This window comes from Hippocampus guttulatus, chromosome 10, assembly GCF_054856545.1.
Source record: "Hippocampus guttulatus isolate MCC_2025c chromosome 10, RoL_Hgut_1.0, whole genome shotgun sequence".
Taxonomy (NCBI): domain Eukaryota; kingdom Metazoa; phylum Chordata; class Actinopteri; order Syngnathiformes; family Syngnathidae; genus Hippocampus; species Hippocampus guttulatus.
Genome location: NC_141270.1, coordinates 2848644 through 2988707, shown reverse-complemented (window position 1 = coordinate 2988707; position 140064 = coordinate 2848644). Strand labels below are relative to the sequence as shown.

The 140064-nt window shown below is 45.8% G+C and overlaps 8 protein-coding genes and 3 long non-coding RNA genes across 21 annotated transcripts; 3 read left to right on the top strand and 8 right to left on the bottom strand.

Moving 5' to 3' along the window:
- Nucleotides 1-24265: 24265 nt before the first annotated feature.
- Nucleotides 24266-29296, bottom strand: hmx2 (H6 family homeobox 2). Its single transcript, XM_086122299.1, has 2 exons — nt 28921-29296; nt 24266-25670 (listed from the first exon to the last, which is right to left on the bottom strand). Exons 1-2 carry the CDS (start codon nt 29255-29257, stop codon nt 25129-25131), a joined length of 879 nt encoding a protein of 292 aa, XP_085978425.1. The 5' UTR covers nt 29258-29296; the 3' UTR covers nt 24266-25128.
- A 5249-nt stretch (nt 29297-34545) lies between these two features.
- On the bottom strand, nt 34546-37237 carry hmx3a (H6 family homeobox 3a). Its single transcript, XM_086122258.1, has 2 exons — nt 36664-37237; nt 34546-35841 (listed from the first exon to the last, which is right to left on the bottom strand). The coding sequence occupies exons 1-2, from the start codon at nt 36968-36970 to the stop codon at nt 35183-35185; spliced, it is 966 nt and encodes a 321-aa protein (XP_085978384.1). The 5' UTR covers nt 36971-37237; the 3' UTR covers nt 34546-35182.
- Nucleotides 37238-52059: 14822 nt separating this feature from the next.
- On the top strand, nt 52060-56039 carry ikzf5 (IKAROS family zinc finger 5). 2 transcript variants are annotated; one of them, XM_086121808.1, is made up of 4 exons: nt 52060-52441; nt 52850-53010; nt 53204-53377; nt 53565-56039. In XM_086121808.1, the coding sequence occupies exons 1-4, from the start codon at nt 52380-52382 to the stop codon at nt 54413-54415; spliced, it is 1248 nt and encodes a 415-aa protein (XP_085977934.1). In that variant the 5' UTR covers nt 52060-52379; the 3' UTR covers nt 54416-56039. The 2 variants fall into 2 exon arrangements, with proteins under 2 accessions (XP_085977934.1, XP_085977936.1); XM_086121810.1 differs by having other exon boundaries at nt 52060-53010.
- Nucleotides 56040-56080: 41 nt separating this feature from the next.
- Nucleotides 56081-61114, bottom strand: cuzd1.1 (CUB and zona pellucida-like domains 1, tandem duplicate 1). Of its 2 annotated transcripts, XM_086121806.1 has the most exons (21): nt 61044-61095; nt 60908-60949; nt 60287-60385; nt 60184-60222; nt 60005-60103; nt 59902-59940; nt 59724-59822; nt 59621-59659; nt 59436-59534; nt 59317-59355; nt 59132-59230; nt 59007-59045; nt 58819-58917; nt 58693-58728; nt 58473-58617; nt 57541-57761; nt 57158-57333; nt 56855-57085; nt 56610-56773; nt 56287-56531; nt 56081-56209 (listed from the first exon to the last, which is right to left on the bottom strand). In XM_086121806.1, the coding sequence occupies exons 1-21, from the start codon at nt 61093-61095 to the stop codon at nt 56163-56165; spliced, it is 2148 nt and encodes a 715-aa protein (XP_085977932.1). In that variant the 3' UTR covers nt 56081-56162. The 2 variants fall into 2 exon arrangements, with proteins under 2 accessions (XP_085977932.1, XP_085977931.1); XM_086121805.1 differs by lacking the exons at nt 59902-59940; nt 60005-60103 and having other exon boundaries at nt 61044-61114.
- A 2626-nt stretch (nt 61115-63740) lies between these two features.
- On the top strand, nt 63741-68645 carry agt (angiotensinogen). The gene is made up of 7 exons (XM_086121807.1): nt 63741-63875; nt 65096-65537; nt 66159-66513; nt 66929-67053; nt 67197-67345; nt 67535-67691; nt 68256-68645. The coding sequence occupies exons 2-7, from the start codon at nt 65121-65123 to the stop codon at nt 68430-68432; spliced, it is 1380 nt and encodes a 459-aa protein (XP_085977933.1). The 5' UTR covers nt 63741-63875; nt 65096-65120; the 3' UTR covers nt 68433-68645.
- Nucleotides 68646-73341: 4696 nt separating this feature from the next.
- map3k21 (mitogen-activated protein kinase kinase kinase 21) lies at nt 73342-96696 on the bottom strand. 3 transcript variants are annotated; one of them, XM_086121843.1, is made up of 11 exons: nt 95020-96696; nt 83330-83510; nt 82968-83116; nt 82700-82875; nt 82130-82370; nt 81041-81163; nt 79379-79459; nt 78754-78904; nt 78583-78677; nt 77571-78338; nt 73342-77395 (listed from the first exon to the last, which is right to left on the bottom strand). In XM_086121843.1, exons 1-11 carry the CDS (start codon nt 95798-95800, stop codon nt 77124-77126), a joined length of 3018 nt encoding a protein of 1005 aa, XP_085977969.1. In that variant the 5' UTR covers nt 95801-96696; the 3' UTR covers nt 73342-77123. The 3 variants fall into 3 exon arrangements, with proteins under 3 accessions (XP_085977969.1, XP_085977970.1, XP_085977971.1); XM_086121844.1 differs by having other exon boundaries at nt 77571-78335; XM_086121845.1 differs by lacking the exon at nt 79379-79459.
- Nucleotides 96697-97522: 826 nt separating this feature from the next.
- On the bottom strand, nt 97523-101561 carry LOC147198902 (uncharacterized). 2 transcript variants are annotated; one of them, XR_015101986.1, is made up of 5 exons: nt 101436-101561; nt 101252-101317; nt 101006-101176; nt 98833-99055; nt 97523-97668 (listed from the first exon to the last, which is right to left on the bottom strand). It is a non-coding gene; the product is annotated as an uncharacterized LOC147198902 (long non-coding RNA). The 2 variants fall into 2 exon arrangements; XR_015101985.1 differs by having other exon boundaries at nt 97586-97731.
- pcnx2 (pecanex 2) lies at nt 97730-115970 on the top strand. Of its 2 annotated transcripts, none has more exons than XM_086121519.1 (40): nt 97730-97947; nt 98867-99072; nt 99497-99614; nt 99717-99753; nt 99858-100264; nt 100982-101191; nt 101265-101735; nt 102361-102544; nt 102803-102944; nt 103161-103297; nt 103375-103453; nt 103594-103729; nt 104296-104438; nt 104722-104875; nt 105030-105062; nt 105369-105540; nt 105627-105737; nt 105986-106077; nt 106149-106258; nt 106879-106987; nt 107103-107192; nt 107786-107936; nt 108260-108401; nt 108482-108659; nt 109115-109223; nt 109313-109442; nt 109764-109822; nt 109929-110144; nt 110619-110872; nt 110942-111175; nt 111671-111774; nt 112329-112473; nt 112591-112821; nt 112950-113107; nt 113188-113304; nt 113930-114102; nt 114427-114593; nt 114668-114742; nt 114883-115059; nt 115634-115970. In XM_086121519.1, the coding sequence occupies exons 1-40, from the start codon at nt 97795-97797 to the stop codon at nt 115787-115789; spliced, it is 6270 nt and encodes a 2089-aa protein (XP_085977645.1). In that variant the 5' UTR covers nt 97730-97794; the 3' UTR covers nt 115790-115970. The 2 variants fall into 2 exon arrangements, with proteins under 2 accessions (XP_085977645.1, XP_085977643.1); XM_086121517.1 differs by having other exon boundaries at nt 107100-107192.
- Nucleotides 101867-105546, bottom strand: LOC147198901 (uncharacterized). The gene is made up of 3 exons (XR_015101983.1): nt 105408-105546; nt 103598-104869; nt 101867-101927 (listed from the first exon to the last, which is right to left on the bottom strand). It is a non-coding gene; the product is annotated as an uncharacterized LOC147198901 (long non-coding RNA).
- Nucleotides 108569-115732, bottom strand: LOC147198900 (uncharacterized). The gene is made up of 3 exons (XR_015101984.1): nt 115584-115732; nt 109271-110197; nt 108569-108673 (listed from the first exon to the last, which is right to left on the bottom strand). It is a non-coding gene; the product is annotated as an uncharacterized LOC147198900 (long non-coding RNA).
- On the bottom strand, nt 115899-133136 carry rgs17 (regulator of G protein signaling 17). 5 transcript variants are annotated; one of them, XR_015101982.1, is made up of 8 exons: nt 132898-133136; nt 129588-129908; nt 128139-128269; nt 125315-125389; nt 124998-125229; nt 123846-124092; nt 123607-123706; nt 115899-115937 (listed from the first exon to the last, which is right to left on the bottom strand). XR_015101982.1 is itself a non-coding variant. In XM_086121520.1 (6 exons), the coding sequence occupies exons 2-6, from the start codon at nt 129588-129590 to the stop codon at nt 123904-123906; spliced, it is 630 nt and encodes a 209-aa protein (XP_085977646.1). In that variant the 5' UTR covers nt 129591-129908; nt 132898-133136; the 3' UTR covers nt 117102-123903. The 5 variants fall into 5 exon arrangements, 2 of the variants coding, with proteins under 2 accessions (XP_085977646.1, XP_085977647.1); XR_015101980.1 differs by having other exon boundaries at nt 123607-124092; XR_015101981.1 differs by lacking the exon at nt 115899-115937 and having other exon boundaries at nt 117102-123706.
- Between the last annotated feature and the right edge of the window lie 6928 nt (nt 133137-140064).

Here is a 140064-nt window from a genome sequence, read left to right as displayed (position 1 = left end):
AATTGAAAAATGGCTTATGTTTGTTACGTATCTGTTGGCTGCACTCCTTCCATCCATCCATCCATTTTCCGATCCGCTTTATCCTGCCAAGGGTCGCGGGGTGTGCAGCCTATCCCAGCTGTCTTTGGGCAATAGGCGGGGGACACCCTGAACCAGTCGCCAGCTAATCACAGGGCACACACTCACAACTAGGGACAATTTCGAGTGTTCAATCAGCCTGCCATGCATGTTTTTTGAAATGTGGGAGGACACCAGAGTACCCGGAGAAAACCCACGCAGGCATGGGGAAAACATGCAAACTCCACACAGGAAGGCCGAAGCCGGGATCGAACCCGGTACCTTTGTACTGTGAGGTCGACACGATACCCACTGGATCACCACCGGCCGCCCGCAGTGCTTCCAGTACATATGAAATTCCGATTTTTTTCTGGGGGATCCAATCAGATTGCAGCCTCTGTGTTGCTATGTCAGTCTAATCTGCCCAGGGCCTTCAGAATCCCAAGAAAATCAAAAGTGAAGACTGACTGGCGAACGGATAGCATTGTATTATTTTTTTTGAAAAAGAAATGTGGTGACAGTACGACAAGCGGAGAACCTGTTGTCATCCTCAAGTCCAGGAAGCAAGTTGTCACGCTAGTAGACGTCCACCCCAACGTGACAGCATACCTGTTTTTGCAGATGCTCTTTTTGTTGTAAAAGTAAAAGGTCACTTCTGGCAATTGATCGGGCCCAGGAAACGAGCAGACCTTCCTCAAAGATGCTTTTGGACGCAACAGCTTGTCCGGGGCTAAAGGTTAAGGCCACAAGTGTTTGTGGAGGCCCAGACCGAGGTCACAAGGTCTCAGTCAGGGTCAGGAGCACAGATGACCCAAAAGTCTGTAGCTGCACCTCCACCCTTGGCTCTTCTCAAAAGCTCAAATCTCACACTCATTGAAAACTCCTTCTTAGTGACGTACGATTTCAAACTTTCTCGATGTCTTGACATTGTAAAACCGATTCGAGATGATTTTTTTTTTTTTTTTAAAGCTCCATTTGGATACAACATTCGGAGTCACCACCACAGTACTTCACAATGTGTTGCGTTTTATTTGCAGGACAATACACGTGTACTTCCTTTCTTTGGAAACAACAGAGCTCGTTTTGATATAGGTATGAAGCATCCGGGGAAGAGCGCGACATTTGGGGACATCGAGTCTCAGTGACTTTCATTCAACAGTCAAGTCACAATAAGCAGATGGATGCAAATGAAAAAAACAACAACAACAACAACATGGAAAGATGGAGTTTCCAGACTGGCCCTAAACAGATACATTTTGCCCCGAAAGGCAGGGCGAGTATATTTTTCATCCGCTCTGTAAAACTATGGACACTTCAGAGCCTTCAGCTGAGCTCCCTTGCGTGACTTTGTTATGTGGGCGATCTCAGGAGTGACTGGAGAAGAGATTTAAAAGAAGAATCTCAGTACTGCAAGAGAACACGTCTACCTTTTACCCTTTTTGGATCTCATTCCATTTTTTCCCATCCACATTTCTCCAGCTAACACGAAGCAAGGCGAATAAATTGTACTCACAAACAATTTAGCCGGCCTCGGCTCTTCCTCATTTATATTCACGCTAACTTCCGCCGCCAGAAATGACGCTGATTAATTGCCTCTTGTTTTGGAACGTGTGCTTGAAAGTATTTGTTAATTCCCAATTAGACCGCTGGGCTGGTTTGCTCCCGAGCCGTTTGCTTTCGGCGACGCTTTGTGTCGGGCGGGCCCATTGGCCGGCGTTGACGACCATAACGAAGCTCGCGGGACAGGAGGAATACTCGTTTGGCTGCGCCATTAACATGAGGCTTTAATTTAGACATGGTCATGTCAATAGTTCAACACAACACAAGTACGCGGTGCTCTCGCCAGTAATGGACGTCGCCTTTCGTCTGTTGTGAACATCTTGCTAATGTGTGCGCTTATCTCCAGTCATGTCGAAGACACCATCCGTGTGTGTGTGTGTGTGTGTGTGTGTGTGTGTGTATACATGTATATGGTTTTTTTTTTCCTTCAGCATTTTATGCCTCTTCACTGCTTTGTTACAAGCACTCGAACAGCATTAACAGCTCACGACTCCATTTGGCCAAGACTTGGATTGTCTCTAACTCATTTACCACCATCACAGGATCAATGCTTGAGGCGCACACGAGTGGGTTGGATACACGGGGAAGAAGAGAAAAAAAAAGGAGAGAATGCTTTCATGTCCTGATGTGATCTCTTCAAATGGGACCTGGAACCTGGGAGTGAAATATTGTTTCGCAGTGTGTGTATACACATATTCTTTTCTTTTTTTTATTTTTCTTTTTTATGTTTTTATCACAGGATGAGAGAAGCTCGTGTATGCGTACGGAAACGCAGAAACCGGTCTTGAGAGGTTTTGCAAAAGAACCGGGCTTGTTCACATCAAAAGAATCCAAACCTTGATCATCATTTGTTTAAGAACTCTGGATGGGACTGCATATAGTTCACTTTAAAGAGGCCTTTCAGCGTGTCACTCCAATCTGTCTGACGAAGTAGTTGTGCTAGAGAGGTGAAGGTTTTACGAGGGTCCCAATTTACGACCTTCCGAGATTATACGCGTTTTATGAATACTTGGTCAATGGTACATTTCGAATGAAAACTCAAATAGGGGAATTTTGTACTATCGAGGGATGGACAAAGAGCAGAACCAGGTATCGTAGGGGGGCTGGTCCAGTGGTTAGCGCGTCGGTTATAGGGGCAAAGTTATGAAAGGAAGAAAGGAAAAGAACAAAAAGTATAGGAGCCACTGTGAAGGAAGGCAGCCACTATTTTTAAAAAATAATTTTTACATATCGAAAGTTAAAGTGGTATCGTGATCACATTCGTGTATATGCATACTGGTATCGATGTTAAAAAAGAAAAGATCCGTATCGAGCATCCCTAATAAAAAATCTAAAGGACATGTGGAAAATCACTTTAAATTGCGTGCAAACAAATAGTACACATTTGTGTTCTTGTTTACACCCAAATTTTTTCTTTCAAAGCCTGTAGGTGTGACTCCGCCTCCTTGTCCCGAACGCCCGATTTTGTCCGCGTCGCTTTCAACTTGGAGACTTTGTTCAAATGCTTTGTCATCAGATGTTCCAGGAAGTGAAAAATACAAACTATTCAATGGAATGTTGATGCCGGACTCTCCCAGTAAGTCCATCCAATTCCGCAGTTTCGGCTTTATGTGGACTCCGAGCGCCAGGCCCCAAGAAGACGCGCGCATGTGAGGAGAAATGACATCTGGTGTGAATAAGACTGAAGAGGCTCGCTATCATCTGCGCTGCCACCTTGCCTTAACCTCTTTTATGTCTCAAGTGCTGCGGACTGGGCAAAATCTATTAGCGGCCTTTTAGAATTACAATCGCGCTATCCAAGGTTTTGTTCGGGTAATCCGCGGGAGCGCGTCCAACAACGCCCGCCCGTCCGTCCTTCGTGAAAAGCATTGTGCCTCGTGTACAAATGGACACTTGTTTATTTCATCGCGCAATTTTCATCTATATGGAAATGAAACGATGCTCTCGCCGCCCTTGTTTGCTTGTTTGTGTCGTCCGCGAAGGACAATGGAAGGAAAATAAGAATTGCCCGTGCATGCCGGGAACTTTTGTTCAGGCTCTCGTGACATGATGCCGGCTGGAACGAAAAGAAGACGGCTAAAATTTCTATTGGACGGAACTTTCTTGAAGGACCGTCGCCACGTTTGCGCTCATGTCTACGTGGAAGCTGAAGAGGCGATTTGGATCTGCGTCGCCGTCGTGCGCTAAAATAAGAAACTGGACAAATACCACCAGAAGGAAAATTTGAATCATTAGGGCAAAGTATGAGCGGCACGGAAGTCTGGTGGTCACCTCATCCGCCTCGCCGTTTTGAGGTTGTGGGTTCAAATGCAGACTCGGGGGCCCTGCTGTGTTAAGTTTGCATATGGTCAGCCCGGTGTGCCAGTGGTTAGCGCATCGACCTCACAGTGCAAAGGTACAGGGTTCGATTCCGGCCTCCCTGTGTGGAGTTTGCATGTTCTCCCCGGGCCTGCGTTGGTTTTCTCCGGGTACTCCGGTTTCCTCCGACATTCCAAAAACATGCATGCCAGGCTGATTGAACACTCGAAATTGGCCCTGGGTGTGAGTGTGAGCGTGGATTGTTGTTTGTCTCTGTGTGCCCTGCGATAGGCTGGCAACCGGTTCAGGGTGTCCCCCGCCTACTGCCCGAAGACATCTGGGATAGGCTCCAGCACCCCCTTGCGACCCTAGTGAGGGTCAAGCGCTTCGGAAAATGAATGAATGAATATTTTTCACATTTTGTTTTTGTGTGGCCCGCTGCGTTACTTGCTGTGATCTCACACTTCGCTATTTTTTTTTTGGCAGGTACGCAGATTGTATATGCCGGGGAGATGGACAATGTGACTTTCGGCTTGACTTCCACCGTCCTCACCGGTACTTCCGGCCTCCAGCGAGGTTACAAAGAACTCATTGTTCATCGGCCGGTGCCCGATGCCACTGGGAAGTCAAGGCGGGGAGAGTTAGTCGAAGGCAGCAGGAACAGAGCTCCGCCAAATACAAGGTAACGAGGGAAAACCAACCCCGCCGGGAATTATCCTGACACTGGAGACATAGTGTTCGCTGGACGACAGATCAATGGCTCTCTCTCCAGGGAGGAGGAAGGAAGGTGGAGGAGGAGCAGGATATTGCCGCCCCCCCCACCCCCTCCAAAAAAAAAAAAAAAAAAAAACGTGTGCCGCGCTGTTTCCAAATTTCCCCCCTGAAAAAAAAAATGCTGCAGAGGGTCTTGTTACCTGTTCAGATGTTTGAGTTTCAATGTCCACTTGTCTATTTGGACAGGAGCTACCTGAACACACCTAGCAAGAATCCCACTTTGCAAACGCTAACTCAGATTGCAATCGAATAGACTTGAACAACAAGTGTCTGTGCTCTTATCGGTGATCTTAAAATGTAGGGCCTACTACATCCAGTTGGGGGTGGTGGGCGGGGGCACTGGTTTTAAGGGACACACAAGTTACTCTACTTGAACTAGTGCGACAACTACAAGAAGAGCAGATCCCGGCTTATCGCCGGGGGAAAAAACCCCAAAACGCTCCGCAATGGAGAATGGGGCATGTATCTTCTGGATTTTTTGGAGTCCGAGGCCGAATCCAATATTTGGCAGAATAAAAATCCGATAAAAAAATTCATCGTCAAACGAATAAAAAGATATATACATAATGAATAAAATAACTTATTTTCTTTGTCTTATGTTGATATGTGAAAAATTTGTACATTTTTTGTAGAAAACACAAAAAACAAAAACTGAACCAAATACTAATGATGGTATATGTATTGATAATTGCATTTCAAGGGAGCATCTATTTAACTAAGGATGTTGCTGATTTTAGCAGAGGTGGCACACAGCCTAATTTTTGTCCAAATACGACTTTGGCAATTATTTTAAGAGCGTGACGAATCATTTCAAAACTGGCAAAATGGGGCTGATTTTCAATTTTTTAATGTGATTTTTTTTTGGGGCCGATTTTGAAAGAAGTAATATGATCTAATTAAGAAGTCTTGATGGTTTGTTTAGTGTCACGGGATTTCATATTGTGACGTTCACGTATCTTTCGGGTTGGGTTGGGGAACTTTATTTTGAAGGTTTCCTCATCCGACGAACGCTGGAGTGGCAGACCAAACCGTCAGCAAGGTAAGAGAAATCTGTCTGAGCAAAAGAAATCCAAAACCGACCTTCAAGGTTCTTTCTGACTCAACCGTTGCTGTATATTTTTGAAATCTTGAATCGTCCCGCCCCCCCCCCCTCCCACCGAAACACCTTTGCACCCCTGCAATACGCCGCGTTCCGAGCAAATGTCACCGCCCGTCGTCTTTTGAGCGGGCGGCAACCCACTTGCGCGCCATACTGATCCGCTCCTTTTGTGCGGCCTCGTCAGCCCTCGCGCTAATTAGTGTCGTTCCATTAGCGAGGTTTGCCCATTAAAAGTCAACGCTCGCCTTCTTTTCAGCAAACACTCACTTGGCTTTGTTTTTTTTTTGGTTTTTTCCTTCTTTCAAAGGCATAACAAGGGAATGGTGAAAAATATGTGCTAAAACGCAGGGCGCATAAAGTGGGTGTTTAAATGTATTAATAAAAGGCTTGTAGGTTTAATTAACACCCCGGATAGCTGCCGGCTTTGTTCCCGCGCTGCAAATGATCATCTTTAGCAAAAGACCCCAGCTATCACTTGGACTCGGTTGTTAAAAAGGTGCTTGGCAGACACAGACCTTTTCTTTCCTTTCGTTTTGTTTTTGTTTTTGTTTTTGTTTTTTTGAATGATTAGTCTTTTCGAAGCTTCAAAGAAGGCATGCCTTCCTTTTGTCCACTTTGGAGCTATACATCCTGGCTTCATGCATCTTGTTGTTGAGAATGTGCTTTTTTTTTTTTTTTAAATTGGAAAATAACACTTGTTTGCGTTTGATGACCACTAAAACAGTTTGATGATATCATATTTTGAATATACAGCGGCTCAAGACTGAAAGTGGATGGTTTTATTTATTTATTTATTTAGTTATTCGGGAGTTTGGGAAGACGATGTCACCACAGTTCATACAACTTTTTTCTCCTACGATACGCTCCCGATATCGCGGCCCAGAGTAATGTTCGATATCGATCTGATACGATATCAGCAGAAATGACACCTGCTTTTATTTATTTTTGAATACGAAAAGTTAGAAGAGACTTGATCAAGTGATACTATTCAAACAAGGAGAATAATCAACAACGGTAAGAGAGAATATGACCCATTTATTGCAAACATTTGGGTCACGGCACTTGAATAAAACTAATTTAAAAATACATTCGGAATCACTTTTTTTACATTCACATTGCTGGGTAGAAGAGCGGCAGTGGATTCTGGAGTGGTACTACTTCTATATGCGCGCTAATACCGCAGATATCGAAACGTTATCCAGTATCAATATCGGATGGGAACACAACTAACCATAGTCAGTTGCTTTTGTGACGTACTAAATTGATGTTGTCATTTTAATCAATAACTGCATGATAAATAAGCACTCTTTTTTTTTTTTTAATCAAATGAAATTAGCAGTGGAACATGCACTTGGGGGTGTTTTTACCAACTTCAACAATGTGGTGATTGATAACTCAAGTGAAATGGCATTTTGATTGATATCCTGAGAAGTGGTCAGTTTATTGCAAATGCAAAATTTGTAAGGAAGGACATGTCTGGGGTCCGATTCTGTTGGACAACACCGAGACACAAGCGTCTCCCCCAAACAGAGCACCTGCTCGCCCACACATTCTTGAAAAGTGTCCACTGTATCTGCTTGTTTACTGACATGGTAACGGTATTATGTCTGTGTTGAGGACCCTACACCAGCGGGCACGCATTGTCCCTCCGCCGATACAAATCGCGAAACGACCGCAGTGCCAGGATAACCCTCTTCCCATCTCGCCCCTTACGCCTTTCATCATGTGTGTCACGTTGACCCGTCTGACCATCAGCGGCCGGCTAAGAGGGGGGGGGGGGGTACGAGCTCGCCCAAATAAAGTGCTCGCCCTGAGCCATTATGATTAACCATCAGCAGTTTTTGTGTAATCACCAGCGCACGGTCCAACGCGGACGGACAGCGCCGCGGAGGGAAATCAATCACATTATATTACTGTGGATGTGCTTTATTGACCTCTGTTGGTGTTCACACATTTCAGACTTGATTTGTATCTACTGGCGGCTGTTTAGAACAGCGCAGGCAATTTGGGCAACCGTGGAAAAACAGGGCAGCTTTTTATCAAGCCCAAAGCTCATGCTTATGGATTGAGTGCTATTTAGGGAAGGGGGGGGGAGAAAAAAAAGAGCAAGCCTGTTTAGATGCACTTCCTGCATATATTTTATGAAGTAGCCTCAAGCGGTGCCCTCATTTTGGCCCATCGCATGATATTTGATGTTTGGACTAATGGCCAGTTTGGACACTTTTAAAAACGAATGCAGAGCTACGTCATGGGATCGGGATTGTTATTGTTGAGTTAGTACTGAGCAGTGGGACGAGTCCGCTGCTTTCCGTTGTTCCTCTTTGCCATCACCGCTACACTTCTGTAGCTGGCGTGCAGAAAAAGTGCTCTTTTTTTGTTGACCAGGAGAAACAGTCAAACACATGAATACAAAATGAAAACACTGACAAGGAGCATGGAGGAGATGCTAAAATGGACTCACTGCATTGGAAACTGCCAAAGTGACTAACTCCAGGCTCCTGAATCACTCATTAAACCACCCCTCTCAAAGGCACGCATGTACTTGAATGTGTGCGTTTGTCACTTTTGGCTTAGTGACACTTCATAAAACATTTGAGCGGCATCATGACATTTCAGCAGAGAGAATATTGTGACAGTAAGAAGAAAATGACATCATTCCGCTATGGGCCAGGGGTGTCACACCCATTTTTGTCGCGGGCCACATTGTAGTTACCGTTTGCCTTGGAGGGCCGTTATGAATTTTGGGAAACCCTATAAATGTTTAATCCCCTCACATATTACATACACAGCGCACAACAAATCGATGAATAACTAGTTTTAAAATCAGAAGTCAACTAACATAATGACTTTTATTGTGGATTACATATGACAATTTGAAATTTAGGTTCAGACGTGTCATGGAACTTGGCATGCTTGATTGTCTTTCGCGGGCCACATCAAATGAAGTGGCGGGCCAGATCTGGCCCCCTTGCCTTGACTTTGACACCTGTGCCATAGGCTAACGATTTGCAAAATGAGTTAAAAGCAATCCCTCCGTTTGGGTGTGTTGTTGGAATTTTGAAGTCTTTTATTATTTTTTTTCAACTTGAAGACTATTTAAAGTCTATTTCCAAGGCAGTTACTCATATATTCATATCGTTCGCCTATGGGCATAATTACTTGAGCCATTTTTTAAAAACATTTCAGCAAATGAGAAGAGTGCACTTCCCTTGATTCAACCTTTGCCGATTGCCATGATCGGGATGACTGACAATCTAAACCGACCAAAACCCCCCCCCCCCCAAAACTGAATTTTCGCAAGCACATTGTATTGATTTTGTGCCAGTAAACCGACATAAAAATGATATCACCATTTTTCGAAACAGCCCGAATGTATTGGATTGGATAAACTTTATTGTCAAATGTACTGTATGTATAACATACAGCACAGATGAAATTTTTCTTGCCACCAATTACGTATGCCGTCTCATACGTGATTACATTTGTCACTCACGACTTCATCGGAGCTGTAGCAACGTCAAGCTAACAGTCCCGAACTAAAACTCTTAACAATTCTGAATTTTATTTATTTATTTTTCTAAATCTCGGCGTACTTAATGGCTTAAAAAGGGAGGGCGTCCAGGACGACACAAAGAGCATAGTGTGAAATCCCCTTTATCCCAAGCAGGCGGCTGTAAATAAGACTTGGTCGTCTCATTACGGCAGCGCCAAGCATCGGGCGCTTTATTCATCCCGAACGCATTGTATGCATGGAAAGGTTAAGAGTAGTTATGACAAAAGTAATGTATTATTAAAATACCTTTTGCAGTGAAGCACCTTCTGATATATTTTTCTTGGCTGATGAAAGCAGGATTGGGTGGAATCCCCCCCACCCACCCCCCGTCTTCTTTATTCACCCTCTTCAACGATTTATGCGGCATGAGTGAAGAGCTCGTCGGCGAGCAGGCCGTAAACATTTTGTTATAGTGGGAACTATCTCTTATTACTGGTTTTTCATTAGAAAAAGAATCCTTTGGGAAGCATTCAAAGCATTTGGTGGGCTGCGGCGAGGGTGGGGGGGGGGGGGCGGCGGCGAGCGGCTGAAGACGCTTCACAATGTTCTCCCTCTCACCCTCTCTGTACCTGAATCCTTTCTCTTTTTGATGCTGTTAAGGGAGTAATTGAGTGCAGAAAATGGCTTGGCTTATTTAGACTGAGTCTGATCCTGAAATGATTAAAGCTAAAGGGCTTTGAGGTATTCAAGGAGAGAATGGCGGAAGGGAACATGGTTAATGCTTTCCCCCATTTGGCAAGGAGCCGGGAGGGGGCGGGTGCAGCCAGACAGGTTGGTGTCGGCGCGGGCGGCGGAGAATAGCCTCTCCCTCGCCTGCCTATTAAAAGCGCCGGGGATTGTCAGGCACGGTAAAAAAAAAGACAGAAAATCACGGCGAGAAATGAAGCTTCTTTTGCCAATTACCGGATGCCGAGTGCACACCTTGGAGCTCTTTGTCCTCTCGAGCACCAGTTCCTTTTCTCTCGCCATCCTTTCCTGCCATTCCTCCCTCTCCTCTCTCTCTCTCTCTCGTTCTCTCGTTCTCTTTCTCCCTTACAGACGCATTAGCGTCAAGGCCCAAAGAAGAGCCACCGTTTTCCCTTTCTTCCCCCCTCCGTCTTTTTCTTTGAGTCTGCTGGGGCTCACTTCTCGGCCGCCTTTTGTGGTTCCCTTTCAGGCATCGGGGTGGCGGGGGCGAGACCTCTCCACTCAACATTTATCTCCGCCTTTTGATGAGGCTTCGTGAAAAAGGGGAGTGACATCCGCACAAAGACGGAAGACACGGAGCATGTTGCCATCGGGATTAAAACGCGCTTAAGTTAATGCGGCCGACGTCATAGCAGACAACGCCAAAGCACTTTTGTCTTATCAATAATTGAGCGCGCGCGCTCTGTCAGGTCATTGACTCGGGATGGATGGCCGCCATCGCGCCTCCTCTCACCAAAAGCCACGACTCCGGGGACCCGTAAACACCTCGCAAACGGAGCTCTTTAGCCATGCCCCCCCCCACCCCCACGACCCCCCTTGCTCACTATTGACTCAAAAGCTTTAATTACTTCTCAGTTAAAACAATAGCAAGACAGTTGATGAGCTGGAGCCAATCCTGAGGCGAGAAGCGGTATACACCCTGGACTGTTTACCAGGGGTCACCGCCTTTTTGGGTCACGTGAGCTATTTCTTTGGTACTGATTAATGCGAAGGACGACCATTTTTATACTCACGTTTGAAGTCCCACACACTAAAAAAAATAAAATAAAAGCTGGCTTGTTTTCTGTGGATTTTGTTAGCTGTGAATTTTGAGCAGGTTGGTTTACCTGAAAAAAAGGTGGGGTAGACCCTGACTGGACTGGTCGCCAGTTAATCGCAAAGCACCTGCAGACAAACAAGCATTCACGCTCACATTCCCACCTGTGGAGAGTTTCGTCTTCTACAAACTCACATGCATGTTTAGCAACCGCGTCGCCCGTTTCCCCCCCTCCGTCATAAATGACGGAAATGCAAACAATCCATCTTCAAGGATGGCCTTTTGCCGTTTATTTTGTCAAGCCTGGATTCGAACCCGGGACACCTCGACTGCGGGGCGGGCATGCTCACCACTTTTTTTTTGCACGGCTTGCTGCCGCGATAGCTGTCGGTAATGGCGTGGTTAAAGAAGATATAGCTGGCAAATTAGAGGTTCGGCCGGCATATTTTGAGCAGAGGTGGGGGGGCCTTCAATATCCATTCTCGCGTTCATAGGCCGCCCGCTTGTTCCGTCTTTGCTCTTATCAAGACACATGAGGATATTATTATGTAGGATTACTCATTTTGGAGGGGTTTAACTCCGTCAAGAGAAGCCCCCCCCCCACCCCCCACTCCACCACCACCCCTGGCCCCACGCCACCAGTCCCTGACATATTCCCGGCCTCATCCGTCACGGGCACCGGCAGGCGGCTGCGGCGGACACTTTTTAAATGACCTCATGTTTTGCCACAAGCGCTGTTGTGACGCTAAGAAGATTTTCATTCCATTTTTGCCTTTCATATTTCAAATTCCGCCTTCCCTGCGTGAGTATTTTTAATGGTTGGAGGGATTTTTGTCTTAATGTCAGACAAGTTAGTGTGTGTGCGTGCGGGTGTGTGTGGCCGCCAGCCATTTGCAAGGTTAATGTAGTAGAAAACAACATCCATCTCGCCCCTAAACACTTTCATTAGGCCCACATCGCGCCTCCTCTTGCAATGTTGTCAGCTGTGACGTGCATCATATTATCGGCGAGTGATGCGATCAATAAAATCTCAATGTCGCACACCGTCGCGCACACTGAGCGATGGCCTCGTGTCTTGCGTGTGTTGCGCGCACGCCGTCCAATTCGTCCCTGCCGCGTTGTAATAAATGCCGCCGACGACCGGAGGCGATGGTCGTTAATAATAATAATAATATTAACAAATTTCATGTTGAAGGTGTTTTTAGACGACTTTGTTTGCTTCTGACACGTTGAACGAACACTTGGCGGATTACACAAATGTCCAACTGCATCACAAAGAGGGCAAAAAAAAAACGAGGATGCAGTTAAAAGTTAAATGACCCATCATTTTTATTCTTTACTCTATTCTTTGTTTTTTTACCTGATCCACAACTCTCATTTGTTGTGCAATAATCTCATTGTAACATGCATTTGTTACATATTTTGATGCATTTTTGCACTTTAGAAAACATTTATGGCCGAATTTTTTTTGGGGGGGGGGGGGGGGCTTAGAACGGATTGGGGCATTTACATGGAAAGCGCGTCTCTATTGACAACATTTTCTAGTTAAGACATTTCTTCCAGAACCAATTAGTTTCCTAAGTAAGGGTACCACTCTATAGTCAAATGTTTGTCGAAAACCCCCCCCCACATATTTGTGAATGAGCCATTGGTGATTGATGGTGGACAAGCCAACAGAGTTGTAATAAAACAACCAGTGGCTAATCCACAGGTTTACTGTGAATGCAGCTTTCAATCGTGGCCTCGCTTCCCCCCGTCAGTGCAAATGGAATTGCGCATTAAAGTCAATGAATGCCCAACTTTGGCGGAGTGATACGTGTTATTTGCACACAGTGTCGGCGAGAAGACTATCTTTAGGACCTCTTGATCAGCCCCGTGACCTCGTAAGTACGCGGTGCATCTCGCAGAGAGGGAGGGTGCGCTTACCGACTTCAAAAAGCAAAGAGGCGGACCTGATAATTTCCAAATGGAGTGGCGCTGGTAGGGGAGTCCATAAAAGCCTGCCTTGTTCTCGGCACACCTCCTCTTTGCTTCACAACAGCCAGTTTAGGCTAATAGCTGGTGGGAGAAAGAGGGGTGAGGCAGCGAGGGGGGGGGGGGCGGGTTTACTGGTAATCACTCGTCAGGGAAGAGCTGATGATCACTACAGTATAACAGCTTGTACTGTTCCCTGTTGGAAAACAGTGAGAGGGGGCGGGCGGTGGGAGATGGGGGTGTGGGGGTGGGGGGGGCCGGATGTCGTCCTCTCGGCAGGTAACAACCGCGAAATTAGTCGGTAACCTTAAACCCCCTCCGCAATCATGGAGAAAACTCTCCTCCCGGCTGCCTCTGCTCCCCCGCCGCTCTTTTTCTCCCGCGCCGAGTTATACGAATCTCAACATTGGGCTCGCCGAGGACTGCGGGTCCTTTATTATACGGCAATCTTGTCGATTCGGATTGGATGTGAAGTAGCTGCGGTTCAACGAGGAGACACAGGGTGACGCAAACAGGAACGCCAGAGAGGGGACGCCGACGAGGCCCTCACGCTCGATTTGAAGCGGTGGAACGTCGCCGTTGTTTACGTCTACAAATACAGACGCACCTTGACTTACACGTTGAATTCGTTCCGTCACCAAGCTTGATTCTGAGTTCACTCACGCAAGAAATCCTTATTCCTTACGGCTGTGGCTTTTCTACTGCACTTGCCAGGTCATTATGGTGACCGTGCAGTCGAAACAAGGGTCACGGGGGGGGGGGGGGGGGGGGGCATGCTGGAACCATCCGAGCTGTCTTCGGGCAGTAGGCGGGGGACACCCCTGAACCAGTTGCCAGACAATCGCAGGGCACACAGTGACGAACAACCATCCGCGCTCACAATCACATCTAGGGACAATTTCGAGTGTTCAATCAGCCTGCCATGCATGTTTTTTGGAATGTGGGGAGGAAACCGAAGTACCCGGAGAAAACCCACGCAGGCACGGGGGGGAGAACATGCAAACTCCACACAGGAAGACCGGAGCTGGAATTGAAACCGATACCTCTGCGCTTGTTAGGTCGATGCGCTAACCACTCGACCACCGGGCCGCTTCTGTCGAAACTGATGAATAAAAAAAAAAATCATAAATACCGTGTACCTCGCGTATTCATCTCACTCGATTGTGCAGATGCTCCGGTAGGTCTACGTGGCATCACTATTGGCTCATTATATCGCATGTGAATCATTTGCGATTGATACGGAGGCCTATTGATCTGGAGAGTGGCGATCTGGAGAGTGGCGTTTCCTGTAGCTTCGGTGTGCCAAGACAGGGACACGGGGGAAGGGGGTGCGAAAGAGAAGGGGCAGCGCTGCAGAGACAGTCTTTAGCGGATCAATCGGGAGCACTTGGGCCATTTTGTCCCCGTTTGTAACTGATAGAACTCGACACTTGAGAGAACCGCTAATGATTCCCCGGAATCAACGCCGTATCGGAGATGAAGTATTTAGTCCGCTCCTTCGAGCCACTCAACTCATCACCATGGAATGTCTAAAAAGTCAGCAACAGCTCTGCGATCCAGTTTCCAAAAGGAGGGGATCATGCTATGCTTCAAACGTTACAGTACTTGCTGGCATTCATGGGTACCCTCTTGGTCTCGTCAGACCACAGGACTGCGGAGACCCAACTCTTTCTGTGAGAGCTATCCAAAAAGTTGTTTTTCCACGAAAAAAGGTCCCCCTTTGAGGAGGGGACAATTTCATTTGAGGTCTACCCAATGAAACGTCCAAAACAGCACTCTTTGTTATATTACCTCGGAGTAAACCTGTCATCCGCCCTCTGCTCATCCCCGCCCACCAACCAAAAACGGAAAAGAAGTGGGGGGGGGGGGGTGGAAAGGGGAGTTTGTTCTTCCTGCAATTAGCATTCACGGTTAGCTAAGCAGAACTAATGCAGCGAATCTTTTGAGTGTCGCCTTACTTGTCCTCGTAGCTACAGGCCAGATTAAACTGTAGCGAGATGACAACCTGAACCCCGCCACCCCACCCGACTCCCCCCCCCCCCCCCCCCCGCCTCATGCGTATCAATTACAAGCGCCTTTTCTTTTTTACGAGCTGCGTTATTGGTAATTCCCTTTGAATAGCCGTGACAAAAAAAAGCATGCATGGCTTCAAAACAGCAGGGCGCTGTTCGGGTGTGGCTCATGCGCCACCGATACTGTACTTTAGGAAACAAACGCAGCCGTAACCACTCGCCATTGTTGCTCGGTAGCCAGAGCTCCCAGCGGCGGCTGCGTTTTAAGTGAGCGGCTTCATGTTACCCTCGCGCTGACGATGCGAACGTATGCGTGTGTATATTTTATGGCCTTCTTAAAATAGTCATTGGTGTGTTCTTTGCCTCGTGTCTTTATTTTTTTTTTTCGTCTGGGTTTTCTGTGCTAGCGCCTTGCTAGCGTGTGGGTCAAAGCGAATGAGCTCGTGAGTTCCTTTCAGTAAATGGGATGGTGCGCCGATGATCTCATTACAAGTCTTAAGTGACATTATAACATGGCCATTCACCGACAGGTGGTAAGATTGTAATATGTGTTGTTGCCATTGATCAGAGAGAATATACCCCTGCGAGTATCGCTACGCGTATGTTGACGGAGCGAATCTCCCTTCTGGCAAATGATCTTAATTAACTCATTCAGTACCAGCCAAGTCTAGACCAAGTCTGAAAAGACGTTTAAAAACGTCTTTGGGAGTGAATGAGTTAATACCTGTATCCATGAAAGCACATGATGCTCACAAACTCTTTGTGGAGCCTCGAGCGTTCCATTGAGAGTAAACCAAGTGCACCCGACAAGACAATAAAAGAAAAGAACGCCAAGAACGGGGGAGAGTTCAATCCAGCACTAAACTGATAGTGATACTAATCCGAGAGGTTGGACTGAGGGGGGGGGAGGTGAAGGTCAAAGAGCCAGTTAGACACCAGAGGCCGTTGAGGCTCACTGGTGCTGGTCAGGCTCTGATCTGCTTCAGAGGTGGCCAACATGGTTGCCGTTTGCCATTTTCACTTGTATAGGGCGGCTCCGGGGGCCCTTGGGCAAGGGTGGGGGGGAGGGTGTCGGGGGGCTATCGTATGGCCACTGTATCACGTCTTTAGCTCGCAGTGGAGATTTATTGTCATTAGGAGATTCCTTCACAAAAGCAGAAGGGATCAGCGTTTCTTCAAGTGAGCCCCTAACTCACCCCTTTCCCGGTGGGCTGTCCTATGGGAGGTGGGGGGGGGCACACACCCTTTGATCCGTACCTTCCCGCCCTCGGGGGTTAAGCTGTGCAAATGAGTTTGACATGACGGGCCACTTCCTAATTGGCCAATTGGCTGCCGCGCTTTCTGCTTTCACAATGTGTGTTTTGCCTTCTCCATCTCGGCGCGTTAGCTCGGAGGCCGTGCCAAAGCGGCCGTATGCAAGATAGCTGGCGTGCTAGCGACGCTCTTTTTCAGTGTCAACACGCGCTGACTGATGTGGAAGATTGATACGGTTACTACCAAGGGGCAATAATTAGGCGCGTTCATATTGATAAATACTTGGTGTGATATTTTAAGTGACATCCTGGGCGGATGCATATTGTTAAATGGCACTTGCGGGAAAGGAAATGAAGAATGTTGCCTGCATCCTCTTCATTTTGCGGTACGGTATTTATAAATAGGAAATATTTATAACAATAAATAATAAAATGTGGACGGTAGTTTATTCTCATGTAAGATTAGCCTAGATGTTCTTTTATACTAATAGGAATCATGTTTTTTAAATTGTAAATGGTAATAAGTGAAAATAAAAGAACCATTGAACATGACTTTTTGAGACGCTTTTTCAAATGACAGTCTATTTATGAAAACAGAACATTATTAACAAATCTGAACAGTGGTGTTTTATGTTATTTCATTTCATATTATTTTATTATTGAGATCAGTATCACATTTAGAAAATATTTATTGCAACTATCGTGTTATATACTATAATATTACTTTTTCTTTTCAAAGCTGTCTTAAAACATTTTTATTCCGTGGCTTTGAACTCAGCATGAGACTCTGCATTGTTGTCATGTTTTGCTATATTTACTGCACTTTTTACGGTTGTTTCGAAAGTGTTCCATCGATAAGGATGAGTTGGGATTATTATTACGGTGACGATACAGAATTCAAATTCTATTACATCGGAAAAGTCATAATAAAATATCGGAAAGCGTTCTCAGCCCGATATGCAGTGCAGGTCGATCCCGATGCTACCACCCACAAGACTAAACACACGTTGAGAATTGCTCTGCCATTGCGGCGATTCATGTGTTAAATTTCATAAGCTTGCGCATGACAAAGTTGTCATTTGACGGGCTCTCCCTCTTCGAATCGAAAACGAACTGTGTTTTGCCAATGTGTGTCATCTCTGTATTCCTCGGGGAGTCTCCCATGTTCTCTCGTCATCCCGCTGAAGGCTACTGCAGCTTTTAATCCATCAGAGACCAGATCAGAACGGAGGCCTGGTGGTGTCGAGTCCCACCCTGCAGCATGCTGCTTGTGAGACACCCAAGCTAACCTCCCTCCACCCCCACGCCTCCCAATCCTCCTTCCAACCTCTCCCACCTCTACCTCCACCTCCATCTTTCTCACAATCAGATTAGATAGTCTAATAGTGAGGGGAAGGCTTGATGCCAGTGAGGCCCCGCAGGCTTGCAAGAACAGGTGGCCGTACACCGAAATGGCTTCTCAGGCCCTGCCGTGCGCTAACGCTGCATCCGCTTCGGCCTCTTAAATGTCCAGCGGTGTCGTTAGACGACATGAAAAGTAGACCCGTGTGGTGTCGGCCACTCAACTTTTAGCTTCGTCCCTTTCAGTCAGCGGTCGCCACAGCGAGTTCTTCTCATGATATGTTTGGCTCCGTTTTTATGGCAATTGCCCTTCCTGATTCAGCCCATCCACGATAGTGGCTGGGAAACGGCGAATAGCGTTTAAGGGCCTTACTGAGGGGACCCGTCGGGATGCTACCTCTCGCCCTGACCGGTATTTGATCCCCAGTCCCCAGTGTCCGAAATCAGGGATGCTACAAATTGAGCCGTCCCGCTGCCTTTTCATTAAAAATGTAATGAAACAAAATATGTTTTTGTGGGGGCTATAACAAATTAAAGGCATTTCAAAATTGATTTGACATCTGCTAACTCCACGCCAACTTTCCCGTAAGCGCGCGACTATGTGATGTCTTGATCCACCTGCGGACCGTTACTCAGATGGATGACCCGCTAACCTTTCCCAATGACCTCTTAAGGTTGGTCCACCTGCACTTCTTCCATGGGAAAACCCCTTCCCTCCAAAACCACTGACCTCCCTCCCCTGTGCTGAGGGAGCGTGCCTGGCCAGCCGCCTCACGCCAAGACGGATTGCGAGGGGACTCCCGAATTTGTCTGGTCAGGGAATCCTCGGCCCCGGGCGCGGCTAATTACTTTCTAATGTGATGACGACTCTTTTTGAAGAGGTGCTTTCTCGCAGGCCAAATCCCTCTAAAAGCATCTGGGAAGGCCAGAGGGGTGGCTCGGGTTACTTCTATGCCTGCCGCGATACATTTGTCGGTGGGACGCCCGGGCTCCAGAGGACACCGTCCGTCCCTGTTGCAGAGCCTCGCAAGCGACTGTGACGGAGGCTGCACCCCGCACCTGAAACCCGACACTCAACTAATGGTCACAAATGTGTTCGCAGAGGGTCTCCCGCATGAACCCGCGCATGCGCGTTGGTGCTGCGCCATCACCTCGGCATTCTCATCGTGTTGTTGCTAAAATAGGAGCAGATTTAATTCGTTTTAAGCGTAATTGGACGGGTTAAATTTAGGAGCGATTTAATTTTTTCCCCCCCCAGGGCTCCTTTTGGCAGTTGGAAAGTGTCATTTACTTAAAGGCCAACAACGGTGAAGAAAGACTAACCGCGACTAGGGAGAGGTTTACTGTTAATGCAAACGGACAGCAGTAAATTGTGCGTTGAGTCTAGACGCCAATGAATGTGCATGCTGAATGCTAACAAACTCATCTGTGTAAGAACGTACGTCCTGTCTTCAAATAATTCTTTTAGGAACAATAACAGGAGCACAAGTCACTGATGGTGTAGGTACGGGGAGAACATTCAAACTGCTAAACATCGAAAACCTTCGAGCCCGTGAGGCAAATGTGCTAATCGCTCACGACTACGCCGAGCTGCCATTTAGTGGGCATAGATTGCTTTGAAACGATAGCTGGATTGCAAATGCGAGCGTAATCAATGTCAGGGAAATGGCTTTTGGAAAATGCAGCTGTCTTGAGCCTTTGATGGGCACTTCACGGGAATTTTCTGCAACCTTTCAAAAGGAAGCGTTATTCCCTTGCGGCGGAGCGATCCCTGATTAGCTGTCAGTTGATAGCGGGCCGCCCCCTTTGTGCTGCACTGCAGGCCACGTGGTCAGCGGTCAGCAGTCTCCCAGGCTGAAGTGACGGACCGTGACACCTCATACAGCTGAATGAGACCACTTGGTCTTTACAAAGAGACGCCCCATAGCATTGTACTGAAAGGGAACTTGTTTTGAAATATCGTGGAAAAACGGATACTTTTGATTGGTTGGTCGCTTGGTTGGCTCATGGGCTGCTTTGTTTTCTGATCTGCTCTCTGTTGCGCTTCTTTAGTCAGTCGGTTGTCAGTCGGTCTGTTGGTTGGTTGGTTGGATGGGTGCGTTGGTTCAATCAGTTGCTTGGTGAGTTTTTTTCTTTTCTATGTTGTTGCAGTATGAAGACAAAGCAGCAGAGGGGCCTTGTTTCAAGGTCATGTCAGCGTTAGACCTTTTTGTGGTCAGGGTAAATGTACGAGACCCCCCACGGGAGCACTCCTTGCCTCTCTTTAATCGGCATGTAACGGGCCCTTGTCGAGCCAAACTGTCTGCGACACATCAGCACTTAGAAATCAAACCCTCCCTCGGCCAAGTCTGTCACGGCTGCGGTTGGAGAACAGACAGACAAACACGAGACACCCGCCGATGGAAAATATACTCAGGGATGGATCCCGGATCCAAACCGACATTTATTGTCAATCAAAAGCACGGCCTGTTAGGTGATAAGGGACCGAGCGTTAAAAGAAGCCCACCACAAAGGCCATCTGTAACGGAAAGTTACTAACTTTTTACAAGTACAACCTTAAACATGACTTAGGTCTCCGATTTCCACCATCATGACCAACATTACACATTCGTCGCCTTGATTTTTTTTCTTTCAGATTATCGTGAGCTACTGTGGCATTATGCGCAGTTTGACCATTAACACTGCTCTTGACTGTCGGGCAATTAAAAAAAAACGCTAATCAGGATTCAGTTCAAATGTGGAACACGTAAACGTTGAATAACAATGACATACATGTAGGAGAAACAAACAGTTTACAAGGTGTTAAACTTCAAAGTTAAACACAACTGAACTGTAGTGAGTCACTTATTCTTTCTGATTATTATAATAATTGAATATTTTTGAAAATTGCATTGAAAAAGAAATGAAAAAAAATGCACGATTACGGAATACACTTGCACGTATTTTTCCCCAAATTATACGTTCTCTGATGTTAACTTTGAAGCGCCACCAAATTCATAAAGGCAGAATTTTGAACCGGGGACGAATGAACTGTTGTGCAGTGTCTAGCATATTTACTGAATGATAATGTACCTCAACTGAGACTTTTTGTACTTCATCGAAACTCAACATATTTTAAATTTAAGTTTGAAATGGTATACCAGTGACCACTTTTCACGTTCTCCACACATATTCAAACCTGTTTGATTTGAATCAATGTTCTGGTCCAAAAAACAGGCCCTTAAAGGCGATTGCAATGCATTAAGCCAGCCGACTCGCGAGACCTGCTTGCTCCCTAAATGAATTTGAAAGGGGCCGGGGGGCTAACAAGGTTTTGTGGGGATCGGGGTTGGTGGGGGGGTTGGGTTGTCATCCCAGCTCCTCTATTTATGGATTATTGTTTAAAAAGTCGATTCTTCACCATTCTGTTTTATATCAACTGGGAATTAAGGAGCCGACGGGAAATTGTGTTTGCTGCTGTGTGACATGAATGGGCAGCGGGCAGGCACATGCAGGGAGGGAGCAAATGCGGTTATGTCATTGCTCTTGGCAAACTATTAAACACAGTAATACCCTCATCTTTGCCGCTCGCCATTCACCTATTTTGTGCCCTTTCGGAAACACCTTATGGTGTTGCTTAAGCCCCGTCTGAATGCGAGTTGGTTTCAAGGAGGTATGTTGAGCTAATTCAAGCCTGGGTAGTTAGCGGACGTTGCGCAGAGTCTCAGAAATACGTGCGTGTGCACTTCCAATGCATCTTTTTTCAAAATTAACGGATTTATATACCTTTTTTTTAATTTTTTTTTATTCGGTGAGGTAAGATAAATGAATGGCTAGAAGCGAGCACGCTTGGCCCCATTTGGAAAACGAGTGAAAGTGAGAACAGGACTACTTTTAAAAGGTGCTTGTGTCTTTTAAAGCTGATAATTTACTTTGTATGCCTATCATATAGGCCAGGGGTGATCTGCTTTCGCGGGCCACTTCAAATGATGTGGCGGCCCACATCTGGCCCCCGGGCCTTGAGTTTGACACCAGTGAAATAGGCAATTATTTCCCTCTCATGGAGGCCGCCTTACCTCAGTGAGCAACGAAATAAGAATGCGCACAGTAAAATGGATAACGTTTCTCTTTGCCGCGGGAAAAGAAAGAAAAAAAGTGTCCTATTTGAGACGTTCCGTGTAGAATATCAACAGTTCTGAGCTCTCCCCCGCACACGGCGCTCATAGGCAAAGCGTTCCCATCACCTCGTTAAACCCTCCGAGAACAATATTGAACACCAAATCTGAATTTGCGGTTTAATGGGCAAAAATGCACCCGGGGGGCCTCATTGTTAAAGTAGCATTTCTTGAGCGGCCCATTTTTAAAGTGGGCCCTCGCCCGTCCAATATGCATCTGACTATTTAGAGGCGACACTACCTGAAGAGAAGCGAGGGCTATTACTGTCCAGATAAGTCCATTAGCATTACCTTTGACACAATAATGGATGTGAGATACAATTTTGGGCTCTCCATTTTGTATTTCTAAGGATAATAGGGGGATTATCTGGAAGGCCTTCTGCCGCCGCACTCAAGAGCGAGACCACGCTGAGGACAGAAAGCCCCGGCAACAGTTGTTTTTGCTCTCGCCAAGACCCTCTCGCAAGATAAAGCATGTCATTATTCTATTAAAGACCTACAATTTTTGTAATGGCTGTGGCAGCGGTCTGCAGAAGTGCACGAGGCTTCTTCAATATCCTGGACATTATTTGCTCGTTTAGTTAAATGATCTTTCTAATTACTGCTAATGACGCTGTCTCCCTCAGTTCTGATGTGGCCACGTCTTAATATACCGTGGCATTCTTTTTTTTTCATGGGGGGGGGCTGGGGGGGGCGGAGATAATGACCTCTCAGGAGGCTCGGGCCGCACGATGCACACGTGGCAAATTGCCTTGTTTCCTGCCATCTTGTCTTCCTGCAAATCGCTAAATTGAGTTTCAGGGGCCGCATTAGAACGCTTAAGTTTGCTTTCGAAGCTCTTTCCACTGATTGGCTCAGGTCTGCTCTTGCTTATTTGTTGGGTGCATGCTTATATGTGGATGTACATTCACTTTGTAATGACGGATTGTGCAATTTAAAACAGGGTGTCCTCGGTTCATGGCCTGTTTTATCCCCCCCAATTGTGGCCGAGTTGCATGAATTGAAGTCAAACTGCGCTGCAATATATCACTAAGATACATGAACACAATCGTGAAATCATAAGCACAGTAGAATGTTGACTGTTGAGAGGAAATTCGTTCTCTGACCACACTCTCATCTTAAATCAGCTTTTCCCATTGAAATGAATGGAAGTGCCTATAATCCGTTCAGACCTTCACTTAGGGTGCCTGCCTTGGCCACCAGGAAGAAGTGTCAGACACATACTGATATGCACGACTGCCCTGGAGATTCAGCTCTTCGCTCAGCTTCTCAGTATGGCAGTAATGTTAATCATTCCTTGCAGAGGATAAAGAACGTATACCTCCATGTTGTTTCCCATTGTAACTAACCTAATCTATTTTAGCATTAAGTTGTATTTGTTTTTAATACGCTCTGTGAAACTCTTGGTTTGATGTTTTGTTTGACAGCAATTTAACTGTACTTGCTAACCTATGTGGTCCTCGGTTTCTGATGGAATTGCGATCCCAGAACATTAAAGGAGGAGTTTGTACTTGGTTCTTTATCTATGTGCAATTTGGGATAGGTTCCAGCCCTGATGAGGGCAAACTTGCACAGGTGTACCTAATGTTTTGTCCAGAGTGAGGCCGCCCAGGCTCTCTGTCTTCCTCCCACAGTTTCCATTACTCCCATCATGAATTACACGCCCGCGTGACATACGCTTGAATGTAAAAAGGCACGACGCGTCATCTCGACAAATCTTCATCGGCGCGCCACGTCCGGCTGTCTCTTTGCACTTTAAACCACTTCAAATCATTTTCATGGCACCCGCTATTAAAATGTGGCACCTCCACCTATTCATCTTTTTTGGAGGGGGGTCGGGGGGGGGCAATATTGCATTCTGTCATCGCATCTCCACACACGTGAGCGTGGCCGTAAATCAAGCGGGTCACGTCGGCTCATGCAGATTCCGCCCCGTCACGCCTGATGACATAACGACCACTTTGGAAGCTCATAAACAGCTTCATTCAAGCAAACCTACGCTGCTCCTTGTCATAAGCTCCCTTCCTGTGTCACAAATTCATCTCCTCCCGTCTTGTCAGCCATTGGCCGTAAATCACTTGTGCTCTCTCGCCGTTTGACCTTATGGCGTCCACTGTGAGGTCACCACAGCGTGGCTGTCGTCCTGATTTGGCCGTTAGCTTGTGCGGGTACAAAAGTGTGAGCGTGCCGCTCCTTTGTACTGTGTATGATGTGACACCCAAGAAAAGCGACTTTGATCACTTCCCATCAACCGCAAGGCATTTGAGTGCGCGTGTGGGTGACAATAGTAAAACCGACTTCATAATTTGGCAGTGGATGCAGGGCCTTAAAAAGAAATTTGACGTTTTGGAAAAGTGGCATTAGGATGCAAAATCCAGGAAGGCTTTTTTTTTTCTTTCCTTAATGTGTCTGAAAATACACTTAATACAAAACAAATGCACCCAATTTGGACTGGAATAGAAAATTTATTGAATGAGGTTATTCCCGGAGCATTAAATGACAATAAAAACGAGGACATTTGTGTTCCTTAAATGGAAGTATTGTGTTTTTTGTTAAAAAAAATATAATGGGGGGAAAAAATGTATACATTATATTTTTGGGTGATGCGAAGGCTAAAATGGTGGATGAGTGGTCAAATTCAACTAAACGGTAGAAAAGGATTTGAATTCATAATACACATGGTGTATTTAATACATACAGGAAGCTTGGTTGCCTTCTCTTGAGATTTACTGCATATAAATGCCTCCTCATACAGTCAATATACAGGCTATAGCGGGGGTGTCCAAACTGTGGCCCTGGGGGATTTGCATCCATTTTTTTTTTGCGACACACAGCATATATTCAAAACAACATTTGACACGACTTGCAATGTTTAAAAAAAAAAAGAGAGAGGAATGCAAAGTGGGCCAACCACTATAACGCCTATTTCACGAATGAACTGTTTTATATCGAGCTTTTCCAGGTATGCAAAGACACACGTACAAAAAAATCAAATAAAATACAACTTCACCAGTAACTAAATGTCTCCAGATTCTGAATTAAAAATGCCTCAAAACATTTACAAATTATACTCCTCCATTGAAATGAATGGAAATGCCATTAATCCGTTCAAGCCCCCCCCCCCCCCCAAAAATAGTCTCATCACATTTAACAGAAAGCTGTGATGTGGCATTTTTTCCAAAAACAAACATAATACAGTATATAAACAATATCTAATCTCTCGATGGGTTGGCTTTAATGTGTTTAATAAATTAATGTCAAAGTGGGCCTCGGAGGGAAAGGTTTGGACACCCCTGCAGGGCTATCAGAACCAGAAGGTGTGCGTCCGTTTCAGTAGTCAACCTTATTGTACAGGTTGTATAAAGGCAGGGCGGGCAGGTTGCTCCCGGGGTAGTAGAGTGGCGTGGGGAAGGCGATGGAACGTGGCACGGGGACGCGCAGCAAGGAGTTCTCCCGGAAAACCAGCGGCATGCCCACGAGAGTCTGCGCCGACGCGTGCGCCATGTTGGCCGCCTCCAGCTCGGCCGAGAGCTGCCGCTTCCATTTGTTCCTGCGGTTCTGAAACCACGTCTTGACCTGCGTTTCGGTCAGCTGCAGGCTGGACGCCAGGCAGGCGCGCTCCGAGCTGCTCAGGTAGCGCTTCATGTCGAACGTGGACTCCAGCTGGTACACCTGGCTGCGAGAGAACACGGTGCGCGTCTTCTTCTTGGCCGAGGAGCCCTGCGGGTGCTTGTCGGCACCGTCCGACTGCCGCTCCTCCGACAAGGGGGACAGCAGGGCTCGCTCCTGCTCCTCCTCTTTGTTGTAGTCGTGCAGGAGGGGCGGCCGCCTCGCCAGACCCTCGTTGGCGGACAGGAGCCCTTTGGCGGGACCTATGGGGCCACCAAGCGTACGTTAGGGTTTTTAAGCATACTTTTATGCGCGAGGACCACCGCTTGTCAAGTCCCCTTGGGATGGATGGGAATGAATAGATTACTCTGCTTATTTTCTATTCCATAAATGCAATATTTAGACTAGTGGTGCCACATAGAAGATATTATTGCCAAGAAGGTTGTCGCCTAGAGTTCCACTTTCAGTAAGCAACTACAAGGTGTGTCAGAAAAGTTCCAGGACTGGTGTCACAAAAAAATATATTTCAAACCCAAACTACAAGTTCTCCCCAAATGATTCAACCAGCATGTCTACAAAGACAGAATGCAGAATTTGTTTCGTTCAATGCCCAGAGCATCTCACCCATCATGGCTCTGTGTTTTTTTTTCCTAAAGCTCCAAAAATTTTACATTTTCCCTGAATTCCACATTTCCCACTCCCCAAATAAGCATTCGACAAAAAGGTTCCTCCTCGTCTTTCCCAAGTTTCAGTCCTGTCCTGCTTGAACACTGCGATTGCCTTGTGGAAGCGCCAAGTAAAGGCCAGGTTGAAGCTGCCGTTTTCCTTCGACAGCCTAAATATTGAGAATAAATCAAATAGAATCATCATTCCGAACTCTAAATCTTCAGTTCGTTCAGAACATCTTGGAAACTATTTTCTACATCCCACATTTCCAAGCTCTTCCCAGTAAAATTCATAAATCAAAGACATATTGTTCATATCCCCCCCCCCCCTCATTCGGGACATCTTGAGAACTATTCACATTTTCAGAAATTTCCAAATTATTATTGTATTACCGCCCCCCCCTTCCCCCAAAAACCCGGAATTGCACATTTCTCAACCACATACTGAGAACATTCCACTTCTTATAATTTACACTTGAACGTTTCAATTAAATCCAGGCCATTTTAGTTCTGCTTTGCAGCATTCAAAAACATTCTCTACAGAAAGTGTTTGCTCTTATTTGTGTGGCACTTTCACCAGAGGACTCACAAAGTGCCTCACATAGTTCGAGATTGCTGTACTCTCGACGAACTACTGCTCCATCCACATTTCTCCACCCTTCGATCAATTCTAAATTCAAGTCGTCCAAGTCTTGTGTTCTACATTTCAACACTTATTTTAATTTCACAGCATTTTAATTAATCTTTTCAGCATTTAAACGCAATTCCGATTCAGAAAATTGCATTCTCTTGTTTCTGTAACAAACGTGACCACGAATGCCCAAAAAAGTCCTTGATTTTTTTATTTTTGTATTGTTAAATCTTGCTTATTTTTTCAGAGCTATAACTACTACAGAAATGAAACATTTGACAGCTAGTACGAAAAAAACCCCTCAACAAATCAAAGCGATCTGATGGCACTGGAATTCCAGCTTTCAGTGTCCACTGAAGAGGCAGCTCAGCGCTTCAAATGAAGTGCTTTCCAACATTTGGGGGGGGGGGGGGGGGTTGAGGCTTTATCACCTCGAGTTTTTAATTTCGTGCCATGCAGCCATTAGAAGTGAAATGTGGTCAGCGGGACAACAAAATGACAGCAAATCCACCAGCGTGACCGGTAACGCCATCGGGTTCACGAGCCTCCTACCTAATCGATTTATCTTATTTTATTTTATTTTTTCGGTTTAAATGAACATTCGTTGCGCAGGCATCAAGCGTGCGATGGTGTCATCGCGGCGCCTTTCAAGCGCGAGGGTCATTAACGTCATTTCACACGCGCCTTTGAACACGGAATTGTTTCAACTTGCAGGGAGCCAGTGAAGGGTGCCCCTCTTGCGCGAAATCCGAGGTGACGTTTCCCCCCTTTTTTTTATTTAAATAAACAATACTCAACCCGTCGGTGTTAATCTGCTCTCACACACGCGCGCAGCCCCCCCCCACACACACACACACTCACACACGCGGCTTCTGTGCAACCATTTAACGCCCAATTGACGACGCACGCAGCAAACACGTCTCATCAATTAGCCGCCTCGATTACATTTGAAATAAGAGCGAGCGAGTGCAACTCATTATTTTCACCGCCGCTGTGACGAAGCCGAGGATGAAACAAGGGCTGCACGAGTGTCACCCATAAAATTCAATTAGAGCCCGATGCAATTAAAAGCCTGACATGTTTTACTTGGATTTAATTTTATATATATATATATATATATATATATATATGTGTGTGTGTGTGTGTGTGTGTGTGTGTGTGTGTGTGTGTGTGTGTGTAAAGAAAAACAATTGCCACATTTTGAAGTCAGCACAAACAAATTAAATCGGCCTCATAATAATAATTACAGTGTCAGCCAATAAAAAAATAAAGAAGAGAAGAACTCATTGAAACGGCGATTCAGGGGTGAGTCTAATACTTGGGTGGCTTGACTTGATTCGTGGAGTGACGGGGGTGGTATTTAAGTTCACTATAACAATTTACATGTTACATTTAAGTGTTATCTTTGCAAAGACAGTCCTTAGTTGGACAGTTAGTGTCCTCATGCAGCTAAACTACACACACACACACACACACACACACACCAACCCCCCCCCCCCCCATGCGCCTAAATAAGGTCAGCAAAAGCAGTAATAAACGACACATGAAATTATGAGAAATTGAGCTGTATATTTTACAGTGGTCCCTAACAGTGTCACGATGTAGCTGAATACGGTGACCAAAATACCAGAATGGACCATTCTTTATAATTAAAGGAAACCATATTAATAGCATCAAAAGTGAACGTCATTGTGTTTGTAAATGCACATTTTTGTTCCTGCTCGTGTTGGTGCTTATCGGACCAAAAAGGTGTTACCTGATCAAGTGTCACCAAGCATGTAGCTAAACAAAATGACCAGAAATACTAGAATCATTTATCCGTAGTCATAAAATATTACTCAATGAATTGTATTTAAACGAAGCGATTTTAGTTTTGTAAATGCCGATTTTCTGATCCAACTCTTGCATTGCGTCTCATTGGATTGGGCAAGTGTCCCCGATAAATTGTCACCGCGCGCGCAACTCGATGAGATGATCAAAAAGGTAGAATAATAACTCATGAGAATTAAACATCTATCCGAATTCGTGACATCAAAACTGAGCATTTGTATCTTTAGAAAATGCAAACATTCGGCGCAGCTGTTGTAACGGACCTCAATTGGATCGTGCAGGTGTCGCCAAAATATCAGAAAGCGCCGGCGCGTGTACACGCAACCACAATAATCAAGCATTCGCATTTTAATAAGTTAAATCATACGGCGAGTGTTGTCTATTCACCTAAGCACGAGAAGGCGTTGTGCTGCCGGTGCGGTCCGCACGCGTGTCGGCGGGCCGGCTCGGAGCAGAAGCAGTCCGCCGCGTCTTCGCCGCCGCTGCACTCCTCCTCGGAGGACACGGACAGCGTCCTCCTCCGCGTCGCCACTAGTCCCTTGGTGAGTTCTTTGCTACCGGAGCGCGGCGGCAGCAGCAGCGGAGATGGCGGCGGGTGAGGGTGAGGGTGCGGGGCCGGGGTTGGGGGCGCCTCGGACGGCGGCGTGCCCAGGATGGATCGGATGGTGAAGCTGGAAATGGGCCCCGTCGAGCCCTTGCTCCCGCTGTCTTCTGCGCTACTCATGGTCGCCTCATAACACTTATCGATAGGGAGCTCTCCTGTGTCGCGTTATTCCGTTATAATGACAAGAAGAAGAAGAAGTGGGGGGGGGGGGGAGGTGCGGGAAAAAGAAATAAAACAAAACACACATGCACGCGAGACGTCTTTTGTCCGCTTAATAGCGCGGGGGGGCTTTTACATTGAAGTGGAGTTGGAGGTGTTTTTTGTCCGTGCGGCGTCAGGGAACGTGAGCGCTTTGGCCGGTCCTCCTCCTCCTCCTCCTCGGAGGCGCCGAAGCTGGCGTGGGAGCTTATTTGCATGAAGGTAAACTCCTCCTGGGCCAATCCCGCCAGCCATTACCCTGCGCGCACATTTTAAAACGGAGAGAGAGGAAACAATGCTTCCACTTATGGCCTGAACAAAATGTGACACCTCTTACATTGAATAAATTGTGTTCGTTTGTGGTGTGCACGCCCCGCCGCCCCCCCCTAATTGTTTTAATTGACTAATTTTCTCTTCCTAAAGCCGACTTACCCATATACTGTACCTTTTTGATAACCTTCTCCTTTAAAACGAGAAGTTTGCCATTTTTCCCCCCTCAAAAAGCAATTTTTGTCATGTCTGTCGGTACAACCCGACAGTCAGTCAAGGCAGCTTCACGGAGGCGCTATGTCCATTTTACTCATAAGGTAGCTCAATGTGCTTCACTTAGTTCAAAACCAGTCAAATTATCCGGATTTACAAACAAAAGGCATTTAGACGTTTAAAATCAAAATAAAGCAATAAAAAGTAGTTTGATTAAACGTTTTAAAATAACCTACAGCGCATGAAATTTGATTGTCGTCTTTTTTTTAAAAAAAAACAAACAAACAAAAAACAATCATGGAGAGCTCCAGATCAATAGCATCCCCATTCATTCCAATGAGGAAAGAGTTTTCATCGAACATATTCAACCTATAAGTCCACTGGACAGGCAATTATAAACATTTTAGGCAAATACTTGATGATTTTCTTATAAGAGGCATGGCTTAGTCATTACAGAATATTCACTGTATATTTTATGTATTTTTCACCAGTCACCTGATCGCTTACAAAATGCGTGCTGCACATGCCAGTTTATGTCATGTGACTCATTATCAGCATTTAAGAATTCATTTGGTCATTAACAAGCTAATCTGCCTTGTAGTGCTGGACACTGGCTAATTGATTAATTGATTGGCGGTGGTGGGAAGAGAGGTGAGCTCTGTGTGTGTGTGTGGTGGGGGTGGTGCAATTCCCCACCCATCATCACACATACTAGTGGCGGTGAGACAGCTGCAGGGTTGGAGTGGCCACATGATGCCTGTTTGACTTCGTTCTAAGAGAGGTCCGGACACATTACAAATGGCGGCCTTTAATCATGGTGTCAGCGGCCTTCACTTGCAGCATGAATGCATCAGGATGGTCTGGGCGGCGAAGGGTGGGGGGGGGGGGGGCCGGGTGGACACTGGCAGGTGATTTTGGTGCTGCAAGAGCTCCACTGATTATCCGAATTCGGATTTGACATCATACGATAGCAATCCCAAATGAAGGTCATTGATGCCTGCCCAAAAATGTTTGTCATTGCCTAAAGATGCCACAGGATGGTGGCAAAGCACTTCCTGTGGCATCACAAAAAAATAACGATGAGAAGATCTGACCTTTATTTGGAGTTAATCAAAGGCACTTTTAATGGTGGCAGGTATGCGCTGACTCCGGTATTAGTTGAATTTCAGTGTGATTGGTTCATTCTGGGCGGCACGGTGGTCGAATGGTTAGCACCTCCACCTTGCAGCGCAAAAGTTTTGTGTTTGATTCCGGCCCCGGTATGGAGTGTATTGTTGCCTTGCCTGTCTACATGTGTTGTCTCACTATTTGTGTTCAGAGGGTGTAAAGCTGTCGTCAAAATAGTAACCTCATCAATGACATTTGCCATTATGTGTTAGCATTAATTAAGCTGGTGGGAGCAAAGGGCAACAATCATTGCTAATAGTAAACTCGTCAATGGTATTTTCAATTATGTGTTAACATTAAACTCCTGGAAGCAAATTGCCTCTGTCCATGCTAATAGTAAGCTTGTCAATAGAATTTCCCATTATGTATTAGCATTAAGCCAGTGGGAGCACCCCGAAACTAGCGATGCTAATTGTTAGCTCACCAGTGACATTTCCCATGATACGGTATAGCATTAAGCTAGTGAAAGCGTTCTCAGGGTATTGTTTGATTGTCAGAAATGCACCGTGTTATTTGTCTTTTGCCCATGTATTGGATTTCATTAGATAGTCCTGATCCTGTCGGAAATTTTAATTGTGTATAATGAGTGCGTTTTATCAAACTTGGGGAGGGGAAAAAAGATTTAGATAACACCCAAATCAATTGTGACTTGTAGCAAAGTGAGATGAGTTTATCCTGGAGATCGTTGTGGGACGTATATGCACTCATGCTGCCCATGTATCACAAGGGTGGGGGCAAGCGTCAGGGACCACGCCCCCCCCTGCCCCAATACCCCCCCCCCCCTCCCCACCACCCCGTTGGCTCTCCATCACGATGACGGGTGGCGTCTGGCTAGCCTTTACCAACCGCAACAAGCGAACAAGAATATCCTTATTTGGAGGACGCTTGTGTGTGTGTGTGGGGGGGGGGGGGTAATGGAGCGATTTGATGTGGAAATCAAGCCTCGCTAAATATTAAACAACACGCGTGGATTATGATCCATGGCGTGTCAGGCCTCTAGAATAAGGAAATTACCCGAGAAAATGATATCGATAAATTTTCTAAGTATAAACGTTGATGATGTTTCGATTTTCATTCAAGAAAGAAAGGAGCCGTGCTCTTTCTTTTCTTTTCCCCCCCTCTTCTTTCCCCTGCTGTGGGTGCGTGAGAGAGTTGTAAATGCGAGCGGAGCCCCGGAGGTGCGGCATTTATGTAATGTGAGTGTGGAAATGAACTGGGTAATTTATTGGAGAACACAAAGTCAGGAAGATTGGATCAGCACCGCCTATCCAAGGGCTCCTATCCATCAAGTTCCAATTAACAAGCTAACCATTGACTTTTAATGGCTTTCCAATCTACTGCCCTGATAGACTCATCAATTCCTCGGGGAGAAATTAAGAACATCGACCGCCAAACGCCTCCTCCCACTGTTCACGCCCAACCACACCGCACCCTCCCCGCGGCGAGCCGGTGCGGTTCTTCACGGCAACTATATGTCAAATTAAAAACACAATTAAAATTTAAACTGTTCCAATCAGACGCGGCCCCGCAACCTATGTTTCACTTAATGGAACCTTGATGAAAATCGGATGCTCGCTTTCCATCACGTGGCGAATTCTTTGCAAAACAAGGCCGTGCGTCCGCGCACGCGCTGTATGTCTCGGAGCAGAGGCGGAACGGAAGGGACGCGTCACCGGTGATCTCTCTCTGCCTAAATAACCGTGGCGTAGCCAATTACGCGCGCACTTTGGAGAGGCAAAAACATGAACAACTTCAGGCATTTTGCAAGAGCGTGAGGTCAAATGCCCCGGATGTAGCTTGCATCGTTGTCATAAGACGCCTTGGCTGATTCCACTTCATTTTTAGAAAGGAAAATGTTGGCGACAAATGCATTTACGCACACCTTGTTTGAAAACATCTCTGCGAGTAAGGCTTTGGCTGACCTACAAATCATCAATGCGACTTAAAATCCCCCCCCCCCCAAATGCCTGATCATGTAATGGGATTTTTTTTGGGGGGGGCGTGACAATGGAAATTATCGAGTGGTAATTTTATTTCCAATTTATACGCCCACATCAAGGTCATCACCCAGCCGAGGTGCGTGAGCTGGCCTGACTTAACGGCCGCAATGTGCACGCATGCATGCGTGCAGACGCGGACGGTCGATACACGCTGCACTCCCGTGTGCGTGCGTGCGCGCGCGCGTGTGTGTGCGCGCGTTCCAGAGGAAGGGAATAATGTCTAATCTATTCATTTGCGGTAATGGAGTGGCGTGTGGCGTGCGCGCTAAAGGTGCACGTCGATAACGATGATGATGATGATGATGATGAGGATGATGGCGACGATCGGATCGGAGGGAACATATTGTCTGGTGATGAGGTCATCGTGCGCGGCAGACTGAGTCGTTTCGAGCATTATTAGTGCCGTCATTAATAGTGGATGTCGTCTACAGATGTCCGCGCAAAAGTGACAATACTTGAGTTGTGCGCGGCTGTCAATTTAAAGGGACCGCGCTCAACATTTTTGAGTCTGCACGGCGATTCAAATCGGAATGTAAAACTATACCGGGATGAAGATGGGCTACGTGAATCACACGTGATAGAGAGTGAGACAATTCTGAAAAATGATGTATTTTAGAGTCATTGAATGAAAATACAAACTTTCATCCCCGCGCAATTAAAACCAAAATGATATGATTCTTTACCTTAATGTTGAGAGAAAGACTCTTGTGTCGCTGCGAGGAATTCAGATCGGCACGTCCTTGCGGCACGCGTGGTCCAATGCATAAATATGTCACAAAAACAGATTGAACCGGCTTCATTGTTATTCTAATTGGAAAATAAAATCATGTAGAAAGAATATTCACCAAATGAAATCAAATACTGTATATTCACTTCTCCCAAAATGGTATACATTGCATAAAAAACTGCATTCAAATGTATAATTACGTCCCTTGAAATAAAATGAATAAAATTACTACAGGGAAAATAATTATTATTATTTTTTGTCCTAAATTTCCCAAAATAACCCCCCCCCCCCCCCCACACACACACACACACACAGTTACACACGGAGGTCGTTGGCTGTTTCGTGGCATCAAGTGTCCGGTGACACTTGTCGGATCACGTGTGTTACAAAGTAGCAGCTCAATAATTTATCTTGGAAATGTTCTCCATTCATGCTCTTCAACATACCTGCGCTTCAGACCAACCGCTGCCAAATGTGCATGGGTTGAACATCTTTTTAAACATAACCTAGCTCATCTAAATAATTTTTTTTGGTTTCTCATTCATTAAAATACAAATGCTGAAACATCAAAGGAGATGTGGAAACTCACACACACACACACACACACACACACACACACACACGGTAATGCCCACTCGTGTGGCTCCATTGCAAACGATTATTTTGACAAGATGGTGGTAATTACGCATCTAATTGAAGGGGCCATTTTTATGCAAAATGTATTTTTTTAAATCCACCTGTCACCCAACCTCCCCTCCCCCATGAATGAAATTAAAATCAAACCGCCCCAACGCCACGGTGCAAAAATGAACAATAAATGGGGGGGGGGGATATCGGGAATAGTCTCCATTTATTTCACCACGTGGTTCATCAATACAATATTAAAAGAAACGATGTGTGTGTTTCTGTACACAGAAACAAACAAAAAAAATCTCCGCGTCAATTAAATATTTACATTTACATAACTCCATACAGCAAAATGGAAAACCTCAACCTAATGACACAAACAACACGGCCATGTACAGTTGGGAGTGCCTTGATTGTCAGCCGTCATGACGTCAGCCGTCTTTTGTCACAACAAATCAAGTCAAATGTACAAATTATTATTGTTTGGGATGATGAATTGCACATAACTGTGAAAAAAAGTATTTTTTTTAACGAATAAGCCAGTCATGGGACTTCTTTTAGACTGTAAACAAAAACTACCCCCCCCCCAAAAAAACAACAAAAAAAACAGAAGAAATAAAAAAATAGACACTCTTTAGGCAGTGTTCGCAGGTACACCTGAGATGATGATAACAACGGTAATAGTAATAACAATGTGGTTGAATTGTCGGATCACATGTAGACCGCCAGGGGCCTTTTCAGTGGTTTTCTTGCTCGCTTCTTCATCGAGTACAAAAATAGGGAGTCTTTTTTTCTTCTTTTTTCTTTATTTTTTTTCTCTCTCTCTCTCTCTCGCTTTGTCTCTCACACGGGTCTGAGCAGCGGCACGGAGGTGACGATGGGGTGCGAGTAGTAGACGCCCGGGTGCGGGAAAGTGAGCAGCGGCTGGCTGGTGGGCACGTTGGCGGGGGCAGCCTGGCCGTCCGCCGCCGAGTTCTCGTGGTAGAGGATGGGCACCCGCACGATCCTCTGCGCGGCGGCGTGGCTCAAGTTGGCCGCCTCCAACTCGGCGGCCAGCTGCCGCTTCCACTTGTTGCGGCGGTTCTGGAACCAGATCTTCACCTGGGTCTCGGTCAGGTGAAGCGAGGCGGCCAGGCCAGCGCGTTCCGAGCTGCTCAGGTAGCGCTTCATGTCGAACGTGGACTCCAGCTGGAAGACTTGGCTGCGCGAGAACACTGTGCGGGTCTTCTTCTTGCGGCACGGCTTCTTGTCTCCTCCGTTTCCGCCGCCTCCGCCGTCGTCGTCGCGCTTCTTCCAGTCGTCCAGCTCGTCCTTCTTGGCCTCGTCCGAATCGCTCTCCTCCAAGATGATCTCGTCGCCGCTTTTGCTGGCCGTGCGCTCGTCGTCGTCGTCGTCGTCGTCGTCTTTGGTCTCCGGCTCGGACTTGAGCAGCAGCTCCGGGGAGTCCCGCTCCGTGCCCGACGTCGGGGACGAGTCCCTGGCTGTCAGCTTATCTGCGGCGGCTGCGCGAGGGAAACACGGCAGGGGGGGGGGGGGGGGGGGGGGTTAAGGCCAGCAGTCTTTTCTATACTGCATTTTGTTGACATGTTATAAAAGTGGATTTCATGAGCCGACCGCTTTGCAAGACGTCATTCAACAAATATTTGAGAAAACACACGCGGTCGACTCCAAAACACATACTAAATGGCGATGCAATATCGTTTGATTTCCATTTAAAATGGGTTCTGAAGGAGCCAAAGAAATTATTGTTCTTTACTTTTATTCAATTAATTAATACAGCAGTGGTTTTAATCACCCTGATATCAAAATTCGTGAACAAAATTAAATATATTATGCAGGGGGCCTTAAACAACTCCTTTCATCATTATTCATATTAGTCGTATAACGAAGCAGGATGCCAACACATATTTTTTTGTAACATTTTCGGGAAACATAATAAAAAATAATTAGAACCAACAAGAACAACCCGACAGTTGCGTCAACCTTTTCCGATTACCTGAACCTGAATTACCCAGAATATACAAAAAGAAAAACAATTTTTTTTCCGAAAGCACTTTTTGGGGGGGGGGGTGTCATATTTTTGAAAAAGAACCCCCAAAAATGAACAAGAACAGTCCTAGATTCTCCTCATTTGAACCTTTTCCGGTTCCCTGAATCTGAAGTAGCCAGAAAAACATTTTTTTTTTGCAAGCACTTGGGCGTTTTCTTTAGCTATTGTGGCAGTACATTAACAGAAACAACTACTCGAATTGATGCGTATTATATTTCCAATCACACACCTTGGTGGAGGTCTATTTATCCATCCGTCCATCCCTGTGTCTTACCTTCACTTCTGTGGATGTGCGCGGTGGAGTTGAGGGCGTAAGGGTACCACCAGGCCGAGGTGCGCTCCAGGTAGTGTGCGGGCAGAGTGAAGCGCTGCGCCGGCAGCTCGAAGCGAGGGAAGCCGAAGTCGGCCACTTGCGACAGGGAGAAGCCCCCGGCAGCCTCCAGGGCCGACCGCTGGGCCGCCAGCGCCGGCGACGGGGAAGGCGGCTTCGGCTTGCTGGGCGGCTTGCTTTCGCAGTTGAGCAGGTTCTTGATAAAGAAGGGCGAGTCCTTGGCCGGAGCCTCCTGCGTGGTCTCGGGCATGGCGGCGGAGGCTCGTTTTTTTTTGTTTCTCTTTCTTTTGTGTTGGGTTGTTTGTTTGTTTGTTTTTGGGGTTTTTGCTTTGCTCGGCGGTGAAATGAAACTAGAGAGACGGAAGGCGGCGGAGGGGCAGCGGGAGCGTACGCAGGCGTGACAGATGGATCATCCCGGGGCTCGAACGCCGAACCGCGAGACGCTGTGCGGGCGCGTGATGCTAATGACGAAATAAAAATGTCATCCAAGTTAAATGCGGAAAGTACAGGCGATTGGGCTCGCACAATGGCAAATGGGATTAAGGCAGCGACTTTGAGGAGGGAGGAGAGAGAACGAGAGAGAGAGAGAGAGAGAGAGAGAGAGAGAGAGAGAGAGAGAGAGAGAGAGAGAGAGAGAGAGAGAGAGAGGACATCCTCCCCGCTTTGGCTGCTGGGCGTGCGTGCGCGTGTACGCGCGCGCGTGTCCGACTGTTATTGCTCTCATAAAGTCCCGTTAGGCAGCAAATGAGCAGCAGGCTGTTAACGCCAAAAGGATGCAGCTCAACGCTCATTGGACACTTCATTAGGGACAGCCGCAGCATCTTGTGACACAAACCGTTTGGTCTTCACTCAAATGATGATGATCGGCTCTGATTGACCATGTCAGAGAGGCGTTAATTTAACGCTACTTTGTTAATGTGGCCGTAGATTGTGAGATTTGTGAGATATCTGGAAGTGAGAAATGTTTCATATTTTGGTAACCTTAAGAGGGGGTCAAAATATTTGAACCGGCCTGCAGTGTGATCCAGTACATTTATGGAATAATGCAACAGAAAAAATAATACATGAATGAATAAAAGCAAGTGCTGTGTGTGTGCGTGCGTGCGTGCGTGTGTGTGTGTGTGTGTTGTTTTATATGGTGCAGGTGTTCCTAATGGCCTAGTGGCTGTTGAGTGGACATTTTCTGTTCATACACCCGACCTCTCAAAGGTAGTATTTTCAATCAGTAAAACAGTAAGTGACTAACGTGCTAAAGAGCAATTATAAAATCTTTATGTGTCTCACAATGGAGAAATTCCTAATTTACAACAGCAAAATTATGAAAGACAAAAAGTACATAAATAAATATAAAATATACATTTTAAAAATGTGTGAGTGGGGGTGAGTCCAGGTTTTCAATTAATTAGAACTGCTGAAGTTGATTGGCAAAAAAAAAAAGAAAGAAGAATGAAGTAACATTCTGTATGTTGCTTGTTATGTTCCCGGAAATAATTTAGATGGTACTGGAAAAAAAATGTAGCCACCCACTCTTTACAGTGTTGCACCAAAGGCCGATTAGATTCATATTTCTCACCCATTGATTTTTTTTTTTCACGAGATTGAGGTCCGCGTCCAAGGTTACACGGTCATTTATTCCTCTCCAATCGATGTGCTTAATTCATCCGTCGGATTGGGCCTCGTCGCTGCAGATGTGTTATGAATATTCTCTCATTGATATTAATTGACTTGTGTTAAAAAAAAAAAAAAAGAAAAGAAAAAAGAAAAACTGGAGTGGACTTAGTGAATGGCGAAGAGCGGTGAGACAGCGCCCTCTGTGGTCCGAGAAGAGGAATTATGAATTGTGAGCATGGACGCGTGGAAAGTGGAGCATTAGTCAGAAATAGAATAACTCAATACAAATTATACAATATTAATAAAAAGGCATACTTGTTTTACAAATGGTGTAACCTTGAAATATAGTATTTATACGCTACTCGAAAGCGGCCTGAAACTCAGAGGAGCTAAAATGATAAAGCCACCGATTTGTTTGCTTTGTGTTGACTTGTGTTTCCACCACACTTGTTTGGTAGACTTTTGTGAAGTTGTGGTCGTGAACGCTAAAAAGATCAAAGTGTGTAGAACGACTGTAAAATAACAACTTTAATTTAAGTCAATAAATTAATTGCCTTTCATATTCATTCGTGGATCATTTATTTGCCATTGTTTTACTGTGAGACTAACTGAAAACACCAAAACATTGATATATTTTAAATCCGATATTATTTATTGTAATATAGATTTATTTGTGGTTCAGTCTTGTGTTCCTTTAAAAAAAAAATCGAAGGGAAGATCACCGTGAAAAAAGAAACAATCGAAATTCACAAATTTCAAAGCCCCTTCCGCTCCATTTTTCTTTCAGACTTTGCCTTTCCCGCACAAGAAAATGCGCCACGTGTAAAAGTTAAAATCAGGTCGACTGTGTGAATAGTCTTAAATAATTCTGGCCTGGATCAGTCGCATTGATTCGAAAGGCGTATGCGGAATCGGGGTTGGGCACACAGGCGTCCTGCTCCAGCTCCATAAGTCTATTTTTGCTGCTCCTCGGGTAGGTTAGTGTGACTTTTGATTTTATTTATTTCAAAGCGGCCAGTTATCGATTATTTCACAGAGAGGTGGATGGGGGGGGGGGGAGAAAAAATGACAAATGGCAGCGGCGAATGACACGGTCAGCAGGTTCTATTAGAGAAATGATAGCGTTGCCGGCGCTTTGTTAAAAGCTCCAGTTTAGCTACTTTATAGGTTTACATCCATCACCGTCTAATGACCTGTTTGATGAAAAACACGCGCTTGGCTGACAACGGCCGCGTGCAGCCAACTTGGCAGCGTAATTGCCCCCATATTAAATATAGATTTTTGTTTTGATATCTTGTGAGAATTCCTTCTGTGGGTGATGGGGAGGAAAATGTGGTTAAAGCTTGAGAAAGGAGAAAAAAACGGTCGTACGATGTCCATAGAACGGAACAATAGGAGCGTAGAATTTTAGTATTACTATGGCTATGACTATAAGTATTTAGATGGTTTAAAAAAACGGTGGGGGGGGATTTTTTTTGGCAGGGGTTCTAAAAGAAGTCAAATATAAGTCACTTTAAAGCAGGGGTGTCAAACTCATTTCACATTGCGGGCCACATATGGACTCGGTAGATGTCAAGTGGGCCAGACCATTAACATTATTCCATACTCTGCTATAAATAACCAAAATATCTTGTCTTTCATTTGTTTTGGGATAAAGAAGCATTGGCGCATTGATACCGTCTTTGCCCGAGGACAGCTGGGATAAGCGGATTCGAAAATGGATGACAAAAGCCTTGCGATTGAATGGGGGGTGTGTAAACTTTTTTAAATTTTTTTCCAAGGACTTAATGCAAAACAATTCTTTGCTTTGCTGGAGTGCAATTCTAAATAAATGTCGATTTTTTTTTTCTTACAACAGGTGAGCCTATAGGATGTTCGACGCTACGTTTTAAGGCTGAAAATTACAAAGATATTTCTCAGAATTCATTTTCCCGCCAATAAGAATAACAACAAGGTTTGCAATGAAAACTCCCAAAGAAGACTTTTTTTTTTCATACGGTATCAAATAATGAAAGCGTATTTTAACGGGTACCTCCATCTCACAGGCAAGCTTGTGCAGAATGTCTTTGTGCTCTTGTAGACAAGCAGTAAAGTGGACAAAAATGGCCGCTTCCACGGTGGCTGCAACATCGATTGCAAAAAGCCACGCGCCCCCTTTGTCCTTCTTGCACTTTTAACTGGGCCACTCCTGTCGGGACGAGCCATTAAACCCGTGAAGGCCACGCGGGGGGATTGCTTAGATTTAAGTATTGCATTTAACTTGTAAAGGAATTGGTGTCCCTCCGCTGACCCGGCGCGCTTTAATTGGGATTTTGCGGCTATCGATTGCCGAGTGGCCGAGTGAATCTTGAATTACGGCCCGATTAGCTTTTACCTCGGCATCTCGCGCCGGCCAGTCGAAGGAGCTCGATGTCTTGTCGCGCTTGATTGCGGGAAATCGGGTTACTTCCTGCGGAAACAGCAGGCGACGGATTTCAGCGGCGAGGCATGAGACAAATGTGTGCAAAGGGGGTGTCTTGAAATTTCATTCATTGACAAATACGCGTTGGCTCTTGCCCCTTGCAGCGGCTTCGTTTTAACTCCAAATAAATGATTCATTGACGCTAAAGAATCCGACCGATAGCGCCGGCTTGCTCGTGTGTTTAAGCAGTTGAAAAATGAAACGCATCGGCGGAGGCCCTGTTAACTTAGTCCCACCTAATTTGCTGTGTCAAGAGGCCAACGTGATGTCGACTAGCCACATCCTGGCATGCCCATGAAGCAGGAGTTGACGGATTGTTTCCAGCCCTTCAAAAATAAGATGACAAAATTCTCCTAAAACGCGTGTGGAAATTTGTGTTCTGGTCAAGGTTAAAATTATTGGTCATGATTCCAAAACATCGGTTCGGACTAAACACAAATCACAATCACACAAATTTGAAATAGGATTGGCTCATTGTGAACATAGCCACATCCCAAGTGATAACAGGGTGTGCACACTTACGCAAACACATTAGTTTAGTTAGAACTTCCACTTCTTATAATTTTTTTTTAAATTCAATTGACTTTTTATTATTGAAAGGATTTGGCTTGGCCTTGTATTATTATTATTCTTTTTTAAGGCATTTGAAGACAGAGATCTAATCACCAAACGGTGAAACCGGCAGGCGGCCCAGCGCGCCATCAATAATGCAATTTCTGGTGTCACAACAGCAACCGGGGTTCCCCCCCCCCCCCCCCCACCCAACCTTTCCGAAACTTTTCCCCACTGCCGATCGGCGCTGCCCCGCCATTCGAGGCGCGCCTTGTGAATTTAATGGATTCTGTACAAATAATATTCCGCCATAATGGAAAAGGTTGAAGTCACCGAAGACAGATGAAGCCATAAACACGTATAATTGAGAATCAAAGACCGATAAATTTTAAACTGCGAGCCATTCTCTCTTTTTTAGATGATGATCTATGTTGCGGCAGCAGCAGGGAAATGGAAGAGATTATGTGTGTGGGGCGGGGGGGGGGGGAATTATAACAATAAATTTTCTAAACATACACCTTGATTATGCTTCGATTTTTCGGAGGGGTGGAGGGCGGCGGAAAGGAGGCTGGGCCGGTTGATGGCTCGCTGGCAAAATGGCACCATAAAATAGGCCTGCTGCTCTTTTGCCTGCTGAGCGTCGGCATGCCTAGAGGTGCAATGCCCCTACCCCCCCAAACGGGGAGGGAGGGGGGAAATGAATTGTGTAATTTATTGCAAACGTGCACACAGTGAGATTAGATCAGCATATCCCATCAGAGGAACAACAATCAATCAGCCTCTAGTTAACAGCTTGAAACACATAAACCAGGGTGCCTAATGGCTTTCCAATTTAACAGATTGATAGACTTATCCGCTCCTCGGGGATGAATTAAGAAAATCGAGTACTCTCACACAAGTCAGGGCACTTTTGACAGGATCTTTTCACCCTTTTGGCACGGCCGCCGTCTTTACGGCTTTGTGTGACGACAAGGCTAATCTGAAAATGGGGGGGGAAGTTGAGTTGATTATTTTTTTTTAAATCTTTCCGTTTGCGAGCGCGCCTGAAGAGCTGATTTGCGATTCAGATGAGGCCCGGGCTGGAAGTGCGGCACATGTGCAAGCGAGAATGGGCTCATTTTAATGACCTGATTATGGCGGGTCATTTGGAAAGTGTGAAATCAAGGGAGCTATTGAAAGCCACTTAACAATATCAAATGTGACCGGGGTGAGCTACTTTGCCAAAAAGCTGAATTGGGCTAGCCAAAAATGAACTTGTTAGTTTAATATCACTTGAAACACACGATTGATTTCCAACTAAATAAATAACTAACAATTGGAAATGATGTTTCTCAGTTTCATCCTATCGATCTAGTTATTTATTTATTTTGTTTTTACAAAAACCAAGACCGTGAGCTCTTCACCTCCGAAATACCCTTTCCCTCATTGTGGGTGCGTTTGGAAAACACACTCAGAGCGCACTGCTTCACTCAGACCGTTCGGAAACTCAGAACGTTGTTTAAATGTGTCGTTCGGTCATTCAGCGTGCCCCCAAAACCAGTGCAGCAGGCACTACAGATGGAAACAGTTCGAGCACGAGCTGCTCATCATATGCTGTGTTCAGAAGTTAACGTGAGCGGCGCATGCTCAGCATCCCGCAGCACACGAGGACGTTTCTTTTTAGTTTAAAATGGCTTACCCTCACAACAATTCCGCATCGAATTGTAGCCGAAGGAGGAATGGCAATCCTCTGGAGGAGTCCGCCAATCACCGTGTTGCTGCAAAATTAAGTAGGTGCTGCCATCAATGACGTGTTTCTGACAGACGTGAGAAAGCGTTTTTCGAAACTCCAGAAAGATGACTCGGGTGAGGTCTGAACCAAAGACTGGTCACCACCGGAGACCCTACAGTTCGCTTTTTTTTCTCCTGAATAGATCGTAGACATGCAGAAGGACTCTGGAGGATGTAGAAGGATGACACATTCCAAAAAAAGAACTGATAAAGTAAGTCAAGGTGGTTTATTTAGTGAGGATGTGGGTACAGAGGAGACTTGAAATTACAAACAAGAGCAAAATTCTTCAAATCAACAAGCATTCCTCCTTGCCAATGACTCCACGGATACACTTTTCTTCGTCACCCCAAGGCTCGTGTCTTCCCTGTCGACACAACATGAGCGACCCTATTGTTTTGGTTGGTGGGTGTCAAACGCCCCCCTCCCAACCCCACCCTCACCGTGACAGACGTAATTTTGCGTTTGCTTGCTGCGTTATCTCCATCTGCTTGGCCGCACGACGGCTCGTCTCCCGACCTCGGCAGCTGTCAGAGCGGAACAGGGCCTCAGGCCATATTGGGGACGGCGCACGCACTCAATTACACACACACATACATGACAATCAACCAGCCTGATATGTACTTCATTTATATCTTTAAATTCTGGCACCTAAAATTAATTTGGTCCAGGAACCTTGGTAAACCAGCTCTAACAGCAGTTCTATCCAAACTGTTAGAAAAAAAAAAGAGCTAAAACAATCTATTAAGTTCAAAAAGCGACTTGCTAATTGTCATGCTAGCGCTATAGAGTTAGCTCATATACTGACGCTTGTTTTGGTTTGCCAAACAGTTTCTTCGGCTCCTTTCCCACATCGGTTTTGTGAAATAAGAACCTAAAAGTTCTGGATATTCTTCTGGATATGACCCCCGTCTACCCCCCCCCCCCCCCCCTCAAAACAAAACAAAAAAACTATCTACTATAAAAGCAAAAACGGGAATCGGGGATAGGGACCAGCCCCAAATCGAAAGGGGTCTCTCAAAACTGCTTTCTTAATAAATCAAAGATGGAGAGCCGAGCCGTGACAGTTCTATCTTCCCCACATTTTAATGTCCTCCAAGACCCCGCAGGGCGCGCAGGAAAATTAACCATTTAATAGCAATAAATAACCGCTTCTGACTCAAGGGGACTCCACATCAGTCTCCGTCCATCATATCAGCCGCGCATATAAATCACGAAATAGCGGATGTAAGGGGCCGATCAAATATTTTATGACTGTGCGGGAATGCTCTTTTCCCTCTATCAGCTCAACCAACAACTTCCAACGTTAAGACTAAAACACATTCAACTCAGAAACCGTCCGTGCCTGCAAAAGCGCCCCCTGCACTGTTGCCTCCTGCTATTTATCTTTCCTTTTCCGTCAATTGCGGTCTCATTAATGCCTCTCAATTCATTCCTTGACCGCCCCCCCCCCCCGACCCCCTTTTCTCTTCCTCCCGTTGACGTATTTGATAGCACCTTGTATTTGTCAGAAAGCAACATATTGATTGTTGGTAAAAACATAAGCGCAAATCAAATCAGCTCCGTTTTGTCGATGGATGGGACACTGCCCACCTCCTCGCGCAGGGAACGGGGTGGGGGGGGGGGCAGTTATTGACCAATTGACTCGATGCGAAGAAGGGGCATTCTTCTCCCCCGCAGTGTAAAGACCTCCGACGTTAGGCTAAGCGATCACGACGCCGCCTCGGCGTCCGTCCATCTCCGCTAGCGCTAATACCCGACCGACTCTATGGAAGTCTTCCATCAGCGCCGCGACATATTTGGGTTTGTATTTTCCTTTGATAGGGGGCAGAACCTGCAACATACGCTTTTACGCGGCCCCCCCGGCGCCATTAGAAAGCCCGCCGTCATGTGGGTTATTTACGAGAAACTATTTCCCGCTTACTTACGCGGGCTGCTTATTTCTTCCCCCGTGACCCGCTGTCGATCCGTTTCCCCGAAAGCCTTCGAGCGAAAGACATCTTCTCCGTGTCCACAGGTCAGCCTCGGCAATTGAGCCGAGATTGAATAGCGGTCTGGAGTGGGATGAAAGGCACGGGTTGGCCTTTATTGTGTTGGGAGAGAAGGAGTGCTGGGAGAGGTGCGTTGAAAAGCCCCCATGGAAGGCTTCCTCTCAGGATGATAAAGACTCCCGCGGAAATAAGAAGCGATGCCGGCTGTTAGCGAAGACCAAGTCTGGCCAAGAACGAGTCAGCAAATTGGCGCCGTAAGCAGCAGCAGCACGGGACGTGAAGGATCTCAAACCTGCAATATTTCAGGTCTGTTCCACAAACATGTCGAACGCAATCGCCTCGTAGGCTTTTGCTCGGCACTTTTCCCGGGTGTTAGATGGTGCGGGTACTCCAAAGTATATGAACAATCCATAGGATCCTTCACATGATAGTTTTGCCCAAAAGTGAAGTCAGAATAGAGACTTTGGCTGAGCTGTGAACCTGAATGGCATAGGTGTCAAACTCAATGCCCCGGGGCCAAATCGGGCCAACACATCATTTTATGTGGCCCGTGGAAGCAAATCAAATTCCTTGATGCTTTCCAAAATTTGTACCAAAATTTCAAATTCAATAAGCGATATCGAAAATGGATAGGCAGATGGATGCATGTATATTTGATCAGTATTAACCCTTCCGTGCACCCTGTAACCCGATAACACGCTAAGCTGTCCACTGGAGTAACCGCTGTGCCTGAAAGGGTGAAGTTCAGTCTTCTGACATTTTATAAAAACACAGTTGGGTTGATATTGTCTCGCCCCAGAAAATGGGAGCTATGCCTTTTTAAAGATAGCTTTGATCCAGGACTTGGACAAAGAGCCAAATAAAGTGCGGCGTGGCCAGGCAGGTTTGTCACTGTCACAGGTAAATGATGTAATTAATGAGCGTGTAGCTGAGCGGACGTGCAGCGGGGCGTTGGCTTTTAAACACCTCTCCAGCTGACTGGGTTTGGGGAGGCCCAGCTGGACGCGGCCAGCGGATCGATGGTGGGGGGAGGTCAAGGGTCAGTCAACGCTTCCATTATGGCCCAAGTAGCTCTCATCCTCATCATCATCTGGCTAACGATGCCTGCAAGGAGGGTCGGGCGTGGAACCTGGAAGCGGGGTTGGTTTTGTGACATGAATGTTTGATGTGGTGTCGTCGCCGAGGAATTTCAGACAAATGACGACAATTTGGCTTTATATTCAAGACCGATAGCTCAACCAATGGCCAATGACAAAGATCTCCAAAGCATTTCGTGAATGAGCCAAGAATCCATTCAACGAGGGCTTCTGACCTGTCAATTGGACACCACGGACCTCGTTTGCCAGCGTAGCTGGTGGCTGCACCAAGCACATGCGACCATTTTTGAATTGTGATGTTGATGCATTGCGAATATTACCGCCGGAGGAAGCCCGGGAAATCTTTCCCGCTCAGATTGTGCTTGATCGATAATCTCGGGAGAAGGGGAGGCCTCATTAATTTCAAACTTGAACTCACATTAGCCGGACTGTGGATTTTGGTTCAGTGTATTCCAAATCTTTGCTTGGTAATTAGGGGCATTCATCTCATATGATATGAAAGACTCAAGGGGGTGCACAGTGTGTGGGAAGTATTTGAGGTGAATCAAAAGCTAAGCGCCGCATGTAAAATCCAATGTGCCCGTGCCGCGTTCGAGTGCACGGCAGTTAAACCGACTATAAAAATATCTCGCTGGCATAAAATGTCTGATGGACCGTATCTGTTTTTTGCCCCAAAACGTGCACGTCAGACCTCAGCCTCCCTCAGCATACCAGCATTGTGGGGTTAATTCTTTTCCATTTATTTATTTTTATTTGCATTTCGCATTCGCATTTCAAGACGTGAATTCTCTGGAGTTTTTATGGAAATAAATAAAATAAAATACAGAGACAAAAGTATTTGAAAAGCAGAGCAAACATGGTGCATCAGAATTTTGCTGTTATGCTGCACGCAACTGAAATAAGATGAAATGTTGTATTTTGCCTCTGATTGTTGTATTTCAGCTATGTGACGCACACTGAGTGACCTCGCGGATGCAATGCGCTGCATAAATAACGCTTCCTCGCCTTGCCACTTACATGTTCAGAGGCCAAGATAACATGGTGAAATTGTCCTAAATGACTTAGCAATGACAAAATAATCTCCTTTTGGTTACGTACTTTGGTGAAGGAGTAGAAAATGGAAGCCACAGGAGGGATCGCGACCCGCTAGTGTGTGAGGACGCACTATATTATCATCGGGACGACAAGCTCATCCGTTTTACGGGGCCCTGTTGAGGGTGCGAGTGAAGTCGGGTATTAGGGCAACTGTGCGTTCACACCCATCAGTCAGGACAAATGAGCTACAGCCGCAGAGTGACAAGCGTTAGGGGGCGGTCGTGCATGGGGTGAGGGAGGGGGGGCGAAAAATGGTGCCACTTTTGCGGCCGTACAAATGTCGTTTGACCGCGATAACTCACCGCCGGACACTTCATTTGGAGACGCTGAGCGGTCAATAGCGACGATGCCATCTTCTTTATTTGTAGCCGGCGCTTTCGGTTGCCGAAGCGTCGAATAAATAATCCTGAAATGCCACCTGGGTAAAAAATATCGGCTGGTTCTAGTTGTTTTTTTGTATTGTGTTTTTTTTTTTTTGTGCTGGAGCCCATCGCAGCTGTCTTTGGGCAGGAGGCAAAGGACACCCTGAACCAGTTACCAGCCAATCACAGGCTACACAGAAACGAATAACCATTCACACTCAGACTCACACCTCGGGAGCTGGAATTGAACCCGGTACCTCTGCACTGTGAAGTCAATGTGCTAACCACTCGACGACCGGGCTGACAATTGTAATATAGATGCTTGTGTTTATGAAAAAATAAATAAATACATGGGAGGAGGACCTTGGAAAAAAAAACACGACATATTAAAATCGCAATTGTAATATTATGGCAAAAAAAAAAAAAGTTTTCCAAATCATTCCGCCCGACTCATATCTCTGATGCAGACGTACCAACGACTAATAGTCAAATGAATTGATGAGCAATCCATCACTCGGAAATGCCCCCCCCCCAAAGACTCAAAGAAATGGCTATGAATCCACTTTATGAATCTATGAGGAGTAATAGTCTAATTTGTCACTTGCTACAGTCCACCTGATCGTTGCCGTATTTCAGCCATATTGGAAGGACTCGCGCCATCTTGCGTGCGTGTCTGCGCGCGCACGTTTGTTTGTCAAGTGGTGCTTGAAAAGTGTAATAAGGCAGTCAGAAAAAAAAAAAAAACAGTTCCTGGGTGACAGCGGCTTTATCGCGCACTGCCTCATAAAGTCCCATCATATCTATTCACCGCCGCGATTATCAAATGGCTGTTGAACACTCTTATGTCTTCGTATTCGGCAGGCAGTCAGTCAGCGTCGCCGCGCCGAGGAAATACGGCAAGACGCTGCTCGTCCTCCACGAGGGGGGAAAAAAAATAAGCTCGTCGCGTGCCGCTTTACTCAAGTGGAACATTTCTCTCTTGGCCGCCTTTAAGGACCAGACAGCTGCGGTCAAACTCGGGTCAATAAAATGTCCGTCTGTCCTTTGAGTCTCCAGATCCATCAAGTGATAAAAGTTTGTCTTTTCGGGGGGTGGGGAGGGAGGCGCCCTCATCTTGCGAGACACTCAGGAAATTAATCAAGGAAATTGGGTTGTTTTGTTTTTTTTTTTGCTGCGCCTATATCACATCTAATCTGTCCCTTTGTCCACGTGTGGCAGGCTCCAAGGCCCCGCCAATCGGGAGACACGCTGGCTTTATGAAAAGCCACTTGTTCCCCGCATAATTGGGGAAGACGAGAGGAAGGGATTGGGGGGCGGGGGGGGGTTGTCGTTCGCCGAGTTAAATGGGAGCTGGAGGTGGACGGAGGGGGCAGTCTTGTTTGCCCATGTAAAGTGCGATCCAGATAATAGCCAGCTCATCAAAGGCGCCAATTACATTCATGACAAAGCGGCGAGGCGCGCCTGCGAGGAAATTAAGTGGTGAGAGGAAAGAAAAGCTTCATATATACCTCCTTTATGCTCGCCCGCACACACACACACACACTCTCTCTCTCGGCTCTTTTTCTAGTGCTCCACGTGGAGACTCCCAAGAAACAGTCTCCCGTCTAATCCCCCCTTCACCTTTTCCTCCTGCCCATCGTTACTATGGCTGCACTTGGGTGAGATTAAAAAGCTTTTACACACGGATAATCTTTCAATGTGCCCAACAACAACAACAACAACAAAAAATAGGGGGCCACTTCTTGAAATATAATTCCAATTTGAGGTGTAAATTAGGTCCAAACAATTAATTAAATTCAAATCGGAATCATAAGAGATGATGTTTCTTCTTACAGATACAGATGAATGCATTGATTTTGTTTGTTGAAAAAAATACATGGGAAGAGGACCTTGGAAAAAATAATCAGTCAGGAAAAATATTCACAAATGAGCACAAACAGCCGTGAAGTCAAGCGGGTGAAAAGCCGCCCAGAACGTCTTTGAAATGGGATTCAAGGCGAGCGCACAACGACGCAGCCTCCTCAAAGACAGGTGCAGCGCTCCGCTTGATTTAGAGCCGCACTTTTGCAAAATGGCGAGTTAAAGAGTCACTGCGCAATATCGTCATTCAAATGCTGCCTTTTGAACTTTGCCTCCTTAACAGTCCGGACGGTTCTTCTCTTTGGCCCACAGGACACAACCTGCACAATTTTCTTTCTTTTCTCGTCAGACCACAGAATGCTTTTCTACTTTGCATCAGTAGCAATTCGTTTGACATTATTTCCTACATGAAAAATTGTTTGGTTGTGATGTTTGAAACATGTGGAAGTCAATGGGCATCACAGCACAGACCATGTTTGACTTTGAAGGCCCCACCGACCTGCACATGAGCAAATCCAGTCGTACAGACGATATTGCATATTGAACCAAATGAGAGAGCATGTTCCAGCTCTTCTCGCTAACAAATCATTTTGTCTCCGTGTAAATTATTCAACAGGATCCGGGGGCCCGCTGGAAACATGTGCATAATTAAATTGCAATAAAATAACATAAGTACGGACAGACTGTTGGGAGCACATGCTAATTGGCTGCTGAGATGTCTCACGCGAGCAGCGTGAATGTGCATGCTGGTGATGTGTGGAGTATAATTGATCAACAATGATCCAAGTATCTCCCAAGGAGCTTCCTTTGTACGTTGAGGTCTGAGTACACGTGGATTGGGGAGGTTCGACAAATGTTTCATCATCAAGACCGTGTCCACCATCTAGTGTCCACTTGGTGGAAACACAGGTAAAGAAGCTTTTTTTTTTTTAAATTATGATTATTATTTGGTTCATTTTCTGTCTTTGGACACATTTACACTCGACACAATCCCAGTTGTTTTGCTGTAACACATTATAGAAGGATGCCTTATTTACTTATATAGGCCACTCCTATCCTGTCTGGAAGAAATCAAAACCTGGATGGCACAAAATTTCTTGAGATTCAATGAAAAGAAGACAGAGGTGATATTGTTTGGTCCCAGTGGCCCTTGTACATTCCATCCTGTAGACTTGGGCCCCCTGTCTCCTTATCTTAAGTCAACAGTCTCAAATTTGGGCCTTAAACTGGACAGTGATTTCAAACTCGATCGGCAAATTGGTGCCGTTGTTAAATCCAGCTTCTTTCACCTTAGACAGCTGGCCAAAATAAAACCTCTCCTCTCACATGAACACTTTGAGATGGTAATTCATGCCTTTGTCACATCCCGGCTCGATTACTGCAATGCCCTTTACTTTGGAGTCAGCCAGTCCTCCATTAAGTGCCTTCAGCTGGTCCAGAATGCCGCCGCTCGCCTCTTGACTGGTACTCGTAAGAGGGAGCACATAACTCCTACTCTGGCATCCCTTCACTGGCTCCCCATTCATTTTAGAGTTATTTTCAAGATCCTCTTATTTGTTTTCAAATCTCTGAATAATCTCGCGCCACCTTACCTCTCTGAGCTCATCCGCCCCTACACACCTGCCCGGCGCCTCAGGTCTGTGGACCAGACTTTATTAGAAGTACCAAGAACTAAACTGAGGCTCAGAGGGGATCGAGCCTTTTCTGTTGCTGGTCCCTCTCTCTGGAATGACCTCCCACTAAACATTCGGCAAGCCTCCTCGCTGCCCATCTTCAAAACCCTCCTCAAAACTCACTTGTATTCTTTGGCATTCGACTCAGCATGACTTAGATTTGTTCTTGGTTTTACTGTTTGGTGCTTTCTACCGCCTTTATTACCGATTTGTCTTACTGTTTATTGTGCATGTTAAATTGCTCCATGTACAGCACTTTGTATGCAGCGATGGCTGTTTGAAAGTGCTCTATAAATACTGTTGACTTGACTTGACTTATGTTACACATTTGATTACACAATACACCCAGTAGTCAATCTTTATTCTAAATAGAACATGAGATTCGGTCTTGTCTGCGTGTGCACAGAATTTTAAAAAAATGTTCAATCCATTGCAGCCTTGCTTTTTGCCGGTAAGTGTAAGTGATGCTTCAAGAAATCAACGATGCGCCGAGTAGTTCAGGACCTCACAAAAGCTTAATTTGCCGTTACGCGATGACGTCGAGCCCGCTTTTTACCTCAATGGCCATGAAGCGAAAAATTTCACCAAATATACCACTGTGGGTCCTCCGCTCACCCCGGCCTTTGACTGGATGTCCACTTGATGTTTTACCTTCAAAAAAATACTGTCGGGACGTTACATGAATTTTAAAATGAGAGTGCTTATAATTTATGGATTTACGTTGCCATTTTAATTTGTCGGGTATCTGGTTTAGTCGTAGGAACTTTTCTTTAAGGACAATTCGTGTGATCGGATTGTTTATCTCTGAGCACAACTCGGTGAACATTAGTGGTAGGAACACTTCTTTAAGGACGATTCGTGTGATCGGACTGTTTTTCCCTGAGCACAACTCAGTGAACTTTCACCCCTTCCAACCTGGATGTTTTGATTGAGCATTTTGGGCTCTCCGTGGGGGAACCGGAATTAAACCTAATCTGATAGCGGGGACATTTTCTCAGAATTCACTCGTACACGAGAAAGAAGGGCGACAATGGCGCTGTCAAGCACAACAAACCGGCGCCCCCGCTGAAGAGAGATGCTCGATGTAGCCTAATGCTAACGTTCGCTGTCAACCTAGCGGATTTACCTGAGGTGTCAACATGGCGGTGATGGGAACGGCTGTGTAGCACCCACCGACTGGACACACCGCATGTGTTCACATTTTGTTTTCAATACTGGCCTGGATTTTTCAAACAAGCAAATACAACGGATGTGAGTATGTAAACATTGACAAGCTTGTATAGAATGCTTTACAATGGATTCGAGTCGTCTTTCGTACTTGACTCCTTCAGATGCAACTAACATTTTTAAATTATGACAATGTATTGAGTGACCTGATAAGCTTGACGTCATGTACTTCCGGGATGCAGTGGCCTTTTCGCCGCTAGTAAACACCCCACTGTTATTTTACAAGGCCGAATGATTGAGAAAAGATGCCAATGGCACGAATGTTCTTATCTGTCGCTGGAATTTGACGTTGTGAGGTGTTAGCATACTGTCATCGTTTTCAGTCCACACCAGCCGCAGTCACTCACTTTCCTGCTTCCTGGAAATATCCCGGTGCACCGACTGTTCACAAACATTATTAAGCAGTTTATCCTTTTTAAAATGTTGCTGCAGTGTTGGATTTTTCCATTCCTTGCTTTCAATGGGCGAGGAAAAGCCAGACACGCTGGACTTCGTGAAGGATTTCCAGGAGTATCTGAGCCAGCAGACCCAGCATGTCAACATGATATCGGGCTCCGTCATCGGCGTTAAGGAGGCCGATGAACTACCGGCCGGTAACGTTGACATTTCCTCCGTTTATTCGAGAGTTAAACTTGTGATGACAGCTCATATAACAGCAACGCCCACCCCATTCAGTGTTAGAGCTCTTTACTAATTCACTTTTTTTCAGTCCCAGCTATGTTCGACAGAAACATTTTCAAGTTGGAGAGCTTTCAAATTGCTGCCTGTATATCCCTCCGTGCACAGATTGCAGTCAGAACGGGCTGGATCACCCGGCGGTGGACATGTCCCTGGAGGACGGCGCTGGGATTTTGGTGGACGGTTTTGAGAGAACTTTTGACGGCAAACTCAAGTGCCTGTACTGCAGCTACGCCACCCGGGGCACAGCGAGACTCGTCGAGCATATTCGAATGCACACAGGTGGGCGGGTTACGGTTGAATTGCACTCCGACTACTGGTTTTGGTCCGGGGGGAAAAAAAAGCTATAGAACCACTCGACTGACAAGTGCAAGTTCTCGAAAAAGTCAACCAAGTGACTCTCACGGAATAGATGTAGCGCGATATTCCCGCCGCCGATCGTAAGCTTTTTTTCCCCTCAATCCACCAGGAGAGAAACCCCACCGCTGCCACCTGTGCCCGTTCGCCTCGGCCTACGAGCGCCACCTGGAGGCCCACATGCGCTCGCACACGGGCGAGAAGCCGTACAAGTGCGAGCTGTGCTCCTTCCGCTGCAGCGACCGCAGCAACCTGTCGCACCACCGGCGCCGGCGCCACAAACTGGTCCCGAAGAAGGATGCCCGCTCGCTGCCGCACAAGAAGATGCTGAGCGTCCTGCAGAAAAAAAGCAGCTCGCTCGGCTACGGCCGCCGCCTCCTCATCGCCTCGTGCTCTTCTACGCCCAGGGCCTGCGACGCGGACGACCGCTCCCGTCAGCTGCCGCACGAGGCTTATGACGACGGCCAGGACGAGGAGGAGCCTCATAGCCGCCTGCGGTCCAACCTGATCATGGAGAACCCCCTCAATCAGCTCTCCACCCTGGCGGGCCAGTGCGCCAGCCTCCCGCCTTCGCTCCAGCCCCCTCCGTCCCCAGGAGCGGAATCCGACACGGAGGAGAAGCCGCTCCTCATCCAGCGCCCGCTCGCCTCCTCCTCGCCGGTCACCCCCGAACCGCTAGCGCCCCCTCAGCTCAGCAACTGCAGCCCGGCGGGCAGCGAGCGCAGCGGGCCCACCAGCGCCACCAACAGCCGGCCCGGCACGCCGACGCCCGGCGTCTCGGCCCCCCGGCACGCGCCGCATCGCTGCCAGCACTGCGGCATCTACTTCCCCGACAACATCCTCTACACCATCCACATGGGCTGCCACGGCTACGAGAACCCGTTCCAGTGCAACATCTGTGGCCACAAGTGCAGGAGCAAGTACGACTTTGCCTGCCACTTTGCTCGCGGCCAGCACAAGTGACGACTTTTAAAATTTGTCACTTTGCAGGATCTTTAGTGATTGGTTTCTTTTTTTGGTTTTGCTCTTCCCACTGGCCTCGATGTAGCATTTTCGCCTTGCGGGAAGATGTCGGCATTGAGATGGATCCCTTTGCCCACAATGGGCAGAAGTTGTCTGAATTCTATGAAGGAGTCGTCGGGAATTTTATGGCGAGACATTTGGAAGTGTTCCATTTGCATTTTCAAAATTTGATAAGAAGAATGGCATCATTCAATTTGAGGGGGTCGGGGGGGGGGGGCAAGTTGCAATATTAGGACAAAGTCGAGACCTTTACAAAAATTACAAAAAGTCGGAATATAATGGAAGTAGATCTGTGCCATAGATTATTACCAGAGTGAAGAAAGTCCAAATCTGATGGAAAAACATGCTAATTTCATTTTGAATAAATTTCAATGTTCCAAGAAGAAAAAAACATTGATGACTCTTCTCATAATATTGCAACTTTTTAAATTATTTTTTTAAAAATGAAGATTACGACTGCCTTTTTTTTCGTCTGTGTCCTTAAGTACTCCTTCATATAATTCAAACAAGACGACATAAGAATATTTATAGATATGTCTAGATAGAGAGAGCGCGTCGTAGGAGTCTCAAGTCTTCGGCGCTAAACCTCGAAGGTTGCCTGCCTCACACAACATCGCTCCAAGTGACGCGGTGTTGAAATCATGCCAGTATTCCTTTGCAGTGCCTGACATTTTGACTTTTGTGAGTGAAATAGCAAAGAAGAGGTTGACGTTTCGCCTTGATTTTTGCCAAAATTCTCCTTCACGAATGCTGCTACGACCCATTTCCAGCGACCAACGCTTTAACTTTTTGCATCCCGTCGCCCCCAAACACACTTGGCCAGAGGCCACCAGGAAACTTGACTTCTTTTTTGTAAGCTAACACTGAACTTTTTGCCACTTTAAGAACTGCATTCCCTTGGCCTTACAACCTTGGTGAGAAGCGATTGCCAAAATGTATTTGCCCGGTGCTTTTTTTATTTTTTCCCCCACCCCTTTTGAATATTTACTGCACATTCTAAGTAGTTGATTTGATGTTCGATGTATGAATTTTTTTTTTTTGTTTAATGAATATTGAGTGCGCGGTACAGCCGTGCCGACTTTTAACATCTTGACCCGTTTTTAAAATGTGAGAAATAATTTTTAAGTCATCCATGACAATGTCATGTGCAAAAGTGAAATGGAGCCGAGTCAACTTTTCTGGGTTGTTGCAGACGTTTCACCTTAAATCCAAAAGGATTTTTCGGTTCGCTTCATTTAAAAAAAAAAATGAAAATCATGGAGTCGCTGACTCAGCTTAACTCACTGTTTTACTGCACTTTTTTTTTTTTTTTGCTGCAATCGATGATTGCAATCAACCGTGATTATTGCACAATTTGCCAGGGTGTCCTACATCAGCAAGATTGTCGGCTGCTGTTGTCCGTTGCCAAGCGATGTGTGTGCACTGGGGACAAAAAGGAGCGAATGATGCCTTCGGTCGTCACTGTTGTCACTTCATGGGTCAACGTTTATGTCGAAAGCCCTTTCACCCTTTGGGGTGCTAATTTGTTGAGGTAAATTATCAGTAAAAGTGTTTTTCTAACAGAGTCCAGTGTCATCTTCTGAGCGCGTAAAGAAAAATCCAAGATTGTCTTTCTTGCGGCTTTTAATCAAAGGTGAGTATGTTTGATTTGCGATTCTGATTCGTAGTACAAGTGTGGATGATCTTGTCAACCGGCGTCCTCCTTTGCGGAGCCCTTTTGCTTTTTGTCAGGGTCTAAGGACAAGAAAAGACAAGCGTGGAGAATGTCGTGACTGCTCGTTTCCTCTGTGTCATACTCGAGTGCTACTCACCGATAAGCTGGATGGGACCCAAAACGAGAGTCCGGCTCTTGTGTCTGGCGCCCGCGTCTCTGTTCCTGCGCTTGACGCAGCCGCGGCGGCAACGGGAGTTCCAGTCGTTGCCCTGACATATGAGGACCTTGCACCGGATGTAAACCTGGTCAGCCCGGCGCAGGAACTGGAAGGCCTTGAAGGAGAAGCGAGCGTATCGGCTGCTGCCGCTGACGTACGACTGGTAAGTGTTATCTACGGGACACCTGCGCGGGGACAATTTGGATCATGTTTGACAGATTGCAAAGTAGGGATCTGTTGTGGTTATTTGGTGCCGCTCTTACCCGTTGCGCACCAGGAAGTAGGTTGTCGTGTGGAAGTCGTCGGAGGATGGAGAGGCCACGCAGGTATCGAGGAAAATATCCAGATAGCTGGCCATACTGCTCCTCAGGTCCACCTGGACGTAGAGGTCCTGGTTGAGAGAAACCTTGTATGGGAATTCCGTCACCTGGTGGAGGAGAGCATCAAGGCAGCTGTTGAATAGCCTGCGAGGCGTCAAGCTTTCCGTCACACTCAGACATTTTTATGCCTTATAGTTGAAGTTGCTGCTGGTGTAGAAGTCCATGGAGGTGTTGAACGTCCCCGTGCCCGTGATGCTGGTGTTGTCATGATTCTGCGCCAGGTACATAATCTGCGCCGCCGCCGATCGATCCATCCGACACACCACCTCGATTTTTAAGTTGGCCTTGCGAGTGATGTCTCCGTAGCTCGACGTGTAGCCGCGCAGCGTGTTGGTGTACACCACCTTGCCGTTCTCAAACTGAAACATTCAATTGTATGTTTTTGGTGGCGCTTTGTCGGTGGTCACCCTTCTTCCGGATCTCCAGTCTACCTTTCGACTGGTGCCGCATCGATTGACGGGGAAGTTGAAGACCACCTTCTCTTGAAAAACTTCGGGTCTACAGTACTGGTCGTTGAGGTAGAGACTGTGGCCGTCGTAGCCCAACGAGTTCAGGTACTTCCGCCCAACCACAATGTTCATGTCATCCGAGGAGCAGTTGACTTGACCTGGTAAAAAGCCACATTGCTTGACCGGGTAACGAGATGAATAAATCAAAATGACACATTTGCCCACCTGCGGCACCCCAAATAAAAACACAAGAACTGCAGTAGCCCTTAAGGCTCAAAAATGCATCCATGCATCCAAGTCACTCCACTGTCCCACATGACGTTTTAGCTGTTGCATTTGATGATGGCCAAAAAAAACAAGTGTACCCGAGTCCTGCGGCAGAGCGCTTGTGAACTCTGCACGGAATCCTCTCCCGACCACCGATCTGTCGCTCCGGAAAACCACGGTCATGTGGTTGGAGGTCGAGTACAAAAAATTTAAGCTGTCGTTGTTGTTGCCGTCGTTGCACACTTTTCCCAAGTATGGCGAGCTGACGGATGGACCATCGTAGATTGAAATGTAGTCACAGCTGCAGCAGCTCTGCAATCTGCCCACAAGTAAAATCAATTCAGGCAAAACTTTGAGGACTATTTTCACATTGTTGTCTCCCGTCCAATCATGAACTCCATTGTTTGAATCATATCCTCCACAACAAAAATCACTAACTAAGGATAGAGATGATATGGTCTCAAATTGCAGTGATTGAACCCCTAAACCTACCCAAAGTCTACTCCTGAAACGTAACCCCAATGAATCCTGAACCTAAACCCCATCCCCATCCACTCCACACCAATCCAAGGTCAAGCCACCAAAAACATAAGCCTGACTTGACTGAAACCATGAAACATCCCCAAATCTCTACTTTAATCCTCACCCCACACTGCTAAAGACTAATTAAACTATACCCAAACCCACACATGATCCCAAACCCTCCCCGAGCCCACCCCTAATGCTACTCAAACGTCAACCTCCACAAATCGGAGCCATGACACTCAAAGCCCAAAACAAAATTGAAACCTACCCTAAGCCTTGTCAATTATAACAGTGACCCTTTTCAAACCCAAAAGATAGCTCTACCCCAAACACGATCTCTATTCAAATGTTAGCATGCGCTAATTCTAATAACAGTGCTCGGCATCATACTACAATCCCTGCCAGTCCGGATTACAGTTTGCGATCCAAGTAGTCGGTGGTAGTTGAGTTCAAAGAATTTTTGACGATCTTAGCTCTGAAATAGAATCCAAAATTCTTCACGTACTGCAGGTATGAGAATTCCAGCAAGACCCTTTGGTTGTGCAAAGATCTGAGGTGCCACACGCAGTAGGCGTTGTCGTGGTAGTCATCGGGGTGCCTGGGACTGGAGAAGGCACCCGAGCCAAACATGGAACCTCCGCAAGGCCCCTCTGAAGGTCGGGGCATTTGTGACCATGAGGCTTGTTATGTTCACTTGATGTTGACGTTCATGCAGAAGACCCTACCTGTGGTTGGCATGGCACTTGTGGAGTAGCAGTGGGCTGTTTCACAAACACACATGACGGAAGTCAGCACTTTTTCTTTTTTTTTTTAAATGCTCGGGGGGTGTCATTCAGGGACATCATGCTCACAGTAGTAGTCAGGGCAACAGTTGCCATAGTACTGGCACGAACTGGAGCAGGAACAGCTTCCCAGGTTTCTGCCACAGTTGTAGCGACAGGATGGCATAGCTGGACGATACAATGGGAAGAATGTCACAAAATTACAAGAAGGACCTCGCTTTAGCGACTGATTTTGCCCAAATATGGTAATGAAGTACCTGTGGTCCACGGCTGTGATGTCCCCACGTTGCAGTAATCTGAAAAAAGAGTTTTGACACAGCTCACGAGGGACTGCGGGATTGCGGTGAGGAAAAAAAAATCAGCTTTAGGCACATAAACTTACAGTTGAAGTCTCTGCAGCAGTTGCCGTAGTACTGGCATGAGCTGGAGCAGGAACAGCTTCCCATGTGACTGCCACAGTTGTAGCGACACGAAGCCTGGGCTGAAGGAATCCCAGCATTTTAGTTCCCGTTCGTCTCAAAAGCTTGGATTTTGTGGGCCGACTTTCTCGAATTACTTTTTGTGTACCTGTGGTCTGTGGTTGCGGAGTCGTGTTACTGCAGTAATCTGAGAGAAAGAATGGTTTTACACATTTTTGTCAGGGACGACGCCACTGGGGATGTCCCGCAGCCTATCCTGGTACTCACAGTTGTAGTCTCGGCAGCAGTTGCCATAGTACCGGCACGAGCTGGAGCAGGAACAGCTTCCCATGTGACTGCCACAGTTGTAGCGACACGAAGCCTGGGCTGAAGGAATCCCAGCATTTTAGTTCCCGTTCGTCTCAAAAGCTTGGATTTTGTGGGGCGACTTTCTCGAATTACTTTTTGTGTACCTGTGGTCTGTGGTTGCGGAGTCGTGTTACTGCAGTAATCTGAGAGAAAGAATGGTTTCAACACCACCATTAGGGATGTCCCGCAGCCTATCCTGGTACTCACAGTTGTAGTCTCGGCAGCAGTTGCCATAGTACCGGCACGAGCTGGAGCAGGAACAGCTTCCCATGTGACTGCCACAGCTGTAGCGGCACGAGGCCTGGGCTGAAGGAATCCCAACCTTTTAGTTCATCTTGAAATCTTGGATTTTGTCTGGCGATTTTCTAAGTGACTTTTTGGGTACCTGTGGTCTGTGGTTGCGGAGTCGTGTTACTGCAGTAATCTGAGAGAAAGAATGGTTTTAACACCACCATTAGGGATGTCCCGCAGCCTATCCTGGTACTCACAGTTGTAGTCTCGGCAGCAGTTGCCGTAGTACCGGCACGAGCTGGAGCAGGAACAGCTTCCCGTGTGACTGCCACAGCTGTAGCGGCACGAGGCCTGGGCTGAAGGAATCCCAACCTTTTAGTTCATCTTGAAAGCTTGGATTTTGTCTAACGATTTTCTCGAGTGACTTTTTGTGTACCTGTGGTCCGTGGTTGCGGAGTCGTGTTATTGCAGTAATCTGAGAGCAAAAATGGTTTTAACATCACCACTGGGGATGTCCCGCAGCCTATCCTGGTACTCACAGTTGTAGTCTCGGCAGCAGTTGCCATAGTACTGGCATGAGCTGGAGCAGGAACAGCTTCCCACGTTCCAGCCACAGTTGTAGCGGCACGAGGCCTGAGCTGCTCAAAGAAATATTTTACAAAGTTGAATCAACAAATGGCAAAACCTGATTTGCTGAGCTGAGTGACAACATGACTGACATATACCAGGTGGAATGGAAGTGAACAGAACAGGGTCGCGGAAGAGCTGGAGCCTTTCCCAGCTGACTTTCAGTCAGAGGTGCAGGTTAGACCCTCAATTGCTCACCAAGAGGCTCATACAGACAAACTGACATTCACTCTCAACTTAGTCTTCAATGAACCCGACATGCTTGTTTTTAAACTGTGCTTGGAGGACAACATACGAATACTCCCTTGTGGGCGGGCCAGAACCAATATTGGAGCTTCATCAGTCTGAGGTAGACGTGATAAACGCCACATTCTTCTTATAGCCAGTCATTGTGAACATCGCCTCCACTACTGGCTCAAAAACAAAAACAAGAACACTTCCACCTGGATGCCTTTCTGTGACTCTTCCAGTCCTTCTATCTCTGTTGCAACAAGCTAGTGACACTAACTTTTGCAAACAAAAGTGGTGTGTACCTGCTGTCGTGTACAGTCGGCCGTCCCCGAGGTCCCCATCACCTGATTATGAAAGACCAAAACCAAATAAGCATCGCATCCGTCAGACGAAACTTTGCCAAAATCATCATTTGCGGAGGACCGACGCCAGCAATACCTCGCACGCCGTGCAGGATGACGACGCTGCAAACAACCAAGAGGGTCCGCATGGTGACTTCACCTTCCAAACCTGCCCCACCAGAACCACAGGACAGTTTATATCATAAGCCAAGCACCTCCTTTCGCCAGCCATAAATGATCCAAGTGTCACGTGGTGTTTGTTCGGCATGTAAATCACACCCTCGTTTGTTTGTAGCTCTTTGCTCGTCTGCTTGAACGGCTTTTGGGGAAGTGCAATTCATCACACGCAGGATACATCAACTCTGACACATTAATGGTGAGCGATTGTCCCACGCTCCCGCCGCTGCGCTGTTATTGTTATTAGAAGAGCAGGAAAACATTTTCCCACATGTGTTTGGGAGATCTTATCATGGTCCAAAATGTGACCAATGTTGAATTTGGCATGAATATGAGCACTCATTGCCAAAAGAGCACCTGACCTTCCTGGTGGTGGCAATGGCGTGCTTTGGGGCTTTTTTGGGGGGGGGCTTCAGCTTGAACTGGGCCATTAGAAAAGGTGCAATGAATTACGAACAGTTCCAAATAGCAGCTGCTGTTAGCCGCAAAACCTTCAAGCTTCTGCTAGAAAGCCCCCCAAAAAAGGGAAAGCCTTAGAACTAGAACAACCAAAATGCGTTGGGGGTGAATCAGAGGCTCTTGAAATGGCGGCGGCTGTGTGCCGGCTCCCATTTCAGGTGAGATTGAGTGCGATTGGTGATTTCTGCACTTGTGCAGCCACATTATGTCAGTGGTTCATTTTTACTTACCCTTGCAAAAATAAGTTTTATTTTTAATTCAGTTGTACAGCGTGGTCACGTTCATGGAAAAAAGTTTGTGTATCTTTTTTTTTAAACCAACACCAAAACCAGGCACTTGGACAGGGGTGTGTAGACTTTTATATCTCCTTTACACCGTACGTGTTTTCATATTTAATATTGATTATTATGTTATAATATTTAAATATTTGCTTTTTGGATCATTTACAAGGAAGACGAACAAAACAATGAGCGAAGTTGGCATTTGATCCTGGAAAACATCCTCAATATTCCTCATCGTGTTTCATCTTCAATATTTTTTATCTTTACGGTCAGGAACGGATGAAGCGCTTATTTTGTGAACGCTCCTCCGCCCTACTTTTATAGATCCAATTGTATGCCGAAGGGTAGGCCGTTTTAGTTTTAAATAACCACAAGAAAAAAAATTGTCCACAAAGCCCAAATATTAATGAGCAAACGTCGTTTCACTTGAAGGAAAGTTATTCGTTTATGGGGCCTCGGCAGCTGCAATTTATTCTTGAGGCTGTTTGACTCGGACCATAAAAGAATGTCATCATACTCGGCATGATAGCTTCCATTTATGATGAGAAAATATCATCTACGTGTGTGTGTGTGTGTGTGTGTGTGTGTGTGTGTGTGTGTGTGTGTGTGTGTGTGTGTGTGTGTGTGGAAATGATTTTTCAGATTGCCCTCGTGGATGTAGGCCTTTTCGTACGCGGATACGACGGCCTTCTAAAGGAACATTTGCAAAGTGTTTGCTCTCTTCTCATGACAACGCAAGAGAAGCGACGTTTTTTTTTTCATCATCGTTCGCATGCGTTCATAATTTGCAGTCTTCATTTCATCTTGTTTGTCCTCGTTAGGTTTCGTGGCTATGTGAAGACTATTTCCGCCGACTCGGCAAGATCAGAGGTACACCCGGACCTGGTCGCCACTCAATCGAACAACTTTTTACACCTGCGTACGCGACTCTGACATTTTAAATTGAACAAAATATGTGCCGGCCAGGGTTAAAATAGCTTGAGATGTTCATATTTTCATTATAGTTATTTTTTCCTTCATTTTGAATTTCTTCTTTTTTTTAAAAAATCTTTTGTCATTTTTAGAAATTTTAGCGCAGCTTTCATGTTTGTTAATACTTTTTTGAAAATGCTTAGTTTCAGTTTAGTTTTTATTTGTTTTGGTATCAGTTTTATTTATTTTTATTTTTTTAAGTACAAAAAATATTAGTCAAGTTGCAAGAAAAAAGACTCGGTCATAAAGTGAACTTTGACCTTTCTTCTTCTGTGTGGACGTACAGCAAAATAAATATATCTGCAAGGACAAAAAAAAAGATGAAAACAAAGGACATTTTTGCGATAATTCTCGTTATCTAAATGTAAGATATTGTTGCAGTTTGTTTTTATTTTTTCAAAAGCAATTTAGATTTTATTTCACTAACAAAAAAAGGTTTTTCCAATTTTATTTTTTTCCCATTTATTTTTGTTAACTCTAATAATCTTGGTCAAAACTAAAATAAATCTATTTTTTAAAAAACATCAAGTGCCCATGTGGGCAGGGGCCGCCAGCTGCCAATTCCTCTCATAAGACGTCAATCATCCCATCCGGCAAAGAACAACAAACGCCGTCAGAAGACATTGTTCTCGCATTGCTCCAGTCGCTCCACATTTGGCCCGTTGAATTGGTACTTTTCCGTTTCCTTCCGGCTGAGTGATTCATGTTTGTCTCTCAGTCCTGTTTACTCGTTCGGGAACACCATTTGCACGTCACCGCTTCACATCTGTGCGACGTTTTGCTGAATGGACCCTTCTCCCTCTGCCCTTCCTATTGTGGACGAGGCCTACGGGCCCCTTTTCAGGATGCACTTACATCATCAAGTCAACAAGTCAGAGGGAGGGAGAATAGGGGGCGGCCGGGGGTCTCTGTCCTTGCCGAAATGGATCCGTGAGTCAGCCAAGGGGGTGTTAATCAGTAACCAGCACGGGTGGTCTGCTTTAAAGTCAGGGGGGCAGAGCAGCTGCAGCTTCATTCGGCGGCAGCCTGCAGCACGCACGGTAAGAGACTTCTTCGCCGGCTCCTCGCTTTCCCCATCGAGATGTTTGTCTGCGGCTTGCGCGGAGAGGGCGATCGGCATGTTTCTGTAAAGTTAGCAGCAGAGCATATCTGTCAAAAAAAAAAAAAAAAAGACGTTTTAACGTGATGTTGTCATGAAGTCACGGGGGGGGTGCGAGTGGGTGTCAAAGTGCGTTGATCAGGAACCAAGGCCATGTTCTGCGGTCCATCCGCACGAGTGTTGTTTGCTCAGCTCACACACTCGACAGGGTAAAGTCCTCCTTTTACGTGCGCGAAATAACGTTGCCTCAATTGATTTTTTTGCAGGTATTCACCCCAAAAACATCAGCGGATGCGTTTTTGGGGGGTGGGAGGGAGGAAATCAGAATTTAGTTTTGGAGGAGTTCTGTGTGGGTCACAAACCTTGCCACAATTTCTAACCTTGACTATTTGAGTACCTCAATTCTAAAGTACATATAAAATGCACTCACCAACCCCCCCCCCCCACCCCCAAAAAAAATCTAGAATTAAATTTTTTTGTTTTTTATTGATTTATGGTATATAGTAGATCGAGATGTGGTGCCGAGCAGTCATTGTCAAAGTGACCCCTGTTGCCGAGGGCGATGCCTGCGCTCGTTCAGCCCGCAGCAACACAAAGAAGGAATCCATCCGTCACCGGCGTGTCTCCTTGTTTTCGCTGTGGCCGCCGGTTAATGGTGCGGCAGGCTGAAAACCAGATCCAGCCAGATGTCGCCTGGTTGGGATCTTCCGTCGAAAAGAAAGAACACCCAAATGTTTGTCAATCGAGCTCGTACAAACTGGTCAGAAAACGACATTTGAACGTGAAGGGCGCATGTGCCTTGCCTTAACCGTTTCGTTTGTTCCGTGACGGAGCTCCGAGTGAGTTGCCGCCATCTGCATAAAAGCCGTTTCGCTGTTCAGGCTGCGGCAATGTCTCGAGTAGAAATGACAATATCGCTTTTCTTGGGTCCAAGGAACTATGTTGAAGTGAGGGAGAGGAGCTTCATTTAGTCAGCTGCTTTGCCGCCTCCTTGTGGCTTCCGTAGGAAATGACAAACCTTCACCGTGACTTGCAGAGTTTTGCTTTTTGCGGCAAGGCTCGATCCCGAGGAATCGAGTCCAACTTTGGATTTGTACTTTTCCCACTTCCCATCTTTGGGACGGCGTTTTCACGAAGCTCTCCTGTGTTCTCTCCCGTAAGAATTCCGAAGTCGAGCACAAACAAAATGCAAAGCCTCCGCCCGCCTCTCGTGGTCCTGCTGCTGTGGTGCTGCGTCCCCGGGGGCCGGGGCAACCGCGTCTACATCCACCCCTTCCACCTCTTCGCCGCCGACAACGTCAGTTGCGAGACCCTGCAGACCCAGCCGGCCAAGCGCCTGCAGACCCTTCCCGTGGAGCGCCTGGACATGGCGGTCCTGACCCCGGACCCCCGGAATGCATCGGGGGAGGACACTCAGAAGCAGAACGTCACGCAGAGGACGGCGGTGCTGGCCGAGCTCCTGAACTCGTTGGGATTGAGGATGTACCAGGCGCTCAGCAGCAAGCGACCGGGCGCCAACACGCTGCTGTCGCCCGTCAACACGTACGGGTCCCTGGTCACCTTCTACCTGGGGGCCTCCAAGAAGACGGCCAGCTCCTTCCAGGTTTGGACCTCCCTGGGGCGGACTCGGTGTAGTGAGGGGGTTCTCCGACTCTTCGGGTCCAGGGACCCATTTGCGGTGGAGAGGTTGCATAAGGATCAATTTTGTTGAGTGTCAGCAATGGCCTTTTTCAATCAGTTGATCTCTCTCTATAGCACAGGTGTCAAAGTCGAGGCCCGGGGGCCGGATCTGGCCCGCCACACCATTTTATGTGGCTCCGCGAAAGCGAATCAATCATGTCAAGTTCCATGATGCTTGCTAAAGTCTGAACCAAAATTTCAAATTGTCATATGGAATCCATAATAACAGTCATTATTCTCGACTTCTGATTGCAAAACTAGTTATTGATCAATTTGTTGCGCGCTGCGTATGTAATATGTGGACGGGATTAAACATTTATAGGGTTTCCCAAAATTCATAACGGCCCTCCAAGGCAAACCGTAACTACAATGTGGCCTGCGACAAAAACGAGTTTGACACCCTTGCTCGATAGATGTGTACGTACGGTACATGTCTATGTAGCCCTCGCGGACACAAAATATGAGGCTGTGTCTTTACAGGCACGTTGTCAGCGGAAGTAGAGAAAACGATACGTGGACTAATTGATCCCTTCTTTCCTTCCAGCTTCTCCTGGGCCTGAGCAGCGGCACCGACCGAGACGATTGCGTGTCGCTGGTGGATGGCCACAAGGTCCTGAAGACCCTGCACAGCATCAACTCCCTGGTGGACGACGCACCCAAAGACGAGATCACCACCAAAGTGTGGCTCTTCACGCTGCCGCACGTTTACTTGTCCGCCGACGTTGTTCAAGGCACCCGGGACTTCTCGGACTCGTCCTTCATCCGCGGCGCGGACTTCGCCCAGCCCGAGCTGATCAACGCTTTTGTGGACAAGACGTCTGACGGGAAAGTGAAAGATGCCTTCCAAGACGTGGACGCCGACTCCAACCTTCTCTTTGCTTCGTTCTTCAACTTCCGAGGTTTGTCACTCGCTTGTCTTTTTTTTTTTTTTAATCCAGTGATTTGACTGACAAAAGTTTTTGCAGTTAGAAAAACAACACTCTGTTGGACTTTATAAAAAACAGAGTACAGTAGACTCTTCTCCATCGCGGGTTCCGGGTTTGCCAATTACGATTATTTGGCATGTTTTTTTTTTTTTTGTACAGTTATAAAACAGTTTTTTTTTTGTTTTTTTTTGGAGGGGGTGGGGGTGTTTAACAATTACAACAATAGAGATATGAATTACAGGCAGATCATGTGACTGTTTTGAACTACTTTGTCCAAGAGTATTCATTGAACTGAACAGAGAGAAAAATCGGCATCTGGCCGATGGGGTCTGTGTCAAATCTAAGAGTTTGATTTGAACCGTACGACCAATCCCATCTGTTTGTCCAGGCAACTGGGAGACGACCTTCCAAGCGGACAAGACGTCTTTGCAGGAGTTTTATGTGGACGAAACCACCACAGTGATGACTCCAATGATGACCCACACGGGCTTGTACCACTACTTGAATGATAAGGTACCGAAATTGAAAACAGTCACTCTATACCCACAAAGGCTTTAGGTTAGGTCATTACGTTCCTCTTCTGGCTCGTGAGCTACCAACACTAATTGCTGACAACGCAAAGACGTCATCTATGTGTGTGTGTGTGCTTTTGGTAGGCGAGGAAGTGCACGGTGGTGAAACTGTCGCTCAGTAAGCGCTCCTACATGTTGCTGGTGCTGCCACACGAGGGCGCCAACCTACACGACATTGAAGCCAAACTGCGCACTGAGGTCATGTCATCGTGGCGCAACAGCCTCCAGGAGGGGTCAGTCAGTTCCCCGTCCATCCGTCCGTCCGAGCTATCCATTTTTCTGTCCATGTTTAATTGATAAATAAGATGAATGCTAGCTCATTTAATGCGATGGAAACACGTTCAGTTCAATGACGCGTTCTCGCCGCAGAAAATGAAATGAAAAGAGCCCCGCGTGGTACTGATCGTCATGCTCCCACGCAGGTTGCTGGAGCTGCTGCTACCAAAGTTCTCGCTGTCTCGTGCCAACGACCTGCGCGAGCTGTTGCGCAATATGGATGCGGAAGTGGAGGACAAACTGTTGGGCTCGCAGGCCCAATTCAGCCAACTGGCCAACACCGACCGGTTCACCATTAACAAGGTAAGCCGAGGGACATGCGTAACGCATGATTTCATGTGGCCCGCGAAAGCAAATCATGCGTCACCTTGCGAAAATGTGAAATTGTCCCGTGTAATAAATAACGAGATTGTGCAATAATTTTGCGATCCTGTTTACACTCACTTGAACAACAATTGAACAAACTATTATAATTGACATATTTGAAAACTAGTCATCATTTGATGTGTACAAGTCATCATTTTTGTGGTTTCACTGTCATAACGGCCTTCCGAGGGAAATTGGCCGGCGACTAAAATGAGGTTGACACCCCTGCCCTAACTCAGTTCAATGTAGTTCTTTGGCACTACGATGCCACAAGATGGCAGCAAAGCCCTACATTTGGCACAATGTAATTCCTCAACGCGCCCTTGCCACTCAGGTTTATGCCCTGCAAATGATTATTGCACCTTGCTGTTGTTTAATTTTATTAAACCCCAAGTAAAGCACTTACAGGAAATGCCTACGTGATATTCAGTCATTCTTACGCGCTTGATAATCCTTCCAAGCTAAATGTTGACAAGCTGTGGCGTTGTTGTTGTCTTGCAGGCGGTCAACAAAGTGTCACTGGAGATGTTGGAGGAAGGCGCAGCGGCCCAGGACAAGGCGCAGGAGACGGGCGTGGCCCTCAAGGTGGCGCTCAACCGGCCCTTCTTCTTCTCGGTGGTGGAGGGAGAGTCCAGCGCCATCCTCTTGCTGGGTAAAATCACCAACCCCACCCTGTGAAACGCACCAGATCAAGCAGCTGCAGCGGTGGCGGGATTGATGAAAACCAAGACTTCTTTTCTCCCTCACTTTTTAACTTCAATCTTTTTGTCTTTTATATCGCAGCAAATTGCTGGACAGTATTTTGCGGCCGGGTTCTTCCACTTCCTTGTATAGTCGAACTACAATTTGTATTTTAATTCGATGGACACAATAAAATATCTGTTCCCTCAACAGAGATGAAAGTTGACTTTTCTGAAAATTCCGTAAACAAATAAATAAAAAAATATCTGCGCGCGCACACACACACGTGCACATCTGGCCGATCACGCATGAATTAGTTTACACAAAACGCTGTTCAAATACTCGACATTCAATGATTAATCTTCCTTTTGTGTGCACGCGTGCACCCTTTGTGGCTTCCGTTCTCACCGAAATTTCAAAATCTCAGAGATATGGCTCAAAACGGCTTTCTATACTTGGTCGTTTTTTTTTTTCAGCTAAAAAAGCCTTACTATACATGGTTGTTTTTTCGTCGAAAATCGCCTTACTATACATTGTCGTTTTTTTGGGCTCAAAACGCCTCATGATACATTGTCGATTTTTTTCGGCGAAAATCGCCTTAGTATATATACATGGTCGTTTTTTTCGGGTTAAAAATCCTGACTCTTACTACACAATGTGTAGTAAGCCGTTTTTGGACGAAATTTTTAGCCGAAAAAAACGACCATGTATAGTAAGGCGTTTTTAGCCGAAAAAAAATCGACCATGTATAGTAAGGAGTTTTTAGCCGAAAAAAACCACCATGTATAGTAAGGCGTTTTTCAATGAAATTTTTAGCCGAAAATAAACGACCATGTATAGTAAGGCGTTTTTAGCCCGAAAAACGACCATGTATAGTAAGGCGTTTTTAGCCCGAAAAAAAACGACCATGTAAAGTAAGGCGTTTTTAGCCCGAAAAAAATGACATAGTATAGTAAGGCATTTTTAGCCCGAAAAAAACGACATAGTATAGTAAGGCGTTTTTAGCCCGAAAAAAGCGACATAGTATAGTAAGGCGTTTTTAGCCGAAAAAAACGACAGTATAGTAAGCCGTTTTTAGCCCGAAAAAAACGACATAGTATAGTAAGGCGTTTTTAGCTGAAAAAAACGACATAGTAAGGCGTTTTTAGCCGAAAAAAACGACAGTATAGTAAGGCGCTTTTAGCCCGAAAAAAACGACCATGTAAAGTAAGGCGTTTTTAGCCCGAAAAAAACGACATAGTTTAGTAAGGCGTTTTTAGCCCGAAAAAAAACGACCATGTATAGTAAGTATTTTTTAGCCCGAAAAAAACGACAGTATATAGTAAGGCGTTTTTAGCCCGAAAAAAACGACATAGTATCGTAAAGCGTTTTTAGCCCGAAAAAAACGACAGTATAGTAAGGCGTTTTTAGCCCGAAAAAAGTGACATAGTAGTCAGGCGTTTTTAGCCCAAAAAAAACCACATAGTACGTTTTTAGCCGAAAAAAACGACATAGTATAGTAAGGCGTTTTTAGCCCGAAAAAACGACAGTATAGTAAGGCGTTTTTAGCCTGAAAAAAACGACATAGATAGTAAGGCGTTTTTTTCGTTCAAAAACGCCTTACTATACATGGTCGTTTTTTTTCGGCTAGAAATTTCGTCCAAAAACGCTTTACTATCCATGGTTTTTTTCGGCTAAAAACGCCTTACTATACATGGTCGTTTTTTTTCCGGCTAAAAACGCCTTACTATACATGGTTGTTTTTTTTCGGCTAAAATTTTCGTCCAAAAACGCCTTACTATACATGGTCGTTTTTTTGGGGCTAAAAACGCTTTACTATACATGGTCATTTTTTTCGGCTAAAAACGCCTGACTATAATGGTCATTTTTTTCGGCTAGAAATTTCGTCCAAAAACGCCTTACTATACATGGTCGTTTTGTTCGGCTAAAAACGCCTGACTATACATGGTCGTTTTTTTCGGCTAAAAACGCCTTATATACATGGTCGTTTTTTTTCGACTAAAAATTTCGTCCAAAAACGCCTAACTATACATGGTCGTTTTTTTCGGCTAAAAACGCCTTACTAGACATGGTCGTTTTTTTTCGGCTAAAAATGCCTTACTATACATGGTCGTTTTTTTTCGACTAAAAATTTCGTCCAAAAACGCCTTACTATACATGGTCGTTTTGTTCGTCTAAAAACGCCTGACTATACATAGTCGTTTTTTTTCGGCTAAAAACGGCTTACTATACATGGTCGTTTTTTTCGGCTAAAAATTTCGTCCAAAAACGCCTTACTATACATGGTCGTTTTTTTCGGTCAAAAACGCCTTACTATACATGGTTGTATACATGGTCGTTTTTTTGGGCTAAAAATTTCGTCCAAAAACGCCTTACTATACATGGTTGTTTTTTGGGGCTAAAAATGCCTTACTATACATGGCCTTTTTTTTGGCTATAAACGCCTTACTATACATGGTTGTTGTTTTTTGCCAAAAACGCCTTACTATACATGGTCGTTTTTTTCGGCTAAAAACGCCTTACTATACATGGTCGTTTTTTTCGGCTAAAAACACCTTACTATACATGGTCGGTTTTTTTCGGCTAAAAATGCCTTACTATACATGGTCGTTTTTTTTCGACTAAAAATTTCGTCCAAAAACGCCTTACTATATATACATGGTCGTTTTGTTCGTCTAAAAACGCCTGACTATACATAGTCGTTTTTTTTCGGCTAAAAACGGCTTACTATACATGGTCGTTTTTTTCGGCTAAAAATTTCGTCCAAAAACGCCTTACTATACATGGTCGTTTTTTTCGGTCAAAAACGCCTTACTATACATGGTTGTATACATGGTCGTTTTTTTGGGCTAAAAATTTCGTCCAAAAACGCCTTACTATACATGGTTGTTTTTTGGGGCTAAAAATGCCTTACTATACATGGCCTTTTTTTTGGCTATAAACGCCTTACTATACATGGTTGTTTTTTTTTGCCAAAAACGCCTTACTATACATGGTCGTTTTTTTCGGCTAAAAACGCCTTACTATACATGATCGTTTTTTTCGGCTAAAAACACCTTACTATACATGGTCGTTTTTTTCGGTCAAAAACGCCTTACTACACATGGCCGTTTTTTTCGGCTAAAAATTTCGTCCAAAAACGCCTTACTATACGTGGTCGTTTTTTTCGGCTAAAAACGCCTTATTATACATGGTCGTTTTTTTCGGTCAAAAACGCCTTACTATACATGGTCGTTTTATTCGACTCAAAACATCTTCCTATACATGGTCGTTTTTTTTCGGCTAAAAACGCCTTACTATACATGGTCGTTTTTTTCAGCTAAAAACGCCTTACTATACATGGTCGTTTTTTTCGTCGAAAATCGCCTTACTATACATGGTTGTTTTTTTTGGCCAAAAACGCCTTACTATACATGGTCGTTTTTTTCAGTCAAAAACGCCTTACTATACATGGTTGTTTTTTTTCGGCTAAAATTTTCGTCCAAAAACGCCTTACTATACATGGTCGTTTTTTTCGGTCAGAAACGCCTTACTATACATGGTCGTTTTTTTTCGGCTAAAAACGCCTTACTTGGTCGTTTTTTTCGGTCAAAAACACCTTACTATATATACATGGTCTTTTTTTTTGGTCAGAAACGCCTTACTATACATGGTCGTTTTTTTCGGTCAGAAACGCTTTACTATACATGGTCGTTTTTTTCGGTCAGAAACGCCTTACTATACATGGTCGTTTTCTTTCGCCGAAAATCGCCTTACTACACATGGTAGGTTTTTTTTGCCTCAAAACGCCTCACTATACATGGTCGTTTTATTCGACTCAAAACATCTTCCTATACATGGTCGTTTTTTTTCGGCTAAAAACGCCTTACTATACATGGTCGTTTTTTTCAGCTAAAAACGCCTTACTATACATGGTCGTTTTATTCGTCGAAAATCGCCTCACTATACATGGTCGTTTTTTCCAGCTAATAACGCCTTACTATACATGGTTGTTTTTTTCGTCGAAAATCGCCTCACTATACATGGTCGTTTTTTCCAGCTAAAAACGCCTTACTATACATGGTCGTTTTTTTCGTCGAAAATCGCCTTACTATACATGGTTGTTTTTTTTCGGCTAAAATTTTCGTCCAAAAACGCCTTACTATACATGGTCGTTTTTTTCGTCCAAAAACGCCTTACTATACATGGTCGTTTTTTTCGGTCAAAAACTACTTACTATACATGGTCGTTTTTTTCGGCTAAAAACACCTTACTATACATGGTCGTTTTTTTCGGTCAAAAACGCCTTACTATATATACATGGTCGTTTTTTTCGGTCAGAAACGCCTTACTATACATGGTCGTTTTTTTTCGCCGAAAATCGCCTTACTACACATGGTAGGTTTTTTTTGCCTCAAAACGCCTCACTATACATGGTCGTTTTATTCGACTCAAAACGGCTTTCTATACATGGTCGGGGGGTTTTTCAGCTAAAAACGCCTTACTATACATGGTCGTTTTTTTCGTCGAAAATCGCCTCACTATACATGGTCGTTTTTTCCAGCTAAAAACGTCTTACTATACATGGTCGTTTTTTTCGGCTCAAAACGCCTCACGATACATCGTCGTTTTTTTTGGTCCAAAATCGCCTTACGATACATGGTCGTTTTATTCGGCTCGAAACGCCTTACGATACATGGTCGTTTTTTTCAGCAAAAAACGCCTGACTATATACATGGTCGTTTTTTTTGTCGAAAATCGCCTTACTATACATGGTCTTTTTTTTTTGGGCTCAACACGCCTCCCTATTGTACCTTTTCCCTGTGCCAGTGTGGGTTTTCTCCGGGTAGTCCGTTTTCCTCCCACATTCCAAAAACCTGCTATGGTTAGAAATTTTGGTTTGAAGCGAAGAAACAGGAAGCAGACGTCGAGTCTTAATTTCGACTTTATTGAAAAAGTTCAATCTCTTGATCAATCAGGCAATGAAATACTGTAATAATAATAATAATAACAATAATAATAATAATAATAACAATAATAAAAAACGTCACTGAAAGGCACAGTGGACATTGTGTGTGGTACTTTGTCATCCAATCAGAAGCGCAAAAAGCCCGACGTCACTCGGAATCTCTCTCAACTACACAAGTACACTAAGAGATACACTCGGCGACTGCACACTCGCAGCCGCTCACATTTTGGTCCGCCGCTAACACCAAAATGTCCTTTAATGACACCTTTTTTTTTTTGCCTTCATTTTGGTCCACTTGGCAGAAGCTCCGACCGAGGAAAGAAACAAGATGTTGACAACGGAATGTTTGCTTGCGGGTTCAACACGCCCACACAACTCAAAGCGGTGTTGAGGGCGGCTTCAAGGGCCACACTGGATTGATACATTTTGATCAGGTTGATGGGATTTATTTGAGGGGGGTGTTTGTGCTCACCACCGCATGGGGTTTACGGTTAGGTGCCGCTCTTTTGAAATGCCAAACTGTGCACTTGTTCATGACAGCGCCTGAATGGAAATGATGACAGACACTCCCGTTTCTTTTCCCCACTGGAAACGATTTCAGCGACTAATTAGTCAAGTCAAGTCAACAGTATTTATAGAGCACTTTCAAACAGCCATCGCTGCATACAAAGTGCTGTACATGGAGCAATTTAACATGCACAATAAACAGTAAGACAAATCGGTAATAAAGGCGGTAGAAAGCACCAAACAGTAAAACCAAGAACAAATCTAAGTCATGCGGAGTCGAATGCCAAAGAATACAAGTGAGTTTTGAGGAGGGTTTTGAAGATGGGCAGCGAGGAGGCTTGCCGAATGTTCAGTGGGAGGTCATTCCAGAGAGAGGGACCAGCAACAGAAAAGGCTCGATCCCCTCTGAGCCTCAGTTTAGTTCTTGGTACTTCTAATAAAGTCTGGTCCACAGACCTGAGGCGCCGGGCAGGTGTGTAGGGGCGGATGAGCTAAGAGAGGTAAGGTGGCGCGAGATTATTCAGAGATTTGAAAACAAATAAGAGGATCTTGAAAATAACTCTAAAATGAATAGGGAGCCAGTGAGCCGTTGGCGCGACTATTTTGGTTAGCAACATAGCTCAAATTGGCACTTGAAAGATTGTGATTTGGAATGAAAATAGTTGCTTCCCGTTTCCTTTTATTTACCCGAATGTCAATTTATTTGAGGAAGGATTTTTGTCTTAAGTGGCACCTGGCAACTATGTGGGTGGGGATGGGGACTGCTGTTTTGGTTAGCAAAACAGTTCATATGGCCACATCGTTATGAGACGAGGGTGGCGTTTTGTTTCTAGTGGCACCCGGACACACATAGCGGGCCCGGCGTTTCAATTTTTAGGGGCAGGGCCTCAGTTTGATTTCCGTCAGTGTCAGATTAAGGCAGTTAGCTAGCACGAAGGGATTCACATTGTCAAATCAATCACGTAAAAGTGATTTCAAAACATTCGTATTTACACACTTCCATTTGGGGACGTCATACAAAACAAACGAGAACATTTTTTTCAAAACAAGAATGGGATGCGCTGCATAGTCCGTCCTCACTGAAATGTGTGTGTAGGGGGGTGGGGGGCTGATGGGGGATTACGGTAGTACAAAATACAAAATGGAGCCCTTTATTTGATCCTGAGGAAGCCATTTCAGTGGCTGGTATCAAAGATTCCACAAAAAAAAAAGAAAGAGTAGAAAAAGCCTTACTGTGGCCTGGTTTGAGGATATGAAAAGCAAAACGGAAGGTGGCCCCGGATGGGGAGCGCTGGTCACATGATGCGCCGCACCGTAACGCCCCCGCCCCCAAAAAAAAACAAATCACTGGGACCGCCAAGGAAAAGTCCTCATCATGTTTCGAAAAACATCCACAAACATTTGTTTTCCTTGCAATTCCTTCATTGAAGTGGTGCTTTTTCAACCTGCGCTTCCTTCCGGGGCCTGCAGGCGGCGCCTCGGATGCCATCCAGCACGGAAGGCTGTCCTCTGCATCTGGAAGCGCCGCCGAGCAGCACTCATGCAAAGGCCTATTTACACAAGTTCCCAGATCAAGACATGAGTTGTCAAACTGGGCGGGGGGTTAACGCATGTACAGTACTGTTTGTTCTGTTATTAAATTACTGATAAAAAATAGATATATAAATACAAGAATGTATTGTGAACGCAGCGGCGGTCAACGTTTAGCTGCACCGACAACTAGGTGTGGATCCTTCGGAATTAAAAAAATACTAATAAAACCCTCATAAGCGCTGGGGAGCAACGTCACTACGTTCGAGAGCCCGGGTGTCAAACTGGTCTCGTCCGTTTTGGCTTCACTCGTGATTAAACATCATGGAAAAAAAAATGATGAGAATCAAATGCGGGGAAGAGTTACGCACCACATTTTGACACATTCCACATTTTATGATGCCGGCTAACCAGAAGCTGAGCTGCACTGTTGAGGGTGAGAAGAAACCGTTTGTTTTTTCCCTTCTGAATGTTTACATATCAACTTCAGTGTGCTTCAGTAACAGAGATATGTCGACGAAATGTACAGGGTAACCCAAAAGTCTTTTTGTCAATTTCATCGCAGGAGTCATGCGGACAAACCTGAGCCATTCGGCGGCTTCAGCCTTGTGGACGTGGAAAACAAACAAACGCACATTGTCGGAATCTAACGACAGTGGACAGCTTATCGTGTTATCAGGTTAAAGGGTGCGTGAAAGGCTGAAGACTTTTTCATTGCATTTCCAATTTAATTGCCGCGTTGTTTGAAAGCTGATGCAGTGGATGAACGATGTTCATTTATTTGGACATTTTGAAACTATTTACAAAGATAAAATCCCCCTTTGTCATGTGTTTTTCAAAGAATGAATTTGAGACATTTGAATGCTAATCATGTCCTTGTTTAAGATTCGTGGTTTCAATGATTTTCAAGGAAGAGCGCGAACCCGATTCGCGACTTAGCCTTGAGGCTAACGTTAGGCAAATTCAACATGTTGAAAATAAACTACACGTCCATAATAATCTACAGTCATTGCCATGAAACTCAAAATTGTGATTCGGAGATTTTCAATTTTATGAAATTTGCAAAACATTTGACGCTTTTTAATATCGTGATGGGGTGTTGAATGAGAAAAATGGATGTATTCCATTTGGGAACAAGTCTGCGACACAAAATGTAGCAAAAGTGAAGCACTGAATACTCTCTGAACACTTGTTTGTGCTCAGGGACAAAAAGTGTCACAAACACAGTGGAGCTCAGCTTCTGGTGATCAAGGCGAGCGACATGCTTTTGGGTGAAAAGTCAAATCATTTCACTTATTTGAGACGGCATCGCGAGAATGTGGAATGTAAAAACAAAAAAGGGTGGTATAAATGCAACTTCCAGTCAAACAATGAGCATTGTTCGAACCGTTACAGTCAGACTTGTCGGCATCCTTCCTTTCCTCAACGATTTCAGGCCATCGTTGACTCATTTTAGACATCATAAAACCTGCTCCTGTTTTTTGTTTTTCTTGCATTTTGAGCCCTTGCTTTCCCCAATGTGAACTGAAAAGCCAAACTGTGATTCCTAGCATGTTATATCTCCATGGTAACTGGAGGCCAATCACAACCACAATTTGGCCTCTGACGGTGACAAGTTTGACACCCGTGTTCTTGACTAACCTGCAAAGCTCGGCCGCGAGAACAGCGTCTGCGCTTCCGCAGCTCCCGCGCGCCAACGTGCGCTAGGAAAGGAACTCTTTCTCCAGCTCGTAGAGGCTGGGTCTGGCCGGCGAGCTCTGGATGCGGCACAGCGGCACCGTGCAGTCGCGATTCTGGCCCTCGGCGTCCATGTCCAGCAGCGAGCAGGCCTGCGCCGCCTTCTCGCCGGAGTAGTGGCCCAGCGAGTAGCTCTTACCCAGGCGCGCCACCAGGCCTCGCGCGTGTGGCTTGGCCCAGAAGGTGTCCCTGGTCTTCTTCGGCGCGGCCGGCGGCGGCAGGCTCGGGAGGCCGTTAGCTGCGCGCGGACAGAAGGAATCGTCGACACCGTTACTACCACTGAAGGAAAATCTTTTTTTTTGTAGAATCACTGAAAATATATCATGATATAATCTGGCCAATAGCGTGGTGAAGATTTTGGTCCTCATCGCCCAGCACGACGCGCAGGTGTTTTCAAACAGTGTTCAACTCACCGTCATGGTGGTTGTACTTTTTCCTGCGGAGGCGTGTCCCCGTGTTGTGGTTCATAACCTCCGGCGGTTGACTTTGGGTTTGCGGGGGCGGCGTCTGTTTTTTTTCAGCGGGCGGCGGCGGGGCGGGCCGAGGGCTCTCGGGCACGAGGTCCACCTTGGCGGGGACGCAGCGCGACACCTCCACCTCCGACTGCAGCAGACACTTGGTGGACTGACACTCAGCAATGCCCGACACGGAGACCAGGTTGGCGTGTGGGTTGGGGGCGTGGCCCGGCGAGGCCTCGTCCTTGCGGGTGCGGCCGCCGCTCGGCGGGGAGGTGCTGCGGCGGAAGCGGGTGGCGCGCTGGAACAGGCCCTCCTTCTTCTTCTTCTCCTCCCGCGGCGGCTCGCCGTCTTCTTGCGCGTTCTTGAGCGCCTCGCGGATGTCGTAGCCGAGCACGACGGAGGCCAGGAGCGAGCCGCAGGCGGACAGCACGGAATCGGTCTTGCGGCGGGCCGACGTCCTCTTCAGGCTGTTGGTGGGCGTGAGCTGCGGGGTGGTGGAGGCGGAGGAGGTGGAGGTGGTCGTGTAGGGGTCCTCGGGGCTCTCGTTCGGGCCGCTCTGAGCGGCCGGCCCGGCCCCGCCCTCCCCGCAGGCGCAGGGAGGCTGCTGTTCGTCCCGCCATAGAGGTAGATCCAGGTACACCTGGTTAGGGAACTTGAGCTGCTTTGGTTTGGAGCTGCTGTCCAGACACTCCTGAAGGAAAGCCTCGTCTTTAGCGCCTCCTGCTGGAGGTCGGGAATAAGAAGGCATTTCAACTGGAGACAAGTGTAATACATCGTCCCATTATTTGTACAGCGTGCTTCCACTTTTTGGCATGACATCGTCTTTATGAGAGAGATCCTCACGATGGCTCGGGTATCGCTTGAATTTCATCTCGATGCCATTTAATGTGAAAAGCATGCTGGCAAACATGAAGACTGAGCAAATGCAGATCCGTTTCACTGCCAGGTGGGGAATGAAGGAACGCACCTTGTTCAGCAAAGAGAGCGGCGAGCGGGACAGACTTCTGCGACTTCATTAGACTCGTGGACCAAGGATTGCTGCCATCTGAGAGGGGACGTACTCTGAAGACAATACAATACATACTCCTGTAAAAACATTAAAGAAAAAAAAAAAAAAAAAGGGCAACATAGCGCTTACCTCTCTGTGGCGGCGGGTCTCTCCTTGCTCTGCACTGAACTGGGGCCCCAGGTTCTCCCCTTCTTCTTGATGCCTCTCCGTAAGTCGTCAAACTCCTCCGGCCTTAAGGGAGCGCTGCGACCCCATGTGCGGTTGCTCTCGTCCTGCGTGACTGTGCGCACACGCGATGGTCAGTCAGTCGGTGACATATTAACAACCCTCGCCCCAAAAAAGAACGGCTGAGGACAAGACGACTGTTATTGGCTGGTTAATCCCGCTTGTTGTAAGTCACACCCGTCAAGGAAAAAGCCAGAAAGTTGCCGTTATTAAAGCCTCGCGTGTGTTAGCGTCTGGGGTTGGCCGATTAATCCATCTTTTTTTTTATTCATTCGAATGAATCTGTCATGAAAAAAATATTCTTTTTAAGTGTCTTCCCTGTTTCCCTGGTGCTTGCGCTAACAATATGGCTGCAAACGGTCCCCGGTTCCATGTGTGTCAACAAGTGTCAGACGAGTCCGCCAACAAGGCCAATGAGAATAACACGATTTTTGATATCCAAACATATTGGCACAAGTGATGGGGACCCCCTCCCCTAAGAGCAAAGGTCATGAGCATTTAGTAAGCGGGCGGCGCCTCCAGCCCTCACCGCCGCACCCCGACAGCTCGCTGGTCAGATCCACGTCCTGCTGGTAAACAAACAAAGCGTTCCTCTGCACAGTGGACGTCACTGAGAAGGGAAACAGTTCCATCATCTCTATCTTGAATGGAAACGCATGCATAGTTTCACAATGCAGCATCACTGCCTCACTATATCAATATGATAAATTCCAATCTGCTTGCGAAAGAACGGCTTTATTGTCAGTCATCCAGGTTATTTGCATAAGGTTTGAATGAAAACAACTTGACTCTTGTTTGATTGGTTGTGTTTTTGTCTTGCATCCAGACAACGTTCAAAAATAATTCTGGCAGTCGAGCAATTAGGCTTGGCCTAATGACATTCAAAATGAATGTCGTCGTTCAAAGAGAAGTCATTTGGCTGATTGACTCACACCACAGCATGAACGCATTCTGGGGAAAGGCAAAACCCCTTCCGCGCCGAGTCTGGTTTTGCCCGCCTTTAAGTCTAGAAAAAAAATGCCACAGATGCCAAATGGATTCTGCACCTAAACCTGTTAAACATTTCAAAGGTGCCACGAAAAGAATCTCCTTTCTCACTGCCTGTTGGGGATCTATATTTTGCCGTCAAGAAGAATCGGGGGATGTGGTCGACCGGCCAATATTCTGCCTTCGGAGGCAGTTTCACCGCCGTAACAGGCAGGACGGCGCCTGCGTTTCACGGTTATTCCGCAATGTCGGGACCCAGGTGTGAAGTTTAACATCTGGCGATCAATTTTCCCCATCTTATTTTGTTGACGGTATTTTCCTAGATCACACCGGGCAAAGAAAGTTCTGGGAATATAGCATCCCGCTTTGCTGGATTCTACAGTACGTAAAAAGCAAAAGTGGATCAACGCCATTTTGTGGGATCACAATGTAAAAGAGGCTTATGTGCGAATTTTACAGACGTGGGAATCCGTCCACAGTGTATGCTATGCCTTTCAGCCTTAAATCGGTCGAGATGTGCTCCTTCTGCCACGAGAACCCGAACAGCATCGGGTCTTTCTGCAATGTCCTAAAATGCCACAAGATGGCATTCAGGCTAATAGGAATAGTACTAATAGTCTGGCTCGGTTGTGATGTCGTTCATTTTGCGCTAAGACTTTTGGAAACAGCCGAACATGTCGCAGTCAAATGAAAAACTTAGATGCATAACTCTGCTTAAAGTGCTGAGCAACACAAATGAATTGTTCAGTGGCGTTCGGTTGCATAGCTCCTCGCTTTTAACACCTTCAATCTCGTTGCTAATCTGAATAAAACGGGCGTCAAGATGGAACACATGGGTGCAGTTGGTGCCGCGATGTTTTCCTGAACGGTGATCCTTAACGGGCGATGTCTGCCAGAGGGTAATCTGGGCGCTCAGTGCGCACGTCAGAGCCGATCACTAGCGGTCAAGCGGAATTTGTTCCAATTGTTGCATGACTGTTGGTGCGTGACTAACAACATTAGCAAACTGTTCAAACAACTGGCCCGGCCCACTTTTGTTCATCTGCACCTTGTCACCGCCAATGCCCCCCCCCCCCCCCGCCCCTGTTGCATTTCCCTTCGCCGCCATTTGACGGGCAGCCGTGCACGACGTGCGGGTTTGGACGCTCGCTCTGGGACGGACCTGGCTGGGAAAAAGGGGAGGGGTTAGAGGAAAAAAACTCACGCTGAATAGCTCGTAGGCGGGGGATGAGTGTGGGACTGCTTGGAGGAGAGGAGCTGGTGCTGTGAAGGCTCCGCCTCTTGTCCATGGAAGGCGATGCCTGCACTGTGATTTTGTGCTGGAAGTCTAAGGAATGCGTGGAGGAGGAGGAGACAGCCACTCGTTACAATGTCAAGAGTGCCACATAGCGAGGTTACACATGAATATGTGCCATTCGGAAAGTAACGTACATTGAAACGCCTCTACAATAAAACCTACATGGGCGAAAATACCCCCTAGTGTGAAAACATTTTCATGCATGAAAGCCATTCCCACTTTTCTGCTTCCCCTACGACGAAAAGTCCCCCTGTTCCGTTATACGAAATCTTTTTCTCTGCTCTTGCCTCGCAACGAGATTCACTACGACGAAAACAAGCCTTCTGCAAAAGTCTAATCCAACCTCAGCATGCCACAGTGACCTCTGCTGCTTCATTCGGAAACGGCAACAGCAACTACCACACTGGTTTACACATGCGCAGTAGTCCAGGAAGTATTTGTTATTGTTAGTTTCAGATGCAGCACGAACATTGCATTGCTAAAATGGCTACGAAACGGACCTTTGCAGAGCAAGGAATTAAGAAAAGCATTCACACTAGAAGACAGGATAAAAGTAATAAAAATGAAAGATGGAGGAAGCAAAGTAAAAGACGTGCATATGCAAGGAATTGATGTAAGTGAAAGTGAATGCTGATCGTAAATTTCGCAATTTCTTCTTCAAATAAGTGTATGCTCATATTTATGCACTACGTATTGGAATTAAAAGAAAGAGTACACACAAACGTTTTGTGTGTGTGTGTGTGTGTGTGTGTGTGCGCGTTTACATCCGAGATCAAATTTGTTACAGTGAAAAACCCCCTGTTGTGAAAATTTCTTGCTGCAAACATGATTTCGTTGTAGAGGAGTTTCACTGTATCTCAAAAGAGCTTGAAAAGTAACTCGCACTCACTTCATCTACGATAGCTACCGCTCTTAAATTACTGCCGTCCACAGACTGCAGGATGGATACGTTAAAAGCCTTGAAGACCAAATTCATCCTTCATGCATACTACCAACCTGAGGGCAAGCTAATGCGGTTGCCATCCTTGAGCTTGAGGCGGGAGCGCTTGAACTTGCCCTTGCGCTTCTTCACGTTGGGCTTGTCCTTGTTGAGCTGGAAGATGAGGATGTTGAGCTCCCGCTCCAGTACGTTGATCTCCCGCTCAGCCAGCTCCTGCTCGCGCCGCTTCAGATGCTCCTCCTGGGACTTCTGCTGCAGGGCGGCCCGCGTCAGCTCCTCTTCACGCGAACGCAGCTCCTGGGAGCAAAGGGGAAGTGAGCGTGAGTTGCCATTGTCAATGAACACATTACAGAGACTTCATTTATGGTTGAATAATCACAGTTAAAGTGTTTGTGTTGTGCGGACGCTCTCTTCAGTCTGTCCATTTTTCCCTTAACTGCTCCAGGATGTATTATAATCATAAGGCTGAGCGGATAACTTGTGAAAAGCAGCTTAATGGCGAAGCCCTTGTAACCACCCACCAACCGCATCCCAGATTACTCGAGGATGCTCACAGGAAACGCGCTGATGGCGCAGCTAATTCCCTCAACGGGCTGACGGATGGAGATATTCTGTCCTGTACGAACCTTCTCTTTGGTCCTGAGCTCATCAAACATCTCCTGGATCTCCACGCGCCAGTCGTCCTGCATGATGTGGAAGGAGTCCTGGGGCATGGTGGCCATCACCGCCTCTTCGATGGCTGACAGCTGCTCCAGGATGCAGGAGAAGGAGGGACGCACGTGCGGGTTCTGGTCCCAACACTCTGCAAAATTAGAGGCAAACAGATGGAGCTAATGTTATGCTTGAATGAGCGGAGACTTTTTGGTGAAGGGGGGCGGGTTGTGTGTAATTTACCTTCCATGAGCCTGGCGAAAGGTTCGGGGCAGGTGGAGGGGATTGGTAATGTTAATTTATTGACGGCCACACCATAAGCAACAGCCAGGCCGTCGATTCCTCTGTAAGGCACCTCCCCTGTTAACAACTCCCACAGCAAAATGCCATAGCTGGGGGAACAAGAAGCAGCATTCACAAAAACCATTTTGGCAATATCAATTGGTCACATATAAAGGAATTAGAAAGTTCCATTTGCTGGAGGAGGATGCGAGGCCAGAGAGTTACACATTGACCAATGGTGACGCATCGGTGAAACATTAGAACGGTCTCTCGTCGAAAATCACAGGTCAGCGCGGGGAAAGGTGACGCCAAAATGGTCTTACCTCCAAACGTCACTGCCTTTGGAAAAGAGAGACATCCTGATGACCTCGGGGGCCATCCAGGAGTAGGTGCCCGCCGCTGACATCTTGGTGGTCTTGTGCCACTCGCGAGCCAGGCCGAAGTCTGTGATCTTCAACGTCTTCCTCCCGATGTCATCGTTCTCTATCGTTTCAAGTAACAGAACTGGAGGCGGAGACAGGAGAGAAGGATTCATGATTATTTTTGTCAATAGTTTTTGTGCACGTAACACAGACACTTATTGGGTTTTTTCCCCCTTGGAACATGTCCACAAAAAAATATTCATCTCTGCCACAAGAGGCCGCCAAAGCTGCACCAAAAATAGTAAACTGGTGCAGCACAGTATTAATTTTTTTTTTAATGTATGTTAGTGCTCTGAAGTCAGAAAAAAAGGAAAAGACAGAATGTAAAAAGTTTGGGATTATTTCAAACAAAAAGTTACGATACCAAGAAATGTGTCTACTACAAAGCAAAACTGAATTTCACAATGGCACTTGCGCTCGTCACGCATCAAGCATACAAAGCAGGAATGTTTTCATGTTTTCGTTTGAGGATGGTTGCGATGCAACAGCAAAGGTTACGAAGGCATTAAATCGAAAAACCTCTGGATTTTGTTGTGCAATTCAAGAAAATAAAACTCTCGGGGAGTGGCTACAAAGGAGTTGGCATCAAGAACTGGCGTCGAAACAACTGTCATCAAATTTCATTCTAGGAAAACCCATTTTTCGTGCAACCTATCCAGTACAGTTCTACCTAAATGTGCTGCTCCCCCCGCCACACACACACAAAAAATCTCACGACTATAAACCCAAAGTGGCCTGGTGAAAGAAAGACAACCAACCGCTGCAAATGTGTTGAGGTGAAAAACAATGTTGGCCAGAGTCGAACGACGTGGCGCGGGTAAGGAAATGATAGGTTGATATTCAACGTGGCCAAGAGCGCTGCGCGGGTCATTTGTTCCAGTCAAAGCGGAGACCTGACAGCACCACTATGTGCCTGTCCCCAGGCCCGAAAACTGTTAAAACATATTCGAGTCAGAGGGAACCCTGAAAAGCCGACTGGAACTCGACACCTGGCCTCGCGTGAGAAGTACAAACTCACCAGCCTGAGCCGACAGTGCGATGGTGCGAACGCGCAGACAAACGTGTTCGCAAGGCCACAATCCAAGGAAGGAAATCGTTTTCAACAATTCACATTACAAGAATACTCGGCCTCAAAGGAGGCCAGAATCACAAGAAGAAAAAACAAAAAAAAAAAAAAACACTTGATATATCAAAATAATCATATCGTCAATTCACTGAACCAGGAAGGTTAAATGATTTCTGATCAGCGCGGGCTGATGTGAAAACTATTTCATCCTCAACTATGTGTTGCCGGGACAATATTCCCACGGGAAATGTAACATGTACACAGATAACCACACAATTAACCGAGGCCTGTGCGTGTATCAATCAAAGCCTGTGGAGGAGGAAGTCCAAGGTCAGTCAGCGCAAGATAACGCCGCAAAAAACGTGCTCAGGCGCACACCTCGCCAATTTTTTTTTTTAAATCTTGTTCCATCAGCAAGAAAAGAATGCACAACTTGTGATGTACAAATAAAAAGTGAAGTCAAAGATATTTGACAGATGCGCACATCTAAATTCTACTCATAAATTGAACAGCCCAACCAAAAACAAAAAAACAACACCAAAAAAAAAAAAACCCTCACGTTTTCAAAATTGACAATGACGATTTTAATTAAACTCATTACATTGTAAGTCGAGGCACTCGCGTGTGTTCTTTCTGCATATGGCGACAAAGTCAACACACACCGGCAAGGAATTCTGCCGAGTGTTTGCTCGCGTTATCACTGCAAACTTCGCGGGCGCGGACACGACGGCACATTCGCCAGGTCGAGCCTTACGCAACACAAGCGAGCGTGTCGGTAAGCTCGTGGTTATGTCAAAGGTGAGGCACAGCGTCAATGGACTTGGATTGCTTTTGAAGGCCAATTAAACGGCAAAGAAATGGTTACGTGATGGATTGCTGGATTAAAATGCGAACTGGTTTAACGTTTGGAAATATTGGCGACTGCGCATGCAAATTGGCAACGCCGGAGCGGTGTTTTGGTGCTGCTCCTGTTGGGAACAACGAGAGTATTGGAACTGCCCCCGGGCACGGTGGGGATCCTCTACCAACACCTCATACAATGAGAATTTCATTACAAACCGGTTCCACCGGAGCCATGCCGACTTCCTGTTTTCGAATTCCCGAGCATCCGAGAGGTTGCTTCGGTCCAAATGACTTGTGATGGCTTGGTGACGCAATGCAGGAGCAAAGCCTTTAGGACCGGCATGCAAGAGACCTCCTTTGTCAAATCACAGCGCGTTGCTTCCGGCCGGTGGACATATGTTAAAAGCCAACGGTATACAGTACTTTTGAGGTCCACATCACACAAGTTGACATGGCGAGCGCATTTGGTAGAAGACGCAAAAGCTCGCCGTGGCCATGGCTTGGGCTGAAAAAGTAGTGCAAAGTGTCCCCCCCCCGCTGGCACAGCCACAAAACTAACTGTGTCAGCGTCGCCTAATTGCTATTTATACGAGTCTGGGCCTCTCTCACTCTAAAAAGCCTCCAAAATGCTCCGTGAGATGGAATATGTTGATGCTTGTACAGCGCAACTTCAAAATTCACCCCTAAAGGGGTACCAAACCCTTTTTTGGGGGCAACAATGCAATATATGGGCAATTAAATGTAAAAACGTGGGATGGTGCGCAATATTCGGAATAATACTGAAACATAAACAGAATCATTCTGAGGGTGGCGGGACTGCCATTTTGAGCAACATCATTCTCTGCTGTCGACTGAAATTAACTCATTCACTCCCAAAGACGTTTTTAAACGTCTTTTCAGACTTGGTCCAGAATCGGTTGGTACTGAATGAGTTAAAAGTCGCAACTTGACTGTCAAGGGTGACTTCTGCTACAGTATATGCGGAGCATCACGTGACCAAACCTGAAAAACAAGGTAGCGGACTGTCAGAGTTTGTTGCGATGCCGAGCATAACTCAGGGTTGATGTCATGATGCCTTGAACCCAAACATAAAAACAAAATATTAAAGGAGGATTGATAAACAAGTGAAAACGGCCAGCTCTGAAAACTGGAGGTCGTGTTACTTGCAATGTATGATCAAGGCATGTAAAAAAAAAAATAATAATAATAAATAAAATCCCACGTCCTCGTTCCACTGCTCAATTGTGCCAGCCATGATTTTTATGTATCCAGGCAACCGGATGTAAACGTAGAGTGAGGGAAAAGCAAATACACCTTCGCTCTCGACCGCAGTGGTAGCGGTCGTCAATTTGCCAACCGCCATAAAACATTTTAAGAAGGAGAAAACAAAACACGGCAAAGTTCAGATGTCCAAAAGACCAAACGGCAGTTGCCTAAGCGACATTATATGCATTGACAACAGCAAAATGTGCTTCGTTTACTCTGTCAAAGGAGCCGTTTTGGTGATCTTCCAACTTCCAGCGCACAGAATGGCAAATATTTTAACTAAGAATACAAGTTGTGTCGCGCCGCCGCTTGAACTTAGTCGGCATTTTCTCAGCCTTTTGAAAGAGAAAAAAATGTTTTGAAGTAGCCAACAGTAAACGCAACTGGAGATGGCAATTGCCCCCCGAGGCGCACCACACCCACCGACCCACCCCTCCATATAATAATCCTTCCCCCCTTGCAAAGGGGATCTTCCTGGTGGGCTCGTGGAAAGATCAGAAGCAAGAGGTGCTGCCTTCAAAGTAGCTCCCACGCTTCTTCCTATCGCTTCACCCCCTGAAGGTACACCCAAAAAAAAAAAGAAAAAGAAAAAGACACCTGTCCAGTTAAACAACACATTTTACATGCTAACGTTATATAGAGAGCAACTTCTACAGACCACAGAAAACAAGTTCATCTCAATTCGGAGGTCATCAAATAAAACTCCCAATGGGTTTATTTTGGAAAAAAAAACTAACAAAAACAGAAAACGTACAGTTTTGTGTAGATGGCCAGAAGTATTTTCCACAGCAAGTATTTTCTTGATAACACTGGCCTTTTTCCAACGCTCCCGCTCCAGACTCTTAACTCTACAACTTTCGGACTCTTAGAACATGGGCAAAAAGTGTCTGGTCTTCAAACTGTTTTTTGGGGGGTCTCGATCACAGATTCGCATCAACTTCAGGTGGGTTCGGAATGTATCAAGCATAGGTTAACTGTAGCGAAGTAATTATCACATTAAATACGCGTGTGAAAAACACATTGAGGCCGGAAACGAACGCAAAGGAGTCAGGACAGCGGTGACTGATGATGCAATCTTACTCTACGGCGCAAACGGGTTTGCTATTTGTGTCTTCGAAAATTACCCACGAGTGGCCTGGCATACCAAATAAATGTCGTCAGGAGAGCGAGAGGGAGGCAAACAAACTTTCTTACAAAGTGGTTTTTGGTGTCAGGCTCTTCACTCCCAACGCGACCGGCGATGGCTTCTTGTGTATTTAGCGGCATAACTGAGCACTGATGCAACGCCGGTCCCTGTCAAAACTCAGACTGCTGCCCGCTCACTTGACGTGGCGCTATTTTGCTAACTGTGCCAACACACTTAAGCTTGAGCGCACGGGGGGGTGGGGGGGGGGCTTCCTGTCGTAAGCACAAATAAGGCTGCCGAACATTCCCCGACTGGGCATTCCGGCCGGTGGGAAAAGGATCAGGGCTAGTGGTCGCCTAAATCCATCTATCACGGTCACTTGCGCTTTGTCTGTCCTCTACACCATCCCGGCTCGCTTGGGACATAAAACACATATTAACCCGTAACCGGGCTAATTATAGCCTCACAAACATAAAGAGGTATGAGGCTGGTACCTTTTGGTTTCGGCAGCTTCTACGTTTGCCTGGAAGGGAGCGCGAGGGGGGGGGGGGGGGGGGTCCGTACTGATTGGTTGTTTGGAAGGGCAGCCCATGTCATCTGTGGGCCCTTTTCCTTTTCAGCCGGCACGGCAACAATAGGTGCAGTCAGGGAGAGGTCGTAAAAGACACAGAGAAAGCATCTCCACTCCTCCTCTCTCCCCTCTGCCCCATTCTCTTGTCACAGAAAAGACAGACAGTAACTGTGTCACCGGGGGAGTTGTGGGAAAAATTGGCCTTCAACACCTAGCAATTCTGTAGGTTTCCCACTGAGGCTGTGTCCATACTGCACGTACGCAGGTGCATCATTGTTTTCTTCTTGGAAATCAAATTTGACAGTGGAAGAGGCTCTTTTTTGGTATATTGTGCCATGGGAAAAAATATCGATAATCAATGTGGTATGACATCCAATCTATTCCTTCAAAAAATAAAAATCAACAACAACAACAACATTTTCTGATCCGTTTACCCTCACGAGGGACGCAGACGTGCTGGAGCCTATCCCGGCTGTCTTCGGGCAGTCGATCGCAGGGCACAATCACACCTACGAACAATTTAGAGTGATCAATTAACCTACTGTGCATGTTTTTGGAATGGGTGATGAACCCGAAGTACCCGGAGAAAACCCGCGCAGGCACGGGGAGAACATGCAAACTCCACACAGGAAGGCCGGAAGCCGGAATCGAACCCTGCACCTCATCAATGTGAGGCGGCTGTGCTAAGCAGTCGGCCGCCGTGCTGCGCTGTAAAAAAAATCACATTATTAAACAAATAACAGCCAAATAAATACAAAAAAAGTCAACCACTCTCAAAAAAAAAAAATCTCAGTCATTTTACAGGAATCGAAAAAGCATTTTGTGTGGCGATAGAAGTCTAAAAGGTCTGCATTTGTTTGCACGTGCTCTTACATGCATTCAACCTTCAAAATGCAACAACAAAACAAAACAGCGACGAGCCTCTCCTCGGCCTTATTTTGCTTCCTCATACCTTATCTCTTAAGAGATATTTACAGTACATCTCGCAAGAAGGAAGTCGTGGCATTGATCCGACCAATCAGATTGGGGCGAGCGGATGGTGTGTGTGAAAAATGCGGAGTATGCGAATAGCTTAATTGCAGTGTCACCATCCACCCGTTGTCGGCGGGCCCACATTGCATCGTCATCTCGTATCTCGGTTCCTATCTTGTACAAAAATAAACCACAGCAAGCCACCCCACCCCGAGGTTTGACACAGAAGAGGGGAAAACGTGGTCAGGTAAACATGGAGAAATGACAGGAATCCAGAAGCGAAAGGCCAAAGTCAACACGTGTTCTGTAGGGGTGGCTCGGAGCCAAGTTTCAGTCTTTCATTTTGTGATTCTTATCTGCTGCGACACAAATACCAGCACTCCTTGATGAGCGTGCAAGCACGAGGAAGGTGGCAACACCCGCGGGGTTTTGGATCTTGCTCGAGAACAGTTTACTTTTGGTGGCGTTCATTGTTGTTCATGTTGACGACTTATCAGACCGGCGATGCATCAAGTATCAAAATTCTTTGATACCGTATGCACCGATACCGCATCGACAGCCAGACATACTGTGTGTAGCACAGCTGGGCGTGTGGAGATCCACCTTGAAAGTGACATTTTGCAGACCGGAAACACAGTTTTTCCATGTTGAACTAATTTGCGGTTGCTCGTGCGCCTTGCGAATGAAACGGTGCAGTTGGTTACTGTGTCGACGCGTTTTGGTTTATTTTGACGCCTCTTTCTTCACCCGCTTGTCATGTAGTCAATATGGTGGCATGCTGTTCAGCTGTCAATTCTTTTTATACGAGCAGCAAGTTGAGCTGCATTAAAGGATTCTTTGAAAATGAATGTGTTTTTTTCTTTCTTTTTTTTAAACACAGCAGTATAAAAATGACTTACTGTATTTTCCGCACTAAAAGGCGCACTGGATTATGAGGCGCACCTTCAATGAATGGCCTATTTTGTAATTTTATTCATATATTGGACACACTGCATTATAGGACGCAATCTACAATGCATCCACTAGATGGAGCTACGCTCAAGGAAAGGCCAACAGAACGATCAGATGTCAGTCAAACCTATTTAATAAAGCAGCGACACAGTTCACTTAACCGACAGCAAGTTATAACATTGACTCGTTAACGATGAACTCTCTTGGCGCTGCTCTATTTCCGTGTTCAACTGCGAAACTGATCGACGTAAGTTTGAACTCTGCATTGCAAGCATGTCTTGAGCAAGGAGCCATTTTGGGGGTCGACATATTACCGTAATAACCACACACATCGGATTTTAAGGCGCGCTGTGAGATTTTAAGAAAATGGAAGCCTTTTAGGTGTGCCTTATAGTGCGGAAAATACGGTACTAGTGACATTTCACATTTGTTTTGGAATGTTTTAATCAACACATATTAAAGGATCACAGTCGTGGCTTTTTCGTTTTTTTGATGTCTTGTTCGTTTCGTCCAGTTGTAATGACAAGACACTTGATTTAGTAGAAAGCAGCCAATTCTTTCAATTTCACGTTCATTTGAAAAACAAACAATGTCCTTGTGCCAATCACTTTTAGACGAAACTCACTTTTAAGGTTGCGTTGGAAACATTGTTGATTCTGGAGAAAGGGGAAAAAGTTTGAACGTCTTTCAAACGGAGCCCCAAAAAAAAGCCGACGGTGGGAAATAATAAAGGGCCAACGGGGAGGGGAGGAATGGCAAGGGAAGGAGAAAAATAAGCGAGTAAGGAGGCGAACCCCCTCTAGTTTGTGGCAATAAAAGAGTAGCGCTGCTCTCTGGGAGATTAAATATGAACGGAACAAAACAAAACGAGGGCTTTGGGACCCTCCGAGTCCTGGCCATTCTTTGGGCCGCAGTAGCCTAGCAACCGCTGCTTGACCAGTCCATTGTGCAAACGTATGTTAAGCTTTTATCCCTCATTAGCAACATTCCTCCCCGCGGGCCGGGATTTCACAGATTAGCTGAAAAAACACAAAAGCAGATTGGACAAATCTTGCTGACTTCCAACATATTACTTTCCAGGCTAATCATGGATCAAATAGCGACATGTTTATCTGGCGTGCAGATGTATACGCGGGGCAGTTGATCAAATGACAAGGCTGAGCAAGTGGATGGAGGCGGGCCTTCCTGCCGCTCCCGTCCACACTTGAAAAAATACACCCCCCCCAAAAAAAAACGATACTCCCAGGAACTTGTCCAAGTTAAATTATTCAGTTTTTTTCTGGGGGGAAGCACCAGACACACCACAGGGTGTGCATGTGTGAGTAGAGGAGAATCTTTCTATGAACTTCACCCAGTCTACATAACACGCAATCTCTTTAACGGTCTTAATGCAAAGTTTAAAAAAAATTAAATAAAATAAAATTCTATGTCAGCCATTTGCATTCATCACAATCCTCGACTGCCTGTATTTTGACTCGATTTTTCAAGACCCACTGAATATTGTGTTCTACGATTATTTTAACATTGAATCTACCAAACGAAAGAACAGACTCTCTTCTTTCACCAGAAAAATATTTGATTCGACCTTCAGCAGTAGAACATAGGTCGGTTTGATGACATTCACCCGCCTTGCCCAAAATCCAAAGAAAAATACCTGCCTGTGTCAAAAAAAATAATAATAAATCATCAAAACAGTGACTGCGACATGACCGTTTTTGCTTCAGTAACACTTCTAACATCTGAGCAGTGGCTTCATTCCCTAAAATCGGCTAATTCAACATTAAGCGATGGCTTTTGATCACAAAAACATCACAATGTATTGCTGTTGTCCGCTTGAAGTCACCGTCCTCGCATTCGCCGCAGTATCTGTGACTTTGAGTGTGTGCGGCTTGAAAGGCACGCCCGGCCTGGTGAGCGACATGCGTGTCAGCAAACCAAAGTGCAGAGTTGGCTCAGTTATGTGCGTGCCGCGTGAGGCGTGGCCAGCAGTAAGCTTGTGCATGAACATGCTTCCGATGCGTTTGTTCGACAAAGTCTTGGAAAGTGTACCTGCAATTACATAATTAATCAAATCTGAGCGGAATTCTTAAGAGATCTGTGTTCATTTTCTACATCCGAATTGGAGCGTGCGGACGGAGCCGTTGGCTTCGGCGGGCCCGTCGTCCCGGCGCAGGTCGCGGTGAAGTGGCAGGACAAACACACCGACTTGTGTGTTAGCAGCTCGCCGTCCGCTCAACGGGGGCGGGGGAGAAATGCGGGGGGCTTTGTTTATATTCGCCAAACACCCGATTAGCCGCGACCATTTAAGGATTTTCTCGCCATCTGGCCTCTAATTAAGGCGCGCCTTTGCCATCTTTAAGGTCTGCGCTGGCACAGAGGAATGGCAAGAAGCATCTAGCCCTAAAACTAAATTGTTATGACGGCTATAGCTGATTATTGCTGCGTCGTTTGTTCAACTTGGGCTGTCCATATTTACAGTCTATCACACACATCAAATCAAGCTGCCTGGAATTGAATTTAAGGGCTCACCGCTTTGACGCTTCTGCCCAATCCCCGAGCGAACATATTTTTCCTCCAAAGCCACCGGAATCGGATTATGACTAGCTAGAAGGAGCTGATGTCAGCAAGGACACAATTTGGATTCTTCATTTATTATTCAATCTGGGAACTGGATTTTTTTTTCCAGAGAGGCGGAGGCTGTTGCAATGGTTGAACAAGCCACTTAAGTCCTCAAGCAGTGCTCGTTCATACCTCCGTTGTACTTACACTGGGTGAAATCAGTCCAATCGTGTGACACATCGCTCAGCGCTTATTGGTCACAAGAACGGCAAACAGGAGGACGTCTTGGAAAAAGAACAAGCCCAATAAAATGCAACATGGAACACCACTGTCCTTTGTTGGTCACTTTTAAGAGCGATGCAGACAATCAGGCGGCCTTAAACTACATCCACAAAACAACGGAGTCACTTTAAAACCGGACCCCGAGATCAAATTAGCACGGGGGAGATGGTCTGTATGGAAGATCATCGAACCATGAGTCTCACTTCTTACATGTCTTCTTTGACGACAACGTTTTGTATTTCTGCAGTTGCGGATGCCCTCTGGCTTGGTGCTGCCTCACAGGTCAAACTTGGTACTACAATAGACTTCAGGCTTGGGGGACGGGACATTTCAAAGGCGATACGGGTCTGTGTCCTAAGAGTATCACGATTTCGGTTTCAATACGTATCACGTTGCAGGCTTAGTTGAGTCTCTGGCATTAAAATATCTAAATAAAAATCTTGGTTTGAACCAGGCTTAAGGAGAGCTCCATTTCTATTTGATGTTAAACCCATCAATCTGATGGGTGTCTAATAACTTTCTGACCACGGCCAAACCAAACCCAAGTTGTTCTGAAAGCATCCTATCGATTTTGTCCATGCCGGAGTTGGATTACGGTGTTCCCACTTGATCAAACAGACTGCTCCAAGAGGTGAAAACAAATTCAAAAGTTCAATTGCAACGGGCCAAATGGTCCGAGAGGGAAATCATTCTTCATTTAGTTGACGAGATGCTCATTTATGACACGGACACAGCCTCAATTTAATTGCCCTGCCCTTTAACTGGGCTTAAAAACTGTCACATGACCATCGGGACTTGCGGTGTCCGCTCGGCTCATGTGGCACGAACAAGCGTGTGTTTACGTTTGTTCAATCACTGCCTCTATTTGAACAACATTTCCAAGTTGGAGTGGAGATGGTGGGGGGGTGCTTGACTGAGTGTGTGTGCTAAGGGATAAGGGCAGGGGGAGCATTCCAGCTGCGCAAACTAACTTAATTTCACATCCCCTCGAGGACACGCACACGGACTTTAAGTGCATGCACACCTCATGTCCCTAATTGGGGAAAGTTACCATTTCCAAAGACCTTTTTAGAAATAAATTCCACAAGAGTTGAATAAATTAGTTTCCTTGTCGTCGGATTTCAAAAGGAGTTTTGTGTATAACGTGGGGAATATCCTGTAATCCGATCATGATGTCACATATTATGTAAATTTGTGAATAAATTGTGTCGACAGTGAGTGGTGACTGAAATTGCAAACCGGTGGGCAATGCCTGGGAATTTCCATAAAGTTTTCGTCACATTTTCATGAGAAATTAAGATGAGGAATTTTGGAAATTTCAATGGCGATTATGAGAATGCAATGAAATGAAGGAGAATACATCAGAATTAACTGAGAATGCGGGTTACGTTCATGGAAAAGTAAAAATATTCATTGATTCATGGCATAAACGATTATTGTTTCTTTCTGACTTTCGGATTGAGTGAACGCTGGCGCGTTTTGGCTGCCGCTGCTCAACCTGTATTGTTTTGTGTTTTTTGTTATTGTAAAGTGTCCTTGGGTGTCTTGAAAGGCGCTTATAAATAAAATCTATTATTATTATTATTATTGTCAATAAATCGATTTATCATTGTGCCCCAAGCAAAATTATTTTCCCTTAACTCATTCACTCCCAAAGACGTTTTTAAACATCTTTTCAGACTTGGTCCAGAATTGGCTGGTACTAAATGAGTTAATATATTCAAGCTCCCAACCAAGCAAATTTGCATCGTTTTTGTTTTATTTCCATTTACTCCCGTGCAGATACATTTTCCAGGCCAAATCACGAGACTTCTCCGATGTAAAATCATGTGAGCCTTGACTTAAAGAAAGATCGAGAAACACTGACGACCTTTCTGTGACGTGCTACTATTATTTGCCCTGAAATGAGGCCGACATACGTGCTGAGACACCGAGCCAACTTGTGTTGTTCTTACTGTTGCTGGACTTGAGGTCTCGGTGGATGACCACGGCCTCTTCATGCAGGTAGTGCATCCCGCGCGCAATCTGCACGGCCCAGTTGACGAGGATGTGCGGCGGGATTCGCCTCCCGGTAAGCGCCCGGTTCAGCGTGCCCCCGCGGGCATACTCCATGACCAGGCACAGGTTGGGCTCGTCCAAGCACACCCCCTCCAGCTTGATGATGTTGGCGTGCTGCAGCATTGAGAACAGCTTGGCCTCTTGCTTGACGCTGGCCGCTGTGGCGGTAATGTCCTCGTCAGGGTCCTGCCGGGCCGCCTTCACGGCCACCTCCTGGCCTTTCCATGTGCCGCGGTACACTTTGCCGAAGCCCCCCACGCCGATGATCTCCTCCAGCACCAGCTCGGTGAAGGGGATCTGGACGGGTGAAGCAGGGACCCGCTCCCGAACGCTGGCGACGGGTAGACGGTAAATGGCCGGCTGGTAGGTGACATAGTTGGAGGGGAAGATACCCACACGGTGGTTGATCTTGCCCGTCCACCAGCCTTCGTCGCCTGAGATGGCCGCGTCCTTGGACAGGACCTCCACCACGTCACCGCGGCACAGGCTGAGCTCGTCCTCGCCGCTTGCCTCGTAGTCATACGCGGCAGTCCACAGCGACCGTGTCGGGCACAGCGGGGCCGAATGAGCCCACGCGTGCGTGGGACAGTCTGTCCAGGCATGTGCCGTACTCCCGCCACCACCACCGCCGCCCGGCCGCCCTTCACCGTTTGGGAAAGCGGCCTGCGAGACATCCATTTCTCGGTGGCCGTAATGGCACCATAGGGTGCGGGGCTTAAGAGGCTAAATTAAAAGAGCAAAGGGTGACTTTTGGAGCTTCGCATGTTGTTGCGTGTAGTTTTTGAAAAGGAGGGGAATTCCCCGCCTGGGCTCTCAGCACTGGCCAAAGTCCCACGGCGAGGAGCGTCCCACACGGGATTGTAACTTTATCCCACTCGACTCCGTCAACACCCGGCTACAAGTGGGTGTCTTCACGCTCACCTAAAGTTGACTAAATGTCCCCTAGTCAAGTTGACGTGAGTTTATAAACGTAACAATGTCCATTCTCGGCGTTCAGTAGTCCAAACGTCGACGGGAGAAACATTAACTAAGTGTCCCACACAAGTGCTCGATGCTAAAGCTAAAGCTAACGACGCCGAGGCTTCGTCCCAGGTGCCGCGGGGGAGGAGGTGCACCTGCCCCCGGGAATAAGGATGCGGCCGCCGAGCGACGGCTTTCTCTCTCAAAGACGACGTTTAGTGTCACCCAGCCGACGTCCGGCCATAACGCGGCCCGGTGTGGAGACTTGTTCCTCTTTCAGTTGGCGATGTAGCGAAGAAGTTTCCACGGCATTCCACACATGCGCGCGCGCGCGGCTAACGGCTCAGCTCGGCTAGCTTGCTTGGTCAGGAGCGATTCGGTCGCTGGTCAAAAGTAGCTCTTCTCGTCTTCACAACTCCCGGGAAGTCCTCGTCGGTGGGCGGCGGATGAGCTCTCAAAATCCCATCGAACATCCTCAAATTAACAGAGCGGGAATGTTTGTTGACGTATAACAAAAATAAACCGTGAGACGTGGAGAGAGGAATATCAAAACAACCAATTCCGTAGGAAGTTTGTCGCCTGTCGGAGTTTGGAGGACGAAATGGGGTGTCTGAGCAGCGGATGGGAGAGCGACATCGGGGGGAGGGTGGGGGCCGGTTGTTGCCTTGCTGGTTGCCACGCTCTGATTGGTTGATTTGCTGACACGTGACTACACAAAAGGCGGGGTGAGGCGGGTGTTGAGCCAACATTGGAATGTGAGTGGAGCGCGCGCCGAATTCATGGAGATGATGGGAAGAATGGAGCGCCTAATTATGCACATTTCCAATAAAATCGCAATATTACCGGCAGTTGTATTACCACAGCTATCAAGCTCAAGCCCCGAGTGCCAGATACGGCCTGTCACACCATTTTATGGCTCACTACAGCAAGTCATGTGCTACTTTGTTATTTGGGGGGGGGATAAAATGTCTACCAAATGTCTACCAAAAATGAAAATGTCTTCATATTCAATAGGGTTGAGGTATTTCAAAGATTGTTTTTAACCTCGCTCATTTTTTAAATAAGAAAATGAGTGGAACAAAGTGTTTTCATTAAATGGACACTTAATTAATGAATAAATACATTAAAATGTAATGTCAAATGTCAAAATAATTTTTTTTTAAATTTAATATAAGCATGTCATGTGTCACCATAACATTGATGCAACAAACAAATAAATTGTAGTATAAAAGTGGGTAAAATGTAAATGCCTCCATGCAAGCTATTCTGTTCCGCTAAACAGTGAAGGTGGGAATCACATAATAGGAGAGGAGAGCGGGAGGAGGGACGGATGGGAAGGGGAAGGGAGGCAGGGACCGAGGGGGGAGGAGGTGGTCAAATCTGCGCATCTGTCGAGCCAGCGAGGAAGAGGAGCCAGAAAGGGAGAGAGCGAGGAAGGCGAGCCGAGCAGGATGAGGACAGCGACGCTGGGGATGATTCCCCCGTCGACGCCGGGATGGGAGACGCCAGAACCGCCACAAGCCGGAGCGATGAGCCGTGAGGGAGGAGCCAAGCCGCAGAGGCGACATGGAGGTGCGTAGCACCCGCTGAGGGAGAGAACCTCTTTATTGTAGCCTAGCAGCATCATCAACACCATTCGGCCGACCGACCTGAGCGGGGAGGAAGAGGAGGAGGAGGTGGAGGAGGAAGAAGAGGAGGAGAGGGAGGCAGAGATGGGCTCCCACATTGCTCAGACCCTGCGTCAGGGCGTGTGGGCGTCCCTAACCGGGGGCTGGTACCATGACCCGGAGCAGAAGAAATTCAACAACTCCTGCCACCTCTATCTGTGGATCTTCCTGCTCATCCTGCCGTTGTCTTTACATCTGGTGAGTTGGGGCCTTTTGTTTTTTTAGTTGCGTTTTTTTAAATGTTTTTTTTGCTTCCGTGAGATGCCCGTGATAGCTTTCTGACATCATCCATTGTGTGCTTGGCTAGAATAGGAAAGCGGCATTGTCGCAGTGTGTTGCTCCCTCGGTGCGTGGAGTGACTCGACGCATGTGACAGTATAAATAAACTGCTGCCATCACTGTGCACGCATGCTCATTGTGTTTGAGTCATTTAAATACTAAGCAGGCATCCCCAATCTGCGGTGGTGAATGTTTTCTGTTGGTAGCCTTTTTAGAAGATTAAAGAAAATTAAATACCCTCCTGTATTTCTTCAAACTCTTCCCCAAAGAGTGTAGACCGCCAATTTTCCTGATGTATTTACTAAAAAACAGTAACTTAAGGTATGGGTTCATAGATTCTATTGTCCACGCAAGAATGGCTGAGCACCTTCGAAATCTGTTGCTAACCAATACACAGAGACAAATAACCATTCGCTCTCACAATCACACTTACGGACAATTTAGAGTTCTCAATTAACCGACTGTGGATGTTTTTCAAATGTGGGAGGAAACCGGAGAACAAGGGATGCACATGCGGAGCCCGGAATTGAACCCTGGACCCCTGCACTGTGAGGCCTACATGTTAACCAGTCGACTACCGTGCCGCCCTCTTTACTACCAATAGCTGCTCAATATACTGTTAGAAGCTGTGTTTGTACTTTGTAGCTGCTGAATGTAAATATTAGTTCCTTCGACTCTAACTTAGTTACTTTGCTGATTACTTAGTTTTGAAAGTAACTAGGTTTCTTTTAATATCAAGTAATCAGTAAAGTAACTTTTCTTAAGTTGCTTTTTCAAGGTAACTGTGGCAACACGTGGTCCTACCTTTGCTTTGACGACTTGGTGTCCACGCATGCAGGCCCTGCCCCCGACCACCATGGCCCTGAGCATCTACTGCGCCTCCGTCACCGTCTTCTTCGTGCTGGTCAAGACGGCCAACTACCGTCTTCACGTGCTGTTCGACGAAGGTGAGGCGGTGGTCCGCAGCAGCCTCTCTGACCTCAGCGGGGCCGCCGACAAGAAGAGCAACGCCGCCTCCGACGCCTACCTGCCCGGCAACATCAGGTGACTATCAACAGATTTGGCATACAAACAAGACCTAGTTTACAGCATTTTCCTCCAAGACTCGTTTGAATTTAGCTTAAAATTTCATGTCCCCCCCAAAAAATAAAGGTGCCCCCATCTAGTGGTCAACTGTGAAATTACACGCAAAACAAAACATGGAAACGGAGAGCCGCAGTTTCACTCTTCTTGCTGTTAACTGAAGCTTGACAATCCAGCCCGTATACCAAGTCATGACTTGTCACAATTAGACATTCAAAATGACACATTTTTGATGAAGGCAACGAACAAAAGTGTTTACAGTACTGGGTTGTTTCATTTCACACTTGATGGGTCCTCAAGAACGCAAAATTTGAATACAATTTTTTTTTTAAAAATGAACAATTTCTCGAAGTTCGCGTCAACCAAGTCTACCTTTCTCCAATAGGAAGAGCAGCACCGTCCCAGACAGCGTTGCCATGACGATGCTGGCTCGCAAGCGCCCCAGTCAGGTCATCCAGGTGACCGTCAAGCAGACGGAAACCGACGTGGGACTGATCGGGGTGGTGAGTGGTGCTCGCTGCGTATACAGTTGATGGATGTTTGCTGCCATGAAGGCGACATCCATTTACAGGTGAATTTCAATGCAACGTTTCTCTTCCGTGCAGGAGTGCTTCAAATCAGATGAGGGGAAGACGGTAGAAGGTGAGGTTCGACTGAGGATCGCTTTGAAGATTCACCGCGAATATTCTCATAGACCCTTCATTGAGACCTAAAACGTGCTTCTATTATGATTTCCGCAACTGCAGTGGCCTGTAGTGCCGAATGTGCAACAGAGAAGCCAGGGGAGGCGGGCCCGCATCCGAGCCCAGAGCCTACCCTGGGAGAACCCCCCGACAAGGATACTCCTCTGCTGCAGGCTCAGCAGAGACCCCCATCCCTAACTGAAAGACAGGAGACTCCATCTGTGGGAATGATCCATGACAACAAGGATCCGGCAGATGAGGGAAGACAAGAGGAGAAAGCCAGCGAGGAGAACGCGGAAGCATGTGGAGAAACATCTGAAGGTCTTCTACCCCACAAAGCAAATAAAGATGAAGGTGTTGAGAAGGAGGGCGAGGACAACAAGGAGGCATCAGATGCCAATAATAACTCACTGGAGACCCCCCGGGAGTGCCCTCACAAGGTCATTGACATGCCAGTCCCAGCGACACAGGTGCAGTGATGTCGCGCACGAAATGGACAGCATATAGTATGTATGGGTTGAGCACACACCTCCAGCAAGGTGGAGAGATGCTGGTAGTAGTCAAGCAGAATGACGAGAAAACACTCAGTCAAGAGGGTTGGTTGACATTATTTCATGGGTTCTTGTTTTAAGTTTCATGAAAATGACTGGCTGACTAGCCGACGAAATGACTGAATGACTGACTAGCTCGGTAACTGACTGAATAACAGATTGACTAACTAGCTACCTAAATCACTGACTGACTGACTGCCTAGCTAGCTGGCTAGCTAACGAAATGACGGTGTGATTTATGGACAATGAACTAACTGATTGACCGAATAACTAGCTAACAAAGTAAATCACAGAGTAACTGGCTAAAAACCCGACAAAATACCCCACTGACTGATTACCTGACGAACTAACCGGCTGTCTAGATAGCTGACTAATTGACTAGCGAACTGACCAACGTATTGATCGACAGGCTGTCAGACTAACTACTATACTAACTGGTTGACTAGCTGAGAATTCGACTGAGTTTGGCCAGCTAACTGAGTCGAGAATGAAATCTCATCAACTCATCAAACTAATCAATTAACTAACCGAGTGAGTAGCCAACTAACTAGCTGACTGGCTGACAGCCTGAAGCAACATTTCTTTTTCCATTTGTGAGTTCAGCGGAGTGACAATTAATTTTGTATCTCGTGTCAGCACAAGCAAGAGGAGGAGACATACTGCTCCGATGAAATCGAAGTGGTCCTCACGGACAGTTCCGCTCCAGCAACTTCTTCTCCGCCTCAACACGTGGACGTCGACAGCAACGGCGCGGCGGTCAAGATCGTCATCACCATGAGCTGTGATCCTCTCACCGCCGCCCAGCTGGAGGAGAGCGTCAAGCAGAGTCTGCTGGAGAACGCACAGGTGACATCAATGGCGGCAGGTTGAGGTGTCCTGTGCAGTGGTCATTTTCATGGCCATTACTTATGTTTCTCAGGCTCAAAAGGATGCTGACGAATGTCACGTCAAGATCCCGGTTATCGTCTTCGACTTGCCCGAGGACGACAAGCAGGAAGCGGAAGAAGAAGCGCATGAAAAAGAAGAAGAGGACTTATCAAAGGACGAGCCCACCCTGAGACAGATGGAGAGCCAAAGCGAGGAGTTCTACTTATGCAAGGACACCGTCAGCTCACAGTCGGCCACTTCGGGGTGTCCCCTTCCAGGTGGGGAGCAGGCCCTGGTCAGCGTGCCGCATACCAATAACAACACCTCATCCGGTGTGGACGTCTGCTCCCACTTCTATCCCGATGACACGGACACTCCGATTTCCAGCACGGACCCTCAAGGTTTTCTGCGTCTGCCGCCCGCTTTGGGCCGCTATGGTCCCGGGGGAAGGGTGCACTTACGCGGGCTGAGCATGGACAGCGGGAAAGACGCCGTGCTGCTTTCGGACCCCTCCCAAAACACAGTATGTTGTCACATTTCACCTTGTTGTTGACATGTCCCTTAAAAATGTATGTATGTATGTATGTATGTATTTCTATATGAATGTGACATTAATGCATTTCAACCTTCCAACACTGGCGGCCCGGTAGTCCGGTGGTTAGCACGTTGACTTCACAGTGCAGAGGTACCGGGTTCGATTCCAGCTGCGGCCTCCCTGTGTGGAGTTTGCATGTTCTCCCCGGGCCTGTGTGGGTTTTCTCCGGGTGCTCCGGTTTCCTCCCACATTCCAAAAACATGCATGGCAGGCTGATTGAACACTCTAAATTGTCCTTAGGTGTGAGTGCGGCTATGCATGGTTGTTTGTCTCTGTGTGCCCTGCGATTGGCTGGCAACCAATTCGGGGTGTCCCCCGCCTACTGCCCGAAGACAGCTGGGATAGGCTCCAGCACCCCCCGCGACCCTAATGAGGATGAAGCGGTTCGGAAGATGAATGAATGAATGAATGAACCTTCCAACAACATAATACTGGAATCAAACTCAAGGCCCAGGGGCCAGATTCATTTGAATTTCTCGCAAGTCATGACACTTCCAGCCTAAAGTCACCCCTGTATTTTGTACTCTACGAACTTCTTTCGTCTCGATGCCAGACCACCATGACCACCTCCAAGTCAGACCTGGAGGCGAAGGAGGGCCAGATTCCCAACGAATCCAAATTCTTGGAGTTCGTCTCCATGTTGGAATCTCTTAGTGCCCGAGGGAGCACCAAGGAAGAAGGATCTGACCTCCAGCCGGACGTGGGAACTTCCGTGGAGATCGAAAAGCAACACACGGGTTCGTTACTGTATCTTTCCTGACTCGGACCCTTTCACACCGCTCATTTCCCATGACTTGATAACTATCTTTGGTACATCAAATTATGATTAAAGTTTTTTTTTTTTTTATGTATTCAGAGCCCCTGCATGATCATTATTGTTCCACGCCATGTTCAGCTGCATTTCGTGCAGGATGGCTTACTACATAATCACATCAAAAAAAAATGTCCACCCTTTATTTTGAGTAACAAACACAACGACATGAACTGCATTACAGAAAACACAAACGCATCTCCCAGAGCAAATGAACCGAAAGAGAGCAAAACGCACAGCAAAGCCGAGCGACCCAAACCGCCCACCAGTCTGGCTCCCGACAAGTCTGTTCTGCCTATACACATTCCCATCGTCTCACCAGACAGGTACCAAAAAAAACTTTTTTTTACACAATACCAGAGGTGCTCATTCAGTAGACCATGAACTAACAAAGTCCTTGTAGTCATCTTATGTTTTCGTGTGTTCATGCGATTAAAAAAAATAATAATAATAATCTGCCTATTTCGAGGAGCTAATACAGCAGATTGAATCGGTCAGGCCCCTCTTAGCGTCACTATCTGGTAATTGTATTCCACCTCCAGTCCGCAGACGGAAAAAGATCCCGACTATGACTCACTGCCTTCCCAAACGTCCCAGTCGGAAAGCTCCATGCTGCAGGTCATCTGTCGGCCGGAGGCTACGAGTAAAGAGGAAGCGTATACATTCCACACGGTGCACCGTAAGCCGCTATCCATCTCCGATTTGAATGCCTAAATGAACATTTTTGATTTGAAGTTTTTTTGTTTGTTGTCAAAGGAGAGAGGCCACGGAAGCTGTATGCCGAGCGAGCCCTCAACCTGCCGCTGGGAGCGGAGCTGATCACTGGCAACATGTGGTATGACGTTACGTTCTCGAGGCCAACTGTGGCGTTTAGCCCGCATTTTAAAACACTCCCTAGGCATCTTAAAGGTGACTTTTCCCATCATAATCCACTCTTTTGTGTGTGTGTGTGTGTGTGTGTGTGTGTGTGTTCAGTGACCTCCTGTCCACTTCTTCCAACTCGGAGTGCCAAGACAGCATGGCGGGCGGTCACGCAGACTGTCCTTTCCAGCGACGCATCATTCCTTCGCACCGACTTCGTCCCCGACGGACGCACCCTGAGATCTTCCAGGTGTGCATAAAAAATAAAAATAAATAAATAAATAAAATTGCAGTTCTTTAGCAGGGTCCAAGAATTATGCAAAAAAACAAAAACATTATTTTCCTTTGAATTTCAAGTACCACCTCAAAAGAGAAATAAAAAAGCAAAAGTGTTCATCATCATAAGCCGAAGGCTTTATTCCGAAATTAAATATATTAACTTATAACATGATGCGCAGTTTCAACATTAACGTTGCTCTCGAATATAGCAAAACAAATGAATTAACTTCTAGAATGATGAAATTAAATTGTACTGATACAAGGCGCATGAAGACGTTTGAAAACCGTTCTTAAAGATTCAATGCAGCTGGTTTGTACTTGAAAGTGAAATACAACTGAACTGCAAATCACACATCTACTCTACTACATTTAAACAAACAAAACAAAAAAAGCTTAAACAACTAAACAGGATGCAGTTTTAACAATAAAGTTTGTGATTCTTGGCGTACCACCATTACTGATGTCGATGCACAAAACAAACAAACAAACAAAAAAGTTGTCCGCTGAATTCATACCGCATTGTCACATCTTGCTCAGGAGGAGGACTCTTTAGACGACTCCTCAGAGACCTCCACCCAGGAGAAGCCCACCAGGAAGATTTACTACAAGCTCAAGCTGTTTCCGGGCAAGTGGGTGGACATTTTATATGACCGTCTCACCTTGCTCGCCCTACTGGACAGGTAAGCGCTCTTCGCGAGAAAAGCCTGCTGATGAATTGGTGTACAGAAGTCCCACCCCCACCTGTTCAGCGCCGGAGTTACAAATCTGTGATACGGACAGAGCAGTTATGTTCGTATAGTTTAATCCCAAAAGCACCCCTCCCACACTCCTTTCAGGGACAGCGGTTACTACGGTTGACAATTTACCATGTTATCAGGTTACAGGGAAGCAGGAAAAAAATAAAAATAAATCCTCCGATCCGGTCAAGCGATGACTGTAATCTGAAGGTTACGCTCTGTGTAGGAACCAAGACGTTTTGGAGAACCTGGTGGCAGTGTTCATGGCCTTCCTGGTTTCCTTCCTCGGCTTTGCGCTGCTCAACGACGGCTGCTTCAAAGACTTCTGGGTCTTCCAGTTCTGTCTGGTCATCGCCAGCTGTCAGTACTCCTTACTGAAGGTAGAATAAGGCAAAACACAAAACAATCAGTCATAACGTCGCGTTGATTGTCAAACGGATCCAACTGTCGACCGGAGATTGTCCATTTGTACGATGGGCATGACCTCTGTTTTGTACAAATTGTAATTTCTCTCCCTGTGCTTTTGCTTTGCAGAGTGTTCAGCCGGATGCAGCTTCACCAACGCACGTGAGTTATTTATCTATGCTTTAAAAGAATAGCAAAACATGTTTAAATGATGTTTTACACAAATTATTTTGACCCAAACTGTGGAAAAAAAAAAAAAAAACAACAGGCCGTAATAGGCCGTAACTGGAGTTGTGTAAATGTGCATTACAGTAAATTTACAACTAGCCCGGAATAGTCATGAGAGTCCCCGATATGCCACATATACGGAACTCGGCGCACCATCATGACAAGTTCCGTCCACGATTTACTGACCGTCTATTCATTTCTTTTTTTTTAGCTGTCTCATATCTATCCATCTCTGTGCAGGGTCACAACCAGCTGGTGGCCTACAGCCGCGCGGCTTACTTCTGCATCTTCTGCTCGCTCATCTGGACGGTGGAGCAGCTGCTGCGTAGGAAGGACCTCCCCGTCTCCACTTTGTACGGCGTCACCATCGTGTGCCGCGACGCGCTGCGCTTCGTGCGGAACCTGCTCATGGGTACGGACGGACCGAGGCCCAGACGGGACGCTTCGGCCTCAAGCCACTTGTCTTGTAAACGAGCAGTTCATCGATTTTGATCACAGGTTTCACTCACTGCTTCCCAATCACGTTCCTGGTGGGCCTTTTCCCGCAAGTCAACACCTTCACCATCTACCTGCTGGAGCAGATTGACATTCACTTTTTCGGCGGAACAGGTCAGCCGAGACATTTTCTATCCGTTGGGTACACCAGCGCAAAAAGTGCATTGTTGTACTATGGGGAAGATGTTTCAAAATATGTTTCAAACTCCATTTTAGGTTTTTGGTATAAATATCTTTTGACTCATTTGAGCAACCAAATCAGTCCTGGTGCGCTCGCTTGAGGACATCCTGGACAAATTAGGACAAATAAAGGAGGCTTGGCCTCGACAGTGGCGAAATGCGTTTCTTTGTTGTCATTCCAGCGGCTACAAGTCTGATCTCGGCAGTGTACGGCATCCTCCGCAGCCTGGGCGCTCTGTCTCTGCTCTACGGTTTCTGCTTCGGAGCTCTCAAGGTTGATGGCTAAAACCACCTGTGGAGGCGCTTGGAAATGTTTTGACGTGTGTGTGTGTGTGCGTCTCGCAGGAGCCGTGGGACGAGCAGCACACGCCAGCCTTGTTCTCGGGTTTCTGCGGACTTCTGGTGGTCTTCTCCTACCACCTCAGTCGACAGAGCAGCGACCCCTCGGTCATGATGTGAGGAACAGTTCCACTTTCTTAAGTGAACCAAAAACAAAAAAATATTCGGTATAACTACCTGCCTTTTGACACATCCTTGCCTTGACTGTTTGATACTACTAAAAGTAAGCAAAGTGCTGTAAAATGAAACAAAACAAAAGCAAAACTACTCACCCTTTAGTTATCGTTGAATTTGACTGTCATGCAAGTGTCAATATCAATTAGCTGCTGTTAACACGAACCTCAAATGAAGTTAAATTACTTGCGCTTTGAATTAATGAATTTATCTTGGACATAAAAATATTCATTTCAGTGAATCTCACGAGTGGTGTCTGGGCACCCTCTAGTGGTACGTAAGAGCATCACTGTATGAAATGTATTAACTAAAATCTGATATGAAGCTTTTTGAATCATTTTTTGAAACAAATGCTTTACTTTTTAAAGTTTCATTAAACTTTACGATCCATTGGCATTTAACGGATTTGTTTTGCTTTTTTTTATTGTGCAATTATAATTGAACAATATATTTATATTTGATTTGAATTATAATTGAATAATAATTGAATGCAATTTTCATTGAACGTCTATGTGCAGGAAAGTTTAGCTTGAATTATTGAGTTTTCTTTTCTTTCTTTCAGATCGCTGATCAAGTCGAAAGTGATGCCCACGCTAGCAGAGGGTGAGCAAGACGAGGGCCGAGACGCCGACATCGAAGACCCTCTGCCCAAGAAGCTGCAGAATTCGATGGTGAGCAACAACGATTCGTTTGCTATCAAGCCTCCACTGAGCATTTTCTATGATCAGACTGTACATGAATGAAACATGAGATGATTGATCTCAAATGGCGGACGTCCCGCAGAAGGAGATTCTTTTGTCGGACGTGATCGTGTGCTCGCTCGCCTACATCCTGACCTTCGCCATCACCGCCAGCACAGTCTTCCTGTCGCTCAAGGTGAGACTTGCCCTGACTTTGGGGTGACAGAAGCGGGGTACAAGACTCTTCAAGTCATGCTAACATGCATGTGGGTGGGAGGAGCCCAGATAAAAAAATAAAATAAATACAAATAACTAACTAACAAAAAATATATATATATATATATATATATATATATATATATATATATTAGTGCTGTCCGTTTAATGCGTTATTATCTGCATTAATTTAAGACAGTTTTAACTCGATTAATTTTTTTATTTCGAGATTAATGCGGCACCACGTCGTTGCTCTAAAATAATAAAATGTGCTCTAAGTTTGAATAACTGCTGCAAGTGAAAAATGTTCATGTGAAATTGAAAGTTGCAATTGTTGTTTCAGTTAATATTTGCATTTTGCACAAAGAAAACTGATCCACGATTCCATGTTGATAAGAGCATTAAAATGGGAAAATAGGAGAAAAAAGAAATCAAAGGAAATTTAGAATAGATAAAAATCTTTGATTAATTACGGATAATTCTAAGTTAACTATGAAATTATACATTTGATCGCGATTGAATATTTTAATCGTTTGACAGCACTAATATATATAAAAAAATTTCTCTTGTCAGCCCTTTGTGACCATCGTTCTGTACGCGCTGGCGGGGACGGTGGGCTTGGTGACGCATTACGTCATCCCCCAATTGAGGAAGCATCATCCCTGGCTGTGGATCTCGCACCCGCTGCTCAAGACCAAAGAGTACCACGAGTTTGAGCCCAGAGGTCAGACATCCCCGCAGCATTATAATGGGGTCAGGGAAACATGCGCGGTGACTTTAGTGAGCAATCACTAACTAGAACTAAGCAGAACTGCTTGATTTTTCCATATTGTACTCGTTTTTTGTTTTTTTTTTTTTTGAATGAAGCTGAATTTTAATTTCAAATAGTAACTAAAAAAGTTAGGAAAAAGCCTCGTAATAGGTGGAGCATTTCAACTTTCAATTAAAAAAAAATTCTGTGCGTTATGCAGGCGTTATTAGCCGTAATTATTCTTTCTTCGACCAAAAGGCAATCATTTAAAATGTTGGGGGGTTTTTTGGTGAAAGAGGACGCAGTCCTGATGTGGTTCGAGCGGTTGTACGTGTGCCTGCTGTGTTTGGAGAAGTATGTGGTGTACCCCGCCATCGTCCTGAGCGCGCTCACCAATGACGGCTTCGCCCTGAGCCACCGCAAGAGGCTGGGCATCCAGTAAGACGCGCCGTCCCTTGGTCGGCACCGCGGGGAGCGCTCCACTTGACCCTCTTCTCCCTCCTCCCATCGCCACGCAGCGGCGACGTCCTGTTGACCACCGTGGCCGGGATGAAGCTCTTGCGCTCGTCCTTCTGCGACCCCAGCTTCCAGTTCGTCACCTTGCTCTTCACGCTGCTCTTTTTCCACGTCGACTGCCCGAGCGCTTCCGAAAGCTTCCTGCTCGACTTCTTCCTCATGTCCATCCTCTTCCACAAGGTGAGCGCCCGCACCTGGAAACAGAGCGGACACTCACGTGAGTGGATCTAAGGACGCTGTTGAGAAAATCCCTGGAGTGTCAAATGCGGAACTCCGACAGTCATCCCAAGGTTGATTTATTTCATCTTTTTAGTTGACAGTTGAGTCATTTATTTGGCAATGCTCAAAGCACATCACAAGTTCACAGGTGTACACTAGGAGCCTATCCTGGGGTATCGCAACACACCAAGATTACTTTTAAACAGATACCGATAAAATAATTAATATAACATAGCACCCTCTTTTCCGATGAAATGCTGAATATATTTACAGTCCAGTTAGATGCTAGTAATGCCCAAATACATTACATTGCCAAATAACCAAAACATGTGAAGGTGGAATTCCACACACTAATAACCTTTTTGATACCGCGCTTGTCAGATGTACCTAACAAAGCGTCTTTGTTGTTTTTGCAGATGCGTGAGCTACTGCTGAAGCTTCATTTCATCCTCGTCTATATCGCCCCCTGGCAGATCGCCTGGGGCAGCGCCTTCCACGCCTTTGCCCAACCCTTCGCCGTGCCTCGTATCCTTACGGTGCCTTAACGTTCGTGTGCGTGTGCGTTAGCTCACCGTGAGAGCCACAGGTTCGTTCTTGACTGGCGCCGCAATCAGACTCGGCCATGCTGCTGCTGCAGACGCTCATCACGACCGTCTTTTACATCCCCCTGGCCCCCTTCCTGGGCAGCGCCATCTTCATCTCCTCGTACCCGCGGCCCATTAAATTCTGGGAGAGGAACTACAAGTAGGGAAAATAGTTGAAGCTGAAATGGAAATATTGTTCGTCAAAATGTCATTAAAATGTTTGTGCCTTATAAGCCGATGTGGGCTGGGCACCTTGAATTGTGCATGGCACTAAATAAGAAATAGACGAAAGTAAACTTTAATAATTATGTATGAAATGTATGTTGTGTTTAATAAGTTCAATAAGAACTTCCTGTCCCTTACTTAATATGCGTCGTGTGGGAAAATCCGAATAGCGACACAAGTACATTGACCTTTATCGTTATGGTTTTTGCTCACCCGAGATGGGATGCTCATAAAACAAAAAACTTGTCGTCTGCAGCACAAAGCGCATCGACAACTCCAACAGCCGCTTGGTGTCTCAAGTTGATAAAGAGACGGGTGAGTTCTCAACCACTTTTTACGATGTTGTTCAAGCTCTCCATCCAGTGCTTCTGAATTATTCTTCCTCCGGGGACGCCACGTGCACTCTTTTTACGGCTGCCAGGCTGTGACGACAACAACCTCAACTCCATCTTCTACGAATACCTGACGCGCTCGCTGCAGCACTCGCTCTGCGGCGATCTCATGCTGGGCCGCTGGGGCAACTACAGCGCCGGCGACTGCTTCATCCTGGCCTCGGACTACCTCAACGCCCTGGTGCACCTCATCGAGATCGGCAACGGCCTGGTGACCTTCCAGCTCAGAGGACTGGAGTTCAGAGGTACGGCGTTCGCTTGGTATACTGCGATGCCCCCTGGTGTACGCCTGTGAACACTGTGGGTGGGGGGGGGGGGGATTGGAATGGAATTGGTATTTGACTTGAATGTATTGACTACTGTACCCCAGAATATAGCCCTGTGGTACACCAGTGAAATTATTTCAACTGAATGGTTTTAATGGAATGAACCGAGTGCTGCAGTTGTTTCTACTGGTGTACCCAAGGGCTCTGTTCTGAGCCCCACTTCACTTCATTATTTACATTCTACCTTTCGGACACATCTTTTTTCATTGTTCTGGGCATGATACCCGATTCTATCTGCTCACCAAACCGACCACCTCTCTTTTGCCTTCTTCTCTGACTGACCCGTCTCGCTAAAATATTAATGGCTCACCAAAACAATTCCACTTACCCATACCAAGTCCAGACCACCAAATAGTGACAGCTGTCCAAACTGTTTCTTTGCCTTCCTGCCAGGAACTTACTGCCAGCAGCGTGAGGTGGAGGCCATCATGGAGGGCGTGGAGGAGGATGACGCCTGTTGCTGCTGCGAGCCTGGCCACCTGCCCCACATGCTGTCATGCAACGCTGCCTTTAACCTGCGCTGGCTGGCGTGGGAGGTGACCGCCACCAAGTACCTGCTGGAGGGCTACAGCATCAGCGAAAACAACGCTGCCACCATGCTGCAGGTCTACGACCTCCGCAAGCTGCTCATCACCTACTACCTGAAGGTACTTGTCCAAACAAGAAGATTCATCACCAGGAAACCTCTCGCTCACCATCTCTTCCTCTTCCTCTAGAGTGTTATTTACTACTTGGTGCACTCCCCCAAGTTGACCACCTGGCTCAAGGATGCCGCCATCCACGAGGCGCTGCAGACCTACACCAAGTGGCACCATATCGAGAGAGACCCTCAGGTGTTTAGCGTCAAGATAGACGAGGACTATGTGCACTGCCTGCAGGGAGTTACGCGAGCCAGCTTCTGCAACGTGTACCTGGAGTGGATCCAGTACTGCGCTGGCAAGATGGAGACGGTACGGAAGACTTGGCGATTTAGCAGGGCTCCGCACTATGGCAGGTTCTGGTTGGGATGCCCGGCAAGGCAAGCTTACGTGTACAGCACCACATAGAATGCCAAATAAAAGCATTGTGAAAAAAAGCAAAAGAATCTTTGACTGATGGAAAAAAAAACACCAGTGAACAAAGTTTTCAGTCCCAAATTCAAATTTGAACAGTTTGAGCAGATCTCAAGTGTTCAGAAAGTGTGTTCCGACAGTTGAGGAGCAGAAACAGAATGCTACTTCAGTCGGTGTAGTTCTGGTTGTGGAAACCAGGTTCCGAGGTGCCAACACAACTTTCATAATATATAAGCGGCGGTGCACAACCTCGGTCCTCTATCCTGCATGTTTCAGATGTCTCACTCCCTCAACGCACCTGATTCAAATGATCAGCTGGAGGACCGGGGTTCGACACCCCGTGGTATAAAGTCTGCGCTCTTCTTGTATCCACACGTTTGTTTGTTTGTCCAGCCTGTCGACAGCGATGAAGACTCCCCTCTGGTGACTTTGTCATATGCCCTGTCGGTCCTGGGAAGACGATCACTTGGAACAGCGTCACATAACATGTCCAACAGGTAGGTAACTTCACTTTTTCTTTCTTACCATTTAGATTGATTGTTTGCTGCGTCATCCAGATCATGGTCATCCAAAAAGTAAACTGGGTTGTCGAGAATGTTTCATCAATCGAATCTCAAAGAGGGTGAGGAGGATGTCCAGTACTGAGTTTATTGGATCATGGAGGTGCCAACAGGCCAGAGACTTTCCAGAGACTGAAAGATGTTTGGTATGAAATGTTTTGGGTCCGTTCAACCTTCCATCGTCTGAAGAGCTTGTCCTCATTAGGGTCACTGGTGAGCATTAGCCTGTCCTAGCTGACTTGGGTTGAGAGATTTAACCTGAACCGGTCACCAGTCAATCACAGGGAACATAAAGACAAACCACGACTCATAGTCTCATGTACATCTCTGGACAATTTCAGTCTTCCAACATCCTCAAACTTGGAAAACCACTGGCGTGTCAATAGGGAGAGCAAACGTCTAACTTGAAGTTAGAAACTGCTACCACAAGGGGGCATCAGAAACGTTATTAGCTCTCTCTTTTGTTGGTCTTATTTTCATACCCCGTCAAGCCTGGAATCTTTCCTGTATGGTTTCAACACACTGTTCAAAGGCGACTTCCGCATCGCTACCAAAGACGAGTGGGTTTTCGCCGATCTTGACCTCTTGCAGAAGGTGGTGGCTCCCGCCGTCAGAATGAGCCTGAAGCTGCATCAGGTACGGGCAAACTGCCGTTCGTCACAAGGCCTTGTGGCACATCCTTCAAGAAAATCTGGACTGAAAGCTTCCAAGTCCCATTGGAGTTAGTCGGTCCGTTGCATTTCCTGCTCCCAGGACCACTTCACGTGTCTGGAAGAGACCGAGGAGTCGTCCATCTTATACGAGGCCATCACAAACTACCGCAGCAGCCTAGTCATTTGCCACGAGAGCGACCCGGCCTGGCGCAAGGCGGTGCTGTCCAGCCGCGACACGCTGCTCACGCTGCGCCACATGGTGGACGACGGCACAGATGAGTACAAGATCATCATGCTCTACAAACGCCACCTCAGCTTCAAAGTCATCAAGGTAGGAACAGAAACTTGACGCGGGATGCCTCTTTATATGCCTTCAGATTTTCATAGATCGCGCGTCGGTCTGGATTCCCGTCGATACATGAAGGGGTCACTATACGACTTCCTAAACTCTCTTGGTAGATCAACAAGGAGTGTGTGCGAGGTCTATGGGCAGGTCAGCAGCAAGAACTGATCTTCTTACGCAATCGCAACCCGGAGCGCGGCAGCATCCAGAATTCCAAGCAGGCGCTGAGGAACATGGTCAACTCGTCTTGCGACCAGCCCCTGGGCTACCCCATGTACGTGCGGCCTGAAAGCCCGAAGTGAACCGAAGGGTGTTCTGGAATTTGACGTTCGTTGCTCTGTGGTGTAAATCCAGGTATGTGTCGCCGCTGACAACGTCGTATGCGGGAACACACCGGATGCTGCGCACCATCGGTGGAGGGGCTTCCAGCTTGGACGCCATTCGTTCCTGGCTGTGCTCCAAATGGCTCAGGTTCAACAGAACTTCCCCCTTCAACGAAATCAGTTTCTGCCAGTTTTGTCTACACTCAGGGCATTATGTTGGCTATTTTTGTCTGCCCCATCCCCCCCCCCCCCCCCGTATTTTAACTGTGTTAATGCGAATGTCATAAAACCTGCTAAGGGTGGGTATTTTTGTCCAATTTCCAACTCAAATTGGACCCTTTGGCTCTATCTTGTCCAATTTTGGTCAATTGAAACCCATGAAAACTACATCTGGGTTGAATTGAACCTTTCAGTTTTGTGTTTTTAAGTAGATTACATAATTTCCCAATTTTGGGATGAGGGAGCAATTTCCTTTATTATTTTTCGATTCCAATGAGGCATTTAGTGGCTTATTGCGCTCCAATGGCGAAAATGAATGAAACCATTTCGACAGTCAGCAGTGGAGATTATCTCTGTTGACCATCGAGAAAAATTTAACTTTAATTTTAGAACTGGAAGCTTTCTCTGCTGGCTGTAGAAAGACCGTACTATTATCAAAATGAGAAAAAAAATACGCATTCCAAAAAATGGGACTTAAAGGGTTAAGAATAAAAATGGAGAGTAAAACCTACCAATCTGAGCACACATCTAGTATGTGTCACTGATGCCAACAGAGTGCGCAAGGACAACCTGAACAGTGGCGTCAACATGGATGACTGCGACTGCGGTGCCGGCGGGTCGTCATCTCTGAGCCACAACCGGCCGTCGTCGGTCACCTCCAATAGTCTGAGTGCTTACCAGCAGAGAGCCCCCCGGACCACACAAAGCCACCGACACCATAGCTCAGGTAGAATAACAACAAATGAGAGGGGACTTAGTGTAGCACCATGGACAAACAAAAGTTGGAATATTGTGACATGCTTCTAGTCTGTCAGTCCATGAATTACATAATTACATAATATATTGACCGTAATAAATTGTAAATATCTATTTGCTTTTTGTTATAGTTCAACATAGAACTATGAAATGTATAGCTAGCATTACCTTTGAAGAGTTCAGCTTTTGTTCTTTCAACCTCCGGTGTTTTTTTATTTTTCTGTTCATGAAGGAAATGCTTCCTAAATAAGATTTCTATGAATGTTTGTTCTTGGTGAATTCCTGTTGCGTGCAGCCCGGAGGGAGTATCGCAGCAGGTCGGTGCAGCCTCAGACCCAGCGGCCGCCGGTCAACAGCCAATCGGGACCCATCGTAGACTCGGCCTCCAACCATGGCTTGGTCCAGCGTTTGTCCAACAGCCAGCTGTCCTTCAACACTTCCATAGCGTCCATCTTCTCCCAGGTCAACACGAGGACAACACTGATAACTCGTGGTTAGCTTGTAATTTTCGGCTAACGAAGCGCTTGGTTCCTCAGGTCCCTCGTCTCTCGGGAACCGGCGGGAACAGCTCGCAGCTCCAGGCGGCGCCGAATCAGCAGCGTTCCAGCCAAGTACGGGTTGGCTACATGTTGTCACCGTGTCTCATGCGCAGTGTCAACGCTGACTTTTCATGTCACGTGACATGAAGATGACATCATTAGCATTTCCATGGACTCTGCGCCACACTGTTGTTGTGCCCATTTCTCCTTAGGTGTCGTCGTCGTCGTCTACCCTGAGTCTGCTGTTCGGCAAGCGCAGTTTCTCCAGCGGCCTGGTGATCTCAGGGCTGTCGGCCGCCGAGGGTGGCAACACCACCGACACGCAGTCATCGTCCAGTGTCAACATTGCCATGGGACCCTCACACCGGTCGGCCAGCAGGGCCACACAGGTACAACATTTATCTTGATTTTTTTTTTTTTTTGGAGTGGGGGGTAGTTTATAGGTATACAGTAAACCTCCCAATTTTTGGTTCAGCAAAAGTAGTGCTTTGCTGCCATCGTGTGGCATCTCAGTGCCAAGGATGTATGTTGAGGTGAGTTGAGGAATTTCCTTTTGACAATAGTGAAGCTTTGCTGCCACCTTGTGGCAGCTTGGGGCCCAGGAACTACGTTGATGTGATTTGAGGAATTTCATTGAGAAAAGTGGTGCTTTGCCATCACCTTGGTGGTTGTTTTTATCCATTTGTTTTTTTTACAACTTATTTTTTAATTATCATAATAAAAAAGCTAATTTTGTCCATTTCCATATAGTGCACCTTACAAAATCCTTAATTGTCTGTAAACATCCAAACAGTAGCCTACTACTCCAAATATATATTCAATATGATGAATTTAACTTTGTTTTGGGCATTTTGAGTTCGAGTAGCCTCATGCTACATAACTTAAATCTAAACTCATGAGCTTCGAGACTTACCATTGTCTATTCGTCAAGCAATAATTCCCCGTCTCTTGCGCTTTCATCAGTGGACGTCCGAGCCGTACGAGAACATCGACGAGAGCGTTCGCAACACCACCATCCGGCAGTCACGTGACCAGAGCGTCAGCCAAGGACTGGACAAGACCTTCTCGGGGGACGGCCCCTCAACGGCTCCTGATGTGACGGATCAAAAGACTGCGTGAGAACGCACAAGTTCAAAGTTCACACTTAGGAGAGGACTGTACGACTGATACATGTCTGTGAAGAGAGCGACCGAAATACTGCCTCCACGTCACTCAGCATGTGCTCTCACCTTGTTCTCTGAATGTATCGTCGACACCATCATGGATACTGTCAACGAGATAAAAGCAAATGTGTTTTTAACTGGAGTCTTTCTGTGGTCTTTACATACACGCAGGGCGCTGCAGATTCGTAAAATGTCTCAAATTTGGCATCCGGAGTCTTGGTGATGATGCACAATTGACAAAATTCTTTCTTGAGCAATTGTGACTTTTCTTGTGCCCCCCCCCCCCCAAAAACAAAACAAAAAAACTTGGACTATTATGACTGCTTAAAATGACAACCTTGAAAAAAATGTTACATTATATGTCTTATTGAGATACAGTAATATTTTTATTCTCATAGTATGACAACTAAATTCCTCTATATTGGAAGAATTCTGATTTTTCAAAAAACACTTGTTTTTTTTAACTTTGTAATATTGCGACTATATCCGTGTAACTTTACAAATTTTACCTTGACAAAAGGTACTATTTGTTCTTGGAAAATACTTTGGTCTTTTGTACGTGCATTTTCCCAAATCTCAATTTCAAAACAATCATTTGAAAATCTAAATGCTCATTAAAAAAATTATTGAGACTGCACAAAATGAAAAAAATCATAAGATTCCAGGTCTCTAAAATGATTTCCTAAAAAAAAAAGACTATTCTCATAACAGTATGACTTTTTCTTGTTTTAACATTTTTTTTCTCCCAAGGGACTTTACTTGGATTTTTTCCAACATTATGACTTTTTCATTTTAGTCATCTTTAGGTTTTTTTTTGTATGATCTTATCCCCCAACACACACATACATTTTATTTGCATGTTTTTTTTTCTTTTTGAAAAATGTGTCTACCGGTACTTTTAGTTTTTTTGTCATATTTTCCTCAGCATATTTTTAATGGACTCATTCATTTTTCTTAGTCCCTTTAAAAATTGCTTTTCATTCGCAATTTGAACAAAGACAGAAAATGTGACCTCACGTTGCTTTTCTCATTAACATGAGAATTGGTTTGTTTGATTTTATTTGCCGAAACGCAAAGATCCTCTTGAGGTGCTCAACAAATTAACTGACAAAATATTGAAATTGATGCTTTTCTTTCGACGGTGGCAAATAAATAATGCATAGGAAAATAAGGAGCTCACCCCAAAAAATAAATCATATACTGTACTTCATGCTCGTGCGACATAACACATAATTTCCCAGCCCAACCCCAAGAAAGGCACGATGACATTTGTGGAAAAAAAATCTACTAAGTATTTATTGTAAGTTATTACACTTTCTAGCAGCACTATGCAAAATGACAAGATATTCAAGGGCAGTCACAAAAGATTGGCCTTTTGTCGTAACGCAAAGATGGTGTGGTTTTTTTTTCGTGTAAACAAAGACAAGACCAAGTGCCGCCGATCCCAATGGACCACAGCTTTCAACACAGCAGGCGAGACTCAACGAGAGGTCTTTCGCACCTTTTCAGAGAAATGAGAAAGAAGCCCCGCTCTTCAGAGAAATGAACAATCGCAGAAGAATAATGGTGAACATTCTCTCTTTTTTTTTTTTTTTGCGGGCGACAAAAGTTACAATTTCAGTTGTGACATAATAGCTCTTATTTGTCCGCAATCAACGACCATTGGACGTTATCATCGCCTTTTTACAAAAACTTCTTCTGCGTTGGGTATTACTTGATATAGTTTTACGAAGACAAACACTTTTGAAATGAAACAAACACTTGACCGTGCTTATAGTCCAACCGCATGGCAATGACAAATGTTTGGCACATAGTTTTCACTTTTTAAAAATGTGTCGGAATTTACCAATAATTAAAAAACAAAAAAAACAAAACAATACATTGTGAAATGGACACGGAGATGCAAAAGTACAGTTTTGTTACATCCGATTTGAACCGTCATGCAAAGACTTGCCGAAAGCAACACCATTAATGATCAAAAAGTTGGTCACAATGTACACCTTTTGCCAACGTTTTCTTGAGGTACGCATTTACGCAGCGATATGTGACGGCTGGGTCCGCGACAACGCTGGGGACGCGTCGGATGCTACACTTAAGGGCTTCCCGCATTTCACGGCACTTTGGACACCAAGTGCTCCGGATCGCTCGGATTCCTTATAGAACTTGTTTTCTGAGCGACATTGTGAAAGAAGTCATTATTGCCGTCGTCGGGACTAGATTCAAAAATTCATTTTGTTGGCGTTTGTCTGACTCTGGTTGAGACGTCATAAGCCAGAAGTTCTTTAATGTCCATTGTTAAGGAATTCGACCAGAAATCGGTGTCAATGGTAAGGAGTCAATGTCAGTCCAACGTCGTTCGAGTTCAAATTGTTTTCTGTACGAAATCGTTGACCAAGTTGTCGTCCGTTCACCGTGAAAGAAGTCGTGAATTGTTTTGGGTCCAAAATTGTTGAAGAAGTCGTCGACAAAAGTTCTATGAAGTCGACAACCGGTTGCTGTTCTTCAGATGTCTTTCAAGAAATCGTTTTACATTGAAAGGGGTTGTTGTCGTCCGCTGTCGTTATTTGTCCGACATTGCCGATGTCTGTTGCACTTTGTAAAATAATCTATCAATAGGAAATGGTTTTGTATCCTAAATCGTGAAAAATAAGTCAATCGGAAGGAATTGTTTTGGGGTTATTTTGTACAGCATTGTCAAAGAAGTCGTCGTCAGTCCGCCATCGTTATTGGTCGGACACTGATACTGTTGGTCTGACTTTATTGTCAGTGTTTGTCCGATTTTCTTATAATCGTCACCAGAAAGATTTTTCTGGGTCAGACATTTTTTTTTTTTTTTTTTTTTAAAAGATGCTGGCGTCAACAGAAGTCGGTGTGGGTCAGATGTCGTCGAGTCGTTTTCTGTCGTCCGTCATCGATTAAGAGGTTGTTGTCGCACTGACGTCGCTGTTGGTCCGACGTTATTGTCCCGTTTGACTTCGTTCAAGAAGTTTTAGGTGAAAATGTTATCCAAAAGTGGGTTTGTCGTTCCGATGATATTGTCGGTCCTACGCCGCTCAAGAATTTTGAAATTGTTGCCTTCCTCTCGCAACCAGACGACAAACTCATACGAGCGGATCAACATCCGACTTTCGTACAAAGAGGCTCATTGTTTTCATGTAACACTCAAGAATCGGGTATGCTTCGGTGAGAAAAATACAAACCCCTCAAAAGAGTTTTTTTTTTAATTGTCTGCATACTGCAGTACTTGAATACATACTCATACAGTATCGTTTGTAGCAAATAACTGAATTATTTCATTTATTTAGCAAAAAGCATGCTCAATAGAAAAAATAATAATCTCTCCCCATCAGCTAAATGTTTAAATTCCCAATTTCCGCCTGCGCTTTTTTCCATCATCTCTTGACCTTGAGGCTTAGGCATCGAAATCAATAAAGAGAAAAGTGATCGCCTAAAATCCGTTTGTCGCACACCAGCCAAGCGAGGACGTCAAAACTGTAACGCTTTTCCCGCGAATGGTGGTATTGCCCGTCACCGAGAGTGGAAGCCAGAGCACGAGAAATAAAAGTGACGGAATCGGAGGATGTCTTGGGAAAAACAAAAATGAGATACTGTATACCGATGTCGAGGAATCGAATTTCGCGCAAATTGACAGAGACGGAGAGATCTCAATAAAGCCCCAAATCGTACCTCATCGCAAATATTTTTAAAAAGTGGCTCAAACTAGCTATGTGAACGATTTTCGTCGGCGACCCATTTTAGGGATTTGAGTAAAAATGGAAAAAAAATACAAATAAGCCCACTTCCGATGGGTGCGCTTCCAACTGCATCAACACAGTGATCGTTGGCGAGGATGCGGCTACAAAAACGAGACGTTTGAGGGTCGGATATCGAAGATGACATGCTATTGTTTTAGGTGAAAAAGAAAACGCATCTTTTCACAGACAAAAAAAAAAAACAAAATCAAAAATTCACAGGAAGTTGAATGTCACCAGACTGTTGTGAGCACGTTTCAGCCCTTCAAACCTGGATGTAAAAACGACTGGACAGAGACGGGCTCGTGACAATGACTCCAAATTTGCTGTTTTGTTTTGACAAATAAAACATCCTCCGTTCGTAAATCGTACATAAGGCCAGCCACTGTTCTTCGCGAGACGCCAGCACGCTGCCACATCATGTCAGACAACATTTATTTGTTTCTGTATCGTCACGAAGGCATATACTATTTTCTCTGTGTATTACTTGAATAAGCAAACATTTTTTTGCTGAGTGAGATTGAAAGGACTTCAGCAAAGGGCAATGTAAACCGTGGTCCATCTTTTAAACGGGTGCGGGCGGAACCTCGCCCTTTTCCCAGCAACACATTTGCATAGGCAAAAATGGGATTAGCCCTTAGACAGTGGTTTCCTGAATTATTATATAGATGCAAAAAAAATAAAATAAAAATCTAGTTCAAAATCAAAACAAAGACAGGAAAAAAAAAGCAAAATCAACAACAACAAAATGTCGAGGCTAAACTCTCTTGAATACACTCCTGCCCCCACACGTTGCCGCTCGGATACATTTTTGTCTGTGCACATTTTATAGTTTACAGTGTTAGGCTTCAAGTAGATCTACCCAAAAAAAAAAAAAAAAAAAAAAAAAAAAAAAAAGACAACAAAAAACCCCTGACAACTAGATGTGAAATAAGTTAACCACATGAGAGGTAGTGAAAAGCCTACAGGGTTGTTGTTTGTTTTCATCCAAGGAGATGATAATAATAAGAAGAAGAAAAAGAATAAGAATGATGATCATAATAAATGTGTCAATAAGGCCAAAGCTTCGCAACCCCCCCCCCCCTCCTTCCTGTCAGGACACTTTAGTTCTTAAAATGGGGGGGGGGGGGGGGGGGGGAGTGGAAATGGCAGAGCACCGCCACCGTCGCATGACTTCACGTGTTCATTGCTTGTAAAATCCACATTTATTCAACACAAAACAATCGCCTTGACTGTGTAAGAGTCACAATAAATTAAAGTTTGGGGGTAGGGGTGGGGGGTGGTTAGGCAAAAAGGAGACCGGGCGGGAAAACGCTGGATGCGCAGTGCTCCCAGTACATCTCTCCACAGCATAGAACCTTCCTGCTCGTCTCCCAAATGTTTTGAACACGACGCCACCAAGCGCATAAACTCGCTGTCTCTTTAGAAATGTAAACTTGATTTTCATTGCACCATGACTATTTATTTATTTGTATTTATTTATTTATATGCTTAGTGGTGAAACATTCTCGCGTTAACTTGCATTTCAAAGTCTCGGCAAAAAAAAATGTTTTCCTAAAAATGGATATCTATCTATCTGTCAATATATATATATATATATATATATATATATATATATATTTTTATTGTGATTCAACTGGGCGCTTGCATGCACAGCGAATGCCACTAATGTGGCCGCCTGCATGTACGGACAGGAGATAAATAATATGTTCTAGTTCTTTAGACAAACTCTTATAGGCCAGACCTTTGTCTTCACTGAACCTAGATTCAAAACAAAACAAAAACTTTTTTTTTCCTCTCAAAAAACAATATTTCGATTGACCCCGCTCGATTGATAACATTCGCCGACTACGCTTGAATATACAGCGGAACCTCCGACGAGGAACTCAATTCGCTCAAAGCTATTTTCCAAATCACATAATTTATTCCATACCGAAAAGAACTTTCAGTCTATGATGGAAGGAACCATTGCAAATTCTAACTGTGATAGAAAAGAAGTTACCCGTTGCAAAAGACAACTAAAATAAAGTAAAATGACTCACCCTTTGAAGGCTGACACAGCAGAAAGTTAGCGGCAGATCGATACCATCACCGAGTTTAAAAGGTAGTGCCGGAATTGAAAAAGTCTGTCAAAAAGAAAAAGCTCAAGAAAAAGAAAAACACACTTGGTGTTACCAGATCAAATTTAACATTGTGCATCGTCGAAAAAAATAAAGTGATTAAAAATCACATCTATTGCCATAACAAAACATATACTCTGACTTTTGCGGAATATTATTATTTTTTGTATTTCCAGGAGGGTTGAACTCCAAATAGTTCCAGTTTTGGAGGTTCCACTGCAACTCATCAAATAAACCGATTTTTAGTCGCGATGGACATAATCCGTGCACTGATCATGAGGGTGGTGCAGACTTGGAAAATCGTGTCCGGCAGAGGAGATTTATATTCCCTCGCAACTACTTTGCCGTCTAAAGGAAGTGAACAATAAAGTCGTGACGTCAATTACAACCACTCAGAACTTTGCTCAATACAACAGTCATGGAAGCAGGCGTTCAGAACGTTCACAGAGCGATTCTCCTGTCCCATGACTAATATTTTAAAAAGTTACTCAATTAGCTTGAAAGTGGATCACGGAAATTTCGTGCCCATCTCTAATTTGGAGACATTTCAGCAATTTAAAATCCAGCCGAGCAAGGTAGAGACACAAAGGCTAACAAGGTTAACTACAGTACAATATACCCAATTTTCAAATTATAATTTTTTTTTTTACTAGCTTGCTCTCAAATGGCTCTCCACCAAAACTTGGCACGCCCAACGTCTGGTAGTTCGATACACAGACGGCAACGTCGACTCCTCCCACGAGTCCTCAACGACAAGTGTCACAGCTTTCGCTAACACTTTAGGACCTGATAGCTATATTGTCATCTATCTGGACATCAATATAATTGATGTTAATTCGACAAGAAAAAAAAAAAAAAGGAGGAGAGCATAATACTTCAGTCATGCACTTTCTACTGCATATCAACAGGCCGGGCGGGGAGAAAAAAAATTAGTTACCGGGACATTTGGCAAGACCCCGCCCCTCCATTTTGTCCTCTAAATTCTTTAAAGCGACACATTATCATGCGTTCAAAGTCAGAATTTTTTTTAAAATTATTATTACTAGTATTACCTTTTTTTTCTTTTTTTTTTGGAAAAGTAGACCAAAGAGAGAGTGTACAGTATAGCGCAAAGGCATGCTAATCTAGCAAGCGGCTCTAGCGCCCGAGGGGAAGTGTTAGCATTGTCGCTAACGAAAACTTTGCTGGCTAGTGGCTAGAACGAGTTCTGTCCTCCTCAGCGCTGTTGACATCATATTTGGCACCGGCTACACCTCACAGAAAAAAGGCCAGGGGGTTTGTTATCCCAACCGCGTCAGTGCCTCAATGTAGAAGACGACTACCGCTGTGTTATTATAATGATTTATTTTTTTTGACCTGTGCTTGTCAGGTTAGGAGGATACGAATGGGAAGCAGGAGGGAGGGTCGGGATTAACTGTGGTTGCTTTCTAAGGGGGCACGGCGGTGTTGGAGGACCTACAGGAGAGCCACTCGCTGCCTTTTTTTCTTTCGTCCCGTCAAAACACATGTGAAGGCATTGTTGAGTTACATGTAGCTGCCCAACCACAAGTCTAGCCCTTACTTCTCACATGTTAAGAAGGAAAGTGCTCGAATGGAGGGATGGAAACATGGACGGTTGCTGCTTCTTCAATGTGAATGCCTCCCCTCTCCAAAAAAATGAAAAATAAATGCTTGTTTTCCCTTGCCGGAAAGCCTATTCTGAAAGAAAAATCTTTTAAAAATAAAGAAAAACAAACAAACAAAAAAAAGTTGCAGTCGTCGGCGTAAGACGGCCTTCATCTCATTAGCTCAGAATGATATGGGGAGAAAAATGGGGTTAGAAATGAAAAGTGAGGTGTCATTATTACAGTACAGGAATCATTGGCCTGTCCATTCTCTCTCTCTCACGTTCTCGCTCTTACTTCCTGGTCCTGAGGAGTCCACGGTCTAACGTGACCATCAAGACATCTGGACTCGCGAAAACAATCAGCGGCCGGCGAAGGCGGCCTCGTCAAATTTGACCTAAAAGCAACCAGCAAAGTCACGTCACTGGCTAGAAATTGCTTGAAAAATATAAATAAGAACAATAACCAGCTTGGATGTCATTCAGTCTTTTTGCAATCAAGAAAGAGTTTGTTTTTCCAAACCGGACGTCTGGCACCATAGTTGACGTAGTCATCTCGATGGAGGGCATCGAGGGTGAGGTGGGGTGCGGGACTTTAGGTGTCGAGGCAGGTGCGCCTCCTGTTGGCGAGGAGGTCTCTGTAAACGGTGGAGTTGAGAAAGCGGGGGAAGGAGTCTCGGTGCATCAGCGTGTAGATTTGGAGCCGCGCCTCCTCGTACATCAGGCTGCTGGGCTCGGCCAGGCTCTGGTTGATGCCCTCGCGTACCCGCGAGTCCAGACTCACCTGCCACGGATGAGAATAAGAAAATGGCTGACATGGTGGTCGGGAAACTTTTCTTGACAGGATTAAGCTTCGTAAACATTTAATATAGTGACCCTCAGTCTCTTACGAGTACCACTAGTGGTATGTGGGCTCCCTCTAGTGGTACGTGACAGTATCACTGTCTGAGTTGCAGTTATGACGTCCATAAAATTGAAAAAATATATATATACAGTATATATTGTGACTATCGTTCCAACATTTTCAGAATATGAAGTGGGCATGAGCAGACGTGTCCATTTTGGTGACACTTGGTGTAGTTTTAGGTGAAGTTTATGTTTTCTCGCTCAGCGCGCATGAGGCGGAAACGGCTGAGGTCATCTCTAAAATCCAAGTGGAGATGCGTCTTTAAATTTTGGTGAGGATTGATCATGTTTTTTCAAATCTATCTAAATAATGGCAATACGAGATGAGAGCAGATGGCATTTTGTAGTAAAATATAACAGGAATGACTCCATGTTATAGCATGTGCTATGTCATAGTGATCATGTGGCTGCTCAAAAATAGCCCTGCGCTGGGTATGCCATTAACTTTATTACCGGCTTTTTTTCAGGTAATCGGATGCCTTTTTGAAATTTGCACTATTATTGTTTGTATCCACCGCCTAGTCCGGGGGTCGGCAACACGCGGCTCCAGAGCTGCATGCGGCTCTTTAGCACCATCTAGTGGCTCCCTGGAGCTTTTATTTATTTGCGGCTCCAGACACATTTGGGGTTTTTTTTTGTCCGATATGGCTCTTTCAACATTTTGGGTTGCCGACCCCTGGCCTAGTCGAATAACGAACAATTCATTTTCGGTGGTTGTGTTGATTTACGGTCGGCTTTCAAACAAATGGCCTCCCTTTGACAAAGAGGAACCAGAGTCCAAACCTCTTTCGGCGACAGTATGGACACGTAGTCTTCGTATATGATCCTGGCTTTCTCGTCCACCACCGAGGGGTCCGTCTCCTTCTTCAGCTCATCACAGGCCAACCAGAATAGGAGGTTGTCCTCGCTGTACTCTGACCTCAAGAACTCCCGGAAGATCTCCCGACCCTCCAGCGAGCGCAGCATCATCTCGAAGCTCCGAGACCACAAGAGCACCTCGTCGAGACTGGGGTGTCTGCAGTGGCGGTGGGAAACGCTAGAGATCAAGACAAAGCGGTCGTCACGACGCAAAGCCAAGGGCGACGGGGTTGAGGACTTACTGTTCTTCTGCAGCTTCTATACTGTCCATCTTGGTGCAGGTCTGGCGTTCGCTTCTCTCCATCCGGTCTTCATTCCTGCACATCGGGCAACAGGCAGGCTTTCCTCACAGCCGTGTCCCGGGCGGGGTGAGCGAGACTACTGCAGTCAAACGGTACACTTTGCTTCTTTGGATTAAAAATTCATTCACAATCTACTCGTAAAGACTCTTTGGATCAAAATGAAAAGAAATAGTCACCTGATGACAATGACACTGTTCTGACAAAAATAACAGTGCAATGTTCAAATCACCAAGTCGAATTAAATATTTTTCATATCGCGCTTTTTATACATTTAAAATGCAATCCGAAGTGCTGTACAGCGTTAAAAACAATCAATGTTTTTATTTTTGAGAACATGGTGAAATTCAAGTTTAGTAAAATTCTGCATTTTTTCTTCTTACATAAGCATTAGACTTGTTTTCTCATTGTGTAAAGATTTCTCTCATAACGTCACCTTTTTTCCCTCTGAATATTCCATTTTTTAAAAAAAAATTTACTTTCGATGTGGCTCTCATACGTAAGCTCAGCATGTAAGCTGCGCTTACGACCTTCAACTTTCTTTCGCAGTATGCGAAGGACAAGGAAGTAAATGTGTTGTTGCACATACTGTGTAGTTCTGCAAATGCACAGAGACAAGTCAGTCTGTTAGCTTGTGATCAAGGCAAAAACAAAGCTTGCATTATTCGCTGCCTACTGTTAATGCTAGCGTACAATGCTAGCATTCAGACTCCAAATTTCATGGACGTTTAATAAATAAAAAAGACAAAGAGCCTCCTGGCTTATCTGCGCATTTAAGAGAGCATCGCATGGCACATTTTACATTTCATCCTAGTAGATTTTCTTTTTTTGGTGTCATCGTGACAAACTTTTCGTGTGATATGAATGGGGAGAGGCAGGCTGTGTTTCAACTCTTTTGGCAGAAAAGATAAATGGTGGTGTCCGGTGCCTTATTATTATTATTTTTTTGTTGTTGTTCGCAATCTTTGAAAGGAACTGCAAATACTGCCCCAAATTTACCTACAACATAAAAAAAACAAAAAAAAAAACAACAACAACATTGCCGTCATGTCATTCTTGGTTTGTATCATGCAGCTATTAATCAAGCTGGGAAAGAAGTGTGTGATCCTCAAGTGAGCAAGACAATCTATAATAAACATTGCCAGACATCCAGTGAACAATGGCCTCCTGTCAACGCGCTAAACACACATGCGAGCTTCCTTCTGTCCGCCGCGACTCCCGTCACACTCGCCTTGGTCCATAATGCAACAGACACTGCGCCGTCTATTTTTGTCCCACCATGGAGGATCTCTGCTTCCTCTTGCTGGGCTCTTGTCAAAGTCCCCATTGTGCTGCCTCTAATAGGGTAAGCGGGCCGCAGCCCCCCCACCCCCGGGCGCCCTCACAATACGCCTAAATATACAGGCTGTTCCTCACAGCTGTTTTGCATGTGACGAGAGGATGGAAATAGAAGGGGATTGTATGATCGTGGGTGAGGACCAGGTTAGAGGGGATGAGCGAGATGGGGAAGATTGCTAGACCGGAGGTGGGGGGTGGGGGAATTAACCACCAGCATAGGAAAAAAAGAAAATAACAAAAATAGATCGGCATAGAAATCATTGAAACGCTGGCTTGTTTGGGAAACTCCTTCCAGGTCTGACAAGCTGCCAGCCTGCCACTTCTTCAGATGGAGTGCTGCGACACAGGCGACGCATTCACCATTCACTGGCCCACAACAAACATTCATTCACCGTCTTTCTAAGGCCGAGCGTGCGGCCCGAGCGAGGCGACTGCAGGAGCGGGATGCCGTTTGTTGGCATTGATTGCTTGCTGGCTTGCGGGGGGGGGGGGCAACGAGGCGGGTCTTCCGTGCCACTGGGGCTCGATTTCAATTGATTTTCACCCCACATGAGGCTGTTTGGAGATCCAGCGGAACCGAAATAGTTGAACAATATGGGGTTCAAGAGAACAGCACAGTGCAGTAGTGGTTAGCGTGTGTGCCCTAACAGTTCTGAGGTTGGTTTGAAATCACTGCTCCGCACGCCGTGCTCATCCCGGCTAAAGATTCACCATTTTCTGGAATATAATAATAAGATAAGAATATCTTATCTTATAATAAGAATAAGAACAAGAAGATAATGAGCAACAGTCCACTGCAACGTGCAGTATGCAGTAAACCCAATTATTATTAGAGTAGTTTATTTAAAAAAATAAACGCTTCTAAAATTTCATTTTGAGGGGGGGGGGTCTGAACGGATTAAAAGGAAAGTTGACACGATTGCGTGAATGAAACTTTTAAGTTAAAGCACCAATGGTTATTAAAATCCCATTGATAAAAATATTTACATTCTTAATCAATTATTTATCCCCTCCAATTCTCACTCACCACTCTTCCCACACCAACCCCCCCCCCCCCCCCCCCCCGCCCGCGCTCCCTCCATTTCATTGACTCAAAGCAACATCACTACAAAACCATTCTCCCTTTGATTCATTTAAACACTCCTTCCAACATTCGCGACGGTCCTTTAGGTCAAGTCTCGCTATTGTCCGCACTTAAGCCTTCAACTATCTGTCCAATCATGTCCTCACTAACAGGCGCCAGATTCAAAGGAAGACCCCATCTGCATGCTTAAAATAGTTGCTCGCCTATCTCGCAAGGGGTGAGTTCATTTCAACCCAGAGGTGCTTTAGAATGCATTTGCTGTGGGGGGGGGGAAGGGAGGGTGTGGGGTGTGTAACAACGCTCATGTGTCTGTGGTCAGTGCGGATGGAGAAGCAGAGGACCTACCAGAGACACTTGCAGCAGCCGCACCAGCAGAGACAGCAGGTGTTGGGTCGGGGCTGTCCGGGGACCTGTGGTGGGGCCTCGATGTGCGCCGCCTGCCTTTTTCTCATCTCCACTCCACTCACACTCCGGGGCTTTGGCGCACACAGAACACACAAATCACCCGTTACTGCAAATATGATCCATTTTTTTTCCCCCCATCAAAATTGCACATTGTAAATTACCCAGAGCCATTTGAATTAAACTTACTACGCAAAACATTGCCGCTACGGTTAGTAAAGGGTTAATGCTGAAAACAGTTGAAGCCGCTCACAGATTTGTGCGCTTGACATTATTTCCCATCTGGGGGTCGAGCAATTTCACGTTCAAGGATGATTTGGGTGCACGCCGTGTTCCACCTTGTAGATGCCGTGGAGCTCTGTCACGGTCGCTTGGGGGTTTCCCCTCACATTTCGCACGCTCGGAAGGTGGACGCGAGCGAGGCTTTGGGTTACAACTGTGGGGGCGGGAGGGGCGAGGGAAGTGGACGACGGGGGCAGGCGGTCGAGAGAGCCACTTGAACATCACACTGCCGTCTTTTCTTTACGGGCCGGATTGCGGTGAGCACTGCGGGCTAATCTAAATGAAATGCCTCTCTCAAAGAAGTCATTTAAAGTGCCTCAGACAATAACGCACAGCGCGGCCTTGTAATTTGATTTCTTAAGCGCCAGGAGAGCAAGGCGGCCAGCTGGCGGGCTTCGCCGCAAGTTAAACAGACCAGGGAAAGCCTCCTCGCGCTGCCGAGCAAACGGTGCTCTGGCAGCTCCGGGTTCAGGTTGTTACATCACAACCCCTGTCATCAATCTCAGCGAAGGAGGTGAATTCCTGCTGAATTTAATCAAAGTTGCAGGTCATCATAAAACAAAACGCGTCCACCTGCCGACATTAAACCCGTCATTAACGCCCCGGATGTGAAGATGAGCAGCAGAGACCCTCTGTCCCTCTCTACCTGGTCTGCATATGGACATACAACGGATGGGGGGAAACTAAGGCGACGGGGCTGTCTGATATGCAAATGACGTCGCCTGACCATTGGGAAAGCGCATCAGTTATTCAGCAACCAGGCAACGAGCCCGCGTACAAGAAAAAATAAATAAAACGGTCCTGCTGGATGCTAATGACGGCGGGCCGCGGCTTTGTTGAGAAGGTGGAGAGGCGGGGTCGCATTGACAGCACTTGCAAATCCCGGACCGAAAACACAAACGTGGCAGCGGGAGCATGAAAGTCACACTTGTGGAAGGTTTCCAGTGATTCAAAAAGTGCCGCATGAAAATCACTCGGGGCTCAAAGAGACACTCGGACAGATATTGCAAGTTCGATTCGACGGGTTTGACACAATGACCCCGGCCACTTTGTGTCTACAAATACGGACTTCACAATCCCAAATAAATTTGGTTTGATGGCACATCTTACCATGAATTAGTGAGTATTTGAAAGCAGGTCAGACAGAGTAGCCATGGCGTGAGGTAATCGGTTGCCGGACAATAGCGAGGCCGCTCAGCAGAGCGTCTGAGATTGGCTAATGGACTGCCTTGGTATCTGGTGGGAGGCTCAGGGCAAGGCGAGGTGGTCCTTTTTTACCAACAGCAGCAGCGGTGAGTGGTTTCACCATCCCTGACCCGAGACAGTCACCGAAATGCCCCTTCAGTTCACGACCGCTCCTTTGGTTATCTCCTGCCGGCTAGCCCTCCAATCTCAGCGAATGGGTCGTTTGCGGACTTGAAAGTACAGCATCTGAGGGAGACAGGGAAAAAAAACAAAAAAAACCCCACATGCGTTAAATCGTTTTTGACAACCAATACTGGCTTATCGGGCAATGCAATCAAGAGCATAATTGAGAGACTTGTAACGAGTTTGAGGTCATTGTGTTGCGCAACCAACGTGGTACCTTTGTCGTGGTTGCTTGTTTGTTCAAAAACTCCTGAACAGATTTACGCAAAAAGTATGTTTTTCATGGGTTTCTTTCGGTGAAGTGATTTTGCCCCTGCGCTAATGCTAACATCTTAGATTAGTTCCAAAGAAAGTCTGGCGCCGTCGTGCCAAGCAGAAAATCTGAATGAAATGGTAACACACTACGGATCAAAAAGAGGAAGCAAATGCTTCAAGTGAGCATCGCTGGAACACTCGCTAACCGGACACTAACTTACGCCAAAAATAGCAGACGGTTGTCGGATATTACTGAAGCTGTTGCATCTTGTTTGGCCAAGGGCATGATGACAGTTCAGACTGCAGGAAATCAGGGCTTTAAATACTTCATTAAAAAGAAAAAAAAATATCCAAGGTTAGGCTTTACACCTGGGGTGGCCAACCAGTCAGAGACTAAGAGACTTTTTTTTTTAATGTGTTACTGCAAAGAGCCACATCACACAAATGGGCACACATAAGCATCATCACATCCCTTCCTCGCCCCAATTCCTCCTCCGACCCCTCACGGTCGACTTGGGACCAGTCCGCTGGCTCCCGGTCGATTGCGATCGACGTATTGGGCACCCCTGCCTTGACATCAGAGGTAATTTGCTGACTAGCTTAGCACTTAGCGCCATTGTTTGCACATGGGCGGTGATTCAGTTGTCATCTGACTGGTTGCCCAGTATGTCAATCAAGTAGCGGGATTGTTGACAGGCTGACATAGTCAGTTCTGAGGCGTTTTCGACGCTTGTCATGTGAAAGCCTGGGAGCCGCATTGAACCGGCCAAAGAGCCGCATGCGGCTCGCGAGCCGCGGGTTGGACACCCGTGCTTTACACGATCAGGATTTTGGAGCCTATCGGCAAGTTTAAAAAATAAAAAGTATCCAATCTACTTCAACAACTTCTTTATTCACCGTAGAGTTGACCGCTGCAGCTCAGAGTGATTGGGACCCGCCCGGCTAACAAATCGCCCAAATTCCCCATTTAATTGACGCGCATTGAAACACATTGGGAAGAAATAATAACATTTAAACCCTATAAATTTTCCCCCAAACTCTTGATATACATTCAGTGAACTGAAAATCGTGACGATAAAGGCTCTGTCGACCACTCTTCCTCGGTGCGGCGATTTCACATTTGGATGGCAACAGCCGAATAATTGTGACAGAAAATTATCCCTGCCTAACGTTAACCACTTTGGTCGAGCTCCAGCAAAACAAATTACACAGCGTGAATGAAGCATTGTTGACGCTACCCCTCTGGCAAGTTTATCAGGGTAGTTTATTGTCACTCTATGCATTTTCTGCTATTCACGAGGTCTCTTTTTTTTTCAGACCAAATAGGAACTTCCTGTCAAAGCAGAAGTCCACGGTTAACAGCGTTAAAAACAACAGTGAGTGTTTGGCATACCTGAATGATAGTTTTGAGAACACTTGTTACATCACACATAGCTAAGCCTCGTATTCTTACACCAATGTGTGAACTTGATCATCGCACACCATTACGTCACCCCGAAACGTGTTGGTAATTGGAATGGGTGAGTACCGATACCTGGGATCCGTATCGTGCCCATCGCAGCCTTATTCTAAGGCATCAGTTACTCAGAAGGGCTTCCAATATCAGCCACCAATAATTAAGTCAAAAAACAAAATTTGACATCGCAGTTGTAGGTGCAATACTGTGGCAATGTGGTACATTGGCGAATCATCATCTGCGTCAGAAAGAAAGGTCTTTGCTCACAATTGTTGGCGAGTACTCAAAGAGTGAAATGGACGAGTAAAGCACATGACTGATTTTGATGCCCTTACTGCTCTTCCGTTTTCTTTTTTACAATGTTCTATTGGCACTATTTAAGTTTTCGGAGCAAGTGACACCGTTTGAAGCGTCGCGGTAATTTTGCCGCAAAGATTGGGAGATGGGCTGGGACTTTCGGCTTGTGAAGAAAAACTTAAAAGTTGTACTGTCTTTACTTGAATTTGAATATATTCTGGGACAGATTTTCTATTGGCGATGTCACACAAAAACGTCCAGAAAAATATTTTTGTCTATACAAAATACACAATTTCTCTGTCGTTCGATTTTCAGACTTCTTGGTGCGTTGTACTCAGGTTGAATGACCATTCCTAACATACTCAGCGGTTTGATATACAGTCATCTTCAGTCAAAAAAAATTTGTCACGTTGCTAATTTGAGAGAGCTTCTTTTTGGTGCATTCTTGTGGCAGTACAGTATACAGTATATAACCCCCAAGCAAATTGGAGAAGGCAATAAGTAAGTGGAACCAGGAAGAATGATTAGAACCTGAACCAGGGAACTCTGGCGACACAACGCGCAGGGGGTGCTCTCATCTGGTCACCCAAGGAGCTGAAAAATGGAGGTCGTTTGTACGAAAAAAAGTATCTAGGGTGGAAATGTTGCATGTGCCTCAAGCCCCCCAGCCCCCATTTACCCCTTCTCACGTGAACCTGCTCTCATCGAGGAACTTCCATTAACTATTATTACGATTAGCTCCACTGGCTAGCAGCTGCCGCGAACCCACCCGAGCACAGCCGTCACCCGAGCTCGAACGCAGTCAGGGTAGTTCATGACGGACCCGATTCGAGCGACAGCGCCATCATTGTCGCTCGCTCGCCGCTATCTTCGGGAGGAGGCGGAGGGAGCTGAACGGGCGACCTAGCTGCCATGCTAGCCGCCGAGCTAGCTTCACCGCCTCCTCCTTCGCCGCTGCAGCCAGTGTGTACGTGTGTGCGCGCGTGTATGTGTGTGTGTGTGTGCCCCCGGATTCCGAGCGCGCCCGAATAAGCGTCGTCTTACCGCTTTGTGTCGGACTGTCAGTGTCCCAGGGTGGTGGGTGCCCACGCGACGATGTCCCGACCTCTCTCGAAGGGCATCGTTAATGGCGAATTGGTCGCAGAACGTCCATCGGCGCCGTTTTTCCGTCCATCCGCCCCACTTCAGCATCGAACGCCGCCGAGCCCCTGGATGCACCGCGCATGCGCGCTGCTCTCCGGCTCTGCAGCCCATCATCTTGAGGGCTCGTCTGAGAAGTTCCAGCCCGGCATCCATGCAGCTCAAATCGGATGGATGGTCCCTCGAATGGCTTTTTAAGAGGACATGAAGAAAAAAAAAAGTTAAGTGAATACAATGGAACCCCGCGTAATCCGGTTCGTCATCCGCGGATCTTTTTTTTTTTGTTGTGGACTTTTTGCTGTCGTTCTTTTGATAACCAGCCCAAGTTTTTTTGTGGATTTACAGGCATATACAGTCTGAAAACAAAAATAAAAGCATCCATACGCTTGTGTCAAAAAGCCATAATCGTATTAACATAGAATAGCAATTATCACATTGATAGACTTTTCTTACAGTAATTCCACGCTCTAAATCAAACAAACATGACTGAAAGATGAATTGTTAAATACCACAAAAGAATAAAGCAACAGACCACAATTCCTTGCAGAGGTCGAAAAATAAATGAAGATTATCTGTTTCACATTTGCCTTGAAGAATTGTCAATCCTTTGAATTTCACAACTGGGCAACATCAATAATATCAACACCCACACTTTTGTTGCATCTGAGAGGGATAAGCACCCAACACCCACGTTTACCAGTGAACAAGTGATTTTTTTTCCCAATCTTGAGGTGGAAAACGGGTTATTTATTTATTTTTGTTTGTTGCTAAAAAGCAGTCAAGTCGTTCACCAGTGCTGTTTTCTGATGCTGACTGTTCCGTGTAGTAGCACAAGGGGGCACTGCAGCCCTACTCTGTCTACTTCAAGCACACGCGCATAAACACACATCTGTCATCCCTCATTTGAATAGGCAAAAATCTCCATTGTATGGCAATCAAAAACTACCCCCGCCATTCTAACAAAAACCCACACATCCGTGGGAAACAAAGCTTATTTGGAAGGAAGGGATCGTATTGTCTTTAGGTGCACAAGATGTGCCAGTCTCTTGGCGAGAGGTGCACAGGGTGCGGATGGTGAAAAGGTCACAATGCAACATCTGAGTCTGAACATGATCGGGTTCTGCCTCTTTAATAGGGAAGTAAAGTGGACTCGCAAGGTGCTTCTCAACTTCACACACGATGGAGAATTGCGTGTGAAAAGGTCAAGAGCTGCCAAATAATGGCTCTCTCTTTCACAAACAACTGAAAACGGGGCTAAAATGGCCGCTTCAAATTAAAATGGTCGACTTCCTGTGTCGTTTTGGCCATGGGTCCTTTTTTGAGAGCCATGACCACCAATTTTCATGTTGTTAAAATGCAGACGTTGCAGCATTGCCCGGTCAAAGGTTCCAACACCCACAGTTTTCCTCACATCCACAGGGGCTGTAACACCCACACTTGTGGTGCAGCTCCACCTCAATGTGCGTGTGACTGATGCTCATTGCGTCAGGGAGGTGAGCGACAAATACGACTGACAAATTGACAAGATGGAGCCACTAGTCATCTTTAATGGCGGCGCCATGCTTGTCTGCAAGAGAGATCACACAGGCAGGAGAACATTTACGAGTACGTGGCATTCAATAACCTTGACAAACTGCATGTGTGTGGCATCTTAAAAAAAAAAAAGATTCATATCGCTTGTGTCAATACATTCACTTAGAACTGGAAAAAATGCAATTCTAAAAAAATAAATAAGTAGTAGCATCAATTAAAGTTCTAGTTAACTAATGTATTTTTCAGTACCTAATGGGCGTGGCTAACATATGCCATTATTTTCATTGGCCAGTGGGGCAACGAGAATTGTGCCCTATGAATTCTACCTGGCAACAAGTGACTGAGGGGAAAAAACAAAACAATGGTAATCTATGTTGCTAATTATGGTCGGAAATTCAAAACATTTTTGTTGTAATTTAGGTCATCCCATATTATTTCATTTTTTTCTAATTTCAGAGTTAAACAGAACTTAAAAATCAGGTAAGAGCAGTCTTGAAGAAGTCATATTTAAGACGATATTAGGCCATTTTGATTACATTGAAGACCTCTTGCTCATTTAAATTTCAGACGCTTTCAGCGAATACATTTTAGTGAAAGTTAAGACTTTTGTTTGTTTAAGATCTGAAGACACAGCAGATATGAAAGATATTCTTGTGTGGTTTTACATTCCCTTCTACACACTGTTTTGCTGAGCAATTCATCAGTGATTCTTTCTCATATTTTTCTGCCTACCTGAAAATGGAGGAGAATAAGAAAAGTGAACGAGTCAGCCATTGAATCAGCAGCAGAATTTATTGAGGGACCTCAAGGTTCATTCAGTGCTCCAGATTACCATCGAAGGTCTCTACGGCAACCGCGGTTCAACCTGCAACATCAGATCAGCAGCCAGGCCACACAGCCTCTGGACTAACGCGAGTCACGAGCTAATGGGGGTTTTCAATAAACGAAACAAAATGGAAAATACTTTCATAAAAGACAACGGAAGAATTGCTACGCTATTGATTTGTCCTTTGAAAAGTTTTCTTCTAAAAACAAATTGATGGCAACCATCGGATCCATGATTATTTTTTCATAAGATCCCAGTGAAAGGGTTCCACACTCACATTTTCGTCACATTAGATTGGGACGTCGACACGTTTGCTTTTCTCAGGGGAAAGTTTCAACATCCATGTTTTGGTCACACTTTTCTCTGTGAAGGCTTTCCACACTGACATTTTTGTGACATCCGTGGGCTGTGTGCATTTACTCAAAGTATGGGGGCCATTTCAATGTGAACAAACTCACAGCATTCGGAGTAGTGGTACATTTTAACAGTTTGTTGCGTCTGTCCAAATGCAAGTCGGTTATTATGTAAGTGTCCAATTATAAATAATTATGCAATTATTCACTGTTCATGTTGGACTGTTGACTTTACAGCTAGGGGAGTGCAACCACTTGCGTCATTCGCATTCAAATGTAATGTCCTAAGCCATATGTGTGGCATAACAACACCTGCATCGTTAAAAAAAAATCATATGCTTACATTGTCAAACCAATCACTCTCAAAGCCGTGTGTGTGGAATAACAATTACACGCTTGTATTGTCAAAATAATAACTCTCACAACAATAGACCAATCCCATGTCTTTGCCAGTAAAACAACAAGTTTCAAAACTGTGTTGCATAACAGTCACACGCTTGTGTTGACAGAACAATCACACTGATCGGTGTAAGAATAACAATCACATGATGCGGTTCTCAAGGCAATTGCTATCAAAACTGTGTGTGTAATAAGAATTGCATAGTCGTACAGTCAAAACAATCTCAAAACTGTGTGTGGTATAAGAATTGCATGCTCGTCCAACCAAAACAATCTTTTAAAGCATTGTGTGGCATAACAATCAAGCACTTGTTTTGTCAAAACAATCACTCCTGCAGCTGTGTATGGCATAACAGTCGCCTCTGTATTGTCATAACAATCAATCTCAAAACTCAGTGTGGCATAACAATCACATTCTCGTGTTGACAAAACAATCAGTCACAAAGCTCTGCATGCTTATGTCATTAAAAAACAACAACAACAACATCACCCTCAAACATCCTTTTTTTGGTGTGGGGGGGTTGCCTCACTGTTCCAATATTTTTAAGGGGACTGTCTGTGTCTTTGCCTAACAACATGAAAAAGACAGAACGAGCAATGGGTGGAAAAAGGAGAAATTGTGAAGCTGAGAAAATCAATCAGAGCACAAAAATTGGGCTTTCCCATTTGAAGTCAAATAGATTTTTTTTTAGATACTATATGCCAAAAACGAAGGATGGGGGGTGGGGAGGTGACGAACGTACGGTATGTCTTCTGCTTAGACTACATCAAAATCATCAAAAGATGGAAAACCAACAATTGCCAAGCAGAGAGAAGATGGCAAATAAGTGAGTGCCATTGCACAAACTACAGTCAAGTTTTCGGCAGAATTAGCCTCACAGTCACGATACTTTTGGAAAGAAATATTCTGTACGCGTCTTTTGCCCCCGACAAGAACACTGCAAGGATTTTGCTTCCCGGCCTAGCGGAAGCTTGATGAGAGGCAAAACACGGGCCCCCCCCCCCCCCCCCCCGGGGGCATCGCTGGCTTCTACACCGCCGCTTGTCAAGACTATTGTTTGTAATATTCATGGCATTCCGTCCTGGAGAGAGCGCGCTCGGAATCGCCTCCGCCGAGACGCCGTTAAATAATTCAGTGTCCCCGCTGCGCTTGAAATTCATCCCTCCATCGACTGCCAAAAAAGACGCTCGCCGAGTCAATCCGGTTCCCGAGTCAATGAAGCCTTGTGACTGCATTTCTTATGGTGCATTAGTTTTCAAATGTCCATTTAAATAGAACTGTGACCATGAAAAAAAATTATACAGGTATGTGTGTGTGTATCCTCCGCCTCCGCTCACCGTTGTTTAATTCGAAGCAAGCTTCTCTCTGCTTTTTTTTTTTTCGCTTCCTCATTCATCCGCAAAGCTGATAACGGGGCGGGCTTGACCTCGACATTTAATTTGATCCAGCCAATTATGCAATACGAACGGGAGCATCCGTTCTTTTTGCTCACGAATATTTTAAAAGTGGCTGTCGCTGCACTTTTGTCATCTGCTGGTGAAAACGATTCCCTCCGATTTTTTTTTGCCTGAAGTGGCCCACTTCAAAACGAAGTGGCCAAGTTCCCGAGAGTTTTCAAGCATGGCCTCTTCTGTCATGTTCCGTATTCGGCAGCAGGTGGCACGCGTTCACTTCTGCCGCCTGCACACCTGCTGCCTATTTGTCAGTGATTGCACCTGCTTTATCTAGGCGCTCCGGCGGTCAACCCATTGCCGGAGTATTGCATGCCGTGCCACTGCTGTTGCCTATGATTGTAATTCTCATTCGATACCATTCGCTGTTGGTTATATTTTCGTCGTCCCAAGGGAATCATTATATTAGCGTACGTGAACTAGTACTTGTTTTAACATATTTCCCTTGCCGTTTTTTGCAAGCGTTTTCTGTTGTCGCGTTTCCTTATTTCCTGGTTCTCGTTTTTACCAGCGCTCTCTGTTGTTTATTTGACGGGGTTTTGTTTGTAATAAATATTTTTGTTTTGACGAAGTCCTTGTCGGTGTCTGCTCTTTCGGGGATCCACTTATTCTTGTTTTCTCCGTTACGTACGAAGCAGTTCCCTTTTCCTGCTTCGTGCGTAACGTGACATCTTCAGACTTTTATGTGGGTTTACTCATGATCATCATGCCAACCAAATTTCATGTTGCTCAGTGAAACTGGCTTTGAGGGCTGAGTTTTCAAAATGATTTTGGGGGGAGGGGGAGGGGGAGGGGGGGGGGGACTTACCAAAGGCTCCGAACCCCTGTCAAATGTTCATTTTCACCAGAATGAATAAAGAACTACAATGAGGATGTAATGTGAGATCAATCTCTGCCAATAACAGATGACACACTTGTGACACAAGTGTGTCGTCTGTTGGCAGAAAAACAATTCACTGAGATTTTTTTGGGGGGTGGGGGGGGGGGCTGAAGTGGCGGCTTCATAGCAAAATGGCGGACTTCCTGTTTCTTCTCGAGCATGGCTTCTTGAGACTTTTTTGTTTGTCTACTCACGTCTGTTCAATCTGGACACTCACACAATTTAGTGGACACGGACTGAGCTGAATCGATTTGCTGACTTGCGTTAGCGGACTCACTTGACGCTGCAGATATAAATGACTCACTCGTAGTTTTAAACACAAGAAAGTCCAATTTTGGACCCTGGCTGTGCCAGTTGTACATCACCGTTAAGTTACTGCGTCGCGCATCACTTGCGAATAGCTTTACAGTTGCCACATGACCAAAATCCTTTGTCATACTCGTTTGTACTTTGAAACCCGTTTGGCCGTATTCGATGAAAAGGTTTGTTTAATCACGTCGTAAATGAAAAGGCAGGGGGTGGAACTCGCTGATATTAATTAAGAGCGTCCTTCCTGCGCCGCGCCGCACGCAGCCGCGATGCACGCCAAGTTCTCAAAGGTCAATCCGGAGAAGCCATTAAGTGAGAGTAACAGGATGCAGGCTCGGGAGTCGTCTTTTGTGTGTGCGGGAACAGGATGTGGGGAGGAGAAAAAAAAAAAAGGAAAGAAAGAACCAAAATAGGTAAATTTGACGCTCAACAGATTTTCCATTTGAAAGGCTTTATGAAGATCAAAGACGACAATAACGGCTCGTCTTCCTGGAGGAGAATAATTAAACGCAGACATCGCATGCAAGTACTTGACAGTGTAATTACTGTAAAAACACACGCCTTTGCACACATCATCATCATCATCATCATGAGCCGGCCATTTTCTGGATGCGGCACACGAGCGATGTGCTACTCGCGTGGTCATTATTCATTTGTCAAGATACGGGAGGGGAGGAGGCGGGTGCCGACGTCAACCGAAGAAGAGAATACAAATACTTGACGAGCTTAAAAAATGATGGCACATTGTTGCGAGCATGTGGACAAAATGGCTGGTACCCCTCTGGTAATGAAATATCAATAAGAAGAAGAAGAATAAAAGAAGGCAAAGTAATAATCGATGGGAAAAAAATGTCAGGAAAACACTAATTACCATGGCTTGATGTGTCCCTAAAATGCACACTGTTAAAAATGGAGTGTTGAATGGACTATTTAAAACAGAACTATCTGTCGACGTGCATGTAATCCGTGCAACCGCGTGACGGAATAAAATGGAGTAAAGTCAAGAAAAGCTTTTTTTTTTCAGTGTGTTTTTGATGAGCAAAATTGTATCATGTTTAAAGTTTCATTTTAATTTGGGCACATCGAAACGTTTGGGTGCATATCCAGCACCCCCCCCCCCCCCCCCCCCAATGGCTGTTGAAGTCCACAATTAGCACGTCAACGCAGGTGGGCGATCAGGGGGGAGAGGGCGAAACTCGGTCACAAAAGGGGAATGAATAATTCGGGAACAGAGGTTGAACAACAAAAGACGAGTTGAGAACACCCGTCGCGCCCGGGCGACGTTGGCCATCCGCAAAGTCTGCAACATGTTAATTCAA

What these genes read in the sequence shown, in the direction of transcription:
- ikzf5 (XM_086121808.1), top strand. Translation starts at nt 52,380, where the DNA reads ATGTGTTCACATTTTGTTTTCAATACTGGCCTGGATTTTTCAAACAAG. An exon ending in AACAAGCAAATACAACGGAT is followed by an intron (nt 52,442 to 52,849) that starts GTGAGTATGTAA and finishes ATGTTGCTGCAG; the next exon opens with TGTTGGATTTTTCCATTCCT. An exon ending in GCATATTCGAATGCACACAG is followed by an intron (nt 53,378 to 53,564) that starts GTGGGCGGGTTA and finishes TCAATCCACCAG; the next exon opens with GAGAGAAACCCCACCGCTGC.
- map3k21 (XM_086121843.1), bottom strand. Translation starts at nt 95,800, where the DNA reads ATGGATGTCTCGCAGGCCGCTTTCCCAAACGGTGAAGGGCGGCCGGGC. An exon ending in AGACCTCAAGTCCAGCAACA is followed by an intron (nt 83,511 to 95,019) that starts GTAAGAACAACA and finishes CTCCGCCTCCAG; the next exon opens with TTCTGTTACTTGAAACGATA. An exon ending in AAAGTACAACCACCATGACG is followed by an intron (nt 77,396 to 77,570) that starts GTGAGTTGAACA and finishes GTCCGCGCGCAG; the next exon opens with CTAACGGCCTCCCGAGCCTG.
- hmx3a (XM_086122258.1), bottom strand. Translation starts at nt 36,970, where the DNA reads ATGCCCGAGACCACGCAGGAGGCTCCGGCCAAGGACTCGCCCTTCTTT. An exon ending in GCACATCCACAGAAGTGAAG is followed by an intron (nt 35,842 to 36,663) that starts GTAAGACACAGG and finishes TCCCTCGCGCAG; the next exon opens with CCGCCGCAGATAAGCTGACA.
- cuzd1.1 (XM_086121806.1), bottom strand. Translation starts at nt 61,095, where the DNA reads ATGCGGACCCTCTTGGTTGTTTGCAGCGTCGTCATCCTGCACGGCGTG. An exon ending in TCCGCAACCACAGACCACAG is followed by an intron (nt 59,535 to 59,620) that starts GTACACAAAAAG and finishes GGATTCCTTCAG; the next exon opens with CCCAGGCTTCGTGTCGCTAC. An exon ending in CTGCTGCCGAGACTACAACT is followed by an intron (nt 59,356 to 59,435) that starts GTGAGTACCAGG and finishes TCTTTCTCTCAG; the next exon opens with ATTACTGCAGTAACACGACT.
- hmx2 (XM_086122299.1), bottom strand. Translation starts at nt 29,257, where the DNA reads ATGAGTAGCGCAGAAGACAGCGGGAGCAAGGGCTCGACGGGGCCCATT. An exon ending in CAACGCCTTCTCGTGCTTAG is followed by an intron (nt 25,671 to 28,920) that starts GTGAATAGACAA and finishes GTGGCCCCATAG; the next exon opens with GTCCCGCCAAAGGGCTCCTG.
- rgs17 (XM_086121520.1), bottom strand. An exon ending in GGCTGCTGCAAGTGTCTCTG is followed by an intron (nt 125,390 to 128,138) that starts GTAGGTCCTCTG and finishes CCCGATGTGCAG; the next exon opens with GAATGAAGACCGGATGGAGA. An exon ending in ATAGAAGCTGCAGAAGAACA is followed by an intron (nt 125,230 to 125,314) that starts GTAAGTCCTCAA and finishes CCGCCACTGCAG; the next exon opens with ACACCCCAGTCTCGACGAGG.
- pcnx2 (XM_086121517.1), top strand. Translation starts at nt 97,795, where the DNA reads ATGGGCTCCCACATTGCTCAGACCCTGCGTCAGGGCGTGTGGGCGTCC. An exon ending in TGCCAGTCCCAGCGACACAG is followed by an intron (nt 100,265 to 100,981) that starts GTGCAGTGATGT and finishes ATCTCGTGTCAG; the next exon opens with CACAAGCAAGAGGAGGAGAC. An exon ending in TTGCTCGCCCTACTGGACAG is followed by an intron (nt 104,439 to 104,721) that starts GTAAGCGCTCTT and finishes CGCTCTGTGTAG; the next exon opens with GAACCAAGACGTTTTGGAGA.
- agt (XM_086121807.1), top strand. Translation starts at nt 65,121, where the DNA reads ATGCAAAGCCTCCGCCCGCCTCTCGTGGTCCTGCTGCTGTGGTGCTGC. An exon ending in ACCACTACTTGAATGATAAG is followed by an intron (nt 67,054 to 67,196) that starts GTACCGAAATTG and finishes TGCTTTTGGTAG; the next exon opens with GCGAGGAAGTGCACGGTGGT. An exon ending in ACCGGTTCACCATTAACAAG is followed by an intron (nt 67,692 to 68,255) that starts GTAAGCCGAGGG and finishes GTTGTCTTGCAG; the next exon opens with GCGGTCAACAAAGTGTCACT.